The sequence below is a fragment of the Mastigoproctus giganteus genome, chromosome 1 (assembly GCF_048544385.1).
Source record: "Mastigoproctus giganteus isolate SK-2022 chromosome 1, ASM4854438v1, whole genome shotgun sequence".
In the NCBI taxonomy this organism is placed as follows: Eukaryota; Metazoa; Arthropoda; class Arachnida; order Uropygi; family Thelyphonidae; genus Mastigoproctus; species Mastigoproctus giganteus.
Window position 1 is genome coordinate 266,029,085 of NC_143575.1, and position 144,179 is coordinate 266,173,263.

At 35.9% G+C, this 144,179-nt stretch overlaps 1 protein-coding gene across 1 annotated transcript; it reads left to right on the forward strand.

The window, feature by feature from the left end:
* Positions 1–5,386: 5,386 nt before the first annotated feature.
* Positions 5,387–78,222, forward strand: Shark (SH2 ankyrin repeat kinase). The gene is made up of 18 exons (XM_090370407.1): positions 5,387–5,493; positions 11,461–11,630; positions 25,863–26,021; positions 27,500–27,643; positions 28,928–29,112; positions 29,519–29,659; positions 32,321–32,426; positions 36,935–37,002; positions 47,600–47,737; positions 52,132–52,249; positions 54,327–54,364; positions 60,037–60,151; positions 64,574–64,644; positions 65,867–66,013; positions 67,050–67,238; positions 69,809–69,900; positions 71,464–71,590; positions 78,034–78,222. Exons 2-18 carry the CDS (start codon positions 11,498–11,500, stop codon positions 78,220–78,222), a joined length of 2,160 nt encoding a protein of 719 aa, XP_090226533.1. The 5' UTR covers positions 5,387–5,493; positions 11,461–11,497.
* The last annotated feature ends 65,957 nt before the right edge of the window (positions 78,223–144,179 follow it).

The window sequence follows — 144,179 nt, forward strand, 5'->3', positions numbered from 1 at the left end:
GATGCCTAGTTGAGCAGAGCGACGACGGGTAGAGGCAGATGGATCCTCAAGGACACTCTGCCGTACAGCTTCCACCGCTGCGTCAGTGCGCACAGTGCGCTTAGGACCTCTTCCCGGAAGTTCGCCGACTGATCCAGTTCTTTCAAACCGGGTAATTAGGTTCCGAATCATGTTATCGCGAGATACTCTTACTTTAATATGTTGCCGGTATTTTCTCTGAGTTTCGATAATTGATCTTTCACTGGAATAGAAAAACCCTCGCAGGTGCCTACTATCCAGCGCCTGGATAGTAGGCACCTGCGAGGCGATCTGATTGAGGTGTACAAGGCTTTGAATGGGTTTAGCAAGCTGAATGCTATTGGGATTCTTGGTCTTGCTCAGACAAAGAACCTGAGTGGGCACAGTTTCAAATTGAGGAAAGATAGTTGTAGAATAGATGTGTGGAAATTTGCCTTTAGCCAGCGGTTAGTTAATTGGTGGAACACGCTTCCAACTTTTGTTGTGGAAGCTAATAAATTTAAGGCTGAGCTGGACAGGCATTTGGAACGAAGGGAGGGATGAAATGGGTTTTTTTTGGCTGATACTGCATAACCTTGCTTTCTTGCATCTTATGCCTCTACTAATGCTAATGCTAATGCTAATATGCATCCCGTGCCTTTTTATTCACTGCCACGAGTGTCATTAGTTAACCTGATATCCATTTAGTCCTAAATCTTGAACAGTATTTCTTTGTTGGTAAGTGTAAAGTATATTGATGTCTAACGGCACCAGGGGTTTCCCCCATCTCCGCGTTGCTTTCATTGTAGGTGTACCAGTTCACTGGGAAGGCCAGAGCCTTAAAAGTGTGTGGATTTTGTACATGTGTAGTGTTGTGTATCGTTGTTCATCTGGCCGTTTAGCCGCTGGACCCCTACTGAGGCCCAACGGCCTCGTGGAGGCAGACTAGGTACACAGAATGAAATTTTACTCTGGCAGACCCTGCCACCTAGTTTCCTGAGATTTCAGTGACTAGGGCCTAAAAAAAAAAAAAAAACTCGGTAGGGGTGAGTGCTGGAACTAGAAAAGCCAATTGAGGTGTATGCGGTTTAATTTGGACGAAGTTAAGTTTTTGCAGTTTGTGTGGGGTTATACGCTGGCGTATTAGGCAGAGTAGGGGGAGACTGAAGGCTGGGGGGAAAAGACAGAAGTATGGGGACGATAGAGAAGGCGACCCCAGGATTTTCAGTGAGGCATGTCCAAGCCCCACCAGGAAAAGAATCAGGGTTGGCAGGGGGGGGGAGAGGAGACAAGACTGTCTCCTCCTCCCCACCAGAGGAAAGGGAGTAAAGGTATCAAGCAAGGGAGCCCGGTACAGATCGCCATCAGGCATTGACAGTTGTGAGCACGTGGGGGTCCAAGCGATCTGAACCGGATCTTCTTTGGTGATCTTTTTCAATGTAGGAGTTAAATCCCAGTCGCAGGGTCATACATGAGCAGTCTTGTCCTATGGTTGGTCATGTAACCTGTTCAGGTCGCCTATTGTGCATATTATGAGGATGCGCACTGGGTTCTGGTGATATCATTTTCTTAGTTCGTGCGTTGGTCATTTGGTTTAGTCATCCAGTTAGTGGTCCAGTGCAAATAATTTGTAGCCAGTTCATATCAAGTCCTGTGTCAGTTTGTCTGTGGTTCAGACGTAGGTCTTCCTGGTTGTCAGTTCTCTCGTGAACAAGGCTGAATGATGGTCATGTTCGTGGTTGTGGGTTATTTGGTACAGTTTTCTTGTGTATTCCGGTTTTCTCTAGTCCTAGTTTTGGGGTTCATCATCAGCTTCTGTGTGCTGTGCATGGTGGTTTGCTATAAGTGCTCGCCTTCTAGCAAAGAGTTTCTGTGCAAAAATGGTAAGGGCTTTGTATTCTTGTTCCTAGTCGAGAAGATGCTGTTCCATGTTCTGCGGGAAGTAAGTGATAGCAGTGGTGAGCCTGCATCGCAAGTCCTCATACTGGTCACAGTCATACATGAGATGTTGCCATGTCTCCTCGTGGTCACAGATTAGCATTAGTAGAGGCATATGATGCAAGAAAGCAAGCTTATTCAACATCAGCCAAAAAAAAAAAAAAAAACACACCACTCCCATTTCACCCCTCCGTTCGTTCGAAATACCTGTCCAGTTGAGCCTTAAATTTGTTTAGGCTATCAACTTCAACAACAAGTGATGGAAGTCGGTTCCACCAACCAACCACCTGCTGGCCAAAGGCAAATTTCCGCACATCTATCCGACATCCGTCCTTCCTCAATTTGAATTTATGCCCTCTGAGGTGATTATTCTGAGCAAGATGAAGAATCCCATTGGCATTGAGCATGCTCAAACCATTCAAAGCCTTATACACCTCTATCAGATCACCTCGCCGGTGCCTAGTCTCCAGACTCTGTAATTTGCAAAACTTAAGCCTTTCTTCGTAAGAGCAACCCTTTGTTCCATTCACTAATCTTGTTGCCCTTCTCTGTACCCGTTCCAGCAGCTCTACATCCTTCTTGAAATGAGGCCTCCAGACCTGTATACAGTACTCAAGATGTGGCCTAACCATTGCCTTATACAAGGGAATAATGACCTCCTTATCCCTGCTAGAAAAATTCCTGTATATCATTGACAAGACACCATGAGCTACTCTTGCAGCTCATCTGCACTGCTCAGAGAACTTCATATCTGCCTGCACAATTACCCCCAGTGGTGGAGAATGAAAAGGACCTGGGGGTACTTCTGCCTGCACAATTACCCCCAGGTCCTTTTCATTCTCCACCACTGTCAGTGTAGTACGGCAGAGTTGATACGTTGCTCTGGGGTTACTGTTTCCCATATGTAGTACTTTACATTTGTCAATGTTAAACTTCATTTTCCACCTCTCAGCCCATCTGTTCAACCTTTCCAGATCCTGTTGCAGCAGCATAGCGTCAGTAGTGTCCTTAACAACCCTGCCAACCTTTGTATCATCTGCAAACCAGTTCATATCAAGTCCTGTGTCAGTTTGTCTGTGGTTCAGACGTAGGTCTTCCTGGTTGTCAGTTCTCTCGTGAACAAGGCTAAATGATGGTCATGTTCGTGGTTGTGGGTTATTTGGTACAGTTTTCTTGTGTATTCCGGTTTTCTCTAGTCCTAGTTTTGGGATTCATCATCAGCTTCTGTGTGCAACGGGGATCCTCAGTGATTCGGAAGCTAGATAGTTTTGCATTAAATGGCCCGTGCCCTGTGAGCAGAAAGGTGATGTGGAGCCCCGGGTTGGAACCAACTCGGGAGTTTTGGAAAGACTGTTTACGCTAGGGAGGAACTTCTTGGTGATTTCCCCTTTAATTTCTTTGTTGGTATGAATAGCTTAGTAACTTCCAAAATTAATTCTTTGAATGCTTCCCATTTAGAATTTGCTGTTGTTAACATCATCAGTTGGTCTCACTGTATAAAATTTAAAAACAGTCTGAGACCAATGTAGTCATCTTTATGGAAGCAAAAATCCTCCCCTCCTCTCCCTTTACTCCTGATGGTAGTTACAGCTTTGGGTAAATCTCACATTAGTACACTGTAATCACTGCCTCCTAGCAGTTCCTTTTTCTGCAGATTCTTAATGCAAGAATAATCACTACTGATAGTCAGATCAAGGATGAACTCGCTCTGGTTGCTTCTCGAACATTCTGCGGTAGAAAACAATTTTCGAATAAATCCACAAAAGCCTTGCTAGTGTGCGAGTGACCAATCACAAGTTCCAGTCTATATCTGGGAAGTTAAAATCCCTCAATCTGAATTATTGGCTTACTCTATTTCTATGTACAGTTGATGTACTCATCAGGATGATTAGGCTTATAACACACTCCTACTGTCAATTTTGTTTCCCAATGCTTATGTCACACCAAACTGACTGAGTACTGCACTGTCCACGCATGTCAACTGGATGCACGTTCTTGGAAGTTATGTGTGTTTTAATTAACAGCATGACCCCTCCTTCCTTTCTATCCTGTCTATGCTTTCTGTACACATTGTACAAAAATTTGTACTACCCAAATTCCAATTCTGCATTCCTTATATCTGTGTGACACCACATCTCTGATACCCAAAGGGCCGACCGGGCTAGCCGAGTGGGTAAAGTACCTACCCGGCAACCCAAAGGTCGCGGGTTCGATTCCCGCCTCGGGCTTGGATCAAAGTACTGCAAAAACCTTGGGAGGTGCAATATGGCCACAGAAGCCGATGCGCCAACAACTACCAAATCAAATCAAAAAAATCAAGATACCCAAAGATGCCTTTGTTGTCTTGACCAGCACCTAAAATTCATCAAATTTATTTATTTACTATATTCCCAGAATTGGTGTACATGCAGGTATGCATTCATCTATTTTTACTCTTAGTTGTCCTAACACAGCCCATGTATTTACTTGTTGCATGTTGACTCCCAGCAGTCCTTGAAATCCTCAGTACCTTGCTTTCTAGGCTACTACTCTTTCCAATAGAAGCACTGCAAAAATCACTTTCACCTCTGCCTGCGGCTACTGTTAATCTATTAATCTGCGAATTCCCCCAAGCTAGCAGTTTTTCGACCCACCTAACACGGCCTCCATTGCATTGGTAAATATTCTTGCACAGCAAATATTCTCTCCTATATTTCACCTGAGTACTACACCTCAAGGAGAGCCTCTTCATTCTTCAGCTTAATCATTGGAGTCATAATGTCAAGCACTCCCTTGGTTGTGGTAGTTGGTTTCATGTGAGGGTTGCATGTTTCTTTCTTCCAGAATTCGATTTTTTCATCTTTCATTCGAACATGGTATAGTCGCAATTTATAGACACCATATGCACTCTCCTCACGACCTCAATTTTCTCTGTGTAGGTTCCAAACAGTCCAGCCAGAAAAGTCTGTTTGGCCAAATATAGGCAGAAATTGCCTGACCTGCAGTGCCGAGTGATTATCAATTACAGTACAGTGTATAGCAAGTTTGACCAGTTACTTAACGCGCCCACTGGCTGGCAGTGTTGGCTTTATGTAATTATGATTATATAAGAAAAATGTCTCGTTTATTGGAAGATTATAATAAAAACAATATATTTTTATTTCTATTAAAAAGAGATTGGTATTATTATTTTTATTATTATTTTATTTCTTCAGCTGCGTGGGTGGGTGGAGGTGTTGTTACAATATATTCAATTGTTTCGTTTACCAATAATTATTTTTATCCAATTGGGATGATAGGTGGCGATAATTCAAAAAAAAAAAAAAAAAAGATGGCTTAATGTGATTGTAGGTCTGTCATTATATATTTCGGCTTAGCAACCAAAAGCGCTTCCAGTAGCTGATTAGGAATGTACTACGTATTCTGAGGGATGGCATTGTTATCATAATCATGTTTACACTGTCCTGTACTACTTTGTTCAATGTTTGCCTTCTCAGAATTGACGACTGAAGAGGAAAACAATTGCATCACATCCAATAGTACATATGAAGGATTGGATTTTACCTTTAAATGAATCTAGTAAGTGACTGTTTTTGTTCGTTACTCGACAGTGCGTATATTTAAAATAGATATAAATAAATAAAGAGATAAATATATTCTTCAATTGTTAATTTTGAAATAAATTGCACTAGTTTATTATTTTTGCTCTGATAGACATATGCTTCCCGTCTATAACATCCTTGAAGGCAGTATTGCATAACAATTTGATCAATAGAAATATTAGAAAAGATCATAATCGCTCAGATATGAAGATTTGTAACAGTGGTTTAGTTATTATTAAAACTTCGGCAAGAACTATTTTTAAATATAAATCCATTACTTATGCCATGTGAGGGTATTAATTATGGACGTTGTCGGTTTAAGCAGTTTTAAATAAGCATTTTTTAAATAAAGAATATTGTATATATAATCTTGCATTAATAAAACGTAGGATTTATTGCTCGTTGCCGATTCACTTTTTAAAAGATATATTTCACAAAATGTGAATGTTTATTTATTTTTTTAAACTCACACATTTTTATTATTGCAGTTATTTAAATAAAATACAGAAAAAGCGTAGTTGTTTTGCACCTATGGTTTTTCAAATTATGACATTTCAAAGAAATAAATGCACTTGGACCAGTTTTGAAGTTGTTGTAATCAATTTGAATTTCGAAATTTGGAGCCTTGTTTGATTTCCCCCTTCCTCTCCACAGGAGGGGGAATTAAATATAGGAGGCTTAAGTACAGTAAGAGGGTCTCTATTGGACATACATGCAGCTGGAACCTGTGATCTAGCTGGAACAACAGTTTCCCAATTTACGAACCATAGATCTTATTAACAAGAATTTTTTTTCTACCATCTCAGATTCCATTTACAAACTTAAATTTCTAGCTTATGAACGTTTTCTCAACTTCAGCAGCTACATGGGATCTGATATTTTGAAACTAATAAGAATGAGATAATTTCAATATTTATATATTTAATGTATACATACATAATGCAGCAGAATACGTTTCTTTTTTTTTTTTTTTTTTAATATTAATACATATATTTACATCAGACCATCATTGCTTCCAGACAAATACAATTACAGTAAGGAGTAGTTTTTAAACATTTAATATTTATGTCTCATAGCTAAAGACTATTGAAATCTCGCCTTGACATGTATTTACATTGTATACAGTACAATGCATTTTATTGTATACAGTACAATGCATTAATACAATAGAGCAGGGCTGATCACCTTTTCTGAGAATGTGTTTGGAGGAAATTCTAGATTATCATCAGAAATTAAACATCCCGAAATAAAACTAAATGTTTTAAGCATTTAAATTTCCCCACTTTTCATTGCTTGTGCTAAAAAATAATGCTCTGTTATTAAAAACAACAGAACTCAAATTATTTAAAAAATCTGTCTATAAATTTGTGCAAGCAAATTCATTAAGTTAAGTCAGTTGAAGTTCATATAATGAATTTTATATCTCCAGAGTTTGTTTTTGCTTGGGAAATTGCGCATATTTTGTTGGTGATTATATAAAGCAGAAAATAATATAAGAAGCAGCAAAGAAGTATATGAATATATACTTATTTTTGGTAAATATTTTGAGGGGTTTTTTTTTGCTTCTTTCCTTTTCCTTCATGTTGTAAAAATATACGTGCTACTCTGCCAATCAAAATTGCTGTACAACACTGCAGTAGAATGTTTCTTTTGTTTTTTCTATTTATCTTATAGAATTATTGTTTTTTTATCTTCTACACTTCTATATAATAAAGATAAAAAATAATAAAGACCTGTTACTTCTACAGGTCTTTATTATTATTTTATTATTATTATTAATCAAAGAATTTCTTTTCTTATTTATTATTAAATACTGTAGCTCTGGGGCCAAGCTGCTGGATTTTAGAATAAAAGCAAATTGGCAGTTGAATCATCATGTCTATCATTGCATAATACACCATACTTTGTAGTATATATATAACAAAGTACAATGTAAGCATTAAATAAATGCTAATGATTTTAAAAAAGATGCAAAATTTTTTTTTGTCACATGTTATCCATTTTATCATAAAAATAGGAGAAAATCATTCCCAATTTACAACTTTCAGTTTCCAAATACAGTACTTCTGGGACAGTGGGTGATTACTGTATTTAGGGTCTTCTTTCTTAATATCCTGTAACCTGTAATCTAGTTTTTAATTGGTAAATGTTGGTTACCATTAAAATTATAATAAATATTATCATTGTTACATTTTACATTGAGAAAGTAGACTGTAAATACACATCAAGGGTAGATACACATAAGATCACCTGTGGGGTGATCTCATTGAGGTATATAAGACCTTGAATGGTTTGAGTAAGCTCAGTGCTGATGGGATTCTTCCTCTTGCCCTGATTAATCACCCGAGGGGACATAAATTCAAATTGAGGAAAGACAGTTATAGAATAGATGTGCAGAAATTTGCCTTCAGCCAATGAGTGGTTAATTGCTGGAACAAACTTCCATCTATCATTGTGGAAGTTGACAGCTTAAATAAATTCAAGGCAGAACTAGACAAACATTTGAAGTGAATGGATGGGTGAAACGGGAAGTTTTTTTTTTTGCTGATGCTATATAAGTATCAGCCAAATTATGCTATATAAGCATCAGCCAGGTGATCTTATTGAGGCATATAAGGCCTTGAATGGTTTGAGCAAATTATTCTTGTAAGGATGAAATTCTTTATTCCACACTCCCCCTTAAAATCTCATCCTTTATCTAAACTTTGGTTTTCCAATAAATGTGCTAAGGCTGTTTGAAGTAAGAATGTTGCATATCTCAATTGACTTACATTCAAATCTCCAGCTTCATTTTCTGCCAACACCAAAGCTCACAACAGTAAGGCAATTACTAATCAGTCTAAACTAGATTTCGAATAGGCTAAGAATAGAAAAGTTGCTTCTTGTCCAAATGGTAGTGAAGCATTCTGGTCTCCTCCAAAGCTATTGGCCGCAACTTTTGCCTATCTCTACTCCCTCCTCTGTCAAAACCAGATGGCTCTATTGTCACCTCAGATAAAGCCTACCTGCTATCATCCATCCTAATTTTCTTTTAAATCTTGTATCAGTGATCTTGGTAGAGCACCTACCATTTCCATTATGCTCCATTCAATGCCTCCTGTGGTCTTCCATCAAAAGGATGTCAGAAGAATTTTGAACAGTCGATGCCAAGAAAGTGCAGGTCCTGATAGTATTTCTCCACTTGTTCTCAAATTCTGTTCTGTTACCTTTTTACACTCTCTTATTCCACTGGTGTTTTTCCTTCTGCTTGAAAATTTGCTCATATTCAGCAAGTTCCTAAAAAGGGGTGAATAATCCCTCACATCTAATTATCATCTTATTGCACTTCTTCTAAAGTAATGGAGAAATCCTTTAACCACCAACTCTTAAACTATTGAGAAACCTTCCATCTGTTCAATGATCACCAGTATGGATTCCATCTGTGTCGATCCACTGGTGATATTCTGGCTTATGCTACCCATCTGTTGACAAATTCAATGGAAAAGTTTGATGAAACTCAAGCAGTTGCTCGTGACATTTCAAAGGGTTTTGATGATGTTTTGGCATTCAGGTGTTCTAAATAGGCTTTCATCTTATGGTCTTCCAACTGTTCTTTGTTATTAGGTATCCAGTTTTCTCTATGACCACTCACTGTGTGTGATGGTAGACTACTCTGTCTTCTAACTTTTCCACTAATGCTGGCGTTCCCCAAGTTTCAGTTCTTTCTCCCACTCTTTTAGTCCTCATTTACATCTCACAAAAAGGATTCTTCAGCTCCAGTGCTGATCATCAATGATGCTCAGATTTCTACACAAGATCACGTCTCTTTATTAGGTATTAGAAATAAGTGATCTAAACAGCTGCTCACTCATTACAAATCTTAAATGAACCCTGCCATAGAATATAGTTTCTACATCTTGGGTGATGCCCCCATAATCCCTCTCAGGCTCTAGACTTCATTCAATAGAGGGCAGTTAGGTTAATTAATGATGAATCTCTCTCTCTCATAGACATTCTATTTCTGCTGCATGCCTTTTCTGTACATATCTCCATGGGTGCTGTTCTTTCAGTTGGCTTCCATAATTTCCCCCATCCCCTCTCTTCCAAACCAGTCTGAACATGTGCCTCAATCAGTCAACATCCAGTCCAACTTCAAACTCACAGAACCAACTTTTCTTCCTCATTTATTCCTTCAAGCTCCATTTTCTAGAACAACCTCCCTTCATATGTATTTCTTGAAAATTACAATCTACAGAAATTTAAGTGTAATGTCATAAGTATCGTTTTTCATCTTTTTAACCTTCAACCTATGCATGATACTAAGTACTGTAGATTCTAATACTGTTTGTGATTTTGATTAAAAAAAAATAATAATAATTATTATTATTTCTGTTTAAAATGCATTCTAATTTACTTTTTTGTTTTGTTTTTTTAAGGCCCAAGAAGGTATAAATCCTAAATTGAGTTTCGGTAAAGGGATAATAGAAGCTAAATTCTAGGAATCCTTTATGGTGCAGCTTGTTTATTTCATAAAATAGTTTTTAGTGTGGGTAACTTTAATTTATTTCATGTTAACTCTATGCTTTGAAGATAGAAAGGCTGCTCTTAACAATTCAGTGTATAGCCACTTATTGCATTTGTCTCCTTAATTTTGTTTTAATTTAACATTATCCACTTTTTCTTTCTGGTACGGTAATCAGTGTTTTGTGTGTAGTATTAACGTAATAATAATGGTAGCATTACTATTATTATTATGTTTGCTACTACATTTACCATAATACTTAAGGTGTTTAATTTTTTTTTTTGGTTTAATAAAATCTTTTTAAAAATTAAAAAGGGGGGGCTGAATTTGAAGTTTAACCTCAAAGTTGTATCACTGTTCCTTACAGCAGATTAATGATAGCTTCTCTCAGCATTCATTCTTGCAGTCAAATAAAATATCTTTACATTCTAAGCAGCATACAAAATGCTTGTACTGAACAGCATACAAAATTAGTAAATGCTGTTAAAAACAAACTACATTTAAAAAACCATTTAACTGTGGTTTTTTTTTTTTTTTTTCATAAATATACTCTAGCAAATTACCGTAGAAACCATTCCTTATTATTATTATTAGCATTAGCCATATGGTGCAAGGAAGCCTGAGGCTTATGCTGCACCGGCCAAAAAAAAAAAAAAAATTCCCTATTACCCTGAGAGAGAGGGAGAAGTAGAAAGGAATCACCAAGAAAGAGAAGAGTGATGATATCGAGCTCAGGACTCTGGGTGTGCCAAGCCCATACTCACCAGATGTGAGCCCCTGGGGAGTGACAACCCTTCCCATTTAGCACTGAATTTGCCGGTTCCTGTATTGCATGTTGCTTCAGTACAAGAAGTTGAATGATGTGGTTATAGATTTCTATTAAAACTTTCAGCATTGCCATATATTTTCCTCATTATGAACTTGAACAAATTGTATCTCTTCATAGTGCCAGTAGGAAACAACTCTAAATCAAAGCTATATAAGTTATGTACATATTGTGATTTGATTACATTATGTAAAGGTGAAATAATTATATTAACTAAATTATAAATACATGAGGATTACATGTACATTTACTGTAATTGCCAGATACCTTGTATGGGGAGGATGACACAAGCTGATCAGAATTTGCATCAACTTTCTTTGGCAAAATTACTTATGCTGCACAGAAATATCATATTCTGTTTACTGTTTCACATTATGTAATAGTGCAGTCTCGAGTTTTGAACTGTGTCATAGAAATCAGTCTTTAATAATCAACTTAACACAAATTGAAGGCTGGATGTTGAATATTTAATGTAAAAAAATATGGGTTTGATGAAAATGCTGGGTTTTTAAATTCATTTTTAAAATTAATCTCATTTCTTTTTGACAAAAAGTATTGTATTTACTATAAGCAATTTCAAATATTTTCACAAAAAAAGTATTGTTTTTTTATTGTAGGTAAAGGTGCATTCCAATTTTGCTGTCCTCTGGCCTAATGGACGCTGAGGAAGACCAAACATCACAGCCACGTCCACCCTATTCGGTTTCTCGCACTTCACAAGATCAAAGCATTTCATGGTATCATGGAAAAATTACCAGAGATGCTGCAGAGCACATTTTAAGCATTAGTATGTTTTAATTTTTTAAGGCTGTTTTTCTGCTTTTGTTGTTTGCTACTTAATGTTTTTGGATGTTGATGTTTTTTTGGCATATTTTGTATAAGTTATTAAACATTTAGTTAGTGTACAAATCTTCTATAGTACAGCGTATAGTAGGGGAGAAAAATAAGCAAATATGGGGGTAAATGCTCAGGATAAGTGTGCTTGTGGGCTATATAGCACATGAAAAAGTTTTATAACATTACTTCTGACCTTGGGAAAATGTGCATAATACTCTACCCATATATTACACTATGTAGCAAAAAAAAAAAAAAAAAAAAGTTGCTTTTATTTAACTATTCCTTAAATGCATTTTGTGTGCTGAATCCAATAGTATCATTATTTTTTCTCTAGTGTCAGCATATGATGGCAGTTGAAGTTTTCATGTTTTTACATTCATATGTATTACATAAGGTGCCTACCAATATTTTAATATATCAGAGCCTGTAGTTAATTGTATGATTTTTTTTTTTTTTTTTTCTATTGCTACCAAATGAAGTGCAAGTTATTTCCAGGCTTGGTCTGCTATGTTTATGGATGTTATATAAGTTTTAAGCTAGTGAAGTATAACATCTTTGGTGCACTAGGTTTTGTAATGCATACGAAACCCTATTTTGGAATGCATAAGGGTGATTGAGACAAGTTGTTGGCATTTCATTTCTGCTGTGGCAGTTGCACGTAAAAGTTAGAGAGAATTTCTTGGAAGTCACAAGTGTATACCTTTTGCTACACCTCAACTATGGAGAGAGAGTCCACAAACCATAATGACATCTACTACTTTTATATGCTGGATATGTCTGTAAATCAAAACTATTTAATGTATCCTAATAACCATCATCTGTATCTCTAGTGCCACACAGTGAAAACCTGCTAATCCCAATCCACCTTCCAGAGGAGAGTCTTCAGAATTCAATGATGAATTTGGCAAACAGAATAATTGTGATTACACCTCAGAAGCTTGCTAAAGTGCCAATTTTCCCTAATTAGCAAGAATTAATGACTTAGTGAAGGACTTTGGACTAACAAAGACTGGCGCAGACTTTCTTGACACCTTGTTTAAAAGAGTGGGATCTGCTGGATTCTGCTGCAAGACTTTCACATACAAGCAGGGGGGGTATATGTCAACTATGCATGTTTTTGCACTGTTGCAGAATCTCTGTGCTTGTTTTAATTTGATTAGTCCTTATGAAGAAATTAATTTAGTCGCAATTCAGAAGAGTAGTATCTTTTCATAGAAGCTGAAGTAAAAGTTTGAAAGCTGTGTTGCTTCATAATGGGAATATACACTAATCAGTTCCTGCTGCCTATTCTATAATGAATGACTTTCTTAGTAACATCAAGTGAAAGTAACAAAAAAAAAATTGTTTATAAGTTGATTGAAATTATGGAAAATGGGATGCAGCATGTCAATCAAGCTCCATTACTTGCACTCTCACCAGAATTTTTTTTTACCAAATCTGGATGATGCTAGTGAAAAGTTTAGGGAAAGATTCTACCAAGACATACAGTCAGTGGAGAAGTGGTGGAATGATACTATGATAGCAACTATATCTGATTCTTGGTTTGGGATGATCATGTTGACCACAAAAGACAGAGATGTTCAGATTTACATTAACTAATTTTCTTTTATTAACCTAAGGTGGATTTTTACTTTTTAATTTTTTTTTTTTTTTTTTTTTTACTGGTAGCAAAGATTAATACTCTATTCTATACAGAAGTTAAGCATCGTTAATAAATTTGATATATATTTATTGTATATTTAATTTTCTCTCATTTCTGGGCAAACCATTGATGTATAAAAACAAAACTTGTTGCATAGTGTTAATAGACACAATCACTCGGTGCTGAGCTTGCTCAACTTTTATTAGTAGAGCGTATTTTAGGAACTCAGTAATTCGGAAATCTCTTTAATGGCAAATGATGCAAGAAATCAAGCTTATATGGCATCAACCAAAAAAAAAAAAAAAACCTATATAGTTCACCCATCCACTTCCACAACAATAGATGAAAGCCTGGTCCAACAATCAACCAACCATGACTGAAGGCAAACCTCCACACATCTATCCTGCAACCATCCTTCCTTAACTTGAATTTATGCCCCCTCTTGTGTGTGTAGAATCAGCAAGTGGAAGAATGCCATTAACATTCAGCTTACTCAATCCATTCAAAACCTTAAACACCTTGATCAAATCTCCCTGTAGTTTCCAAATGCTACAGTTTACAGAACTGAAGCCATTCTAGGTAAGAGCACCCTTTTTTGTTCCCTTCACCAACCTGGTTGCCCTTCTCTGCATCCATTCCAGCAGATCTACATCCTTCCTAAAGTGAGGCTTCAAGACTTGTATACAATACTCTCGATGCAGCCTAACCATGGCCTTGTACAAAGGGATAACTATCACATTATCCCTACTAGCAAAGTTTCTGTATATCATTGACCCTGTCAGCTGTCCTAGCACATGTCTGCACTGCTCAGAGAATTTCATTTCTGACTGCACAGTTATCCCCAGGTCTTTTTCATTCTCTACCACCACCCTGTATGTAGTAACACACAGTTGATGTTACTCTGGGGTTACTGCTACCCATATGCAGTACCTTGCATTTGTCAATGTTAAACTTCAACTACCATTTCTCAGCCCATTAACCTAATTTTCCTAGATTTTGTTGCAGTAGCTCACCCTGATGACTGTCATTAACCACCTTGCTAACCTTTATATCATCTTTAGTCTTTAGCCAGTGGGTGGTTAATTGCTGGAACAAACTTCCATCTGTCGTTGTGGAAGTTGATAGCTTAAATAAATTCAAGGAGGAACTGGACAAACTTTTGGAGGGAATAGTTGCGTGTTTTTTTTTTTTTTTTTGGCTGATGCTACATAAGCCCATACGCTTGCTTTCTTGCATCACATGCCTCTATTACTAGCTGCAAACTTAGACATTAAGTTTGATATACCTTCATCAGTATCATTGATAAATATTTAAAATAACAATGGGCCCAGCACTGAACCCTGAGGAACTCCACTAATAACATTAGTCCACAAAGAACAGTGCCCATTGATAACTACTCTCTGTCTTCTTCCACTTAATCATCCCTTTATCCATAGCAGTAACTTGCCCTTGATGCCACATTGCTCCAGTTTGTACAGCAGTCTTTTACGTGCAACAGTAACAAAAACCTTCCTGGAATCCAACTACAGTGGATTCCGGTTATTTGGGCCACCGGTTAATCGGGGCAGCCATTTATTTGGGGCAAATCTTAAAAAACAGAAACCAATAGAGAAAATATCCAGGGTTTACTTTGCTTAATTGGGACAGAATGCCGTTTAATCTGAGCAGGAGACCGCAGCACTGGAGATTACCCTACGATTGTCTCCGACGGTACCACGTGGTTCGGTTAAAATTGGAGGTCACAACCATAAAACAATACAAACAATTAGCAGTCACCTGTTTATTGGGCTTTTCTGTTAGTGAAATCTATCATAAACGGACAGTAAACTCAATCTTATTGAATTTGCAATAACACCGTCAGCTGGAATTCTGTGGGTTATTATGGTGAAATGTGTTTACACTTCCATGAAATCTTCGATCGTATAAAAAAAATTAATTTTCAGATCTTCTCTTCATTCCTATTTTTAAAGCTTTGTAACTCTTTACTCCGTTTTCACTTGCACGTATTGTGTTACTTGCAATTTTTGTGTGCCATGTTCTTTGTTATTGATTGCTTATCTTTTTACTGTTTTAAATTTTAACCCCTACCCACATATGTCAGTGAACAGAAATGTCAATTAGTTAGTATGTACATATTACAGTACGTATTAATTATTCCGATTTTCACATATCATTTAATTTTGTAATTGGTAAGATAATAAAGGGTAAATTTGTTTAATATATCTTTGCTTTTATAGCCTGTGGATAACATTCGTCCTATTTTCGCTAATTAGAATCGCTGTTTAATAGAATTAAAATTCAATTCACAAATGTGATCACAATGACTGGCACTTACTGCACATCGTATAGTGAATGGTACTTTACTGTGGTGACTCCATCGTAACGTGATTTGATTGTACAGTGAACCAATTGTAGAGGTGGGGTTACATGGTATTTTTAACTATTTATGTGAAACTTCGGATAATTGGGGCAGCCGCTTAGTCGGGCCAAAATGCACTAGTCCCAATGTGTCCCAAATAACCGGAATGGGCTGTGTATGATGTAAAAATTGTTTTTTGACATTCTTGTTAGACAAGAATGTCTAACAAATCCATGCTGTGATTGCAGTATAATTGCATGCCTGTCTAGGTGGTCCTGCATTAATTCTTTAACCAGTCATTCAATTATTTTAAACAGATGTTAAGTTAACAGGTCTGTAATTACTCAAATTGTCTTTTGATCCCCCTTTATGAATTAGGGATACAAATGCACATCTCCAGTCCATAGGGACCTCCCCTGAATCCAAGGATGCTCTCATAATTATGGCTAAGTGCTTACCTCCTTTGCTGGCTCGCTTTATATAATTGAATAGATTCCATCCACTCCAGGTGCCTTTTTTTTATGTCCATCTTCAACAATTTCACATCCACTTTCCTTTTAGTAATCACAAGTCATTTAGCTCCTCATTAGAATTTGATAAACTGCTGGCAATCCCCCCTTTGCTCAAGAATTCCTCATGTAGGAATGTAAATACAAAATATCTATTCAATTTGTCTACAACCTGAGCATGGTGATCAATGGTTAACCCATAGACATCAAGTGGCCTAATGTGATTCAACTTCTTCCTTCTACTGTTAATATAAGCACAGAAGTATGTGCTATTTTTCTTTGCATTCTTTCCCAGACTTCTAATAAACTGCCATAGTTTGCCTAACCACTTTGTAACTTGATTACAGACTAATCTGTATCTACCATAGGCTTCTGTATCACCTGATAAGTTATATGCATCCCATGCACTTTTCTTCTCTGCCACGTGTCTCAATAGTTCAACTGACATCCATTTAGGTCTAAGCCTTGAACAGTATTTCTTCGTTGGTATGAAAAGCCTAGTAACTCCTTTGATTACTTCCCTGAGGCGCCTCCGTAGCCAGGTGGGAAGGAGCAGCAGTGCATAACACACGCTTCTTGATTAGACCGGGGTTCGAGCCCATTACCACCAAATACGAAGGATGCAGAAAAGTCAGGGAATGACCACCGCATATTCCCAGAGCAATATGGCCTTAGTTGCTAATGCTCCTAAAAACCAAATAACAAACAACAAACTTCCCTGAATATTTCCCATTTAGAATTTGTTGTTGGTAACATCATCCATTGATCTCATTGCATATAATTTAAAAACTGTCTGAGACCACCATAGTTGCCCTTACAAAAGCAAAAGCCTTTCCCTTTACCATTGACAGTAATTATGTCTATTTAAATTCCACATTAGTAAACTGTGATTGATTCCACCGAGTGGGTCTTTTACCTGCAGATTCTTAATGCATGAAGAATCATTGCTGATAACCAGACCAAGAGTATTGCTTCCTCTTGTTGCCTCTCTAACATGCTGCTATAGAAAATGGTCATCCAAGGAATCCACAAAAGGCTTGCTAGTGTGTGAGTGACCAACCTACAAATTCCACTCAATATCTGGAAAGTTAAAAATCCCCCTTATGAGACATTATATTTCTCTGTAAAGCTGTTTAGTATACTCATCAGTCATTAGGCTTATAACAATCTCCTACTCTCAATTTTGTTTTCCCAGTGATAATGATATATGAGAACGATTGGTAACCTATAAGAAGAATACTAGTTAAGTGCATGTGAGAGCAATGCTGCTGAGAATATGCCCACCACAATCCAGCCCACAATTATCATCATGCACAGACAGACACACGCACGCAAATGTCATTTGGTGGTTTGGCCACAGATTGAGAGAAATAATTGTGATATTTGAAGAAAACTCTAAAGGTGGCTTATGGGCAGTAGTCCAGTGATTTCAGCTGCACCCAGTGTGTAGCACAGGGTTGTGACCCTTTTTGATACTGGTACAAGGGTTGTTCCCTGTGGATTGCCCTTCTCATGAAGAGTTTTGTGATCAATTGCTAAAACAGGATGAGAGCAGACCCAGTTGAGCCAATTCATTGGACTAACATTGTCATTGGATAAACATGGGTCATTGGACTAACATTCATTGGATAAACATGGGTCATGAAAAATAGCATATTTTATAGTTAAAAGCCACATATGTTTGGAAAATTAGCCCCGTGTTACCCATGAATAATAGTATCAGATTTTTTGGTTAATTAACATTTAGGCTGGCATCGTGGATCAATAAATTCAAGGAAGAACTGTACAAACCATTTGAGGGGATGGATAGGTTAAATGGGGTTTTTTTTTTTTTTGGTTGACGCTGTTGCTTTCTTGCATCGCTTGCCACTGCTAATACTAATATATCATAAGTCAATTCCCATATGACTGTCTGACCTCTAATGCCTGTCCATTATTCTGAATGGAATGTTACCACTGCTTCTGGAAGGTGTGATTTTGATGGTTAGTAAAAACATCTGCCATGGCCAACAAGCTCTCTCCATTTGAATCTTCTGGAATTTACCCATTGGTTTTTTTTATTTTATTTTTTTATTTAAACCCAAAACACGAGAGGTATTGGAATCTATAGTACTTAGTACCGTGCTTGGGCTGGAGGTTGAGAAGACAAAAGGAGATATTTGTTGAAATTAGACTTGAACTTCTGTAGATTGCAATTTTCAGGAAATACGTACGAAGGAAGGTTGTTCCAGAAAACGGCAGTTGAATCAATAAACTAGGAAGATGAAAAGTTGGTTCTGTGAGTTTGAAGTTGGACAGTAAATGGATGTTGGCTGGTGGCAGCACGTGTTCAGACTGTTTTGAAAGAGAGAACGGGAATTATAGAAGCCAATTCAGAAGAAAGTGCCCATGGAAGTATCTGTAGAAGAGGCATGCAGCCGAACAGTACGTCTATGAGACAGCGAGTGGAGAGACTCTGTTAGAGATGAATCATTAATTAACCTAACTGCCCTCTTCTGAAAGGAATTAAGAAGCCTGAGAGAGGTTTTGGGGGCACCACCCCAGATGTGGGAACAATATTCCATAGTAGGGCGGATTTGCAATTTGTACAGAGTGAACAACTGTTTGGGAGAAAAGTAACGCTGAGAGTGAAAGAGAAAACCAAGTTTTTTAAATGCAGAGGAAGCAATATTTGTAATGTGCTTATGCCAAGAGAGATTAGAAGTCAGGGTAATCCCCAAAAGAGATATATAATTTTGCCTAGAAATTGGAGTGTCACCAAAGCATAGGAGCAGAAGAATCCTTTTTGCGAGATATAAGACAAGACTGAGTTTTAGAAGGATTGAAATCAACTAAGTTGTCTTTGCCGCACTGGAGAATTACCTGGAGATCGGCATTTAAGGAATTGATAGCAGATTTTCGAGAAGTTGAAGCTGATCTAGCAGGACAAGGTTTCTCAAAATGGAAAGTGGAATGCAATGTGCTATCATTGGCAAATCTATGGATAGGATTTCCAGTCAATGGAAGAAGGTCATTAATATACAAGAGGAAAAGAGTGGGGAGAAAGAACTGAACCTTGGGGAACACCAACATTAGTGGAGAAGTTAGAAGACAGTGAGCCATCAACCATCACCCTCAGTGAGCGATCAGAGAGAAAACTGGATAACCAATTACAAAAAAAGTTGGCAAACCAAAAGATGGAAGCTTGTTTAGAAGACCTCTATGCCAAACACGATTGAAAGCCTTTGAGATGTCAAGAACAACTGCTAATGGTTCACAGAACATTTCCATTGAATTTCCAAAGTGAAAAAAGGTGGCAAAGAACAGGAATAAGTTCTGGAGCACAGGTTTTTGAGATCAAGTGGAGAAATACCATGGGGACCTGGAGCTTTCTTAGCATCAAGATTTGTGAAAATCTTTCTGACATCCTTTTGACGGAAGACTACAGGAGGAATTGAATGGAGTGTGTTGGGAATCGTGGGAGGTGTTTTACCAAGATCATTAATACATGAGTTGGAAGAAAAATGGGATGCTAGCAGGTCAGCTTTATCCTTGGCTGAAGTGACAACAGAACTATCTGGTTTGGACAGAGGTGGGAGCAGAGATGGGCAAAAGTTGCAGCCAATAGCTTTGGCAAGAGACCAAAATGCTCGGCTGCCTTTAGGGCAAGAAGCAAGATTTCTACTCTTAGCCTGTTCAAACTCTAGTTTGGACTGATTAATAACTGCTTTACAATTGTTACGAGCTTTGGTGTTGGCAGAAAATGAAACTGAAGAATTAGAAACAAGCCAATTACGATATGCAAACGTTGACATCAGAAGTTTTGAAACAGTAATCCAACCAAGGAAAAGAAGAAAAGAAATCTCGCAGGTCATCCCATTTTGCATTCTTGTAATGCCAAACAATATGAGGTTGGGAATAGCCATGAGATAAAGGCTCCATTGGAGAAGAGACAATCACCAAGTTGTGATCTGAGATGCCTAAAGTACCTCTCACTTCAACTGTGTAGTTAGAAGGGTTGTTTGTGAGAAAAAGATCAAGCGTGTTGGCTGCATGGTTAGGATCGTTCGGTATTCTTGCAGGTAAATGAACAATCGGTGCAAGGTCATTAGTAATTGCAAAAGCCTAAGCATCTCGACCAGCTGGGTCGGTGTGACTAGAAAACGGAAGCGAGCTGAAGTTCTGAACATTAAAATCGCCAAGGAAAATTACCTCACCGTTAGGAAAGTTGGACTGGAGAAAGTCGAGTTGCAAAGAGAGGAAGTCAAAGAGCTCCAAGTGATTAGTGGAGTTGGGAGAACCGTAGAGACAACAGATGAATTTGACACAATGAGGTAGAAAGATTTTAAGCCAGAGAAGATCAAAGAGAGGAGATTCCAAATTGCCAAATCTCTGACAGGGAATATCAGAACGGACATATGCACAAGTACCACCTTTGAGGGAAAAGGAATCATACAGCGAATAATTTGGGCAACTGAGATGAGTAGTAGTTGAATCAACCGATAACTGAGATTCTGTCAGAAAAAGTACATGGCGTTTGGCAGACTGTTAGTGGAAATGGACATCGTTAAGATTAGAATTGAGACCACATATATTTGGGAAATGAATTAGGAAGTGTTTCGGAGGTTTAGATCTTTTCGCAGATAAGTTTACTCGATTAGTTTGAACATGGTGTATTCAATAGTAAGAAAAAGTGGGTGGGACATGCTGTATGAAGTAATGAATTTTTGGATATGGCATACACATGGTAAGAATATATCCAGATCCTTGACTTAACATGGCCTCGACAATACCCCCCCCCCCCCGCATACACACTCCATATTTGGTGTGTGTATGCGGGGGGGGGGGGCATCACAAGCCCGTGACCACCAAATATGGAGGATGTGGAAAGGGCAGGGAATGACCACCACATATCCCCGGTGAAATATGGCCTTAGTTGCTAATGCTCATAAAAACCAAATAACAAACAACAAACAAACAAATAACCTGTGATTTTTTTTTTTTTTTTTTTGTATAATTATGTGGTTTATGCTGCATGTATTTCTTATGAAAAATTGTAATGTATAAGTGTGTGTATTTATTATATAAAGTACACTATATTTTTATGGAAATACTGTATTGTACGAAATTTAAATAATATAGTTTTAATTAATTTATCTTTTAATTTTAAGGTTTAGGTTTATAAATGAATATATATTCTTTTAAGAGTATATTATCAGTCTATTAAATATGTAATATGTAAATATCATATGGTTGTTGTGTATATATATAAATAAGTTATATATATGTTTGTATATGTATATATGATTGTTTATATGGTTTTAATTAATTTATTTTGAAGATTTACATTTTAGGTATATTGGTTTACAATTGAACATATTCTTTTAAGAGATTATGAATACATATATAATTGTTTTATTATACAGTGCACACGATGCTTTATGGGACGATTTTATGGAATTGATATAATATTTGTTTGAGGGTTATTTATTTTTCAAGGATGAAATTTTTAATATAATCTTACCTGATAGAGATGAATGTATAAAATTGTATAAAAAAATGTATAAATATGTATAAACATTAAAAATTGGAGTCTGTTGACTCCAATTTTTAATGTTTCTAGACTCCTTATTTGAAGGAATTCAGAATTGAATTCTGTTTATCTCATTTTGTATATACAACTTATTGGGCCATGTAAACGTTTTTTTTTTTTTTTTTTTTCTTTTTTTTTGTTTGTATATTTACAAATAATGACACTATAATGTGGATGGCTTGGGTAGCATTGAACTACAAGTGGTAGAGAAATAAATTGAATAAGAAAATTTAAAAAAAAAATAAATAATTAATAACAGAAAAGGAAACAGACAACCTATGAGGGAAATGCATAGGTTGTCTATATCCAGCTGACCTTTGAATTTCCCCAAACTGTCAGTCTCTACCACCCATGTAGGTAACTTATTCCAGTAATTTATAACTCGCTGGTTAAAATAAAACTTCCTGTAATCCAGTCTAAACATCTTCTCCTGCCTCCGTAACTTGAAATTATGGCCCCTAGTTCTAGAATCATTTATAACCATGAAAATTTCGTCCTCATTCATTTTACTTGTGCCTCTCGGAGCCTTAAACACCTCAACCAAATCTCCTCTAAGGTGCCTAGTTTCCAAGCTCTGCATCCCACATATTCGAAGTCTTCTTATATGGACACCCCTTTGCCAATCTCACCAAGCGAATTACCAGTCTTTGGACCCCTTCAAGATTTATACTTGAACAGTATTGAATGCTCCAGAATTTTAAATTTGAAGGTGTGATAGTAGAATCGAATTCCTGGTAAATAGAATTGAATTTATTCTTCTTACCAAGAAATACTGGGCGATTCTATAAATTGCAGTTGCTGGAAGCTAGACATCGGCATGGTGACCTAACTGAAGTATATAAGCCTATAAAAGGGTTAAGTAAATTAAATGCTAATGGATCTTCACTCTTTCACAGATGACACACACACATAGGTGGGTATAAATTTAAATTGAAAAAGGATAGTGCAAAAATTTGCATTCACAGAGACTGATCAATTGTTGGAATAAACTTATAAGTGGAAGTGGGTAGTTTGAATAAATTTAAAGGCTTGGAAAAATTATTTGAAAGATGAAGAAATGTGCAAATGAAGCGTGTTTTTTTTTTTTTTTTTTTTTAATTGACTGCTGGAAGCTTGGAATTATGCACTTAGTTGAATCAGGTAATTTTGCCATAACTGGAATGCTGGAATACTGACTATTGATAATAGCACAATGAAGAGTAGGTGGCTATTGCTGTGTGTAATGACTTGAATCATTAGATAATTGATGACTCAAGAGAGTCCTCCTGCTAGCTGGCTAGAGCCATTGAATTGATTCACTCACTCACTTGGTAGCCATTACTAGTATGTATTTCTTTCAAGTTTAACAGATGACTGGATTTATTTGATAAGCCTTACTCCCATATAGTCCATTAAAGCAAGGTTTCACACTACACCTGTATTCACTAGTATGAAAAAGTAAATAATGAAAAATTTTCTGCTAGTTTTATGCACAACTGTAATGAAGTTAGGATCATATTTCCATAGGTGTAATTTGATGACTTTGTTTACTGCTATTTTTATATACATAGTCCTCAGGAACCAGTTAATGCAATACATGAAGCTACTGCTCTTACATTTTTTTGCTATTGAGAGTGAGAAATTATAGTTTTTAAAACAGCCTTTATGGAAATGCTGCTGATATAAAAGGAATGTGACTCATCTGATTTAAGAAGGATATTGCACAATACTACTACTATGGTAGTATTAAAGAAAATATGTTTTTCCACATGGATTGAATGATGAGTCAGGTGAGTTTTCAGCAGATTGACAGGCGAGTCATCAAAAATTGGAGTCTGTTGACTCCAATTTTTAATGTTTCTAGACTCCTTATTTGAAGGAATTCAGAATTGAATTCTGTTTATCTCATTTTGTATTTGTGGTGTCTAGAATATCCATGTGAATGTCTCTTAGATTATTGCAATCTGTGTTCAGGGATGCTATTATAAAATTAAGCTGGAATACCCATCTGTAATTGGGTTTGAAACTTAATTTAGGTTCATTCTTCCCAGTTTTCCAACATGACAGTAAGCCATAGCAGAAAAATACCTAGAACTCAACCTCTATCCCAGTGATAAATTCATTAAGGAATTCAGAAAAACTACTATTTTAATTTGCATATTCAGACTGATTGGGATGAAAAATCTAAAAATTTTATCTTGACTCTAATAAATCTAATTTAAATTCAAAACTTAATCATATAGAATAGGGCATTATTAAAATTAACTTAATATTCAATGGGTTTCACTGGAAGCAATAGATATTGGTTCAGTTTTTAAAGCGCCTCCATAGCCAAGTGGGCAGGAGCAGCAGTGCATAGCATACGCTTCTTGGTTAGACCGGAGTTCGAGCCCGGGACCACCAAATACGGAGGATGCGGAAAGGTCAGGGAATGACCACCACATATCCCTGGAGCAATATGGCCTTAGTTGCTAATGCTTCTAAAAACCAAACAACAATAACAGTTTTTAAAACATATGTTAGAAATCCTTTCTTTAATCACTTCAGAACAAAATTTAAGCATTTCAAGCTTAAATTTTGTTTTACTTCCTGTATTATTTTTTATTCATTATTATTTATGTAATATGGTCATTGAAAGCTGTGGTATTATTACTGCACCTTTAATGTATTATAATTATTATATTATAAGTATTATAATACATACATAATTATGAAGAAAACACTTCTCTGAGACACTTTGCTATTACTTTATTCATTTTACTATATCTTGGTGTTATTTGTTCTCTGGTATGTAATTTACAGTTCAATTTTTAATTAATACTACTGAGAACGATTCCAAGATAGGAACAGGAATGTATGATTTAATATTTTTTTATTAATTTTAGTTAGCCATTTTTAAATTTCTTTCCAGTAAATGCATACAGAGACATCTTCCTTTTTAATTATTATTTATATTTCTTTCCTCCTTTAATATAAATTTATTTAGAACCTGGAATTATTGTGGCAGATGTTATGATTATCTAATTTGTCAAAAAAAGTTATCTTTTCTTCTTCTTTTTTTTTTTTTTTTTCATTAGACATATTTACCTATAGCAGTCTTTAACATAGTTTATGTTTAAAACTGTAGGTCCTTTATTTTGAGGAGAAAAATGGGAAGTATTTCTGTTATGTGTTGAATTAACTTTTCAGATATAGGCTCTTCATTTAAATATTGAATGGGTAAGAATTGTGTAATACAACTATTACTTTGTTTAATAGTAGCCAGTGGTTATGTTAATTGAACTTATTATTTTTTTAATGGACTTTACTGAAAATTTTTTTATTGAAGGTCAGGAACTTTTTAATATCTTGATTTTGATTATATATAGTTAAAAACCAAGTAAATCTAAAGAAAAGATTATATGCATTTTTTTTTTATTTTGTCACTTAACTTTACCTGGCACACATGAAAAAATTTTTTCTAATTAAATAAAATTAAAACCAGATTTTTTAATAAAATACAAATAATTAAATTAAATAATTTAATATATTCATTTATTAATGTATAATTTATCAGTAATAACAAGTATAGTCAGACACTTTTACTTTTTATTATAGAAGGAAATCCTGTCCTCCCCATTAATTTCAGTTCTGTTTTATGCATCTTTCAAAATTAGTTTCAGTTTTGAATTCTGCTTTGAGAAAAGAGTGTAAGTAATCTTTATCACAGGAATGATAAGAATGGCAACAAGGCAGAAGTTTCTTCTCTTAGGAACAGTGAAAAGTAAATTACTGTTATTGATTTAGCATATTATTCAAATTGCAGACATAATCTTTATTGCCCTTCACGGCCATAAAGCCAGGGGTTATAATGGTAATTAGTATGCTAATATGAAGCAAATTGAATTTGATTATAATGAATAGTTAAAACGTTGCAAAATATGGCTGTTATTTTCATAGAATGACAAAAATCAACATTGCTGTATTTTTAACACTTCCTGTTCTCCTCCTGTGTACTTTATTTTATTAATGGTATAAATAATTGTATATCATAAGAAAGTTTTTATTATATAACTTAAATGAAATATAATTTTATTAATTTGATCTTGGCTATTTTTATAATGATTGTGATCATTTTTAAGGTGGCAACCAAGAAGGACAATTTTTGGTTAGAGAGAGTACATCCTCACCAGGAGACTATGTTCTCAGCCTCATGCATGATGGAGCACCAGTTCATTATCAGATACGTCGCCATGGAGAGGACGCTTTTTTTAGTATTGATGAGGGCTCTATCATTCATGGTAATAATTTAAAAAAATATATATACAAACCTTGATTTTGTTTTTTAGAAGCTATGCTGAAAATTTTCAAACAAAACAATATTATATATATAAATTACCTGCTAAAAAAAATACCATAAGTGACAGTGTAAATTGAAGTATGTTTGACTTATTTTTTTTTTTTTTTTTTTAATTTGTAAACATTTTTGTCTACACTTTAATGGCCTTTACTTGATCACAAAATTGTGGATTAATTAATTGAACAGAATACAAATATTCTCAGTATAAATTTTAAAATGGGTATATGCAGATTTCTTATGACATTTAAATATGCAATTCTTTTCTGCATTTAAATAATAGCAATAGTAGTAGTAATTTTAACAATTATGTAAAACTACAAATTTTCTATATGTATAAAGGCTAAAATTAGACTTAGTTTGAAATAGCCATTCATACTCTGTTCATTTATAAGCTTAATGTATCACCAGATAACTGATTCATCAGGTAGCTCCAAGAACTAATTCTGTAAAATGTTTTTTCAATTTTTTTTTTTTTTTTTTTTTGAGTTGAAACGTTTGAGTTTGATAATATAAATGTATTTTCTTAATATGAAGACATGAAAAAAGAGTTGTTGACACAAGGCTACCTTGTGTCATCAGCAGATGTTGAACCAAGGCCTGAGTTAGCTGGTCTCATGCACAGATCTCAGGTTAGCAGAGGTAGCTTTAAACCAGTCACAAAAATAAGCAATAAGTTTGTTTGGCCTATTAGAAAAGAGAGGTGATGTACTAATTAATGCATTCATATAGTAACATTTATGTCTTGCATACCAAGAGAAACCAAACACTGGAGATGTATAATTTCTTCTTTTAGAAGACAATAAATATGTAAAGAATGATAAAGTCTAATGTATCTCCCCATTTATGCAAAAAAGGAAAGGACAGATGGTTGATTAGTATTAGCCATATGATGTGGAGAAGACTAAGGCATTTGCTATATGCTGCCTACAAGGAAACTTCCAGAAATCCAGTCTCTTCCTCTTTCCCAGTAATTTAAATTTATGGTCCCTAGTTCTAGTGTCATTTATAAAATCTTTTTTTCCTCCTACATTCATTTTACTGTCCCCTCTCAGAGCTTTAGGTCTCAGTCAGATCTTCCTCCCCTTTCCACATGGAGTCATTCATTCATGAATTAATCAAAATCTGCCACTTCTCCTTTTTCACCAGATTGTAACTTGAAAACTTAAGACATCACCTTAGACACAGCACCACAGCTAAACTGCCAGTAATAGCTATCTCTATGAAAAGTTAGACACCATTATGCAGTTTTTGATTTCTGCTTATCAGAGTGCATATTTTGAGTTATAAAATCTGAAACTGAGAAACCACTCTTGAAGACAATAGGTATATAATTATTTAAGATTAGACATCATATCATATATTATATTCTGATATCATATAATTTCTTGTAGTGAGTAGTGATTTATATTAATCCTGTAGGTCTTGAGATGCTTGTTCGTCACTACCAAAAAGAAGCCAGTGGCTTATCCACTAGACTGGGACCAATGTGCAAGGGTCAGCCTCCCCCTCCAGATACCAGACGCCATGGCCGTACAAACTTACTTCATAGAGCTACAAAAGAAGGTATTGCAGATTTATCTGCTGTGATTTCAAGCTATAGTTACTAGTATTGATAGAAATATGCTTCTCTGATTACTATTTCTGTGATTTAGGCAAATGCAAAATATTTATACATTGCATACATTTCATTGAATATATTAAATAATTTCATACTAGTTGTAAACTGTTTTTTGTCTAGTTAAGTAATGATTTGTATTAATTGTGTAGCAGCCATGTCAAGAGAAAGTCATGCTGTTAAATATATTGATTTACATTGTATGCCATTCACTTTTTTGGAATAAGAGTAGAAATAGTTTAAATGTATAAACCTATGCACTTAGCAAATCATAAGCTATTTTAATAATGTTAAGGTATATAGTTATAAAAAACACACACACAGTCCATTGTGCATGTACATATATTTTTTTACAAAATTATAAAATCATGAATAAGAGAAGAGAAAAAAAGACTACAGCAACACCCCCTTCAAAGGAGCAAATGCTTGGCTCCCTGCCTAAAGAAACATGTGCTCACATGCACTTTCTCTTCAGAGGGACATATGGACTTCTGAACTCTAAAGAAGGGGTCTTAAAGTATTCTCTAATAAAAAAAAAAACTCTGCATAAAATAGTAAGACAGTATGTGTGATTGAAAATTTCTTAAACAGTCCAATGGATTCAGGTTCATTACCAGTGTCAAAAACAGTGGTGCCACATTCCTTGTAAAAACATAAATTCGAAACTGTGTTGATAATTCCTTTATTAAAAAATAATGATGTTATTCTTTATTATCAGGTACATAAAATTTGGTAATGATAATTGCATAACAGAAACTCTTGAGTCAGTCTGTTCAGTTGTGATCTTCTCCTCCTCTCTTGAAAGTATTTGTAAAAATTCCTCTTGTTTTTGGCAGGAATGAATTGAAGCCAAGCCTTTCTCAAGGTTGTTTTATGACATAAACAAAGTGACTAAACTTAGATCATATACATTTCATAGAAAAGTAAACAAATAAAAGTATACAAATGATATTGCCAAAAACGTTAATGAAATGGTTAGTGATCTATAAATCACTAACCATTATAAACTGTAAATATCTAGATTTGAACTTTCCCTCTTTTCTTATTAATAAAGGGTGCTATTTCAAAATTTTATAAGGTATATAGTTATTCCTGTAAATCACTGGAATTAAATTCCAGTGATTTACAGGAATATTTGTTAAATTTTATAATAATTTCTACTAAAAAAAACTAAAATGTGCATTTTAGTTTTTTTTAGTAGAAACCCGAAACATCTTGTATTTTTCATTTAGGAGAACAGATGGTTGTGAAAGAACTGTTAAATTCAGGCTATCATAGTTTAGATGCCAAGAATCAAGAAGGACAAACAGCTCTCCATATGGCAAGCATCATGGGACACGATGATATTCTTGATATGCTTTTGCAAGCTGGAGCCAATGTTAATGTAAGGGACAGTAGTGGGCTTACTCCTTTGCATGTAAGTAACACTTATGGCTATAATGTATGGCTTATAATTGCAAAATAAGTATAATTAGCCATCACATTGTGATGGTAACAAGAATGAATTATTGCCAGAATTCCAAAGAGATTTTTCAGTTTCACCTTTTCATTTTTTACTTTAAAACTTAACTGTTAATATCCAGGCACCTACATATCTACAAAGAACCTTTATTTACAGGAAAACTAATAATCTGTACTGAAACTTTTAGCCTTTATGACCACCTCTATTCTCATGTATTTTTCTCAACCAACTCATAACTCTGAATTAAAGTCTCCGATTGTAATCCTAGTAACCTTCCTGTCTTATTGCAATTCTGCAATAACAATACAGAATAATCTGATACTCTTTATTTTTACCCAATTGATATAATCTTTTATTGCAGTATGCTTGCCAGTCAAATTGTCCTTCTACAGTACAAATGCTTCTGGAACTGGGGGAAGCTAATCCTCAAATCCGTTCATCTAACTGTGGCTGGGTGCCCATGCATGAAGCTGCTAGTCGAGGCCATACAGAAGTGGTCAAAGTAAGAATTTATTGCAAAATAACTATAATTAAATTAAAAGAATTTTCATAGAAAAAGAACTGTATAGTGTAATTTTCTTTGTAAAATAATAAGAGGAGTTTACCTCAATATAGTACGTAGAACACTTCCATATGATACCCTCCAGAAATTTCTGGGGGGGGTATCATACCAATAAAATGGCTGAATTCGAACTCCTGGTTAGGACAACTTATGCTGACAAAGTAGGACTAACAGAAACATGATACCACCTGGAATCTGGGGGATAACAAATTTCAATATGGTATGTATAATGTATTTAAGAAAGATAGGGAAGATAGAGGGGGGGGGGATCATGCTTCTTATCAAAAGCAGCCTCAGTGCAAAAAAAGCTTTTGCTGAGTCAGAAATTATATCTACCAGCATAGAATTAAAAAGTTGATCTTATAAAATAGGCTAAAAGTAAAGTAACTTAAAAAATTGCTCAGTGTAACCAAGTTCTGCTCATATAATTGTGTAATAGTAACATAGAATTGCTCCTTTTATGTTGTAACTATAATATTAAGAGATGCTCAATTTGTTATTATAACTTAGAATTATTTATCTACTCACTGGCATTATTGAAAATTACAAATGACCAATTATTAATACATCTTATAACTGATCCTTTGTTAAAAAAAAAAATTGTTTGTAATTTAGAACTGCTCAGTGTAAATCTAATTAGTAACCTTCACCTTTTTAATTTTATCTCTATTCCCAAACAGCATGGTCTGATGATGGGTATCAGCAAGATACCAGAAACGTCACACTATTGTATATATTAGTTTAGGCTATGCTTAATAAAATATATATTAAAAAGTCCACGTGGTAAAAAGAGTGGTTAATTATACATATTAATAATTCTTAATATGGATAACAAACATGTAATGTCCTTCCCCAACTATAATAGCCCGGCTGATTTTGCAGATCAATTCAATAGGTACTTGCATCTGTATTTGCTGACAAAAAAACCGTTCATGTTGAGAAGAGACTGCAAGTGAGGCTGAACCATATGAAACATGTGTAAATCTAATTAGTTTAAGATGACTACTTACAGATGACTATTAGAAAAACTTTCAGGCATAAAAGCAAGTAAGGCTGCTGGGGTTAGTATTAGTAATGGCCATATAGTGCAAGGAAGCCTAAGGCTTATACTAAATAACTTATACTTGGTGGGGTTGAAAGTAAAAAAAAAAAAAAAAAACAGTAGAGGAAGAAAGGGATCTGGGAGTTTTGATATGGCCAGATATGAAGTTTTCTGAGCAGTGTAAACAGGCAGTCAGGAAGCCCGTGGCGTCCTATCGATGATTTATCGAACAATATAATGTAGAGATAGTACAGTGATAGTCCCACTGTCTAAGGCAATTGTAAGACAGCATTTGGAATACTGTGTCCAAATATGGAGATATCTTAAAAACAATATTAAGCTTCTTGAAAGGGTCCAAAGACTGGCAGTTTGCATGGTAAGATCAGCAAAAGGGTGATCATATGAGGAAATACTGTCCAATTGTGTTGGGCTACAGAGCCTGGCAACTAGGCACCTGAGAGGGGACCTGATTTGAGGTTTATAAGGCTTTGAGATGGGTTAGTAAAGTGAATGGAGGCAGAATTTCACTAAGTCAACAATTCTAGAATTAGGGGCCATAAATTCAAATTACAAGAGAAGAGGTTTAGACTGATTGTAGGAAGTTTTCTTTTAGCCAGTGAGTCATTGAATGCTGGAGAAAATGGCCACCACAGGTAGTTAAGGTCAAATGGATAGTTACTTCTATGAGGAGGGAAGTTCATTGTGTGTGTGTGTGTGTGTGTGTGTGTGTGTGAGAGAGAGAGAGAGAGAGAGAGAGAGAGCAAAATCCTGCATTGATATTAGGACACTTCTATGTTATCTACACTGTCTAATTCTCTGGGCATTTCTATATTGCATGATAATGCTTTTAGCTGAGCCAAGCTTGTGGGCATGATATGAGAGCAGCATTGCTGATCTGGCCTGGCCCACTAAGCTGGTATATCATATCAGGCATCCACAGAGCCCAAGCAGGCCCACACTATTTTTCTGAATAAACTTCTTTCCTGAAAAGTTCAAGTTGGGAAAGTTAGCTGTTTTTTTGGTGGACGTGCAGTTTGTAATTTCCCAAATAGTTTGCCTATTTTTAGAATACATGCAATTTACAGGCACAGTACACCAATTTCTCATGTCTTGCCTTGTCACAAATTCAAAAACCCAAGTAAATTGATGAAAAGAGAAAATGTCAGTTAAATCACCAAAGAGAGTAATTTATCATTTTTATGCTCTGCTAAATTGATTAATGTTCTTAAGAACTTTAGTTGGCACACATTTTTGTTTAACGTTTTATTATTCTTTAACTGACACGTTTTAAAGCCACAGCAGTGAGCACATTAGTGTACAGAAGTCTCCAATCAGGTTCTTTGGATAAATAACAAAGAATAGTCAAAAGCACGAAACTGTAAAAAATTATTCTTAATTCTGACACTATGTTTTTTTCAAATTCATAGAAACCTTTCTGCAATGATTGATGCTGTAAAACCATTACATCTGCTTAATGATTAAATGAATGTAACAAAACTAATTAATGAATGGTTAAAAGGATATGGATAACAGAAAATAAATTTATTGGTGCATTTCAGATACTGTTATCATTTGGTGCCCCATGTCTTCCACGATCAGAAACGAATGACACTCCATTTGACTTGGCAATGAAGGGTAAACATCAAGAATGTGCTGATGTGCTAAGTAAGTAGATGAAAACATTTGTTTTAATTGTTCAGGTACAACAAAACCTTGTGTATGTAAATATGTAAATTCGATTTTGTGAAAATGTATATTAATCACACGTATATCTCTATTACACAATTGAATGAATTCAGTTGTGTAATATATATATATATCCACACAAGATGACCACCTAAGAAATAATGAAGTTAAATTTCTTAAATATTGTGCTTATAATTTCATTTAACTTTAGGACATTGGAATAAATTAATTCATATTATGTAAATATTTGTACATGTAAATAACTAAATTTACATTTACAAATATTTAGATAAAACAAATCTCCTTCTTATCATATAATTTGTAAAAGCAGATTATGCAAGGAAGTAGACTCCTACATCTTCCAAAGAGAAAAGGTTAGGCAAGCTAAGTTAGATTACAAGGAGTCTCTGGCAAAAAAAATGCAAAGACAAACAGCAGACTTCTTTACTTATATAAACACTACAAGGAAGGAGATGAATCACATTGGTCCACTAGATATGAGTGGTTTAATGTTGATGAAAGTGCTTAGGTTGCTGACAAACCTTTTTTTTATTATTATTAGAATTAGAGCATTATTAGACTCTAGAATACTTAGTACTGTGAATAGGCTGAAGATTGAGAAGATGAAAGAAGATACTTGAATTTCTGTAATTTTCAAGAAATGCAGATGAAGGAAGGTTGTTCCAGAAAACAGAAGTTGAATGAATAAATGAGGAAGAAGAAAAGTTGGTTCTGTGAGCTTGAAGTTGGACAGTAAAAGGATGTTGGATGGTTGTGGCATGTGTTCAGACTGCTTTGGAAGAGAAAGAGCAAGAATTATGGAAGCCAATTCAGAAGAACAGTGATAGTGAAAGTATCTATAGTAGAAAAGGCATGCAGCAGAAACAGAACGTCTGTGAGACAGAGAGGAAGAGATTCTGTTAGAGGTGAGTCATTAATTAGCCTAACTACCCTTTTTGGAATGGAATCTAGAAGCCTGAGGGAGGTTTTGGGGCACCATCCCAGATGTGGGAACAATATTCCATGGTAGGATGGATTTGCGATTTGTACAGAGTGAACAGCAATTTGTAAGAAAAGTAACACTGGAAGTGAAAGCAAAAACCTAGTGTTTTAGATGCAGAGGAAACAATATTTGTATGTGCTTATGCTAAGAGAGATTAGAAATTAGAGTAATCCACAATACAGATATATGATCTTGCCTGGAAATCAGTGTCATCGAAGATAAGCCTAGGAGCAGAAGAATCCTTTTTGTGAGATATATAAGACAGGACTGAGTTTTAGAAGAATTGAAATTAATAAGTTATCTTTGCCCCACTGGAGAATTGCCTGAAGATCAGCATTTAAGGAATTGGTAGTGGATATTTGACAAATTGAAGCTGTTTGTGCAAGGCAGGATTTCTCAAACTGGAAGGTGGAATGCAATGTGCTATCATCAGCAAAACTACGGACAGGATTTCCTGTTGATGGAAGAAGGTCATTAACCCCAGGGGCTCACATCTGGTGAGTATGGGCTTGGCACACCCAGGGTCCTGAGCTGGATATCATCATTCTTCTCTTTCTTGGTGATTCCCTTCTGCTTCTCTCTCTCTTTTTGGCTGGTGCAGCAAAAGCCTTAGGCTTCCTTGCACCATACGGCTAATGATAACAATAACAATAATATACAAGAGGAAAAAACTGAACCTTCGAGAACACCAGCATTAGTGGAGAAGTTAAAAGATGAGAGCCATCCAGCATGACCTGCAGTGTGGTCGGAGAGAAAACTGGGTACCCAATTACAAAAAAAAACAGTTGGCAAACCATGAGATGGAAGCTTATTTAGAAGACCTTTATGCCATATACGATCAAAAGCCTTTGAAATGTCAAGAGCAACTGCTTGAGTTTAACTAAACTTTTCCATTGAACTGTCCACAGATGGCTAACATAAGCCAGATTAACACCAGTGGATCAACACTGACAGAATCCATACTGGTGATTATTGATCAGATGAAAATTTTCTAGATATTTTAAGAGTTGGCAGTTAATTGATTTTCCATTACTTTAAAAAGAGTAGCAGCAAATGCAATGAGATGATAATTACATGGGAGGGATTTGTCACCCTTTTTAGGAACTTGCTGGATATGAGCAAATTTCCAACCAGAAAGGAAAACACCATTGGAATAAGAAAGCAAAAAAGGCAACATAGTTCAGCAGTAAGCTCAGGAGGGAGGCATTGAATGAAGTGTACTAGTAATTGTAGGAGATGGTTTAACACAATTGGAAGAAAAGTAAGATTCTATCAGGTCAGCTTTATTGTTGGCTGAAGTGGCAGTAGAACCATCTGGCAGAGGTGGGAATAAAGATGTGCAAAATTTGTGGCCAATAGCTTTTTCAAAAGACTGGGATGCTCAACTGTCATTTATACAAGAAGCAAGTTTTCTGTTCTTAGCCTGTTTGAAATCTGACAGTGGTAGGAATAGAGATAGGCAAAAGTTACAACCAGTAGCTTTGGCAAGAGACCAAAATGCCGGGCTACCATTTGGACAAGAAGCAAGTTTTCTATTCTTAGCCTGTTTGAAATCTAGTTTGGACTGATTAATAACTGCTTTACAATTGTTGTGAGCTTTAGTGTAGGCAGAAAATAAATGTGGAGATTTGGATACAAACCAATTGCATGCAATATTCTAACTGAATAGGTATTTTACTTTTACGTTCACACGGGTATTTTTTAGGTTAAAGATGCCAGAAGGTTATCAGATTCTAATAGGGAGCTAAACGATTTTGTGATAACTCAGGGGGAAAAAAGTGGTAAAAAAAAATTGTTGAAGGTAAATGTAAAAAAAGACATGTAGAGTGGGATCTGTCCATTTATAATAAGGGAGGTAGCAGAAGAGGTCAGCAAACTTTTAGCCATAATTATGAGAGCATCTTGAATTTAGGGAAAGTCCCTATGGATTGGAGATATGTAAATGTATCACCAATTCATAAAAGGAGATTAAAAGATGACATGAGAAATTACAAATCTGTTAGCTTGACTTCTGTACCAAGGAAAATAGTGGAATCGTGGATTAAAGAAGTAATGCAAGACCAGCCAGACAGGAATGCAATTATACTGCAGTCATGGAAGTGATTTCTTAAGGGAGTCTTGTCTGACCAGTCTTATTGGATACTCTCACATAGTAACAAAGGAAATGGATGCAAAAAATAATTTTGGTATCACATATTTAGATTTCAGAAAAGCTTTTGATATTGTTGCTTATAAAATCGTGTACAAATTGGAGAGGTGTTGCATTTAGGACAAGTTAATACTATGGATAAAGGGATGGTTCAGCAAGAGAAGACAGACTTGTTATTGATGGGTAATGGTTAGGAATCGTCTTAAGTACTGCATACAAGTTTGGAAGCCTCATTTGCAGAAGGATATGTATCTGCTGATGCAGAGAAGAGCAACAAGATTAGTAAAGGGAACAAAAGATAAAATGCTTCAGTTCTGTAAATTGCAGCATCTGGAGACTAGACACCTGCAGTGAGATCTGGTTGAGGTGTTTAAGGCTCTGAATGGATTGAATAAACTCAATAATGATAATGTAGTCCTTCTTGCTAAGACTATGCATATGAGGAGGCATAAATTCAAATTGAGGAAGGATGGTTGCAGGATACACGTGTGGAAGTTTACCTTCAGCCAGCAGGTAGTTGATTGTATGAATGGTGGGATTCAAGTAGTTAGTTAATAAATTCAAGGAAGAACTGTTAGAGCAGTTGGATAAGTAATATGGGAGGTGTTGGGTTTTTGTTTTTTATTTTTTGGGCTGATGCCGTATAAGTTTGCTTTCTTGCATCATTTGCCACTACTATTAATACTAAAAAAAAAAAGGAAAATTCCTCAATCAGAATTTTTTTGTTGGCAGAGATCCTTTATGCTTCCAAATGCTGGATTGCAGCTTAGTTATCATAATGTCATATGCATAATTATATAAAGTATACTGGACTATTTTATCCAGTATACTTTTGAGGCCAGCAGGATTTCAGCTACTATAATTAAATGCTGTGTCTTAATATTTAAGGTAGAACAAATTTCCTGAAGAAGCACAATTTTAAATGAATGACATCCCTAAAAGGCTATTCTATTTTGTTTAAATTATGTGAAACACCAGTGTGACAACCTTTTTAATACCTAGTGACCTCTCATAATAAGTGATCTCAATTAGCAAATTTCTGATGACTTGTGAATAATAACAGATTTGGTGCAATCATGGCTTACTCATGTGCCATAAAAACCAAAGTCAATCAATATAAATAATGAAGTAGTTCTATATTGCCATGTGGTATAAAGAAATTAAAACATTATTTTTATATGGAAAAGGCAATATGACTTATGAAATAAATTAGCAAATTATGAAAGAAATTAATAAATTGAAGATTATAAATTAATTGGTGTTTAAATAAACCGAATTTGACAAATAAAATATGTTACTTTTAAAGCATTCCTGTTTTTTTTTTTTTTTTAACAGCAAATTATGTTCCTCCCCCTCCACAAATTTCCAGATCTGGATGGTTTCATGAAGGATTAAGCCGTGAGGTAAATTTTCATTTTATGTATTGCAAATGTTGCTTATTTGGGATCAAAGGGGACCCACTCATGGGTTCATTGCTGGACTCTTTACCGTTCATAATATTTTTTAATGAATTTGTTGTAGATATTTCTAGTTTATTGTTTGCTAATGATAAAACAGTGGGCATTAGCATTAGTAGAGCATGGTTGTTTATAACAGTGATCAGAGTGTCTTCCACAGAGACCATCCAAACAAATTAGTTGAATGGACTAACAAATAGCACCTAAGGTTTCACATTGAAAATTGCATGGTCTTGCACCTGGGGTAGTAATAATCTTAGAGTAATGCACCACTTGATTGGCACTGAACTGAAGATGATAATGAAAAGGATTTGGGAGTAACTATACAATGCAATATGGAGTTTTCTGAACATTTAGATAGGCTGCTAGAAAAGCCCATAGTGTTCTGTCAATGAAATATATACAATCTGCAGATTTGTACAATAAGCAGATTTGTACAGAGTGAACAGCTGTTTGGAAGTAAAGTAACGAAAGAGAAAACCAAGTTTTTTAGATGCAGAGGAAGCAATATTTGTAATGTGCTTGTGCCAAGAGAGATTAGAAGTCAGGGTAATCCCCAAAACAGATATATCATTTTGCCTAGAAATTGGAGTGTCACCAAAGATAAGCATAGGAGTAGAAGAATCCTTTTTGTGAGATATAAGACAAGACTGAGTTTTAGAAGGATTGAAATCAACTAAGTTGTCTTTGCCCCACTGGAAATTACCTGAAGATCAGCATTTAAGAAATTGGTATCAGATTTTCGAGAAGTAGAAGCTGATTGAGCAGGGCAAGATTTCTCAAAATGGAAAGTGGAATGCAATGTGCTATCATTGGCAAAACTATCGATAGGATTTCCAGTCAATGGAAGAAGGTCATTAATATACAAGAGGAAAAGAACTGAACCTTGGGGGACACTGGCATTAGTGGAGAAGTTAGAAGACAGAGAGCCATCTACCACCACCCTCAGTGAGCGATCAGAAAGAAAACTGGATAATCAATTACAAAAAACAGTTGGCAAACCATAAGATGGAAACTTGTTTAGAAGACCTTTATGCCAAATACGAGCGGAAAGCCTTTGAGATGTCAAGAGAAAATACTTGTGTTTCACCGAACCTTTCCATTGAATTAGTCCATAAATGGGTAACATAAGTAAAATAATAAGAGGAGTATACCTCAATATAGTGCGTAGAACCCTTCCGTATGATACCCTCCAGAAATTAAAACGGAAAAAACGAAAAAATCGGCAAACTTACCGGTACGTAGAGTAAAAAATAAATAATTAAATAATCAATTTAACACAATACAAATCAATTTAAAACAATTAAAAATCAAATTAACGCAATTAAAAGAATCAAACGAAAATATTCAAAACGATTTTCCTTCCTGAAGCTGACAACGCTTTTCGACCGTATGTCGTGATCACAGGAATGAAAATTACCGAATCGGGTTAAACCTGTTACTTAAATAGAGATTATTTGTCTTCGAGCATGCGCGTAAAGGTCCACGAATCGGAGATCAAATATGGCCGCCAAACATTAACAGAATTCTTGTGTAATTTAATTTCAACGGTTTCTGCAATTAATAGTCGCGTATAATTACGTTGAACGTTAAGTATTTTGGCTTCGTTAAATAAAAAAGTATGTTTTTCGTTAATGGCATGAAAGGCTAATTCTGACGCTACTGAACGAGAAGCACGAACTGAGGCTTCATGTTGATTTACACGAATATTAAGAGAAAATCGGGTCGAACCCTGATAAGACGAGTCGCAATCACCGCAAGAAATGTTGTATACCAGATCATTAATTTGTGTTGCGAACGCTGAAAGAACCGAGCGATTGTTCAATATAGTGTGTAACTTCCATATTGGTCTAGCTACAATTTTAAATTCGGTATCTTTAAAGAATCTGTTAAGCTGTTTGTGCCACTGTTCAATATATACCTCCACATATCGTGAAGTAGACCCGGCACTGTTTACCAATTTGGTCATTTAGTCGTTTTTTCGATACGTGGTTAACGTTTTATTGTATTGATTGACCAAATTGGTAAACAGTGCCGGGTCTACTTCACGATATGTGGAGGTATCTGACACAACTGAATCTAACTTATTAATATAATCGAGTTTATCTAGTATTACCACTGTATCTCCTTTATCTGCCCTCTGTGTAATAATGTCCTTATTTCTCCGAAGCTCTCGTAAAGCTGAACTGTCATGTGTATTCAATTTAGGAAGTCGCGTTTCTTTTATGTTATTCACTACTTGGTTAACTTGTTGAATAAATATATCTTTTTGTGGAACATTACGAAGTTCAAATTCAATATCAATTACGCATTGTTTTTTAGGCAGTTTTCGAGGTGGTAAATTATAATTTAGTCCTTTGGATAAAAGCGAAATCTGGTCCTGTGATAGTGTACACGAGGAAAGGTTTGTAACCTGTTGATATGTCGGTTCGTTGGATAATTGGTGAGGGGGTGTTCGTGAACTAGCTGACATATTCTGTGGTAACACGTTGTGTGTCTGTGGGGGGGATGTCACCCAACTCGTATGAACTTGGTCGCAATCCCGCGACAATGTGTTAGAATTCGCATGAACGTGTCTTGACCTACCCGATAATGTTTGCAACTTATTAACGTGTCTGTTTTTTATTTCTGAGGCCGTCGCAAATCTATGGAGGTCTTCAATATAGACCAATCGTTCGGATGTAGATAATTTTTTAATTTATCGCGAAGCTTCCTAACCTGAGAAAGGTATTTTTGTTTATTCGAATAACAGATTTTAAGGCAAGCTTGACGATATTACGCGATGTCGCCAGTGTTAGTTGTTTTATGCCTGATATTTTTTGATTTACATTTACCCTGGCAAACTTCGGAACGATGTTGTTTTGAAGGCAATATCTTTAATCAATTTCTTAATGCCTATAAATATTCAACGACGGAATCTGCTTTGGACTCAGAAATACAAATATTAACTAGCAGATTCTTAAACAGGGGTTATTCCATTACCACAATAAACCGAATTAGGGTACAAGCTAAGGATAGGATACAAAATACTACAACAATCAACAATAGTAACATCAAAAAATACTTTATTTCTGTCCCATATGTTGAACAGTGGCACAAACAGCTTAACAGATTCTTTAAAGATACCGAATTTAAAATTGTAGCTAGACCAATATGGAAGTTACACACTATATTGAACAATCGCTCAGTTCTTTCAGCGTTCGCAACACAAATTAATGATCTGGTATACAACATTTCTTGCGGTGATTGCGACTCGTCTTATCAGGGTTCGACCCGATTTTCTCTTAATATTCGTGTAAATCAACATGAAGCCTCAGTTCGTGCTTCTCGTTCAGCAGCGTCAGAATTAGCCTTTCATGCCATTAACGAAAAACATACTTTTTTATTTAACGAAGCCAAAATACTTAACGTTCAACGTAATTATACGCGACTATTAATTGCAGAAACCGTTGAAATTAAATTACACAAGAATTCTGTTAATGTTTGGCGGCCATATTTGATCTCCGATTCGTGGACCTTTACGCGCATGCGCGAAGACAAATAATCTCTATTTAAGTAACAGGTTTAACCCGATTCGGTAATTTTCATTCCTGTGATCACGACATACGGTCGAAAAGCGTTGTCAGCTTCAGGAAGGAAAATCGTTTTGAATATTTTCGTTTGATTCTTTTAATTGCGTTAATTTGATTTTTAATTGTTTTAAATTGATTTGTATTGTGTTAAATTGATTATTTAATTATTTATTTTTTACTCTATGTACCGGTAAGTTTGCCGATTTTTTTCGTTTTTTCCGTTTTAATTTCTGGAGGGTATCATACGGAAGGGTTCTACGCACTATATTAAGGTATACTCCTCTTTTTATTTTACTTATATTATTATCAACGTAGAACATTTTGAGTAGCACAGCTCTGATTCATACTATATAAATGGGTAACATAAGCCAGAATATCACCAGTGGATCAACACTGATGGAATCCATACTGGCGATCGTTGATCAGATGGAAAATTTCTGTACCTAGAAGCCTTCCATCTGATTTGGTGTGTAATTGATTTCTTCCATCAGATTTGGTGTCTAATTGTAACCTTCTGTCTGATTTGGCGGTTAATTGATTTCTCCATTACTTTAGAAAGAGTAGAAGTAATTGCAATGGGACGATAATTGGATGGGAGGGATTTGTCACCCTTTTTAGGAACTGGCTGGATATGAACAAATTTCCAAGCAGAAGGAAAAACACCTTTGGAATAAGGAAGTGAAAAAAGGCGGCAAAGAACAGGAGTAAGTTCAGGAGCACAGGTTTTGAGAACAAGTGAAGAAATACCATCGGGACCTGGAGCTTTCTTTGCATCAAGATTCGTCAAAATCCTTCTGACATCCTTTTTACGGAAGACCACAGGAGGCATTGAATGGAAGGTGCTGGGAATGGTGGGAGGTGTTTTACCAAGATCATTAATACAGGAGTTGGAGAAAAAATGGGATGCTAGCAGGTCAGCTTTATCCTTCACTGAAGTGTCAACAGAACCATCTGGTTTGGACAGAGGTGGGAGCAGAGATGGGCAAAAGTTGCGGCCAATAGCTTTGTCAAGAGACCAGAATGCTTGGCTATCATTAGGGCAAGAAGCAAGTTTTCTACTCTTAGCCTGTTCAAACTCTAGTTTGGACTGATTAATAACAGCTTTACAATTGTTGCGAGCTTTGGTGTAGGCAGAAAATGAAACTGAAGAATTGGAATCAAGCCAATTACGATATGCAACATTCTTCTCTGGAACAGCCTTAGCATATTTATTGGAAAACCAAGGTTTAGATAAAGGACGAGATTTTAAAGTGGAGTGTGGGACAAAGGATTCCATTCCTGCAAGAATAATTTCACTGACACGATCTGAGGAAACGTTGACATTAGAAGTTTTGAAACAGTAATCCGACCAAGGAAAAGAAGAAAAGAATTCTCACCAGTCATCGCATTTTGCATTCTTGTAATGCTAAAAAACATGAGGTTTGGAATAGCCATGAGAAAAGATCAAGCGTGTTGGCTGTATGGTTAGGATTGTCTGGTATTCTTGTAGGTAAATGAACAATCTGTGCAAGGTAATTAGTAATTGCAAAAGCCTCAGCATCTCGACCAGCTGGGTCAGTGTGACTAGAAAACAGAAGCCAGCTGGAGTTGTGGACATTAAAATCATCAACGAAAATTACCTCACTGCAAGGAAAGTTGGGCTGGAGAAAGTCAAGTTGCAAAGAGAGGAAGTCAAAGAGCTCCAAATGATTAGTGGAGTTGGGAGAATGGTTGTGACACAATGAGGTAGAGAAATTTTAAGCCAGAGAAGATTCCAAATTACCAAGTCTCTGACAGGGAATATCAGAACGGACATATGCACAAGTTCCACCTTTGAGGTGAAAGGAATCATACAGCGAATAATTTGGGCAACTGAGATGATCAGTATTTGAATCAACCGATAACTAAGATTCTGTCAGAAAAAGTATGTGGGGTTTAGCAGACTGCAAGTGGAAATGGACATCGTTGAGATTAGAATTGAGACCACTTATATTTGTGAAATGAATGAGGAGTGTTTGGGAGGTTTAGATCTTTTCGCAGATAAGGTTGCTCTATTAGTTTGACAATTCATGGTGTATTCAATAGTAAGAAAAAGTGGGTGGGACATGCTGTATGAAGTAATGAAATTTTTGGATATGGCGTACCCATGGTAAGAATATACCAAGATCCTTGACGTAATTTGGCCTCAACAATGCTCCTCACATACACACTACTCGGACTCCCTCCAGTCACTATCTGGCAGAGTAGAGGTAGAAAGATTATACACTAGCTGATCCGGAAGGCTCCTAGAGAGTTACCAAAGATTTGGTCCAGTGGGCGAACATCGTTTTAGAGCTGTACCTTCGAAATGTAAGGAATATTGGATCTCGCCACGATGTTTATCATAACCTCAAAAGTCATCAGTCATACTGCATGATGGAAGAGATCGGGAAGGGTTGACCCGACTTAGCTCTAGAGACTAAACATGGGTTCCACCATTTCAAACCTCCAATAAGCAAAGTGGTGGTATTGCGCCGGTTGATGAGAGTCATCTACCACCTAGTACTGCCTGGTAACATAGAGGGGTGGCATTCCTCCATGTGGTGTGGACACTGCACCTCGACCCCTACTTACGTTGGTTCACACCTGGGTGGTCACCCACCATGTACTTGTGCATGGAGGTTATACCCAGGATTACTAACAGTTCCACCATCATGAAGGTGCAAGCAGAGGATTTGGATGTCACAGACCATCCGGACTTCGCCGAAATTGGGTCCACTTGACTTGAGTCAGTGTTTTAGACTCCCAGGTAGCAAGTACAGCTTGTCTGGCATATCTGAGAGAATGTCTGTGACAACCTCAAGGACCTCATGTTATTTAAGTACAAGGATAAATTAAAATAATTGTCTTAATTTTGATATATCCTTATACTTAAATAAAAGCTCAGATACTCCTTGGATAATAGGATACCCAGGGAATACTTTGTTGAGGGTGCATGATGAAAATTTTGAACATTGTGAAAGAGTTTTCTACAAAAAACTTCAGTTGTCAAAATTTTTTAAATTTGATCTTAGAGCATACATACATAATTGCTTGTACATATGACTTGTACTATCATATGACTCTCGCTCATTAACTCTAAATTATGTGATAAGTAAGTTAGGATTGTTATAATTTTTTAAAACAATTTTATATAGTTTTATAATGAAAAATTAAAATTTATAATAAAATTAAATTATATATATATATATTATTAGTAAAATAATAAGAGGAGTATACCTCATTATAGTGCGTAGAACCCTTCCGTATGATACCCTCCAGAAATTAAAACGGAAAAAACGAAAAAATCGGCAAACTTACCGGTACATTAGAGTAAAAAATAAATAATTAAATAATCAATTTAACACAATACAAATCAATTTAAAACAATTAAAAATCAAATTAATGCAATTAAAAGAATCAAACGAAAATATTCAAAACGATTTTCTTTCCTGAAGCTGACAACGCTTTTCGACCGTATGTCGTGATCACAGGAATGAAAATTACCGAATCGGGTTAAACCTGTTACTTAAATAGAGATTATTTGTCTTCGCGCATGCGCGTAAAGGTCCACGAATCAGAGATCAAATATGGCCGCCGAACATTAACAGAATTCTCGTGTAATTTAATTTCAACGGTTTCTGCAATTAATAGTCGCGTATAATTACGTTGAACGTTAAGTATTTTGGCTTCGTTAAATAAAAAAGTATATTTTTCGTTAATGGCATGAAAGGCTAATTCTGACGCTGCTGAACGAGAAGCACGAACTGAGGCTTCATGTTGATTTACACGAATATTAAGAGAAAAACGGGTCGAACACTGATAAGACGAGTCGCAGTCACCGCAAGAAATGTTGTATACCAGATCATTAATTTGTGTTGCAAATGCTGAAAGAACCAAGCGATTGTTCAATATAGTGTGTAACTTCCGTATTGGCCTAGCTACAATTTTAAATTCGGTATCTTTAAAGAATCTGTTAAGCTGTTTGTGCCACTGTTCAACATATGGGACAGAAATAAAGTATTTTTTGATGTTACTATTGTTGATTGGTGTAGTATTTTGTATCCTATCCTTAGAGCCGACCGGGCTAGCCGAGTGGGTAAAGTACCTGCCCGGCAACCCAAAGGTCGCGGGTTCGATTCCCGCCTCGGGCTTGGATCAAAGTACTGCAAAAACCTTGGGAGGTGCAATATGGCCACAGAAGCCGATGCGCCAACAACTACCAAAATTCTATCCTTAGCTTGTACCCTAATTCGGTTTATTGTGGTAATGGAATAACTCCTGTTTAAGAATCTGCTAGTTAATATTTGTATTTCTGAGTCCAAAGCAGATTCCGTCGTTGAATATTTATAGGCATTAAGAAATTGATTAAAGATAATCGATCTTTTGTAGGTGAACAGGTGATAGCTATTATAATGTAGACGCATACCGGTGTTTGTAGGTTTTCGATAGATGCTAAATTGTATTCTATTCGAGTCCCGGGTAAGCGTGAAATTTAGAAAGTTTAATGACTTAGTATCCGTATCCTCCCTTTCCAATGTAAATTTGAGTCTAGAATGAATATTATTAAACGAATGTAAAATGTCTTGGATAGTATTACTATCGGTAATTACTAGAACATCATCTAAATACCTCCCATAGTATGTGATACGGGTTCGAAAAGGTGTCAAATGTATCTGCTCAATCGTTGAGAGATAGATCTCTGACATTAAGCCACTCAGGCTCAAACCCATTGGTAATCCAAAAATTTGTTTGTATACCTTGTCTCGAAAGGTGATGTAGTTGTCCTCAACTAACAGTTTAATTAAGTGAAAAATTTCCTTAATAGGTAGCTTCGTATAATTAATCGGTGTCGAGTTTTTATTTAACATATCCCAAATAATATCTAATGTGTATTCAACGTTTACATTCGTATATAATGAGGTAACATCTAGTGAGAATAAATTGTCATTGTCGCCGAGTCTACAGTCTTTCAGCGTATTAAATAATGTATCGTAGTTCTTAATCCCAAATTGTATTACCTGTCTAAAGGGTTTTATAATGTTCTACACATGTGTGGCTAAGGATGAAAATGCCGAGTTCCTGTAGGAAACAATAGGTCGAATAGGAAACCCAGTCTTGTGTAATTTTACCTGACCGAAAAGTGCAGGAATATTGTATGTTCTGGACTTCAATTCCTTTAACTTTTTTTAAAATTATAATTTAGTCCTTTGGATAAAAGCGAAATCTGGTCCTGTGATAGTGTACACGAGGAAAGGTTTGTAACCTGTTGATATGTCGGTTCGTTGGATAATTGGTGAGGGGGTGTTCGTGAACTAGCTGACATATTCTGTGGTAACACGTTGTGTGTCTGTGGGGGAGGGATGTCACCCAACTCGTATGAACTTGGTCGCAATCCCGCGACAATGTGTTAGAATTCGCATGAACGTGTCTTGACCTATCCGATAATGTTTGCAACTTATTAACGTGTCTGTTTTTTATTTCTGAGGCCTGAGCTTCCCGTCGCAAATCTATGGAGGTCTTCAATATAGACCAATCGTTCGGATGTAGATAATTTTTTAATTTATCGCGAAGCTTCCTAACCTGAGAAAGGTATTTTTGTTTATTCGAATAACGAGATTTTAAGGCAAGCTTGACGATATTACGCGATGTCGCCAGTGTTAGTTGTTTTATGCCTGATATTTTTTGATTTAAATTTACCCTGGCAAACTTCGGAACGATGTTGTTTTGACGGCAATATTTTAGAAAAGAAATATGGTAACTTTGGGCCGAGTACCTTAGTGTAGCTTTAATGTAATTTTGTACCAAGCCATTCAAAAAATATCCCATAGTTGTGTGTATCGATTGTTTAATTTGATTTTTAATTGTTTTAAATTGATTTGTATTGTGTTAAATTGATTATTTAATTATTTATTTTTTACTCTAATGTACCGGTAAGTTTGCCGATTTTTTCGTTTTTTCCATTTTAATTTCTGGAGGGTATCATACGGAAGGGTTCTACGCACTATATTGAGGTATACTCCTCTTATTATTTTACTAATATTATTATCAACGTAGAACATATTGAGTAGCACAGCTCTGATTCATACTATCTAATATATATATATATATATATATATATATATATTAATAGTTATATTAGTGATAAAAGGAAAGCAAGAAATAAAGCAAAGCAAGAAAGTTAAAAGACAATAACTAATATTTATGGGTTAATGCAGTTGCAAGCAATCATGCAATACACCCACAATGTCTACAGAATATCATTAGAAAAAGTAAATCAATCCAATAATAAGAATACCATCAAGGACTTATGAAAACGCAAAAAAAAAAAAAAAAAAAAAAAAAAAAATTATTATTATTATTATCGCTTTTTACCGACAATCTAGATGACTTCAACTGGGGCCAACCACCCAGAATGAAGGCAAAAAACGATAAGAAGTTCTCTGTTTCTGTGATGATCAATATATGCTAAGTAATTTAAATCTAAACCAAATATAAACCAGTATAGGCCGAACATAAATCGAATATAAATAAATCGAATGAAGATAATTAATTAAGAAAAGTTTTGAAATATTAGAATCAAAGGTAAGAAATATAAGTAAAATATAAAAATGTAAGCATATATTAATCATCGTTGACCCGACAGAGAACGTAATTTAAGGATTAAAACAAGATTAAATATATAATACATACTACATTTGACCGTATCTAGGACATAATGTAATAGTCGTCAAAATAATATGTGGTGCCCCCTATGTGATGGATACGGTAAAAATAAATAATTAAATTAAATTAACGCAAAGAGAAACATGCAGATAGTAAGAAGTATATATAGATAGTGTATATATATATATATATATATATATATATATATATATTTTTTTTTTTTTTTTGTTTAAATAATAAAATTAATAATAGTAGCAGTGAAGTAGAATTATATAAAAAAAAAAAAAAAACTTTTGTATTTTGCCAAGGATACACCTCAACTCTTTGAAAATGAAGGTCTTGAAGATGGTCTGTTTTTGGTTCGAAGAAGCAGCCGTAAACAAGGAGTATATGTTCTTTCTGTGGTTCATAGTGCACATATATTTAATTATGAAATTCAGAGCAAGGTATGTGTAAAATTAATATTTATAAATTCTTATAATTAATAATAATAATTTATAAATGCATTTTTGTGTATCATAACATGCTATATAATTTGTAGAACTTTGACATATAAATAACTCAAGATACAATTCTTTATTAAATTTAATGTAATTTACACTTGTAAAAAAATATGTAATATATTATAAAAATTGTACATATATGCTGGATAGAAGAAGCAATTGACAGAATTTATTACAGCGACAGGCACTAAAGAAACAGAATGTGCAGGTACATCCATGTGATCTTATAATGATGTTTTGAAACAATGGACCATCTCATTATTGTCATTTTTATAAACATGCATTCAGTTTATCCTCCACCCATTCTCACATTGGTTTCCCTCATGCCATCATTGTGAATCGTGCCATAGCACAAGGGATTCAAAGATACATTGATTACAAACCCCCCTCCCATCTCTATTTATGGGCCACCTTGTACTGCAGATGTGCATCACTTCTAACCAGTGATGCAATCTGTGGTAGGATAATGGGTCTTCCTCAGTTGATAATGATAATAGACAGAGTGAAATGCCTATTCAGTGACCCCACTACCACATATTCGGCTACTGCTGAAATAAAATCAACATTGCACATAGTGTCTATGTGATTCCCGAGACTATCCTTGAAGTTCCTTTTCGCCTCTCCAATATAGCTCACATTGCTATGGATAACGAATTTTGAATATCACTCTACTTAAGACTTCTGGACATTTCTTTAATTGGGAATTTAAAAACCTTCATGGAAACTCCAGGCTACTCTCTCCCTGTAGGGAAGATAGCCTGAAGTTTTTTTATGATTTGTTTGTGCTGAATATTATGTGGTTTCAACATCCTAGCTGTTGTTCCTGTCAGTTCTGGATATGCAGTCTCGATGAGCAACACTCCAAATGATTTCAGAAGATCTGTAATTTAATAAGAAACCATTTGGCAAATAATAACCAAAGATTTGAAGAAAATAATAAAGGTTTGTGCACAGTTTGTTCTACATTCATTAACAGACTGTCAATGACAGGTATGAGTCAAACATTGCAGAGGCTGCTGAAACCAAACTCAACTTTCTGAATTCGACCACTATGGATGACAAGACATGGTGTTTTCAGTATGACCCCTCAATGAAGTGACCAAGTGCAAGTGGAAGTTAGCAAACTCTCCCAAAGCCAAAAAAGTTCAAGAAAGGTCAAAAATCAAAACATTCTTATCGCTGTCTACAGGGTGTTCCTCGTAAAACAGGCCCGCCTCATACTGGGGTGATATTCATTTTTGAACAGCTCCTGTGTGAAGTTCAAAGAATGAATTTTAGCTAAATCATCTGTTTGTGTTGTTCAACATACAGTCGGCATTTGACGCTCGTAAGTGATAGGTGTGTGAGAATATCTTCAAGAATGCCATATTCTGTGCAAGAAAGGATTTGTATAGTGAAGCCTATGTACATACTGGCTCTTTTAAGGAAACACAGGAATTATTTTCTGAGAAATTTCCTATTGCTACCATCCAAGTTAAGAATACCATTCAGTGCTTACTTGCAAAATGGTAGACAACAGGTTCCGTTGTAAACACACAGAAAAATCGTCTACCCTCTGTTAGGACTCCAGAGGCGGTGTTGAACTTTCAAAAGAGAATTTTAGCTAGCTCCAGAAAATCTATCAGGAAATTATTGCAACAAACTGAAGTGAAACCAACTTCTTGTTTTCATGTACTTCATTACCTAAAATTGAAACCCTATCGTATGACGTCTGTCCAAGAATTACTGCCTCCTGATGCAGCAAAATGTCTGAATTATTGTGAGTGGCTCCTTAACAACATTGCAGATAGTGAACTCGACCCACTTTCATGAGTGATGAGGCATGGTTCCATCTTTCTAGTAATGTGAATTTTCATAACACTTGATACTGGTGTGCTGAAAATCCTAACAACTTGCATCAGAAACTGCTTCACAACCAGAAAATTAGGATATGGTGTGCAGTTTCTGGCAATCAAATTATCGTCCCAATATTTTTTGACACTACAGTGAACACAGCAATTTATCTTCAGATTTTTGAGAACTTATACACTCAGTTAACAGAACACGAGCTTGAAAAACTGCTACTTTCAACAGGATGGTACCACATGTCTCATGAATCACTGGCCTGTGTTCATGACAGTTTCACAGAGGAACACACAGTTGGCAAAGGATTGTGGCCACGGCATTCTCCAGATTTGCCTTCGTGCGTCTTTTACCTGTGGGGATATTTGAAAGGAAGAGTTTATGAGCACAATCAAGTGGACCAATTTGATCCCTCCTCTTCCTTTTAGTGTTTACATAAATAAAGAAGGCCTTGCTGTTTTTCTTTGTATCCTTTTCCAAAGATGTCTCGTAATCCACAGTCTCTTGCCTAACCTCCTTTGTGGCTTGATTACAGACTAGTTTGTCTACCACAAGCTTCAATGTCACCTGATAATTTATATGTATCCCATGCATTTTCCTTCTCTGCCACAAGTCTGAATTAGTTCATCTGACGTCTATTTAGGCCTATACCTTCAAGAATATTTCTTAGTTTGTATGAAAAGCCAAGTAACTTTTATGATTAATTCCTTGAATAATTCCCATTTAGAATTTGCCAATGGTAATATTATGAAATGGTACCACCGTACAGAATTTAAAAACTGTCTGAGATCACTGTAGTTACCTTTTGCAAAAGCAAAAATCCCTCCCTTCCCTTTACTCTTGAAGGTAGTTTCATCTTTAAGTAAATCCCAAGTGAATATGCTGTCTTCACTGCCAACTAGTCATTTTTTTTTATCTGCAAATTCTTAATGCATGAATAATCACTACTGATAATCAGATCAAGGGTATTACTCCTTGTTATCTCTCTAACTTGCTGCTATAGAAAGGAATCATCCAATAATTCCACAAAAGTCTTGCCAGTTGTGAATGACCATCCCACAAGTTCCAGTCAATATCTGGAAAGTTAAAATCCCCATTATAAAATAATCTGATTTACTGTCCCACTCTATTTTTATCTGTGTAGTTGTTGTACTCATCAGAGTCATTAGACTTATAACACACTCCTACTCATTTTTGCTTTCTTAGTATTACTCACACCAAACTGACTCAACATTGCTTTGACTACCTATGTCAGTTCAATACACTGCCTTAGATTTTAAGTGCTCTTCATAACTAAGTGCATAACCCCTATCCTGTTTGTCCTTTCTGTACACATTTGTACTCCCTATATTCAAATTCGGCATCCCTTATATCTGAGTGACACCATGTCTGTGATATCCCAACAGTGTTTGCATTTGATGTCTTGTCCAGCACTTCAAATTCATCAAATTTATTTACTATACTACTTCTAGCATTAGTGTACATGCAAGTATACATGCACCTGTTCTTACTGTTAGTTATCCTAACACAGCCCATGTATTTACTTCTTCCATGATGACTTCCAGCAGTCCTTAAAATCCCCAGCACCATGCTTTCTGGGCTGTTGCTCATTCTAATAGAAGCAGTGCAAGAATCACTTTCAAATCTGCCTATGGATTTTGTTAATCTATTATTCTGTGTCTCTTCCCTCCCCCCAAGTTAGCAGTTTTCCGACTCGTCTAACACTCCCATGTTAGCATCAGTTTACTCATACATGGATCATTATTATTTTATTTTTTTTCTAGCATCAGCCTTGTTTTCCCCCTGCTGCACTGTGTATTGTCAAAACCACATGTTTCCTGAATTTTAATTGTACATATATAGTTATTTTATTGTTTTTTTATCCTGTGCATGTGTATAATTTTTATACTATTTGTTATTTTATCAGTGTAAATCAAAATTTATTTAATAAAGGCCAGGAGCTTGGGTTACAGGTAAGTCAGCGATTCATAGATTACAATTTGTATGAACTTTTCCACTATAATGGCTACATTACTGAAATAAACTGGAATTCTGTCTTCAGACCAGAAAAGGAGGTTCTCACTATGAGGAAGGGCACCCTCTTTTCAATTGCACTACACAAGTATATAAACACCTTTGTGTTTATGTAGTCGTATAGTGCAGTTCTATAGTATAGTGTATTCTGTTTACAGTTGCACCATCGAGGGGCATCTCTTTTCACTTGAACTGCAAAAATAAATAAACATTAGTTTGTGTGATCTGAAGAGAGTGCTCTTCAATTAGTGAGGAAGTCCTTTCCCAAAGACAGAATTCGGTAGATGAATTCAGGAATTTCAACATATTAGTTTATTTGGATACTGTTAATTGAGGATTTTTTTTTTTACTTTACTATTCCATTAAACTGTAATTTTGTCACTTGGAAAAATGTCTTATATTTAATTATATGAATGTTATGTGCTTTTTTTTTCTGTTTAATTGTTTATTTTTACAAACAGGGAAAGTACTATTTTATTGATGATGGGCCTTACTTGAATTCCTTGGAACATGTCATTGATCACTACATTCGGTTAGCTGATGGTCTTCCTACAAATCTAGTCATTCCTGTTAAACCAGGTATGTATGTGTGTATTACATTATACATATTTATTTATATTTAATTTAAAAAAAAATATTTTTTAAAGATTTGGAGCAAAAGGCTCAGACTGTTGGAAAATTTACATATAAGTTAGTGCAAATGCATCATGTCTGTAAGCAGTAAATTAACCAAAGTTATTATTATAACACAGTTATAATAATAACTGTTATAATAATAACTTTGGTATATCATATTGTGAATGCCTTTTTGTGTACAACTGAATAGACAACGAGTTGCCTTTTCAGTTGTACTTCGAATAAGTAATGCTTCCCCGATAGAGAAGATTGTTGTTACTTATTCTCAGTGGATAATTAATCATGACCTGATGGACAAGTATAGGGGCATGCTGAAATTAGGTAAGAATGTATTTATCTGTAATTCTGCCTAGTCATGATTATAAAAGAACTGTATGATAAAAGCCTTATGGATTAATTTGAGGGTCTTTTGACACAAGTCTTGAGTTGAGAATCAGCTGAATAAGGCTTTTGAGTGGAAACTTTTATCAGCATAGCCTGCTCTAGTAGGCAGAAGGAGTATATTTTGTAGAGATGGCATATTTGTGAGCAAAGATGGTGCAAAGATGATCACTGTCATTGGTGACAAGTGTTTGTAACAATATGGGTCATAGTAACACTTGCTTATATAAGGCAACAAAAGCCAAAGAGTCTTCTGGTATTAGAAATTTGTGTCAAGGATACCAATGTTTTAAATGAGTGGAAAGCTAATGCAACAAACACCAAACTTAAATAACTTTTATGAAAAGACATGTAAGGGTAGGAAACAATAAAAAAAAAATTTAGTCTGAACTGTTAACGTCAGGAGTTTATCAATAAAATAGGTGAGTTTGAATCCCTGGATAGAACAACTAACTGACATTATGAGGCTAACAGTAACCAGAGGGCACCTAGAAATAGATATGTTTTGTTACGCTTTTGGAAGGACAGGCCAGTAGAGAGGGAGGTAAGAAGAGCAATCAGAGATTTGGAACTACTATGTGCCAGCAGTCTCTGTGGTTAGAATTAGTAGGAAACAACAATAAAAATTGAGTAGTGGTAGCCTACAGACCCCTACTCCCTTTGTGATGAGTATGATGAGAGTACATGTAGATGGAAAGGGTGAATAATTATGAGTTTCAATTATAATCTTTCATAACAATTTAAAATGAATGAATGAAAGAAATGAATTAAATGAACTGTTTGATTGCTATCTAGATCAGCATGTTAGGAAAAGTACAAGGAGAAGAAATATTCTTGGCCTGATCATAACCTGAATGCTGATAGTATCATAGGATTACAGTACAAGAACCCTTAGTGAGGGTATAAGTGTTGCTGGTGAAGTAGCACCAGAGTGCTACTTCACCAGCAACACTTTTGGAAATGGAATCTTTTGGAAATGGTGCAGAGTTCCCCCCAACTCTGCACCATTTCCAAAAGATTTCACAATATTGATATTAGCTGTAGTTCAGGATAGCCCCAGGCTAATGGTGTTATCGGCCAATAATAATAATCAAAATAAGAAATGGGAAATCAAATAAATAAACAAAAATAAACTACAAACGTGTTTCCTTTCTCACTATGTAGGTGCTTATTTGGCTAACTTTTGAACTTCAACAAGCTGTCAACCTCAAATACGCAAGAATGTCATTTATTCCAGTAATTAACAACTCCCTCACCCAAAGAAAACTTCCTACAATCCAGTCTAAACCTCTTTCCTCATAATTTGAATTTATGGAAATGATTCCCAATTCTGAAATTATTTATGACTGAAAATTTTGTCATTATTTTAATAAAGGCAGAATATTTCAGTAAGAAAACCAATGTCATAATTGCCACACTTCCAGGGTGGTTGAAACAACTGCCACACTCAAACTACTCTAGCTACAGTAAGTTAATTGTGGCAGTTGTTTCAATCATTCTGGAGAGTTCCCTTAAGATATCTCTTTCGGTACATGTCTGCTTACAGGTTAACATTGTGCATAGTTTATTTTCATAATGTAAAAATTATTTAAATGGTAGGTTTTCCCTTTGTTGAATTTATGTCCCGTTTTCTTTTCAGAGCCACTGATTAAAAACACAAACAGCATTACTAGTGAGGTAAGAAACAGTATTTGTAAATAACATGATTATCATTTTAATATATGTCATGAAGAATGAATTAATAATTAGCATTTTCAAATCTTCCTCGAGAATGTAATGCTGAAATGATAAGCATGTATTGGGACAGTTTTCACAGTTAAAATTATTACATAATAAAAAATTAAAAATGAAATAAATGCTTGTAAATGATTTTGTATTTTTTTTAAAAAATGAAAACAGAGTTTTTAACTTTTTGGGTTAGCTGAGTACACACACACTTGTGTGTTCAAAAATCTTTTCATTCATATTTCTTACAAATTTTAGACAATGTTCTATAATACATTCTATAAAAGAGTACACAACATTCTGTTATAGACAGACTCCACACACATAGGTTTAGAGCAATTAATAGTTTGAACTTAGAAACATTCATTGATTAAATGGTCTTTTAAAATTATAAAAAGAATTGGCAGTATGAAAATTAAAAAAAGTAAGTGGTAATAAAGCACAGTCCTGCTCTAAGTTTAATCTTAAAAATGCTTCCTTCAATCTCATTGGAAATTTCCTATTTAAATGCAGACCCTTTATACCTCTTAAACCATTACTGCCCTTGATACTATTCTTTGTCTAAAATATGTAAAAATGATTTCTTATGAGATTCTTCCAAAATACTGTGTAATGATATTAGTATTATACCTATCTAATAGCTAATAGGATAGTTCAGAGGAAAGTAGTGAATGGAAGTGTGTTAGTCCAAGGCTGATTTGTACTACCATAGTGACTCACTGAGTGTAACAGATTTGAATAATGACTTCAATAATTGATAATTTTTTTTTGTGTCCATGTTATAATATAAAAAATTAAGGGATTTTCCCAAAAACTATATAAAAAAGTGCCAAGTTACTAAAATATAAATATAATAAAATACATGAATACATGCCAAATATATTCTAAAAGTAAGTTACTGAAAAAAAAAAAAAGTTGCATTTTATGCAACTATTGTTTGTGCATATATTAAGAGGGACAGCACAATGATATAAATGAAACTGCTGAAGTGCAATGCAGTTGGACATGCTAGAGTCAAATAAAGACTAAGCAGATTGTATTTTGATAAGAAATCTAGACAGTTGTTCTGGGGTGGGGGGGACACCAAAGAATTCCTCAAGAGTTCCAGTGTAAAGAAGAAGTTGTCAGTGAATAAACAGAAGTTCTATGGTTGAAGTGATGCTCATAAGTAGATCACTACCTACCTAATAGTTGGTATGTCCTCATCTTTCCACCAATGGTGATGCACAGACTCTATAAGGCCACTGCAGGAGATATGATGTACTGTGTCACCAGGATTGCATCCTGTAGATCTGCAATAGTCTGTGGTGGAGTTGGGTGGTCCGATGCCTATAGGCTACTTACCAAGTTTGCAGTTAACAAGTTAAGTCTGTGGTGGAGGATTCGAACACTGGATCTGTCGATCCATATAATTCCAGAGATGTTCTGTTGGATTTATATTTGGTGAATTCGGCAGCCAAGATAGAACTTCAAAATCATTTCTGTGAGCCACTCACAAACAATACTGGCAACATGAAAGGATGCATTATCTTGTTGGAACATGCCTGTGCCATCCAGGAAGACAGTCACTATGAAGGAGTGTGTCTGGTCAGCCACAGTGGTTAGCATTCAAAGTACAGTCTGGGGGTATGTGGACTCCTAGAAAAACATCACCAAATGGAACCATACCAAAACTGCTGCCACTTGTTTCTTTTGAACAATGACATCAGAGTAATTGCTCTCTGCAGTTTGTTGCCATACTCTTCAACTGTGAAGAGTATGACAACAATCCATACAGCATAGTAGGAAGCGTGTTCATTTGCTTTTTTCCAGTGTCATCAGTGGGTACCTTGATCAGGTGCCTACTCTAAAGGCTCATACGAAGGAGGGTTCACTGGATCGTGGTCTTAGAAACACTGCTGGTCATCCAGCAGTGTTAAAGTTAAAGTCCAAGGTCAGTCATTCCACCATTTTCTGTCTATTGACTTGCACGATTCAGGATAGCTTATGTTCACCAGAGCCACAGTTGAGGCATCAGTGCCTGGCAACTGCTGCTGTTTCCACCATCCGTCCATTCTTAGAATATCTTAACTACAGCATGCACTGCAAACAGCCCACAAGATTTGCTTCCATAATACTGCCACCCTTCAACTAGTACCCAACACTGATCCCCTTTTTCAAAGTCTGTCAGATCACATTAGATCACATCCCTTGCCCATGCTGATCAAATTCTTTATATCAACTGTATGTCATGAACCTGAAGTATCACATTTACCAGTTCGCACTGTGACCTGTGTGCCACCAGGTTGAGAGAAATAGCCAATTGCTAAAACATTGGGGGGCATGATGTTTTGACTGGACAGTGTGTGCGCGCGCGCGCGCGCGCACACACACACACACACACACACATTTATATAGACAAAATATATACAATGTGGCCTAAGATAGCGATGCCATTAAATCATCACCAGTGAGTTGATGGCTGATGGCTTGATTTTGTCAGTGCAAAACTGATGAAGCTCTTGCTGGTAGTCCAATCAGGGCCCAAGAGAAAAACTAGAAATGAATCAGAAAGACATGAGAACTCATCCATGAGAGAACATCACTTGTTCAATTAAAAACTGTTTTGCTCTTGGAATGATAATGATAAAATACTTCCAATATGTCATAAATCGATAGAAATTGTTCTGTGAAAAACTGTAATACAAAATCTGGTTAATTTGAAGTTCAAAGGATATAGATAAGAACACAGCTGTATTAAATCAAGTGTCAATATTTTTAAAGTCAAATATTGTATTAATTCAATAGTGAATTTTGAAAGTTCATTTAAAACATTAAGAATCATCAACCACCCATGGTGTCAACTTATTCCAGTAATTGACAATTCACTGCAATCATTTGCAGTTCATTTGCAGTGAACTTCTTTCTCTGTAATTTGAATTTATGGCCCGTAGTTCTGGAATCATTTATAACAGTGCAAATTACACTCTCATTCATTTTACTTTCTCCTCTGTGGTACCTAGTTACCAAGCTCCGTAGCCCACTTATTCAAAGTCTTTCCTCTTAATGTTGCTCTTTTGCCAATCTCACTAGACATTTTGCCCTTCTTTGTATCCTTTCAAGAAGCTTTGTCTCTTTCTAGGTGTGATCTCCATGCTTGAACATACCTAGTATTCTAAGTGCAGTTGTTCAATTGTATTACAGTAGATTCTCAGTTTTCCAGGATAGATGGTAAAAAACAAATCCTGGATAATCAATTTCCTGGTTAATCCAAAAATACAGAAGTCCCCGACATACGTAAGGGATACGTTCCAGGACTTCTTACTTCGTCGAGTTTTATGTAACTCGGGAATGACTAGTAACATATTGCTACTGTATTATTATTGACAAATCTGAATTCAGCACGATACATTTTAATGTTTGACCATTTTCATACATTCTTATTAGTTTAATTTTTCTGATCCAAATCAATCACTTTCCTTTTCTTGGTAGATTTACTAGTACCGCTGTAATTATTCTCTTAGTCGACACCATGATAACTGTCAAAATGAAATTTTCTGTAAAGAACTTCACAGGGTTAAGGCGAAAACTCACTATTATCACCCCTGCGAGCTCACATTTTACTAAAGCACATTTCTGGAGGGCATCAAAAAACAATAAAAATAATTTGCACTTTCCGATTTATTGGGCTTTTCTCTTAGCACAATCTATTATAAACGGGTAGTAAACTCGATCTTCTTGCATTTGCAATGATACCGATAGCTGGAATTCTGTGGGTTTTCACGTTATTATGGTGAAATGTGTGTCCCCTTCACTGAAATCTTTAGTCACATAAAAAAAAAAAAAAAAAACATAAATAATTGTAAGAATCTTCTCTTCTTTCTTATTTTTTTGCTTGTTACTCCGTATCTCACTTGTGCAATTTGTGTGTGCCGTGATCGTCGTTATTGATTGCTTATTATTATTATTATTATTGACTTTTTTTTTTTTTTTTTGTTTTAAATTTTACAATCCTAAAAAACAAAATAAAAAAAAATTGAGTGAAAACAAATTTACACAAATCTGTAGTTGCATAAGTCAGGGACTTATTGTGTCGAAAAATGGTCAGCAACCTACATAAAAAAATATGGCGATAGATAAAAAACAAACTTACCACGTACTACTCGTATGTCCAGTATGATGCTTCCCTTTATTTTTTACAATGTCGTATATGGTTTGGTCACTAACATCATAATGGTTCTTTAGAGATTTAGCGGATTAACTGTTTTTAAACTTTTGAATAATTTCGAGTCTGTTTAACTGAAAATGCAACTCTTGCGTTTACCCATCATTTTCGCAATTTATAAACAAAAAAAAAAAATATATATATATATATATTTACTATAAAAAAAATTTCAACATCCCTGACATAAATAACGAAACAAAATTTGTCTTTTTGCAGTTCGATGGAACACAACAATCAACCCGATGTACTAAAATAACCTAAACATTTTGTCTCTTTTTTTTTTTTTTTTTTTTAAGTGGCAGGTGTGAAGACAGTGGGGATTGCAAGATAATAGGCACATTAATCTCCCAATGACGACTATAACGTTGCTTATTTACGACTTGCAAAATACCTATTTGTTTGTTTATACCTATTCTAGTTATTACTTAAATTTTATGATTTCTGGTTGATTTGATTTTTTTTATTTGGAGTCTTGAAGTGTCCCAGTTAATCCGATCCTGGTAAATCAAGAGTCTGCTGTATATATAATGGCATTATGACCTCTTTATCTCTACAAGAAAATGTTTAATAAATCGTTGACAGTAAAACACAGGCCTTCCTTGCTGCCTCTCTACACTGTTCAGAGAACTTCATGTCCAACATATTGTCACAATTGCCAAATCCCTTTCTTCCTGTACTTGTTTAATTTAACCCCACCAAGTGAATAAGTTATTTGGAGGTTGCTAATTCCCAAGTGCATTTTTCTGCATTAAAACACAGCTGCCACTTTTCTGATCATCCTTGAAGTCTCTCTAAGTCATCTTGAAGAAATGCCACTTGTTGATGATCATTAAATGCTCTCTCAATCTTGACATTATCTGCTAGTTGTGACACTACCCTGTACATGCAATCCATGCAAAAAGCATAATGTTACTCTCTTTCAGCACCATTGCCTATTCATAACTTAGTGTGCTATCTGCTCTTTCCAGTTGCACCTATGTAAACTGATCATAGAATGCTTTTATAAGCTGGTGACTAGTTTAACAATATTTGGAATAGCTGAACATGAAGAGATATGCCAAATGTTTGATTAAATTTGTGGTTAATCTCTTCCATATAGAGAAACTTATTTACATGCACAAAAAAGTCCATTTAATCCCACATAATCAAAATGTAAATTAATTTAAATAAGAAGGTCCTTCATTTACAGGCATACAATTAAACCACTTCGTGTTATTTTTCACCATATCAGTTTGGACTAGCAACCACCAGGAACAATATAGTGACCATTTGTTTTACTTGGTATATTAATTCATAGGAAAAATCTAATCAGCAATGCATTTCATTAGTAGTTTCAAGTATTTCGATATATATATTGAAGTATTGTGAATGTTTATTACAGTTTCACTTCTACAGTCATCAAGATTGTTTATCTTTCTAGGCATTGATTAATAATAACAACAATAATAATATGACAGTGTCCAAGAGAAAAATGTCATCGGGTGGCCAACGATACTCTGCACCAAATCTCATTCGAAGAGATGCACTTACAATAGGTACGAAATTATCTCTTTTTTTTTTTTTTTTTTTTTTTTATCACTGCAGTTAGCTTATTTCTGATTATATTCATTAGTTATGTTACTTTAGTAACATAACTAAGGAATATAACCCCCACAGACTCTCAAATTAGTACTCCAAAGTTATCTTACTTTAGTAACATAATCTTAAAATATGCAATCTGCTTATCACAGTTCATAAATTTACTGTCCTAAAAGGGAAAGCTTAGGATGGAATGTGCCACTAAGTCAATCTGAGAGATTGAGAAAAATAAGTCAGCTGCAAAATTGTAAATTTTGCTGAGACAGATGTTTTCTGTCTGAAGCACATATAGAATCAGTAGCTTTTGAGTAAATGCAGTTTCAAAATTTGGATCTGAAAAGACAACCATAGTTGTAGAGTAAGATCATATTTGCCATTTATTTGTACATTAAAGGTTCCTTGAACTCAATATAAAATTTATTTTGCATATTTTGTGATATGTGTTAATAAAGTATATTTGTATTCAAATACTGATTCACTCGATTATTACTGTAGCCCCCATAAACTTTCAAATTAGTACCCCAAATAGCTACCTTCAACTAAAGGATGATATTGCATATTTCTGTCTGTGAAAATGTTTTTAAAATCAGTGTAACAACCCTGCATCAAGTCAACAAGTTTTGTGGTGGGCCAAGCATGCACTGCCTTTTAAGTATTTTGGAATATTTCAGAAAAAATATCAGATGCAAAAAAAAACCAAATGATCATGATGGCCATGCCATTGGGGTACCAAATCCAACACCCACATTTGATGAATGTTATTCAACACATTCAACAAAGATGGGAGTTGAATGTTTCCTGGCTGCTAAAGTTTTGTGGCGTGAAGCTTCTTCATTTTGAATTGAAATTGATTGCCTGTGAGTGTTCCCTAATGGAAGGAGTGCCCAACAAGTTCATTGATCCATATAACACACCACATAGTTCTGCTGCATTGCAACTTCATTGCAACTGTATTACAGCTTGGTGTCTTTGACTTGATGAATTGTGAATTTCCCTTATGAAGCTTATGATTTAGTATTAACTGTATAGAGGAAAAAATATCAGCTGCAAAACCAAACGATCACGATGGCCATGCCACTTGTACTTTGTTGAATGTGTTATTCAACAAAGTACAAGGAAGTCACAGGTTTTTGCTGCATCAGCCAGAGAAAAAAACAAAAAAAATAATAGTAAGATAAAATATACAAATAGGAAAAAACTGTTTCCCTCCTCATATGCATAACTTTCCAGCACAGACCTGAATTTCCTCAAACTATCAGCCTCAACAACCCACAGAGGCAACCTTATTCCAATGAATAACAACTTTCTCACTAAAAGAAAACATCCTGCAATCCAGTCTAAAAAACTCTTTACCCATAATTTGAATTTATGACCTGGTGCCGAACTATAAAAATAAAGTTGCATCTTTTGAAATGATTTAGTTTATCTCCAAGCTGAAGCCTCATCGGTGAAAAATATAGCATGGCTAGAAACAGGAATCATCTTTAAGAGAAAATTTTGCCTTATTTATTTTACTATATACTCTGTCCTCATAAACTTCAATCACATCTCCCTCTAAGGTAGCGATTTCCAAACTGGGAGGCACGAACTAGTGCAAAAGGAGGCGCGAAAAGTTTAACAGAAATGTAATTTTCATAACATAACATATATAAATAAAAAAAATATATACATGAGTTTAATAAACAAAAGCAAACTTTCAAAAAAATAGCTTCTGTTCCATCAAATGCATTGCTAGCGTCATACCAAGTTTCTTACAGAATCGCGAAATGTAAAAAACCACACACAATAGGAGAAACTCTAGTTTTGCTGAAGAACTAGAAATTGCATAATTATGGATGTTTTACTTCAAGGGAGGCGCCGGGAAAATTTTACAGGTCAAGGGAGGCGTGGGCTCAGAAAGTTTGGGAAACACTGCTCTAAGGTGTGTGGTTGTCAAGCTCTGTAATCTACATATTTGAAATCTTTCCTCATATGGGTGCTCTTTTGCAGGTCTCACCAAGTGAATTGCCCATCTTTAGACCCTTTCACGATGATCATCTTATTTTAGGTATGGTCTCCATGTTTAGTTGTAAGACTGTGTGTGGAATACTGTGGAAACTATTCCTTGTACAGTCTTAAATTGCCTTATGCAATGGGATTGTGACCTTCCTATCTCTACAAACAAATGTTTGATAAACCATCGATATGACACTGTAGGCCTTGTTGTCTGTCTGCACTGCTCAGAGAACTTCTTGTCCGATTGTAACCCCCAAATTCCTTTTTTCCTTTATTGTTTTTGCTTCAACTCCACCAAGCATACAAATTATTTTGAGGTTACTGTTCCTGAAGGAATGAAGTGTTAAAACATATGCCACTTTTCTGACCATCCTCGGAGCCTATCCAAGTCATCCTGTGGGAGCACTGCTTGGTTCTCATCATTACCTAAATTACCCAATGTTTACATTTCTGAAAAATTTGATTCTCATCATTACCTAAATTACCCAATGTTTACATTTCTGAAAAATTTGACATCATGCCCTCTATCCCTTCATCAATGTAATTTTAAAAAATCAGAAACATTTGTCCCAGAACCAATGCTTGGGGAATTCCACTTCTAATGTTAGCCCTAATATAAAGAATAACCATTGATCACAGGTTGGCTGCAGGGCAGCAGGCAGTGGGTTATTAAAATCTTATCCATGATCCCAACGTGTTCTAGCTTATACAGTAACCTCTAATGAGGGACTGAACCAAGTTTCTTTGTTAAAATCCAAATAAACAGTATCAAAAATTTTCCCTACATCCAGCTCATGAATAACTGCCAAAATAGCTCAAAATAGCCAACTAGGTTGGTTAAACGTTGATTTACTCCTCTACAAAACCATGCTGTGTTTAATTCAGAATTCTGTTTTGTATAAATATCCTGTATTGCATTCTTTATCATTGTCTCCATGTTCTACCACCAAAGTCAGACTGACTGTTCTGTAGTTACATGTACTCATTTCACTCTTAGAACCATTTTTATACATTGGTTATACATTGGCACTTCACCAATCCAAAGGGAGGATCACTCCATGTCTGATGATGGACTCTTGCCCCCCCTCCTCAAAATTACTGGATATATGCCATCAACTCCAGGAGCCTTATTTGCTTTTAGATATGAATATTTTTCTAATAAATAAGTTCTCTATAATTTCAATATATCACTAGTCTGATCGTGGTTATTCTCACACACATAGCCCATCTTCACTATACGTAAACATTAGCTCTGTTATCTACTACACAAGGGTCTGATCTGATTCAATTTTAGGCTAGCCTATCTTTTGTTACTATTACAGCTTATAGCTTTTCATTGTTCTGTAACCTTCCCATACCATGTTTCTCTACTCTATTAAATTGTATTGATCAATACATCTTTGTATTGATTCATCTCAGTGTCTTCTTCATTCTCACGCACCTTCATGAATGCCCTTGTCATAACTCCCAAATCCTTTTGCTTTGCTCTTTTTAATTCAACCTCACCAAGTATATAGGTTATTTGCTAATCCTCAAGCTTCATTTCATCAAACCATAACATTTGTGAGAGAAAATCATCTGGTTCTTTTAGCTCATTAAAAATAAAGTTGTACCATTTGAAATGATTTAGTTTATCTCCGGGCTGAAGCCGCATTAGTGAAAAATATAGCATGGCTAGAAACAGTGGCAGTAGAGGTCGTTCGGAACTGTTGCATGATGCAAACTACTGTTGGTTGGCATCTCATGAACTGCAACGATAATGAGTGATCAAATACGCTAAAGTATCCATTTTGTCAATTAATAGTCACTTTTTCTAAGGCCTTGATGCAAACTATTCATTTCATATATGTATCTTATTTGCATTATTAGGATGTGTTTTGGCTGGCTACCTTCCTGCCTTCAAGGAAACTTTGAGCATACATATGTTATTGATGTGGCATTTCTGTTGGCCTTGCAATCAGTACTCACCATTTCTGACAACTTCATTTTAATTATCACTTTTAACTTAATGAATTCTAATGAATTTTTTTAGCATTCATTAAGAAGCTGAAATCATATGGAAATGAAGAAGTAGAACAGATATTTCTTGCTATAAATCTATTGAGTTTTTTTTTTTTTTTTTTTTTTTTGAAAGAAATAAGGCAGGACTAATTTTAGGATTTAAATTAATTCCCCTATCATTAACTAAGTGTGTCATTTGATCACACAAAATGGAAATTTATTCACTACCATGGTGTACACATGATAACAGTAATTGTCTTTTGTGTGTGTGTTTATTCTTAATGAAATGCATAGAACTATAACTTTGTTAACCATAGTTCATATGAAAAATTATCTTTCATTGGTACAAGACATTTTCTGTTTTTTTTTTTATCTCTAATTAGGTGATGCAATTGGAGAAGGAGAATTTGGATCTGTTCTTCGAGGATTATGGTTAAGTCCAAGTGGAGTACAGGTAGGTATCCATTTATTAATATAATTTTTTTTTAATTCTTTACAAAATTTAAACTCATATTAGCATCCTGAGTTAAGCTCTTTTAAAGCACTATTTACTTAAGAATTAACATTATACCGGTACAGTATATTTTAGGAGTATATAATTGTATATAATGTAAATAATTAATTGTAAGACAGATCACCCTCCTGACTGAACATCTGTGTAGGGGGGGTTTCATACCATATTTATTAGTTTAGTAAGCTGATTTTAATAATTAAAATAAGCACTATGTTATTTTTCACATATTATGTACAATTTTATGTACCTGTTAAATAGAGGGTATTGTTTGCTGTTTAAAACTTGTAATCCATGCAAGAAAGGGTGGCACATTTCTCTCATTTAGTACCATGATTTATTCAGTAAACTTCATAACTTAGTACAAACTGCCCTTACCAATTACAGCTACATATGTTGGTCTGCACTTATGCAAGCCAGAGACCAATTTGACGTCAGTTTTGAACAGCTAAGAGCTAAGGGGAAAAAAAAAAAAATGCTCAGTGGTAGTACGGTTGAGAAATTTTACATAAAATTTCACAACTGTAATCAGTTGGGGTTGTTTGGAATTAAATCTGTTTTTTGAGTGCATAAATAATTCACTGTTTACTGAAGAGATTAACCATGGAAGCCGCTTGAAAGGAAAAGATTACAAGCAGCTATATACAAAAATAATAAAGAATAATAAAAAAAATTTTAAAAAAATGTACATACACCAGTTTGCAGAATGCTTGAATCTGACAGTTCATGGAAGTGATTAATTATGGAAGTTGTTTGAAAGGAAAAAAAATTATGCAGCTATGTACTAAAATAAATAAACCACAAACAAAAAATATAGCTACAGACACTGATTTGCAAGACAATTCAGATTTTCTGCAAAGGCTTAGCTTACCATAAAGCAGATCATCAGAGAAAAAACTGACTATTTTAGTAAATTTAATTATATTTCCAAAAAAAGATATATTTAGAAAGCTCCTTATGTCATTGATTAATGTAATTGTAAGCTGAGTCATTAGCTAACCTAATAAATCTTTTGAATGTACACAGAAATGTCCTTATTTCAATAAAGATTGTTTTTCTTAATACAGTGCCTGCTGTCTCGCATGTTAATACTTTTACAGCTATTGCAAGGATTTTCTTAGTATAGTATTATATAATTTTCCCCCACTTTTTGCTTGATTTTTAGGTAAAAGTTGCAATTAAAACTTTAAGGGATGAACACATCCAAAGTGGCAAAGAAGGGTTCATTCAAGAAGTTGATGTAATGGTTGCTTTAGATCATTCCTGTGTTGTGCAGTTGTTGGGAGTGTGTCTTGGTCCCCCTCTTATGATGGTTAGTGTGAATCTTTACTATTTTAAAATACTTCATAGTATTGTAAATAATGTATTCAATCTTTATGAAGATTGATTTTTAGTTGCTTTACAGGAAACCATTGTCTTATTCCAAAAACATGCTATTAAGAATAATAAAATTATAATTGTTGATTAATTTTAAAAGAAAATTATTTAGAAAGATCACCTGGTTTAATGCCTCTGCCTGAAGTCTGGAATGGCAATATTTTCCAGCTTATATAACTATCTCTGTCTATTCATAGTGGATACAATAACAAAGAGTCCATAAAAAAAAAAAAAAAAAAAAAAAAAAAGGTCCAATTAGAAAAGTTGATGTGAGACCATTCCTACTCACATCCTTTTTTTCTAATTGGACATCCTTGAGCAGTGAAGCAATGTTTTGCTACTGTAAAAATGACCATCGAATATGGCCTGACCATTGTCACTGCTTTATAAAAAGGTATAATCACCTCCTTATCCCTACTAGCAAAATTCCTGTATGTCACTGACAAGATCCCATGACTTGCTCTGGCAGACTGTCTGCACTGCTCAGAAATATACTATTATTTCCAATGATTAACCTTTTCCAGAATGAGTTTCTTGAAAATGCCTGAGCCATGAACTGAATTTTTCACTAGTGGCAGGCTCTCTGTCTTCATGAAATTTTGAAAATTTTTAAACTAAGAACTTTATATAAATATTTTAAAATATTAATTTGTTCTTAACATGGTTGCCCAATATAATTTTAACACAGAAAATTTCAAAAATTTGTAAAAAGACTCATTGTTACTTCATTTTTGATATAATACTTTTCCTCTATATCTATTACTTGATTCATTTTTACTCTGGATCTGAATTCTAGAAGCTTTTGCAAGCCAAAATTGAATAGCAATAATTACTTTAAAAGTTTGAACGAGCAAAATAAATTGCATTAACCATATATCCTTATTAATGTTCTTTTTATTGGTCTGTTGACAAACAGATCTTCAAATTTGAAAGAAATAATTTTATATGTATTTATTTTCATTTTCTCTCAGATTCAAGAGTTAGTTCCTATGGGCTCTATGTTAGATTTTCTACTTGATTATCCAAATCATATAGATGTAGATCATGAGTTAATGCTTTGGGCTGGTCAGATTGCTTGGGGAATGACATATCTTGAAAGTAAAAGATTTGTTCATAGAGATCTAGCAGCAAGAAACATACTATTAGCATCCAAGCAGCAAGTAAGTGGTAGTATCATCACAATAACTGACTGTGAATAGAAGGAAATTTTATTTATCTGCTTTTCTGTACATAGTAAAATTAATTATTTTAATTTAACTGGAATGTAAAATGAACATTAATTCTTAATGTAAGTATTTCAATGCATAGGCATAATTTGTGGAATGAGAAATAACTGTGGCCACTTATGTTATTAAAATTAAGCCACCTATTGATATTTCATCAATACTGACACGTTCCATCATCAAAGAATTCATAAATGGGGATTTCAGAATAAAAAACTTCTGAAATCTCCACATTTAAACACCCTTGGTAGCAAAGTTATAAAATTTATTTTAATCTATAGTTATCAGAGATTCTGTTCAGATATTTTTGCATTTTATGAAGTTTTACAATTAAATTCAGGACTAATTCAGTTTAAAGAAAACCAGATGTTAGAGTGAAAGAAGCTTTTAATATTTTTTGATGTAATCACTTTGGGAATCTATGCATTTATGAGCTTGCTCATTAGAACTGTTAGAATCATTTTTTTTAACTTTTTGAACTGACTGCCACCAATTTCTCTGTCACATTTCTTTTAATGTCCTCTGCACTAAAAATTCTTTTAACCAAATGATCCAAAAGTAAAAGTGTGCATAGTACTCCATATTCTCTGTCTCACCTTGTGTGGCGCCTCCGTAGCCAGGTGGGAAGGAGCAGCAGTGCCTAGTACACGCTTCTTGATTAGACCGGGGTTCGAGCCCGTCACCACCAAATACGGAGGACGCGGAAAGGTCAGGGAATGACCACCGCATATCCCGGAGCAATATGGCCTTAGTTGCTAATGCTCCTAAAAACCAAAATAACAACAATAACATAACAACATCTCACCTTGTGGAACAAATTCCCTGGGAACGATTCCTTGCTGTTGAAGAATGTGATCAACATTGCTTCAGTTTTTGGATTTTGAAAATGAAATTTTGTCTCGGAGAACATGTTGATCATCAGTGCATGCTTTGTTTTTTGTTTGTGGATTGTGATCAAATCAAGTTGGGGTGGGGGGATGCCTGCCAACAGCTTGAATAGCTTCAAGGCTTGAGCAGCTCTTGTTCATCATTAAAATATTGCAGAATAGATCTAGTACAGATCTTGTTTTTTTCCAAAATCTTCTGCCAGAATTGCACAAATTATTTTTCTGCTAATGCACCATTACTGTTAGCTTCAGTTTTAACTGACAAGTTTACTGACTTGTTAGTGAAATGGGAACTGAATGTTGTTGTTAATGAATGCAGCAACAGACTGGTTATAATGGGTGAGGTAATCTTGGTGTTGTCGACCTCAAAGCTTGGGAGGGGGATGAACTGAAAGTTGCAAAAGAAGAAGGGGAACCTGCTCCAATCAACGAAATCCCATTGAGAAGTTGGAATGCATTTATAGGATGGCAGTGAATATCATCAGCCAATCTAGAACCCACAAATCCATCCTAATCAAGAATCCCAATTCACAGATTTATTACACCAGATTGCCAAGCTTTTACTTTCTTCCCCTCAAGTCACATCAATATGGAATCTGTCCTTCACAAACTCTGTTCTGCAGCCGCTGAATCCACTGGCAGGGGACTGATCTATAAACTCATGTGCCTGTGTGATCAGATCTATAGGTCAGACTTAACCTGTTTGGTACAAACATCTCCAAGAACATCAGGATAACATTAAGTTTGCATGAACTTCAGAGTCAAACCTAGACTCTCACTGCATTGAGTGTCTAGGTTTGACTCATAAAGTGTCTAGGTTTGAATAAAGCACTACAGATGAGAACACATTCTCATCTGTAGTGCTTTAACTAACAAGCAGAAAGAGACCCTACTTCAGTCTAGTTACTGAGTTTCACCATCACAGTATTCACAGATCACTACAGAATAAGTAAGAATTGTATATAGATTAAGTTTACAATTGTGTAATTCAGCTCCTATTAGTTTGCAGGCTATTTATATGAGAAAATATATGTAGACTACATTGCTTCTAAAATTTTTCTGATTATATATAGTTCTTTGAAACTTTATTGTATTGAAATGTATTATGTGAAGATATCAAATATGTAAGTAAATAAGAGAGACTTGGCTCTACATATTTTGCAAAGAAATGTTTAGTTTAAGTCCTAAGCAAGAAACCATGCAAAAGCATTTGACCAACATAATGAACCTATGTAAAAAAACATAGGTTTATTTTCTTTCTCCTTCATCTATTGGGATCAATTACTTGTAACGTCATCACTGTTATTGACATTGGTGATGCATAATGTCTTTATCTGTGTGAATAGTTAAGAAATCATTTTTTGCTGTGCATTATGAGACTTGAAAATTAAGCTGAATACCTATTAACAGTCTTATGTAGAAATGGTACCAAATTAAGGTATGGGCTAGCAGGGCCCTTGCATCAAAAAATCTTTCTGCCCGGGGGCCGAAATGCCTGGCCCTGCGTAGAAAAAATCTTGTTTTGTGTGTTTCAGATTTACTTTATACTTCGTATTATTATTTTGTACTTTCATTTACTATTAGAAAACAGTTTATACCAAGCGTCTTGATATATTTCAGGCTAAAATCAGTGATTTTGGACTATCACGTGCTTTAGGAACAGGTAGTGAATACTACAAAGCAACTTCAGGTGGAAGGTGGCCAGTGAAATGGTAAATTTATACAACTTTTGCAATTTATCTAAAAGTAGTATATTTTAAACCTAAATGATATAGCATGTGTGAATGAAACAAATTACAGTAATATTGCAGGGTTGTTTCTTTTATATTTAGTTGCAAAATATACAAAAATATGTTAAAATAATTGATATGGTTTTACTGAAGATTGAAAAGTAAGCATCCTAAAAATAATCAAAACAAAATCCTGTTCTTAAACCTGCAGTCACTTTGGTTTTTATTAATAATGAAATAATTTTAATTATATTTGTATTGTCTGTTATGTTTAATAATTTCAATAATTTACAGAAAACACTATGCTTATTATACAAAAAACATAATCAGGGCTGAAACTTAGCTTAAGATGCATTTCCCACCACACAGCAGATGAGGGTTTTTTTTTTTTTTTTTTCCCCTTCTGGTTATGATAGAATTATATCTTCACAAAAAGGAAGACAATTGTCATTAGTTTCATGTCATCTGTTGTCATTAGTTTCTTTTTTTTTTTTTTAAATTTGTGGTATAACATGATAAACTTGTATCCCTCTTAAGGATCCATCCAGAGTATGGAGCATAAAACTATTCTGTGCCACCTTCTGAACTTTTAGGTGAATCTAACAGTTCAGAAGGTGGCACTAGTTAACTTATTTCAGCTTTTTATTTATTAATTGATTTATTTTTATACCTCTGCATGCATTGCATGTTTTCATACTTTTATATTTTGTTTTGGAATATTACTATAATGATCAATATACTTTGTATGTTGGGATTTGCTTGCTGTTTACACAGCACAATATTTTGTGCTACCCTATTTTTAATTTCTCTGTCAAGCATAATCTTCAATCATACACTGTTGCGCACGCACGCACACACACACACACACACACACACAGGGTGTTTCATAAAATATGGACCATACCTTCAGAATCAAGCCCAACTAGCCAAGTGATCAAGCATGAGAATGCACAGCACTTGTTTGAGTGGGCCATGGTTCAAGCCCACATTGTAAACTCCTCTAACCTAGCGGACATGCCCGAGTATAAATACAACTTTTTCTTTCTCCTTCATCTATTGGGATCAATTACTTGTAACGTCATCACTGTTATTGACATTGGTGATGCATAATGTCTTTATCTGTGTGAATAGTTAAGAAATCATTTTTTGCTGTGCATTATGAGACTTGAAAATTAAGCTGAATACCTATTAACAGTAGTTGGAACATCTCTCAGTCACTTTTCAAGTGAGCTTAAGTTAGCTCAGTCAATCTTGAATTGAATTGAATTAAATTACTTCTTTCCTGTTGTACAGACAAGGGGAAGGGAAGCACCTTAGAATAGATAAAATTGAAAACAGTTGCATATACATAACTTTTTGTAGGTTTTCTAGACAGCTAACTTAGAAGATAGGAAATAAATTTAAATTTAATAAAATTCTAGGAAATGAATTTAATTATTTTATTAACTGTCTTTAATAAAAATTACGTATTTTAAAACTAGTGACTTCATAAATGTTCAATATTCATATTACATTAGCTGTAAGTTTTGTGTGTTTTTAAATTAGGTATGCTCCTGAATCTGTGAATTATGGAACTTTTTCTCATGCTAGTGATGTATGGAGTTATGGTGTTACTCTGTGGGAAATGTTTTCATTAGGTCAACAGCCATATGGAGAAATGACGGGATCTCAGGTAGCCACCTTCTGTTTTTTAAATTAGTTCACAGAGAATTAGTTTGTCTTCCATTATTTTCTTTCTGTTATAGGTGTTATTATTTAAAACTTTGTGTATAACTACTCCAGGAGTAATTTTAATAAGTTCCATTAATCACATCATCTTGAAAAAGTTCATTCTGCTCCTCTGAAAGTCGCCATTTGCATTTTGTGCACACAGTCTACTGGTGAAGCTCATAACTACTAGCTACTGATTAAATCTTCACTATCACAATGTTCATTCAGTGCTTAGTATGTCTTTATTTAGTTTAAAATACATACATTTATGGGCTTACAAAATTAAGTTAACATTTATTAATAACTCCATAATGCATGCCTTCACATCATCGTTACTTTTGACAGATCATGGGTGTTTCGTTATGAACCCACAATGAAGCAACAAAGCAGCCAGTGGAGGACTTTCAGTTTAATAATCAGAAACAAAAATGAAAATGTACCCAGAAAGGTCAATCTTTTTTTTTTTTTTTTTTTTTTTTTTCAATCATTTGAGCATCCTGTACCAATATGCAGCACCACAACATTCCTCTGTTAACAAGCCACACCATAGTGACATTTTGCAACTATAGTTTCTGTCACCTACTGTAAATTGCTTTGAAACATTATAAAATATTATCAACTTTTTATAATTATATGGTAGTATTTTGCACTTTTGTTTTTATTTACTCAATAATTATGAGAATTTCAGAGAAACAATATTCTCCACATGTATCATATAGGGTTATGTTTCCAATTTTATAGAAAAAAAATCGGTGGGAATGATTTTTGCTAACTAAGAAGTGCATGAAGGATGTGACAACGAAAATAAATTTTGTCAATGTCCTGGGCACTACACATTTCAATCATGGAACAATCAATGGGATGGGTACATTGGATTACAAGTTGGATACCTTGAAAAGAAACATTAATCTAGACAGCTAAACACATTGAGTTGGCTTTTCATTAGCAACACCCCCCTTGCATAGGATTGGACTGGTCTGTGATGCTGTTGAATGCTCAAAATTGGGAACAGCTGATATTGTAGTTCACATACATGGCAATCAGTTTTTGAGTAACTGTGAGAAAAAATGGTTTGGTGTCAATCTTTCCGACTTTGAACATGGAATGATTGTGGGGCCAAGACATGTAGGTGCCAGCAATGGGCTCGATAACCACCAACATGATGAAGTTCTCCTATTCTGTGGTGTCTGCATGAGTCTACTGTGACTGACTTAACATGATTGAATATTCATCCAGAGATGACATATGGGACAGTCACTTGTGGTTGATGCCCATGGTCAGTGTCATGTATCTCATCTCACAATAAAGCAGCAATGCAGCACAGTGGCCCAGCTAACTACCCAGTACTGCATAGGAATAGCAAGACCATTTTGATGGCTGTAATGGGTACTCATGTCAGCACCAACACTGGATCACCAATATGTAGAAATCTGTTACCTGGAAATCAAAATATATTTCTAATACCAATAGTGATTTAAAAAAAAAAAAATTACAACCTAAAATAATAGAATTTGATGTTGGAAATATTTTTTCTGATTGAATACACAATAATAAAGGTACTGTAACTATCATGCTTTCAAAAACTTTAGGAAAAAGTAATACTTTGTCAATATTTATGATTGTGGATACAAAAGACAATGAGTAATTTTATATGCTCCTTTGGCATGCATAATGGCAGCATGACTAAAATGGTTGGAAAGGTTTAATGCTATAGAGATTGTTCTCAACATTTTTCCTGGCATGTAAGTCAATTTGAAACATTAGAACAGATAATCAGCATTTTATAAATGTTACGTATGGTAGTGTGTTGTAGATATGCCGAACAAAAAATTCAGAGTACCCGATCTTCATGGCAGAGTCATCTAAAAAAGTGGGTTTCAACAACTGCTGATGAGATGAGAAAGTTTTTCGGGCTTCTTATGTGGATGGGACTGGTAAGATTGGGCAGTATTGTATCTTACTGATCAACCAAACCTATCTATAAAAATAATTTAGTAACAAAAATTATGTCTCGCAACAGATTTGAATTGTTGTTGTGCCTCATTCACTTTTCAGACAATGAAACTGCTATTCCAGGGGACAGGCTCAGTAAGATACAACACCTGATGTTTTGCAGCTGAAATATCAGAAAATATTTTTCCCCGGCGAAGATTGTCATTGATGAAACTCTTATTCCTTGGAGGGGCAGGCTGATATTCTGACAGTATTCCAAATAAAATGCACAGGTATGGAATCAAGCTGTTCAAGTTATGTTCCAGGTTATGTATACCTGGTCAAGCAAGATCTATTCAGGTAAATCTGAAAATTATATAAAATCCGTAGGTTTAGCTGCAAAGAGTTATCGCAAGGACTTCTAAGTGAAGGTCGCACCTTGTACATAGACAACATTTATACCAGCTACCATCTGGCATTATCGTTTCTTCATAAAAAAACTCACATTGTTGGTACATTACGAGCAAATAAAAAATTTATGCCCAAATAAGTCGTACTCAAAGCTAAATAAAGGAGAGATGATTGCCAAGGAAGGGGAAAAAAAATGGAATTATTGTTCTAAAGTGGTGAGATGCTCGAGATGTGAGACTACTAACAACAAAGCATGCCCCAGAAATGGTTGATGGAACCTCCACCAGTAAAGGAATAATGGAAGGAAGCAAAAAAAAAAAAAAAACCACTTCCTATTCTAACTTATAATAAGGGAAAAGCAGGCATTGATCTGTCAGATCAAATGGGTTCATATCCCACAATGCTAAGAAAGGGGGTAACATGGTACTGGAAATTAGCGATAGAATATATACTCGGAATATCAGTTGTCAATGCGTATGTGGTATACAAGAGTGCTACGCGAAAACAAATAAAAATAAGAAGCTTTCGGGTAGAGGAGGTAGTTACGGATTTGCTAAATATAGAACGGAAAGAGAAATGTGAAAAGCCAAAATGTGGTATGGTAACACTCATATACTAATGACAAAAAGCGACGCAAACAACAAGAAAGTTAGAAGGATGTGCGTTTTTTGTTGCACATAATTGAGAGTCAGAAAGTAGATCAGTTGCTAGCAGAAAGTGGAAAAGAGTTTCGATGTATTGCCCAGATTGTATTCATCAGCTTTTCATGTGTTTGGAGTGTTTTGGACATCATAAATCTTCATAATTTTGTAATTATAAAATTTGTAATAATAAAGAATTTTTAAATAATGGCCAGTTACTCACTTATTTTTTCTCATAGTGCCGTGCAAATTTCATCACATGTAACACCAGAGGCCGCGTTTTTCAAAAATAATGTAAATTTCCAACAATCATCAGTGCTATACAGCCGACGCTGCTCCCACTGAAACAGTGGGTGTCGGCAATGTGTCTGATGTGGCGCCCGAAAAACGTAATGGTGTCGGACATGTACAGCTGATACGGTAGTCAACGTATTAATATTCGCCAGCCATATCTAATCTCTGACTCGTGGTCCTTTACACGCATATGCGAAGACAAATAATCCCTATTTAAGTTCCATGCTCACCCCTATTCGATAATTTTCATTCCTATGATCACAACATGGTCAAAAAGCATTGTCAGCTTCAGGAAGGAAAATCGTTTGGCAATTTTTTTTTCGTTAAATTAATTTTTTACTTAATTTTTTAATTGCATTAAATTGATTTTTAATTGTGTTCATTCAATTTTTATTTATTGTTAATTATTTCTTACTGTAATGTAAGATTTTCAATTTTTTATTGTTTTCATTTTAATTTCTGGAGAGTATCATACAGAAGTGTTCTACGTATCATATCGAGATAAAATTCTCTTATTCTTTTACAAATATTGATATCAATGTAGAACATATTTGAGCATTATAGCTCTGGTTCATACTAACAATATAAGTTTCAAATCTGGAATCATTAAATCTAAATCACTGTCAGATTTCTGAATGAAACCTTACTGACACTTGTTATCACTTTATTTATCATGGCATAATATAATAATATACTGGCAATTAAGTATTAACAATATGGTTTTACTATAATATAGTGGACAGAAATCATGGGATATCTACCTAGTAACGGGTAGGCCCACCTTTCACCTAAATAAGGGCAATCACTCAGGCACTGAGTCCACTAGTTCACAAAAGTGCACCACAGGTATTTCCATCCATGCTTGCTGCACCGCTGTCGATAATTCCATCACATTCCTGGGTGGAGGATCCAAAGTGCAAACGGACCATTCCACAGCATCCCAAGATGCTCCACAGGGTTCATGTCTGGTGAATAGGGAGGCCATTTCATGGTAATAAAATATGTGGAAAATCTGTGCTCTCAAAACCATGTTTTAGCCACCATGGCCCTGTGGGGAGGTGCATTGTCCTGCTGAAAGAGTCCATTGCCCTGTGGGCGCACGATGATCACAAAGGGATGCAATAGTCTGCAAGGATTGACACATAACCTGGACTATTCAGAGATGTGTCTAGACATACCAGAGGTCCCAATGTGTACCAGTTGAACATGCCCCAGACCATTACCAACCATTCCATCTGCCTGAACAGTTCCTTGTTGATATAGCTTCCTGTGGTTTCCACCAGATACACACCCTCCCACCTGCTCGAAATAACTGAAAAGAGGACTCATCGGACCAGGAGAGCTGTCTCCAATCTTCCAAGATCCAGTGCCGATGTTCTTTTGCCCAGTTGAGGGTAGAGTCGTGATGTTAGCAATGGGACTCTGGTGGGTTGTTGGCTCCCATAACCTTTTGCAGCTATTGATCACCTGATGGTCTTGATCAAGAAGTTTCTGGCACCTCCCTCATTGAAGTCAGCCATGATATGTGCCACTGTCGCTCTCCAGTTGGCAGAAACAATGCAAGATAGATGGCCATGTTCATCCACCACCTTTCTCCGCCCACAGCACTGCCCACAATGAGTGTTATTCCAGAAATGCATATTCCCGATACACTCTTGATACTGTTGAACAGGGACAGTGCAATTTCTGGACCACCTCTGCAATAGAGTGACTCATGCATCAGGCACTCACTATCATCCCTCTTTCAAAGTCTGTTAACTCACGACGTTTATCCATGCTGACATCGAATTACAGTCTGTGTGAACGCAGTGTACCTATATAGGGTGTTTCAAAATAATGATGGTCAATAATTTAAAGGTGAAAAGTACAAACTAAAATAAGCAAAAAAGTCCCAGTGAACATTGCACCACAATGTTCACTGTGGGTGCACTCTGGGAGGGTAGTCTGTATTGCTGAGACCTTGTACATGCTGGATATGGTAGGGGTACAGTAATTGGTGATGTAAAATTTGCCACATATTGCTATGACTCAGTACACGCTCTTGCAGAGCAAACCCTCCTTATTGAAATTCCTGACTTTTATTCTATTCTTTCTAACACCCTTTCCTCAACATCAGGTGTTATGCTGCTGGGCCTACCTGCTCGTACTCCATGTGCGAAGCACACACATTCTCTAAGGCATTAGGCACCTTGAAAGCCAGGTGGGAAGGAGCAGCAGTGCGTAGCACACGCTTCTTGATTAGACCGGGGTTCGAGCCCGTCACCACCAAATACGGAGGATGCGGAAAGGTCAGGGAATGACCACCGCATATTCCCGGAGCAATATGGCCTTAGTTGCAAATGCTCCTAAAAGCCAAATAACAACAACAACTCTAGGCATTGATGTACCCTGATGGATGCACCTGTTGGGCTGCCTTCAGTGAGGAAATGCTTCTTGGTGCAAACGTGCAGCCTCAAGTGCACTGCCGTTGGCTTTACCATACATGAAGTGCATGTACGCATACTCTTCATTGCTGTAACCTCTTTCCATGTTGACTATTCTTTGACAAGTACTAGTATGCCTGCTATGTCTCACATCATTGGGAAAGGGAGAGAATGAGCATAACCTAACCTAAACAAACAAGTCAGTGGTGGATCCCAACTAGAAATGTGCAATATCTCAAAAATGATTCACTTAAGGACCCATGTTTACTAGGCTTTTTTTTTTTGCATATTGTAGTCTGTACAGTTCACCTTTAATTTATTGACCATCACTTTTGAAACACTCTGTATACCTGCCAAGCAGTGGGTTCATCCACTAGCAAGAGGGGTGACAGCGTCGTGTTGCCCAGGAACCAGGCATTCCATGAATTCTATCCTTTCAGTGTACTATATATATGCAATCTATTTATAAATTAAATAAATAGAGTATAATTTGATCATTCTAATAACAACCATACTGTAACAAAAAAAAAAAAAAAAAAAAAATTGTGTAGTGTACATCCTTGCATTTTTTATTATGTAATATGGGAAAATCTCTCCTGATTTAAAAAATTATCTGAAATGCAAAACGTTCGCGTGTTGGGAGATGGAAAAAATATATACATTATAATAATGATAATAACATTATGTTCTAAAACATATTTCAGGTTATCCAGTTACTAGAAGCTAATCAACGTCTTAGTCAACCTGAACAGTGTCCTGACAAGGTGTACAAAATTATGTTACGATGTTGGGAATACAAACCAGAAGAGAGACCAAATTTCAGTCAGCTTCACCACACTTTTAGCACAGATCCTGAGTATTCCTCAATGTGGGAATTAATGGGTCACAAATAGCTGTTTATAACAATTTTAAAATATTTGTTGTATAATATACCTGTAATTTTGATTATTGAACCCAGCCTGTGTGGTGATATGGAATTTCTTTTTAAATGAGACCAGCATCTGCGGGAATAATTTATTAGTTTCCAAGTTTTTTTATGACTTTGTGATAATGGTTTTTAATGACTTTGTGTTAACGATCATGTACCTAAATGGAGATAAAACTGATGTTAGGTTGTGTGATTGGTAGTTTCACAAATCAATATTTCCAAAGTATGAATCTCAGCTGAAGATGATTGGCACTAGTCAAAATTCTTGTAATTGCTGGGTGTTGTTTTATTCCATAGAATTTCCAGTTTATTTTGGGAATTTTGTACTGTTAGCATTTATTTTATTTTTTTATTGCAGTTGAAGAATTTATGAATAAGCAGAACTGGGTATATTTCTGGAGTTGTTTATTGACCTAGTGGATATTGTAGATAGTTTTAATGTTACCTCAATACAAAAGTTTAAAAAAAATAAATAAAAAAACATATCATTTTATGAAAATCCTTTCCAAAAATTTTTCTGTATATGAACGATCATTGTGATTCTTATTTTATCGGTATTATTGTTCTATATATGTGTGAAAAATGAAAATTTTATTGATTAAAATTGTTATAAGTATGGTATATAAAATGCATACAAAACAAGTTGTTGAAATTTTAAAGATAATAGAAAAAAAAAATTTAATATAGTGTCTAGGCAGTTATTGGTTCTGTGCGTTCGAGCGATCAGAACTGTATTTTAATATTTAGTCCTAGTCACAATAAAATTATCACAGGATAATATCTTTCATAAATGTTCATATTTGAAAAAAATTTATCAGAAAGAACACTAGATTTATAACTAAAAAATATCCAAAATAAATTATCGTGTTAAGACTTACTCAAAAATCACAAGTGCCTATCTGTAAACTTTTGTGTGCATTTTTATCAGTATTCTATTACAGAAAACATTGTGTATAATCATGTTTTTAAAATAAGTATGATTTGTGTTGTTCTTTACAAAGTTTACTGCATTTGATGGTGCTTAAAGATGTTTTACATTTCTTTCCTTTTTTTTTTTAGTACAAATGCAAATATTTATGTTGCGTTAGCAACATTAGGAATATTCAACTATAACAGCACTATACTCTGCACTATTTAGCATTAAGTATTGCCTGCTATTAATACGTAGCCAACTTCTTATTACAAGCCAGATTCTGTTATATTAACAGAATCCGCTTTTATTCAGTGAGCTTATGGTTTGTGCAAGTGATCTCAGCAAGACCATTTTAAACATAATGAGGTAAATTTGCAAGGGAGTTACAAGGTAGTACTGGAATTCTCAAACTTTGTTATACCATGATCCTCTAAAATGACAAATGAATTTGTGTGATTCCCAATCCCCATAAATAAACCTGATGATTTCATTTGGATTCAAGAAATATACTCCTTACTTCTAATAATGAAATTTTAATCTGTATTCAAATAAAATAATAACTTACAACTTTATAAAATAAAACCACTTCATTAGAAATAAACAAAAAAAAAAAACACAAAAACAAAACTTAAGGCAAAATTTAATGAAATTATGACCCCTCCATGCCACAGGGAGGACACAGTTTGAGAATCCCCTGCTCTAGTGAGTTGTAGGATACAATAAAATGTTGCGACCCCCCCCTGGTCAACAAAGAGGAGGTACTGCTACTTTTAATATAGATAGGTTTCTCTGAGAAACTTTGATTCAGTAGCATTTTGAAATCGCTGCGGGACACGATAGTTTTAACATCTTGCAGAAAGCTAGAAATGAAAACAATGCATTCATTAGATATGAAATGCAAATATTTCTCTAATGGGAGAAAGATTTTTGTATGTATGCAGTCAACTCTCTGTACTCACTAATTCCACATTCACAGTTTCAACAGTTTACTCGTTTTTTATTATTATTGTGGCAGTTACTGATCAGTACTCAATAAGTTAATTTACTGTTGTTATCAAATATTATAACTGTAATATAATAAATGATCACATCATTTGCATTATACATTATATGCTTAAAATACATAATTTATTTTATAAGAACGATGCAATTGATTTATCAGTTATATTTTTTATTGCTATTTTTACTTATGACTACAGATCAAAATTTTTGGATTTTTTTTTTTGCACCTGGAAGTATTAATCAGCCAGATTCAGATTTGAAGACTTGTTAAATCCTCCTGTGTTCTTTTAAGGTGGAGATACTGAATTGGGGTGGAAGGGGTGCTGTAACTAAGCAAATGGAAAATTTGGCACATTTTATGATTAAAATTTTGTGATTAAATGTCAGTGGCACATAATCCTATGGTGCAGCTGCACCAGGGTCCTTAGCTTTGGGTGGGGGGAGCAGAAGGAAAAGAGATAAATTACCTTCATGGTTGATAAAGAAACATTTCATCAAGGGGCCCATGCTTGCGATGATATGGCACTGTTACATGTTGTATATTTATGGAGTATGTATATTCTGTTTGAGGGATGAATTATAAAGTAGTAGTTAAATTTTAATGCCATATTTTTCTGAATAATAAAACCTACCTTGTAGGTTTTATTATTCAGTTGACCCGATCTGTCTTTCCTGATCAGTATTCAACAAGGATAGATTGCATAGAATAAACACCTGAGTCCATGAAGCATCAAATTGCAAAGTAAATTGTAAATTGCAAAGTAAATTTTTCTGGTTGGTTTTGCCTGTTTATGGAATGAAAAACCATTAATGTATATTCCTTGTCCAAAACCTAACTAATGTGGCCTTCCATTTTCCACAGAGCATGAAAGAATGGTCATAACCACCATGTTCATCAGAAAGACTGTGGACTTAGGCTATTAATGTTCACTGATTTAAAATTTAAGGATGTTTTAAGTAATTTATTTATATTGATATATTCATAAGTTGAAATCAGTGCTTGTAATTTTTATTATCCCATTTCAATTTATATAAGGTTTCTGAAATCATTGGTATGACTGATGATTCATCATGTAAAGTAGGAAAGGCATTAAATTTTGCTTTTATTTAGACATAATCTTACGATATCTCAAAAGTATCCAGTATACAAAATCTATGAATAATCTTACCTAGTATGCTCCTCTCTGCTCCCTTCCCTTTTCCCTTTATACCATACCTTAAAGAGATATGTGAATTAAAATACCATAAGTTATATATACAGTAGAAATCCAATAATGCAGCATCCAAGGACTGTGGCAGTGCCAAATCAGATATTTTGAGTTATTGGGCATTTATCTTAAAATACTTATAAAGTTTTTATTTTATTGTATAAAATTATAAACTGCAAAACAGATAAAATTAGCAGTGAACAACCCTTACTTGTTTATAACTGCGGTCTCGTTGTATAGTTCATTATTGTTTCCCAAAACAGCAGGTTTGCCAGTATCCATCACACTCTTGCTGTGATATGATTGGATGGTTATTGATAATTAAACTCAGTGAAGTTAAAGGCATTTAAATTTCCTTTATGATTAATGTTCATTCCAAAGATTTCTGAACTGAAAAAACACAACATATGATACATTACACAGCCATTCCCAAAATTATGAACACAAAATTTACAAATGTGCATACATAAAAAGTGCCATAAAATATGCAATATAATGCTGTCACAAATGAACAGTCCTTGATTGTTTATTATTTATTTTATTTTTTTCCTATAAAATTAGAGGTATAAAAGTTCCTGAACCAATGTTATAAATATGATAGTCAAAATATGTTATGCCAATCCAATTAAGAAAACTTTAAAAATCACTGGACTAGGAATCTTGTTCTCCATCACCAATTATAAATATTGCTAATTTTGCTTACAAACAGTAACAATCCAGTCTTTCTAATGGACTTCCCCATATTTAAACTTTCCTTAATTCTGAAACAGTTTACAAAGCTGGGGCATGATAAAAAATTTTACTTCCCTTGAGATTGAATCTCCAATGTGCATATCAACATTTCAAGGAAAACCGTAATAACATGGTGCACTATGGCCATAGTTGCCGATGCACCTAATAAATCCCTAAACAAACAAACAAATAGAAATAAAAAAATAATAATTTTAAAGATGCAGTGTGTTGTATTTATTTATTTTTTTTTCTTCAGTTTTTTAATTTTAATTACTGTAGTCAACAGAATTTCTGTAGATGGGTCAAGATCATTCACTAGATATTCATGGCACATTCACGCTACAATTCCACCCCTTCTCCTCATTGAACTGTTGGTCTAAGAAATGCCCTACTTATATAAGCAATTGGAACCACAGTTTACTTAGGTAAATGGTGTACGAAATGAGTGGGCAACTAATGAATGACCTTCAACTGCCTGTAGAATTTCTCGCACTATACTATTTCAACAGTATTGTTACTAGTATTTTTAACTGGTTAAAAAAATGCATATGAATTACATTGAGGATCTGACCACTATAACATTGTTTCTGTGAGAATATATTCTGAATTCCTAACAACCAACTTGTGCAGATACTGCATTATTGGATTTCCTGGATTATCAGATACTGCACTATTAACCTTTTTACTATAATAGGTAATGCCAGCTTGAGGTAAAGCCTTTCCCCCAGAAAAGTCTTGAATACAATATGAAAAAATAAGCAGAACATATGTTTTTTTTTTTTTTTATTTCTTTGAACACTTGATGCTCTCAGCAACCACCCAATCAGCTGGTACCTCAAGCTGGCTCTCGTACTTTGCTTATATGTATAACAATACTTTAATTGAAATAAAGCTAGTATGTGAAGGTACTACAAAGAATGAGAATAAACAAAGTATACTATTAATATAGTATTATATTATACTATGTATAATATAATACTATAATAGTGCTATATTAAATTTAATTATACACTACTTTGTTTTTTCTTACTGATAGGGGAAGGTAGGGTAATGAAGACTGGGAGGAAAGAATGTGAATAGTATTAGCAAGAATACCCATATTCCTCTCAACTAATGTAATAGTTTAGGAGGTGGAAGAAGTAGCTAAAAGGCAGTATAAAGTATTTAATTGAAAGATAAAAAGAAATAACTTAGGTATACATGTTTGCCAGTCCCCCTTAATTAGGACATGAAGTGGGGGAATAGTATTGCTGAAATAAAGTTGAGTTTAATTAGATATCTTATACTAAATAGTTTGTAATTTATATAGGGTGTGCAGTAAATGGAGTATGAAACCCCACTGGGCCAAATGCTTGAGATAAAATAAGGCAAATCTTGGAGCATTTTTGGATTAAGAGTACCATTTCCAATTTATAACGTGCAAACATTTTATAATGGCATTCCTGTTCTTAAGAAGAGTGTCATCTAGTGTAATGTTTAATCAGGGAACTCTAACCCTAATTAGAAAATTAGTACCCACAGTATAGCATTTATCTGATTAAATTGTCCATGAAAAGTATTCATAATCATTGCATTTTCAAAACAAGTGTAGGTCTTTTGCACACTGTCTGGAAGAGACCCATTAAGGTGTCATCAAATCCATAGATGCATCATAGTATATTTTCATCAATGATTAAGATTTATGTTGGCCCAAACGTTAATTAGCTACACATCTTATGATACCATTCATGGATGACATGGAGATTATTTTCAGACCACACACACAGTTATTTTGGATATTAAAGGTGTAATTTTTCATGAACCCTGCCTCATTAGTTCAAAAATTTGCAACCCAATAGGTTTGGGGTTTGCATCAGTCTGTTATAACCAGATAGCACATAACAAGGATAATCCACAAATCGCAACCTGCAAGTACCATTCATGGATTGCAACTGAAAAGATTGCAACTCAGCCACACACTATGATTCAGATATGTCCAAAATTTTTGTTCTGTTGCCCATGAATTACTACTATTGGGTTTCTTCAAATGTAACAATCTCCCTAACCATATATGGCCTGTCCATGTAGTACAGCTGTCTTCAGCCTTTTGTGTGTGTGTGTGTGAGAATTTGACTCCATCTGATCTCATTCTCTGTCTGAAGTGAAGCTGCCAGATTACCAAATAGTCTCACATTCCAATGGTCACATCCCAAAGTGGCTACAGTGATATTGCCTTCACATGCACCCAACATCAAGCTCATGTCATAATATTCCTCCAACAAATAGGCCATTGTTCTGACACATTCACTCTTCCATTTCATTCACTATTCAGTGCACTTATCTTGAGCTAACTTAAAATTACTGAGCTCCTTAATAAACTCTATTTGTGAAAGCTGAGCAAGAGCAAGTTCAACACAAGAGTGATCGAGTCCATTAGTACATGGGCAGTGATTGTATCATACGCATCTGCTCAAAAACAGGAACTGACATAAATTACATGCTTTATATCTTGGAAATGATGCCCTTAATTCAAAAATATGTAAAATACTGTATTTGTATACAAATAGCATATGTGTTTTCACATTTGCTGCTGTATAATGGACATTAAAGATACCAAATTATCAAGATAAACTTATCTTCATATTTCATTTAGATGTGATTGGTCAGACTTAAATTATGCTATTTGGCATATATTATTATTCTGCTTTTAAGAGTGACCGACCATAGATGAACATATAAATGCTTGAAACATTATTTCATTGAAATTAGACTATAACAAATCATCTTTAATAGGTTGTCTGCAAATTATATTATATTAAAGTATATACTTATTTAATATATTTAAATAATTTAATTCAACTGATATAACTGTGTTAGCAATGCTATTCCAACCCCCATTACTAATTCCACTATCTCTTTCACTATACTGTTTTTACTCTGACTATACTATTCCTGATAATCTGGATTTCACTCTAATGTCCATCTAACTGGGACAGGATGGGTGGATAGATACATACAGTATACTTGAGTCACTGCATTCTTATCCTTCACTATTGCTTTAAACTGTTAGATTACTTGAGGGAGCAGGAGATACTATCCTATCTACATTCTTACATCAATCTTTTGATTATCCAATTCATTAATCCCCCCACCAGAGCAATAATAATATAATGAAAAGCTATATATATATATATATGTATATATATAACTTATATTAAACTTCTATAAATAATTCACAACTGTAGTCATAGCATATCATTATTGATAATTTATTCACAATACATTCACAAATCTTTTGATATTTAGCTGTAGTAGTAATGGGTTGATATAAATATGCTGTGAAGTATTCAGAGTGTACCTGAATGCCTCAAGTAGAGTATTTGATTGTCTTAAATGGAAAAGTTTATTAACTGAAGTGACTGTTGATTATATAACTAGATATAATGAGAATATCTCTTAGTGTTCTTTGGTTACCTCTCTACATGATAAGTTGAAAAGGATGTTGTGGGGAAGGGAGTTAAAACTGACTAAATGTTTATTTTGTTATTGTTTTTGTACTCTTTAAATGATGTATTCAGTACTTCATTCCCATCTCCAAAAATTATTTGTCATTCTTCAGAAAAAAATTCATCTTAGCTTCCTGTAGACTTATGTCAGTAGTGAATGTTTCTGTTATTATTTTACCATTCATTAGTAGGCAAAACTTAATGCTCAAATAATGCAAACGTTTTAATATCTGATTTATACTCTTTAATTTGTGCAGTTCCTGTTTTTGAGCACCTTTTACATTTTTATATCCTTTTACACTTGTAAAATATAGATACAACAAGTTTAATTATTTTTTTTTTTTTTTTTTTAGAAATTCAGTAAAGTAAAATGAATATTGTCTTGCACATTAATATTAAACTTTCCCACAAGTGTTATGCAGCTCAATGTACAGGTGTGTATAAGTTGTCTCATAATGACTTACTACTTGTTAAATTAGAGTTTAGAAATTTTAGATGAATTTGTATTTGTATTGTTGAAATAAAAACTTTTTATTCAAATTTTTGAAAACTGTTAAAAGAAAATAGCACAAACTTGTAGAAGGTGATTGGTGAAGTGACGTGGCAGTTAAAATAGCATCACTTGTGAGGCATTTTTTTTTTTTTGTTTATTCATGTTGACTTTTGTCCATTTGGAAAGCACTGCACTTGTCTATTAATTAGTTGATAAAATATACATTATAATATATGCAAATATTCCATTTTAGAATGTTTACCATATATACTCGAGTAATGTATTGCTATTCCATGGTTTCTCATATCTCTTACACTTAAGAATTGTTGCTAATTGATGTTAAGGTACTATTTCTAGACAGGATTTCATTGAAGACTGTGCTGTATTTTATTCTAATTAGCAGCAGCTTTAAAAAAGAAATTTTGTAAGCGATTAATTTCATAATCTTGAGTGAGTGATAACTTGGTATTATATAAACCTTTTGATAAATAAAGCAAACTGTATCTTCAGATTCAAATTAGGAATACTGACACAGGTAATTTTTCTACAAAAGACTGACGTTATGTTTTACCGAATAAATACATTCTGAAATGGAAAGAATAACCTTTAATAATTTTTATACTGGTTTAATCTATCTCTTTGCTCTTCACAGTAGAACTAAGAATTGTAATGAAGAGTAGTTATGTCCACAAACTTGTCAGAAAGAGAGGAAAAAACAGTTCTTTAAAAATTACCATATATTTGTGAGTACTGTATCTTAAAAATCTGAAGTAACAAAATTAATTTATTTTTCAAAAGTAATCTAAAACTGTTTTAAACTTTCTAAAATTACTAAATACAGTTAGCCCTTGCTTTATTCTGGTGCAGAAACAAGGTGAAACAAGGATCATTTTAAATAAAATACTTAACCTATTTTTAATCAGAAAAGAAAAACTACAAAGAAATATTTTTTCTAATTATAAATAGGTTAAGTATATATATATATATATTTTTTTATCAGTTTTATACCACTTCATCATATAAAATGAAATAAATATATCAAGTGTTAAGTTTTTGGCTGCTTGTGCAACATCACACTGTGCTGCAGTTCTGCTGGACAGGTTATGACTGGCCACGTGTGGTCACTGTCCTCCAGCCCTTTTATGAATCACCATTCACAGATTTTGTCATCTTTTTTGGATGAATTAAAAATTATGTGTCTGGAAATAATTGGCTGGTAATGCCATAAGAGAATCTGACCAGTCATTAAACAGGGAGCTGCCTGTAATTGAAAATAGAATGGAAAGCAGGAGGCAACTGTAAAACTTTGTACTAAAGCATTTCATTACACTTAAGCAGTAGCTTATGATTTGTGAAAAGTTTGAGAAAGGGAAAATCCTTTCACTTTAATTCTTTTAATATATGTAGCATGTGTGCGTGTTAGTTTTTTATTAGCAAAATCTTCAAAAAAGGCCAAATATAACATTCCTTTATTCTATTGATTGATTTTTTTTCTTTATTTAACTGCTAGTTCATCTACTTTTGTTGCTTAAAATAAAGTATATTGCTTTGATGAGATAATGCTTATGGAACAAGAATATGGAACCCTTACTGTTTTCTACATCACAATAGCTGTCCACTTTGCTCACAAAAATAGCTGTTTCTTTATTGGACACATACCAGAATTCTCTCTAAAGGCAAGACTTTTTCACTTAGATTTGTAGTTAGCCAGTCTAGATTTGGGAGGCATCTTTCAATTTATGGAAACTGGCTTAGATCATATGCATTTTACCTTGTGGCCTTGATTGCCTCAGCACTTAGCTTAACCCAACTGCATATAAACAAAGTTGAATTTTTACCAGTAATACATTATCTTAAAATATGAGGGAAGATATTTTCTTCATTCTTCTGTGATTTGTCAGCTGTCATAACTTTAAATTGTTTCATGATCAAACTTTTGCCATTTTTGCAACCAGTTTCCAAACTGGAATTGAATTTCTGGTTGGAAATTGGAATAGTTCTAGTGATGCAAAATAAAATAAGTAAGGATTAATTGATTATCGTGCAGGATTTTTTTTAGCCAATTTAATCAGTTTCACCCAGCAGAATTATATTTCATTCAGCACTTTATCTAAAGCAGTGGTTCCCAAACGTTTTTTCATGACCCATAATTTGAAATCACATTTACTTTGTGACTAAGATATGCCTGTTCTTAACACATAGCAAATCACCTTAGATTTATGTGTAATATCAGAAATAACAATTGGAAAGAAAAAATATATATATTGACCAAATCCCTCAATTTCTTCAGATTTTAATTTTTTTCTCAGCACAGTTTAATTTTTAAACTGAGTACGGAGAAAAACAAAATACAATTGTTGAATTTGAGGAATTTCTTTATAAAAATTGTAACAAATGTTTTTAAATTAAAGAATACAGAAAGTTGCAAGAACTGATTTAATTGAAATAAATGAAAATATGAACAACGCTGGCTTATTTTTAATGTATTTTAAGTGACAAACAAGCTCATGTAACCCAAATTTGCATCATAATCTTGTGATAACCTTGTGACCCAAATTTGCGTCATAATCATGTGTTTGGGAACCACTGATCTAAAGAATAATGAGCAAACTGGATTTTTTTATATATATATATTTACCCATAAATCCCTGGTGGTAATTCATAATATGGTTGCTATCTAACTTTCTTCATTAAGAAATAAATACAGCAATTATAGATTTTATATGAGTAGATATAATCATTCCTTTTCTTTTCATTAGGCTTCTATTACTCATTAAAATGTATTGGATTTAATAGCAATAGAATAGAAAGAAAATAGGATAGAAATTTCTTTATTGCAAGTCTTGTAAAAGGTAATTGTTTCACAAATCTCTCCCGTGTTTTTCAGAATATACTTCTAACTATAAAGTCTTAGTTTTCTGTTAGTATCAGAGTGAATCAGGGTCATATATATAAATAATGCAGATGAGAAATGTATCATGTATACCATTACAGAAAAGAGGAGTGTTTTTTTCTTTCCAAAAAAAAAAAATTCAGCACTATTATTTTTTATTCAACAATATGTTCCTCTATTTTCCTATTAAAATATCCTTGATTCTCTTCAATTGCACATTAATTCATAAAACAAAATCTTTACTTAAATTCAGAGAATATACATATAATTTTTAGGGTTAACTGTTTCTTTTGCTGTCTTAAGAATATAAAACTGCTTTTCAACTACATAAGGATTGTTATCAAATAATCCTTCAAAAATCAGTTAGAAACAATACGCTAAATTAATTTTTTTATATATAAAAAAATATTCACGTACAAAATATAAATTAAATACATACTTCTTTGAACTAAACTTATAAAATAAAATATCACACTTAAAAAAAAATAGCCCATATTTTTTTTTTTTTTTTTTTTCTCACAGAAAGGCTGAAATTCAGTACACAGTTCCCCTCGTGTTACGCTACGCGATAAACAGAAGGTTAGAGAAGGACATGAACTGAGAAAAATAGTTGTAATTAGAAGGGAAAAAAAACACTTATTAGAGGTGTCATGTTTTTAATCAATTTTCATTCTTGTTTAGTGAAAAAAGGTTAGATTTTTTCCTGTGAAATAATAATAAAAATACATACTTCTTTTAACAATAAAAACAAGAGAAATTAAATAATATAATTAAATGTATTTTTTTGCTGAGTGAATTTTTCTTAATATTTCTTCATTATTTTCTATTTCTTTGTAAAATTCTTCACAAGAATTAACAAAATTGCACTTAACTTGTAGTATTGCTTTCAGTGTTTCTACAGTCAATTGTGTTTTCCTTGGCATCCACATATACTATTGAAAAAAACTCTTTCCATACCACTGGTTTCATGGCAAACAAAATGCAAATCACTTGCATTATGTTTGCCATTAAGTACGGAAGCTACATGTCCAATGCGGGGCAAACAACTGAAATCCAGAACGTCTGATCACTTTAGCCTAAGACCAACTAACCTAGCATTGACTAAAAAAACGCCTGAAATTTTCCATTTAACTAAGAATTAAACTAATTATTAAACTAGCATTTAACTAAGAATTAAACACTTATCTACACTATTGATTTTACAGATAACTCTGCTCTGTAGTTTCTCTATAATTCATAATCTAAATTTATATACTTTTTCAAGTAAACTTCATCTTTCACAACTGAACTGAAAAAATTCGCCATATATATATTTTATAACTTGGGTTAATTTTAGTATTTCAGTAAACAATATAAAGCTCTCATGTTTAAATTCTTTGTCTTGAACAGCTGATCAGTTCTTTATATCATACAGACTATTTCATTTTACAATACTTATAAAAGTACCCTTGAAGGACAGAAGAGAAATTACACAATCCATTTATTTGTTTATTCATTATTATTTTTTTTAAGAACTTTGTTTATGAACTAGCATTATTTACTGTGCAAACATTGCATAATTTGTTTTCAAAATTAGTGCATAACAACCTATTGTTAAAGAACATAAATTACACTGTGAACATCATATGTTAACAAAGAATTGCACCGTCTTAACAGATTTTATCAAAAACTTCAAAACAGTTGTTTGTAATTTCATAACTTTGATGCATCATTTGCAAAAAATAATCACACTTAACAGAAAAATGAAAATTACTCTGGCCTATACATTTCTATATTCCCTCCATATCATGAACAGATAAAGAATGTTGTCTGAAATACAAAAACTGGATCATTGACAGCAGACATTATCTAGACTTTTTAAGATTAAATATTCATTTATTCTTAAAAAGTTAGTAGAATACTCTAAGTTTGATCTGTGGTAATCAGTGCTTTGCTATTTGCTTCCCATTAGAAATGTCTGCATCCAATTTTCATTGCTGATTCCTTAGTTGCTTTTCCACTGACAATATACTGATTCCTTAGTTGCTTTGCTGCTTAACATACACACACACACACACCCCTTGGTAATAAATAAACGAAATAAAGGTCATAGTATTTCAATAATGCTTGTGAAGCTGTGGTCCCTTTCATTCACTGAGGCTTGTATTTAAATATAAAAACTTTTATGTTGCTTAAGTGTACCTTTTAAATTGAACAAACTATGAATAGTTAGAAGTGCATTCTAAAAATAGGGGAGGATTTCTTCAAGAAATAACATTTAAACTTTTTTCATTCACATACTGTCAGTATTGTTCATGTTTTATAGTTAATGTGTGCTCAAATTTCATAGGAATTTTATAGTTATATCATGTATAAATAACATATTCTGATATATGTACATTTGTGTTTTATATATATATATATATATATGTGTGTGTATTATAAAATGTGGCATAAGGAATTATTCAAGATGAATAATGATAATGTACAGTGGATTATTTCCCTAGTTTCTCCCGTGTTGACTGATGCTGTGATAAGTGCCATATGTGAAAGCATATTATCATGCATTTTGAATCAATTCAGAATACAAATGGATGATCTCTTGGATGTTAATATAAACTTATTCCTGAAAGAATGATGTATGTTCCATTGTTAATGGCCGACTTATGCCAAAATTATGTGATGCCAATGTGCAAAGGCACTGTGTTCTTAAATACTGATAGTATTGTTTCAATTACTGTTGTTAAATAAAGATACTGCATTTTCTAAGTACTGTTGTTATGTTTTCTTTTCCCTTGATTGCTTTTCACTACTTTGAAGAGAAGTACTACTTTGTAAATTTTTACATGAAGTGAATGGTTGTTAAATTCCAGGACTGATGTAACCAACCATAAAAACAATAAAATGATGGTCATTTAATTGGTATTTCCTTTGAATTAAGCTCCAGAAGATGTATTTTCCTTAAAATTTTATAAATGTTTCAAAGGCCCTATAATACTTCAATATCTCTAATCCTTTAATGTCTCTAAATCTTGTTTGTTTAACACTTTAATGAGCAAAAAAAAAAAAAGTTGCAGAGTAAAAGCTACATGGGTTATTATCTATTGCAATCATGTTGTTGGTTGGTATGTTGTTTAATGGCACAAGGACTGCTAAGGCCATATTGTGCCTTGCAATTATGTGTTGCAGAATTAATATATAAAAGATGAAAATAACCAGATTTCCACAAAAAGAGAAAGGATGTTTTCATTTTACATTGGTTACAAGCTCTGATTAAAAATTGTGATGAGCATAATTATACAATTAATAACTGATTAGTTCAATAATCAATTATATGCAAATTAGTAATATTATGAAATCGACAACAAGAAAATTGAAGGAGGTAAAAATAATACTGTTGCCACTTGTGCAATAATTTCATCTCCCCCCCCCTTCCTGTTGTAATTGATTTTATCAACTAATTTGTATATAATTGATTATGAAAATGCCATTTTCAGTAATGACTCTTGATTATGCCTAGTTAGCATTATATATTAATGAAATTAATAACATTTTGGTTTATACAAGGAGCAGTATGGGCCCTGTTTTTTAAATCAGAAAATTTAATTTCTGAGTTAAAATTTCTGAATTCTAATTCCTACACCTATGCCTTTTACATCAATTAATCCTCAATCATTAATAAACACACTGTTCATTTTTCCACACAAAGTCATCATCATTTTCTACACACTTCTGCCATCTGAGTCAGACACTGTATTCCAATCCTGTAAAAGTCCTTACTCTTGCTCTGGAGGGCTTCACGAACAATGTGCTTGAGCTGGTTGTCATCCACAAAATGGGTTTCACGGAGTGCATCCTTCAGTGGGCTGAAGAGGTGATAGTTGGAAAATGCAAGATCTGGGTTATGAGAGTGGCGAGGAAGAACAGTGCACCCCAGTTTTGTAATGGCCTCAATTGTGCACAGACTGGTGTGGGGTTGTGTGTTGTCATGGAGAAGCAGAACCTCATTAAGGTTTTTGTCCAGTTGAACTCTATGGATGTGGGCTTTCGACTTTTTTAATGTTTCCACATATCGATCTGAGTTGATTGTGGTGCCATACTCCAAGAAATCAAGCAAGACCCTATCTTTGTCGCAAAACACTGCACAATGACTTTACCGACAGAAGTCTGTCTTTTGAAGAACTTCTTGCATGGTGAATTTTGATGGTGCCACTTCATCGACTGTCTCTTTGTTTCAGTGTCATAATGGTGGACCCAGGTTTCATCACTTGTGACTATGCATGAAAGAAAAACCTCTCCTTCACTCTCATAGCACTGGAGAAGATCCATACAGATGACTCCAGGCTTCTTTGTGCTCATATGTCAGCATTTTTGGGACCCACCAGCTGTTGTAGCCGAGTTCCTTTATGATGATTATCACAGCAGGTTTCCCTATACATTGCATCACACAATTTCATGTGTTCTGATGCAGCGGTCCTCTTTGATCAGCGTGTCGATCCAGTTCTTGTTGTCTTGTCACTGACATTACTGGCCAGCCACTTCAGAACTTGTCAACAATGTCACTTTCCCTATTCTTAAAGTGTCTTACCCAACATCTAACTGTACTCACATCTACAGTATTGTTACAAGATGTGTATGGATTTCGATAGGCATCACTTCTTCCTTGGTAAAAAATTCAATCACCACTCTTTGCTTGATACATATATCAGTAACATCCACCATTCTGAACTATCCATGTACTACACTCACGAAGTTGATCATAGTGCCACTCAGTACGGTGAAACTAGAGATCCCTAGTGACCACTCAGTGACATGCAAAATGATCTACGGTGTCACATTTGGAAGCAAAAAATTAGGAGACATTACTTTCATACCAGTCTTCGTACAAGGTAGGATCAAAAAGTTCCAAGTTGATTTTTATTTTAAAAAATATTTACAAAATAATTTTTTTGAAATATTGACCTTTGCTTTTCATTTTTTTAATTTCCTTGATTCACTTCGCATAGTCACCATAAATTCTGTCTCACTAAAATTTTTGTCCCTTTAATGGTTCCTGTAGTTAGTTAAAAACTAAAAATTACCTTGCTTTTCCCAAATAGTATTTCGAGAGGTATTTGCATTTCAGAAATGTCACACAGATTTGGAACATTATTGAGGAGTAATTTTCAATTTTTTCTTGCACAGGATCCATTAAAGGGACGAAAATACATACAGTAGTTTAAACATATGATATCCTGGTATAAATTTAAAATTAATAATGAATTCTGCCTTTATAGTAAATAATAAATAAGTCTAACAAACTTTACCCCTAGATCTATCAATCTTAATTTTTTTTTCTTCCTGAGAGACGTGTGAGACTTCATTTCAGAGGACTGATGTTTTGTGTGTGGGTTATAAAGATAATTTTGCATTTCCTTTCCTTCACTACTGTTTTTAGAAATTCTGGATCAAAATCACAACTTTCAGTCAGTTGTTTTAAATCTCTTGTTTCTATCTGAGCTGCTAGTAAAAGCTTGAAGTTATAACTTTTTCATGTTTAAAATATGAGATGGCTTGGCAACTACCATATAAAATTTCAACTTGAGAGGGCTGTCTTCAATTCTTTCATGATGATCAGGTAGTGTTCTTCACTACTGATATTTCTAAAGTGGATGACAAGTTTGCCATCTGTTGGCTTGCAAGGTCAGTCATGTCTTAAGTTACTAGAAGTTATAACCAGCTGCCCAAGTAATGGGTTCAAGCTGTTTTTTTTCTTGATAAGCCATGTTTCAATTGTACACACGGTCATATTCAACATGTAGGAGGAGGAGGAGGGTTAATAGGGAACTCAACTTGTTGGATTTACTTCTAGCATTTTGAAGGATTATGATCATTCTTTTTAAGAAAAACATGAGAGAATCTTGTAGAACATATAGAATGCAATTATTTAAAAGAAGTGCTTCATGATTACACTGTCCTAATTCTACTGCAAAACTGATTCTCTATTTTGAAAATGCTTTAATTCTTAATTACTGATGAAAATTCTGGGGATTAGGAGTTCAGCTGTTGTCCCACCTGTGCTAATCTCAGTGAGATTATATAAATTTAATCTTCTGGTTAAATTTAAATAATCTCTTCTGATTAGAATCCTAACTTCTGGGAACACAACAATAATGGAGTTGCTCTGTTGGTTGTAAATGATTCCAGCATTAAATTAAGAAAAATACAAGTGAAATTTTTTTATTATACATATCATTAATACACTACTTAAAAAGAGTTCTATAGGCCGCCGTAGCCTAGCGGTCAGGCGTGCGGGTGCATAAGTACACGTGCCTTGAGTAACCGGGGTTCAAGTCCGTGACTACTGAATACGGTGCTGTTTCTTGTATTCTATCTATCTTGTGAACTCCTCTGACCATTCGGTCGTCCCGGAGTATAAACAAAAAATTTATTTATTTATTACATATGAACTACATCTAATGAAATCGAATACTACAAAAATTATCAAATTTGTGTTCTAACAACTTGTCACATGCAAACTTCACTGTCTTCAAGGGGGATATTAAAAATTGGATAAATATTTTTACTGATACTTTTGAAAAGATTTATTTTTGCTTTCAATTTTTTTTTTCTGCAGGGTTTTTTTTTTTTTTTTTTTTTATTTCCCCTAGGAGTCTTACTGAAACTTACTTTAGATCAGATAATTATATGGAATATACAGTGTTTTTCACCCATATACATATAAACTAAGCCCACACTGGTGGTTCCAGTTTTGGACTCAGCAGTTGGGTAAAAGTTATAGGCCATATTATAAAATCCTTCTAATGGTCAAGCACAATTTATAATATCAGATTATGGAATCCTGGTAATTTTTGTGAACAGATCATATAGGCCATGCCCCACTTAAACCTGTGATTACTAATGTTCATATTAATTACAAGTAATTTACATTCTAGGAAATTCAAGTTTTAACCCATTGATAATAATTTTTTTTATCAAATTTTCATTTAGATTTATGTAATCAATCTCTCATGTTTGTACATTATAGACAAACTTGCCCATAAAATACCATCTTCACTGACATTCAGTAATGGAATGCCAAATAAATATCACCTAATTTACTACATCTGTTTTCAAATTTTTATATTCACTAATTGATAGGTGGATAGGACCAGGGTATGTCTGCCAGGGGCAAAAGTTGATGCAGAGTAGATATCTTTTCATGGCACAAAAGGTGATATCATTGTACACATTGGCACTAATGACATTAAGTGTAACAGATCTGCAGATTTACTTAGCAGGTACAGGTCAATGTTAAAAAAAAGTTGCGAGTTAGGATTAAATTTGAAAGTGTCTGTAATCCTGCCCAGACATGATAGGAGGGAGTATATGATGAGAGCCTTGTCAATAAATTTGGCCCTGGAGAGATTGTGCAAGGCTCATGGGGTAGAATTTTTTTCAGTGTGGTCTGTGCTTATTAACAGGAGAGATTGCTTCTACAGGGATGGGATACACTTAAATAGAAAGGGTGCAAGAATATTTGCTGATGCTATTGAGGCAATGTTAGGTGGGTCAGAAACTGCTAGCTTGTGGGGGGGGAATTAACAGTACCAGCAGGCAGAGGTGGAAATGATTCCTGCACTGCTTCTATTGGAATGAGCAGCAGCCCGGAGAGAAAGTTGCTGGGGATTTCAGAAAATGCTGGGAGTCATGAAACAAGTAAATACTTGGGCTGTGCTAGAGTAACTAAGAGTAAGAACAGGTTCATGTATACTTGCATATACACCAATGCTAGGAGTATAATAAATAAATTTGATGAATTTGAAGTGCTAGTCAAAAGCAAATATTGTTAGGATATCAGAGACATGGTGTCACATAGATATAAGGAATGAAGAATTGGAATTTGGGGAATATAACGGGTACAGACAAGAAAGGAGAAGTTATGCTGTTAGTTAAGAAACACATTAAATCTAAGGAAGTGCATCCCGTTGACACAGATGGACGGTGCAACATTGAGTCAGTTTGGTGTGACATAAGCACTGGGAAAGCAAAAATGAGGGTAGGAGTTTGTTATAGGCCTAATGACTGATGAGTACAATGAACAATTATAGAGAAAAATAGTGGGCCAGTAAATCAAAATGTCTTATAATGGGAGATTTTAACTTCCCAGATATTGACTGAAACTTGTGGATTAGTCATTCGCACACTAGCAAGGCTTTTGTGGATTTATGGGATGATTCTTTTCTTCAGCAGCATGCTAGAGAGACAACCAGAGGGAGTAACACTCTTGATCTGATTATCAGCAATGATATTCATACAATTTACAGATGAAGGAACCACTAGAAGGCAGTGATCACAGTATACTGATGTGGGATTTACTTAAATATGTAACTACCATCAGGGGTAAAGTGAAGAGTTTTTGCTTTTGTAAAGGTGACTACAGTAGTCTGAGATTTTTTAAGCTCTATACAGTGGGACCAACAGCAAATTCTAAATGGGGACCATTCAAGGAAGTAATCTTGGAAGATAATAGACTTTTTGTTCCAACTAAGAAATACTGTTGTAGGTTTTGACCCAAATGGATGTGAGATGAAGTAATGAGACTTGTGGCAGAGAAGAAAATGCATGGGATGCATATAAATTATCAGGTGACACAGAAGCCTCTGGTACATAAAGGCTAGTCTGTAATCAAATCACAAAGGAGGTTAGGCAAGCAAAGGCAGATTATGAAAAAATTTTGGCAGTGGATACAAAAAAAAACAGCAAAGACCTCTTTACTTATATGAACTCAGGAAGGGAATAAATCAGTTTGGTCCACTTGATATCAGTGATTTCACTGTATATGAACATTCTCAGATATGTGCCAAACTAAATGGGTATTTTGCATCTACATTCATGCATAAGAACTCATTCAAGCAGGAGAAGGCCAGATGTTTATCAAAGTCAAACAGGGAGTTAAATGATTTTGTAATAAAGTCAAACAGGAGTTAAATGATTTTGTAATAACTGAGAGATAAGTGGAGGAGGAATTGTTGAAGTTAAACAAAAAAGGCACCAGGGGTGGATGGAATCTATCCAGTTATATTAAAGGAGGTAGCAAAGGAAGTAAACAAACTCTTAGCCTTAATTATGAGAGCATCCTTGGACTCAGGGGAAGTTCCCCACACACTGAAGATGTGCAAATGTATATCCAATGAACAAATGGAATCAAAGGGTGACACGAGTAATTACAGACCTGTTAGTTTGACATTCTGTTCCAGGGAAAATAATTGGGTCACTGGTTAAAGGAGCACTGCAGAATCATCTAGACAAGACAGCAGTAATAATTCAGACATAGCATGGATTTGTTAAGGGTAAGTCTTGTTTGACCAATTTGATTGGATACTAAGATGTAGTTACAAAGGAACTGGATGCAAAAAATACTTTTTGATATCATATACAGTAATATCAATGTTATTCCCTGCATCCAGTTCTTTTGTGACTGCATCATAGTATCCAATCAAATTGGTCAGGCAAAACTTTCCCTTAACAAAACCATGCTGTGTCAGAGCTATAACTGAAGTCTTGTCTAGATGATCCTGCAGTGCTTCTTTAACCAGTGCCTCCATTAATTTTCCTGGAACAGAAGTTAAACTCACAGGTCTATAATTACTTGTGTCAGCCTTTGATCCTCCTTTGTGAATTGGGGTCACATTTGCACATCTCCAGTCTATGGGTACCTCCCCTGATTCCAAAGAAGCTCTCATAATTATGGTTAAGGGTTTGCTTACTTCCTTTGCTGCCTCCTTTAATATAACTGGATAGATCCCATCCACCCCGGGTGTCTTTTTTATGCTTATCCTCAACAATTTCTCCTCCACTTTCCTCTCAGTTATTACAAAATCGTCTAGCTCACTGCCAGAGTTTACTTCACCTCTGGCATTCCTCTCAGATGGGCTGAGAAGTGGCAACTGAAGGTTAACATTGACAAATGCAAAGTACTGCATATGGGTAGCAGTAACCCCAGAGAAATGTACCAACTATGTGGTGTTATACTCAGGTTGGTGGAGAATGAAAGAGACCTAGGGATAATTGTGCAGTCAGATATGAAGTTTTCTGATCAGTGCAGACAGGCTGCCAGAGTAGGTCTTGTCAATGATATACAGTAATTTTGCGATGGCAATGGTCAGGCCATACAGGTCTGAAAGCCTCATTTAGAAGTGTAGAGTTGCTAGAATGAGTACAGAGAAGGGCAGCAAGACTGGTGAGGGTAACAAAGGGGGTGCTCTTATGAAAAAGGCTTAATTCTGCAAATTTCAGCATCTGGAGACTAGGCACATGCAAGGCAATCTGATTGAGATGTATAAGGCCTTGAATGGATTGAGCAGGCTGAATGCTGATGGGATTCTTCCTCCTGCTCAAATTACAAACCTGAGGGGACATACACTGAAATTGACAATTGTTGAATAGATGTGTGGAAATTTTCCTTTAGTCAGCAGGTTGTTGATTGCTGGAACAAACTTCCGTCTCTCGTGGAAGTTGATAGCTGAAATAAATTCAAGGCAGAACTAAGCAAACATTTGGAATGAATGGATGGGTGAAATGGGAAGGTTTTTTTTTTTTTTTGGCTTATGTTATATAAGCTTGATTTCTTGTATTATATGTCTCTGCTAATGCTAATTTTACTTAATTCCTTGGTTCTTCAAATAAATTTTGCCCTAAATGAATCCAGTAATACAAGTTTTGTGCCAAACAAACATTACAGCATTGTAAGGCCTGTTTGACACAACTTATTCCTGTCAGTTTTCTGATGGCTAATCTGAAAACTGACAGGAATAGACTGTGGCCTTAATACTAAGCTAGTAAGTTACCTTTTTTGATTAAGATATTAATTTCTTTGAAATAGATTCCTTTTTCTCTGGTAACAAGCAAAATGGTAATGGAATGTAATGCCCTCCTAGAGTTGTTGTAGGTTTTTGGGTGCATTAGCACCTTAGGCCATATTTTACCATATATAGCATGTCTGTAAATTGGCGCCTCTGTAGCCAGGTGGGCAGGAGCAGTAGTGCATAGCACACGCTTCTTGATTAGACCAGGGTTCGAGCCCGTACCGACCAAATATGGAGGATGCGGCAGGTCAGAGAATGACCACCGCATATTCCCAGCCCGGATAAAGGGTGAGGGTTGGCGTCAGGAAGGGCATCCGGCTGTAAAAATTGCATGCCAAAACAATAAAAACGCTGACCCCATATAATAATGGGAAAAGGCGAGGACAAAAAAAATAAAAAAATAGCATGTCTGTGGGTATTTTTTGTGGTCAATTTGCTGTTCCTGAATGAAAATCCCAAGTTTCCAGGAGAAAAAACCACACTGTCCTCACCCAAGATCAACTTACTCAGCCATGTGAAAAAACCCACAAAAATTACTCCTTTCATTGATGGGATTCAAACTCAGGTTCTTGCTACCAGGTATGGAAAGGATGGTGATTATACCAACTGCTTCTCACGAGGGTGCATATGGGTAGCAGTAATCCCAGATTAATATACCAATTGTGTAAGACTACACTCAAGTTAGCAAAAAATGAAAAAGACAGAGTAATTGTGCAGTCAGATATAAAGTTATCATATGAGCAGTGCAGACATGTAGCGAGAGCGGCTTATGGGATTTTTCATAATGATATACAGAAATTTTGCTAGCAGGGATAAAGAGGTGATTATCCCATTGTATAAGGCAATGGTACTGCATACAGTTAGGAGGCCTCATTTTAGAAAGAATGTAGGAGCTGCTGAAACAGATGTAGAGAAGTACAACAAGAGTGGTGAGGGGAAAAAAGTGCCACTCTTACCACAAAAGGCTTCAATTGTAGCATCCAGAGATTAAGTAACTGTGAGATGAGGTGTTTGAGGATTTGAATGGATTGTGCAGATTCAATGCTAAAGGGATTCTTCCTCTTACCCAGACATGCCAATGATGATGCATAAATTCAAAGCACAGAAGTTTGCCTTCAGCCAGAGGGTGGATGATTGTTGGAACAAACTTCCATCTGTTGTGGAAGTGGATATTTTGAATGAATTCAAAGAACTAGACAAACTATTAGAGTGGTTGTACGGGTAATGTGGGGAATTTTTTTTGTCTAAATACTGTATAAGCTACTTTCTTACATCATTTACCAAAACTAATACAGTACTAATACTGGAAGCATAGTGTGGCATAGTCAACTGTTGTCAAAAGCATGCCATAACGAGTTTTAGCAGTATGATGCTTATAATGCTTTTCTTCAAAAATCAGCCAGTAATTATATGGGTTTGATACATCCTGAGCTTGATATATCCCCATAAGCTAACATCATCACATTGATTGAGGTCCAGTGATCAACATTGTCTAACATTTCTAAATGATGAAAAACGATGCAATTATTATTGAACAAAGCAGCTTAAATTACTGGATGAACAATTTGTGGAAGATCTCAGTAACATTCAGCTGTCATCATATGTGACTCTGATCCATGAGCCCAAACCTGGGGAGAAAAAAAAAAATCCAATTTCAAAATTCACTGTGAACCCACTGTAAACAGTAATACATAAACAACAGAGGGCTATTTCGTTGACAACTAGAAATAGTGATTCCTGTTAAGTCCATGGAAGGGTTTTCCTTCATGCTAAAAGAAAATATGGTTAGTGCAATTTTGGAGCAAGCTTCAATCTATCGAAATTTCTCTACAGGTAAGTGTTTCAGCATCATTTTGTACATAACTTCTATTTTTGCAATTATTTTAAGAAAACAACAAGAGTGGTGTTAAAAATTTTAGCACCACTCTTAAAAGTCATTAGAAATTTTCATACAAGCAAAGGCAGTCCCAAGACTTTCTAAACAGGGAGGGGGAACTGAAGCATGTAACTGTAAAAACAAAAATTCAAATACATTATTTTTATCATAAGGAGCTACTGGTTACAGCTACTTTGGCCCCTACATAAGTGGCATTATTATTTGAACATCATGTGAGGCCTTTCACAATCTATTGTCCCACTCATAATAGATTTGTACCCTCCCAAAAACTTCACCATGCTTGCATTTTTTTCAGCCTGGTCTGTGCTTGTTAACAGGAGAGACTGCATCTACAGGGATGGGATACACTTAAATAGAAAGGGTGCAACAATATTTGCTGTTGTTATTGAGGCAAGGTTAGGTGGGTCAGAAACTGCTAGCTTGGGGGGATTCACAGACTGTGGTTAACAGTAGCAGCAGGAGGTGGAAATGATTCCACCTCTGCTTGGGAATCATTTCCACGCAGAGGTGCTGCTTCTATTGGAATGAGCAGCAGCCCAGAAAGCAAGTTGCTAGGGATTTCAGGAAATGCTGGGAGTCATGAAACAAGTAAATACATGGGCCGTGTTAGAGTAACTAAGACTAAAAACAGGTTCATGTATACTTGCATGTACACCCATGCTAGGAGTATAGTAAATAAATCTGATGAATTTGAAGTGCTAGTCAAGACATCAAAAGTGAATATTGTTAGGATATCAGAGACATGGTGTCATACAGATATAAGGAATGCAGAATTGGAATTTGGAGAATACAATGTGTGTACAGACAGGAAAGGAAGGGAGGAGGGGTTATAATGTGTTAGTTAAGAAACACATTAAATCTAAGGAAGTGCATCCGGTTGACACAGATGGACAGTGCAATGTTGATTCAGTTTGGTGTGACATAAGTACTGGGAAAGCAAAAATGAAGGTAGGAGTTTGTTATAGGCCTAATGACTCTGATGAATACAATGAAATTATACAGAGAAATAGTGTGGGCCAGTAAATCAAAGTTTCTTATAATGGGAGATTTTAACTTCCCAGATATTGACTGGAACTTGTGGGTTGGGCCGACCGGGCTAGCTGGGTGGGTAAAGTGCTTGCCTGGCAACCCAAAGGTCGCGGGTTCAATTCCCGCCTCGGGCTTGGATCAAAGTACTGCAAAAACCTTGGAAGGTGCATTATGGCCACAGAAGCCTATGCGCCAACAACTACAAAAAAAAAAAAAAAAAAAAAACTTGTGGGTTGGTCATTCGGACACTAGCAAGGCGTTTGTGGATTTATGGGATGATTGTTTTCTTCAGCAGCATACTAGAGGGAGTTGATAATCTCGATCTGATTATCAGTAGTGATTCTTCATGCATTAAGAATCTGCAGATAAAGGAACCACTTGGTGGCAGCAATCACAGTGTGCTGAAGTGGGATTTACTCAAAGAAGTAACTACCATCAGGGGTAAAGGGAAGGGTTTTTGCTTTCATAAAGGCGAATATGGTGGTCTGAGACAGTATTTAAATTCTATACGGTGGGACCAACTGATGATGTTACCAACAGAAAATTCAAAATGGGAAGCATTCAAAGAACTTATCTTGGAAGCTATTAGGCTTTACATAACAACTAAGAAATATTGTTCAGGGTTTAGGCCTAAATGGAAGTCAGATGAACTAATGAGACATGTGGCAGAGAAGAAAAATGCATGGGATACATATAAATTAATCGGCGACATGGAAGCCTTTGATAGATATAAGCTGGTCTGTAACCAAGTCACAAAAGAGATTAGGCAGGCAAAGGCAGATTATGAGAAATCTTTGGCAAAGGATGCAAAGAAAAACAGCAAAGTGTTCTTTACCTATGTAAACTCTAGAAGGAAAGGGATGAATCAGATTGGTCCACTGGATATTAATGGTTCAACTGTTTCTGATCCTGCTCAGGTGGCTAACAAACTAAATGAGTATTTTGCATCTACATTGACACATGAGGAGTTATTCAGGGAGGGGAATGCCAGGGGTGAATTAAATTCTGGCAGTGAGCTAGATGATTTTGTAATAACTGAGCGGAAAGTGGAGGAGAAATTGTTGAAGATAAACATAAAAAAAACCACCTGAGGTGGATGGGATCTATCCAGTTATATTAAAGGAGGAAGCAAAGGAAGTAAGCAAACCCTTAGCTATAATTACGAGAGCATCCTTGGACTCAGGGGAGGTACCCATGGACTGGAGATATGCAAATGTGATTCCAATTTGCAAAGGAGGATCAAAGGGTGACAAGTAATTATAGACCTGTTAGTTTCACATCTGTTCCAAGGAAATTAATGGAGGCACTGGTTAAAGTAGCACTGCAGGATCATCTAGATCTTCAGTTATAGCTCAGACACAGCATGGTTTTGTTAATGGGAAGTCTTGTCTAACCAATTTGATTGGATACAAAGATGTAGTCACAAAGGAACTGGACGCAAAAAATAATTTTGATATCATATACTTGGATTTCAGGAAAGCTTTTGATACTGTGGCACATGGAAGATTACTGTACAAATTGGAGTGTATGGCATTAAGGCAAGTTGGTACAATGGATAAAAAGATGGTTGAGTTGGAGAAGACAGAGTGGTAATCAATGGACACTGCTCTTTGTGGACTAACATGATTATTATTAGTGGAGTCCTTCAGGGTTCAGTGTTGGGTCCATTGTTGTTTTCTGTATTTATAAATGATACTGATGATGGTATATCAGGCTCAGTGTACAAGTTTGCAGATGATATGAAGGTTGGCAGGATTGTTAAGGACACTGCTGCAACAGGATCTAGAAAAGTTGAGCAGATGAACTGAGAGGTGGAAAATGAAGTTTAAAATTGACAAATGTAAAGTACTACATTTGGGAAACAGTAATCCCAGAGTAACATATCAACTCTGGTACTACACTGATAGTGGTAGAGAATGAAAAGGACCTGGGGGTAATTGTGCAGGCAGATATGAGGTTTTCTGAGCAGTGCAGATGGTCTGCCAGAGTAGCTCATAGTGTCTTGTCAATGATATACAGGAATTTTTCTAGCAGGGATAAGGAGGTGTTATCCCCTTGTATAAGGCAATGGTCAGGCCACACCTTGAGTACTGTATACAGTACTCAAGGTGTGAGTACTGTATACAGGTCTGGAGGCCTCATTTTAAGAAGGATGTAGAGCTGTTGGAACGAGTACAGAGAAGGGCAACAAGATTAGTGGACGGAATGAAGGGTTGCTCTTACAAAGAAAGGCTTAAGTTTTGCAGATTACAGTGTCCTGCAGACTAGGCACTTGCGGGGTTATCTGATTGAGGTGTATAAAGCATTCAATGGTTTGAGCATGCTCAATACTGATGGGATTCTTTCTCTTGCTCAGAATAATCACCTAAGAGGGCATAAATTCAAAGACAGTTGTAGGATAGATCTGCAGAAGTTTATCTTTAGCCAGCGGGTACTTGATTGGTAGAACAGACTTCCTTCTTTTGTTGTGGAAGTTGATAGCCTAAGTAAATTTAAGGCTGAGCTGGACAGGTATGAACGGAGGGGTGAAATGGGAGCAGTTTTTTTTTTTTTTTGGCTGATGCTGCATAAGCTTGCTTTCTTGCATCGTATGCCCCTACTAATGCTAATTATCCATTAGGTAACAATGGGAAGTGCAGTAAACGAATACTTTGTAACTTCACGGATAACTACGCCGATATACGTTACGTTACATTTATTAATTAAGGTGGTCCCAGCCTACCTATGGCAACACCGCCATCATTTATAGATAATTTACCAGTATTCCAATGTACAACCTCTCCTATTCGCCCAACTACTGGGAGAGAAAGGACTGCCACAACCAAAACTGATACAAATGAAAAAACGGAAAATAAGCAAATTACACAAAAATAAATATAATTAAATATTAGATCAAACCATAAGAGTCCAAACTCCAGTTTCGGCTCATCGCAAAGAGCTGCAACTTCGCGGATAATTAAACGTGGATTACTGCTGTCAGGTCACAGCCGCTAGCGATTGAATCATGGGATTTGATGTCAGATGTTAGCCAGAGCTAGGATCAATGGTTTGAGGATCAAAATCTTCGACGGACAAGCAACCCTCATTAAACTTTTCAAACCACTGGATAACCTTCATATGACACGTAGCATCTTCTCCAAAAGCTGTTTTAACATTTCGTGGGTTTCTGTTGCATTTTTCTCTAATTTGAAACAAAATTTAATGCAAATTCGCTGCTCAGTAAAATCACTCATTTTAAAATGCGACGATACCCCAGGGGCTCACATCTGGTGAGTATGGGCTTGCCACACCCAGGATTCTGAGCTGGATATCATCATTTTTCTCTTTCTTGGTGATTCCCTTCTATTTCTGACTCTTGTTCTCTTTCTCTCTCTCTCTCTCAGGGTAACTCTTTTTTTTTTTTTTTTTTTTTGGCTGGTGTAGCATAAGCCTCAGGCTTCCTTGCACCATATGGCTAATAATAATAATAAGAAACACATAAAACACCCTCTATTTAACGTGCGCTAATTAAGACACTGCAGTTAAACGGATGGTCGATGCGTTACTATATTTTAATGAGTCACAGAACATAACGTGAGAAGTCGAAATTCGTTAAGAGACCGCAATTTAAGGATACGAAGTCAGTCCCCAAACTTTTTCGATCACACCTATTGTATTACAATTCCGAATGTACAGTATTAAACATTTTATATACACATTTCAAATTTGAGCTTATGTATAATATGTATATGAACCTTTAGAAATTTCGACTTCTCACATGTTCTGTAACCCATTAAAATATTATTATTATTATTATTATTATTATTATTATTATTATTATTAGCCATATGGTACAAGGAAGCCTGAGGCTTATGCTGCACCAGCCAAAAAAAAAAAAAAAAAAAAATTCCCGAGTTACCCCACTGTGTGTGTGTGTGTGTGTGTGTGTGTGAGAGAGAGAGAGAGAGAGAGAGAGAGAGAGGTATCACCAAGAAAGAGAAGAATGATGATATCCAGCTCAGGACCCTGGGTTTGCCAAGCCCATACTCACCAGATGTGAGCCCCCGGGGTCCGTTTAACTGCAGTGGATTAGCGTATAATTCAATCCAGTTCATTGTCCAAATAATCTAAAATTCTTCAAATTAATGAAATTCAAATCATTACAAAGCACTGTGAATACAAATGTCTGAAAGCCCAGGTAAACCTTTCCTAATTTTTAGCAATTTCATAAAGTAATTCTCTGTCATAAACCTAATCAGTCTTTTAGATTCAAATGATATAATATAAAGGAATTGAGATAATTAAAAAAGATAACAGCATCCTTGGCATAGTTGCAACACTTCAAAACCAATGTTTTGTCACGATAGTTGTTTATATTACATCCTTAGAAAAAGATAATCATCTGAAAATTATAATTTCTTTTCCTCCATTATTCTCCATACAGTGGGGGAAGTGGTTTTTTTTTTCTTTTTTTCACAACAATTTTTGAACAGTTGCCAAAATGCTAAATACTTCTAATGCTAAACACACTTAGTACAAAAATGAAGTTATCATTCATAAAGGCGGAAAGACGGAAATCAGCAATGGACAGCTTATGGGGGGTTTCCAACATTGCGCAACTTCCACTGGTATTAACTTGTATAATTTACATAGGACACACCTTTTGATCAGGTATGGAAGTACTGGGATATTATTTTGTGCAGAGTTATTTTGTACATAAAATCTTAATACTTCGGATTGCAAGATTTGACTGAGAAACTTAATTTACCAATTGATTGATGCTTCTAGTCGCTTAAACGGCACACTTTTTTTTAAAGAAAACCCCAAACACGAGAGGTATTAGAACCTATAGTACTTAATATCGTACATGGGTTGGAGGTTGAGAAGATGAAAGAAGGTATTTGTTGACATTAGCCTTGAACTACTGTGGACTGTAATTTTCAGGAAATACGTACGAAGGAAGGGTGTTGAAGAAATAAACGGGGAAGATGAAATGTTGGTTCTGTGAGTTTGAAGTTCGACAGCAAATGGATGTTGGCTGGTGGCGGCACGTGTTCGGACTGTTTTGAAAGAGAGAGCAGGAATTATAGAAGCCAGTTCAGAAGAACAATGCCCATGGAAGTATCTTTAAAAAAGGCATGCAGCAGCAACAGTCATCTATGAGACAGAGTGTGGAGAGACTCTGTTAGAGATGAACTCATTAATTAACCTAACTGCCTTCTTCTGAATGGAATCGAGACGCCTGAGAGAGAGGTTTTGGGGGCACCACCCCAGATGTGGGAACAACATTCCATAGTAGGGCGGATTTGCGAATTGCACAGAGTGAAGAGCTTTTGGGGAAAAAAAATAATAATAACACCGAGAGCGAAAGAGAAAACCAAGTTTTTTAGATGCAGACGAAGTAATATTTGTAATGTGCTTGTGCCAAGAGAGATTAGAAGTCAGGGTAATCTCCAAAAGAGATATATCAACTTGCCTAGAAATCGGAGTGTCACCAAAGATAAGCATAGGAGCGGAAGAATCCTTTTTGCGAGATATAAGAAAAGACTGAGCTTTAGAAGGATTGAAATCAACTAAGTTGTCTTTGCGCCACTAGAGAATTATCTGGAGATTAAGCATTTAAGGAACTGGTGGCGATATTCGAGAAGTTGAAATTGATTGAATAGGGCAAGGTTTCTCAAACTGGAAAGTGGAAAGCAATGTGCTATCATCGGAAAAACTATGGGAGTTCCAGTCAACGGAAAAAGGCCATTAATATACAAGAGGAAAAGAATGGGGGAAAGAACTGAACCTTGGGGAACACCAGCATTACTGAAGAAGTTAGAAGATAGAGGGTCATCTACCATCACCCTCAGTGAGCGGTCAGAGAGAAAGCTGGATAACCAATTACGATAAACAGATGGCAAACCATAAGATGGAAGCTTGTTTAGAAGACCTTATGCCAAACATGATTGAAAGCCTTTGAGATGTCAAGAGCAAATGATTGTTTCATCGAAATTTTCCATTGAATTTGTCCATAAATGGATAACATATGCCAGAATATCACCAGTTGAGCGACACTGACGGAATCCATACTGGCGATCGTTGATCAGACGGAAGGTTTCTAGGTAGTTTAAGAGTTGGCGGTTAATTGATTTCTCCAGTACTTTAGAAAGAGTAGAAGTAATTGCAATGGGACGATAATTGGATGGGAGGAATTTGTCGCCCTTTTTAGGAACTGGCTGGATATGAGCAAATTTTCACGCAGAAGGAAAACTACCTTTGGAATAAGAAAGTGAAAAAAGGTGGCAAAGAACAGACATAAGCTCAGGGCCCCAGGTTTTGAGAACAAGTGGGAAAATGCTGTCAGCACTTGTAGCTTTCTTAGCATAAAGATTCGTCAAAATCCTTCTGGCACCCTTTTGACGGAAGACCACATGAGGCATTGAATGGAGCATACTGGGAATAGTCGGAGGTGTTTTACCAAGATCATTAATACATTTTTTTTTATGTAAACCCCAAACACGAGAGGTATGAGTTGGAAGAAAAATGGGATGCTAGGCAGGTCGTCTTTATCCTTGGCTGAAGTGACAATAGAACCATTTGATTTTGACAGAGGTGGGAAGGAGCAGAGATGGGCAAAAGTTGTGGCCAATTGCTTTGACAAGAGACCAGAATGCTCGGCTGTCATTAGGGCAAGAAGCAAGTTTTTTCCTCTTGTTCAAAATCTAGTTTGGACTGATTACTAACTGCTTTACAATTGTTGCAAGCTTTGGTGTAGGCAGAAAATGAAACTGAAGAACTGGAAACAAGCCAATTACGTTATGCAACATTCTTCTCTTGAACAGCCTTTGCACATTTATTGGAAAACCAAGGTTTAGATAAAGAACGAGATTTTAAATTGGAGTGTGGAATAAAGGATTCCATTCCTACAAGAATAATTTCACTGACACGATCTGAGCAAATGTTGACATCAAAAGTTTTGAAGCAGTAGTCCGACCAAGGAAAAGAAGAAAAGAAATCTCGCAAGTCATCCCATTTTCCATTCTTTTAATGCCAAACAACACGAGGCTGGGAATAGCCACGAGATAATGGCTCCATTGGTAGGCCTCAAAACTGCCCTCCTGCACCCTTGCACATAAAATTGGATTTGGTTTATTTGTGAAAGCTTTACCTCGAGAAGGTCCCTGCTTCAATTACTTTTGTACTTAATTAACATCGCTCACCCAAGAGAAGCTAAAACAAGGTATTTTTTGTTGTACCTCAAATTAGAAAACTGATGAGGGACCAAAATTTTGAGGTAACTATGAATAAAAGAGAAAAATAGGCACGGATTAGCGTCAGATCTATTGTTGAGAACTTTTTAGGGAACAAAAAAAATCCACACTACAAGAATATAGTCAAATATAAGTTGGCAAACTTCAAGAAGCTGGGGTGCAACATGAGTGCCAAGATACAATTTTTACACTCCGACACCGTCTACTTCCCAGAAGATCTAGGAAATATTAGTTAAGAACATGGTGAGAGGTTTCACCAAGACATTAAAGACATGGAGATGAGATACCAGGGGAATGTCAACATGATTGCTTACTATTCCTGGATGCTGAAGAGGGGACTGGGCAAAGTCAAAGAATCTGCAAGAAAATCAAAGAAACAAAAATTTGACCCATTGTAAATCAGTTTTTAAATTGACTTTTTTACTACACTGTCCTTTTTAATTGTGTTTTCAACATGTATTCAAATATAAAAGTCTGGTAAAAGCATTTTGTTATAATTTAAGATAAAATGTTGCGATGTTTTATATCACACGAATATTACTCCTCTGACTGTGCCGTCGACCCGGAGTATAAACAGAAAAGTTATTTATATATTTATTTATTACATAACAGGTAATTTTGCATAAAAAATAAATAACATGGGTTGAATGGAATACTATGAGTGCTTTCTCTTCCAAGCTCTTGGAGTAAAATATCCAGTGTGGTTCGTAATGATTCTTTTCTTTGGAGCAATGCAGTGTTTGGTTCCTTGCCTATGAAGGCTTCATAAATATCCTTTCTTGGCGAATACTGAAAACCTTTTAAATTTGTTTATCAGTAAATTGCCTAATATATACACTATATTACATTATCAAAAATAGCAGGCATCGTAAACATTTTAAAAAGGGACGTTTATTTACAATGAGGTCCATATTGACTCCCAGTTGCGTAGCCAGGGTAGGGTCAGAAGATACATCGTACTCTGTGACAAATTCAAATTATTATATTAGGACCACCAGTAATTTCTTACATATACCCATTTATGTAAAGTGCCTTTGAATTGAGTGTGTTCTCTGGTCGATTTGCCTGTTTTTCGTGGACGAAAAAAACCTTGCCATCTACGCTTGAGACGGACTAACTCTGAGTGACACCAATATCTGGTATTGTGGCTCTTTGCTGAGTGACACCAATATCTGGTATTGTGGCTCTTTTTTAGAAAGCAAATGGCGCCTTTTTTGTGAATGTACCAGCTGACAAAAACTCAATTCATTATACTACCGAAAATCAATATGAACCCTTTACTACAGACGAATTGAAACAAATTCTACAGAAGGTCAATATTAATAAATGTCCTGGGATAGACAGAATTGAAAATATTTTTATATTAAAGTTCTTTGAATTCTTTCCGCAGGTTTTATTAGCATTATATAATAAATGTTTGTGTGATAGTATATTCCCCAAAGAACGGAAAATAGCCTTAATAAAACTGGTTAGGAAGCCCAATGAACCAGCACTCGTCCACACCACATTCCCGTGGTGTGGACGAGTACCTAGAATCATTTCTCCAGGCGATTGATGCTTCTGGGTAGCCAAGCGGCCAGACAGAACAAAAGAACACACATAATACACACAAACCTACGTCACTCACATATCTGGTCCATTTGTAGTGATACTGTTCTTCACAGAGATATGAGGTGGAGTTGAACTGACGTTTTAGGAGCCATCCTTTACAAAACATATGTCCACACGCACATAACAAAAACCCCTGACTACGCCACTGATAACTGCCAAGTTTAAAATAACAATAAAAATTACCAGCACTAGAATCAGTTCTCTAGTACTAAACGAAGACTAAAGTATGTTAAAAATCAATATACAGGGTGTATTTAAATTGGTGTCGAATATTCTAGGGGCGTATTTCCATCGACCAAACATTAAAAAAAGTTCATATAAACAAGGGTCTAGAAACGCTTGGTTTCTGAGGTAGGAGGAATTTTATTAACAATTTATTTAACAATATCAAACAATTAATAAGCAATCCAATAGAACAAGTAGTGCAATTAAACAAGACAAACTTTAACAGAAACAAACAAAAACAAAGTGAATACAAGACAGAACATTTTGTTACAAAATGTTGTTCAAAATGGTTTCCTCCTGCTTCGATGCATCCTCTGAGCCTGCGTTCCAGGCTTTGTCGTACTCTGTTGAATACACCTGGAGTGTTACGTATTTGCTCACATCCATTTACGATACGCTCTCTTTAAACGTCAACATCAGGCATGGGAGTTGCGTAAACAATGGACTTTAAATGCCCCCCCAGAGATAAAAATCTATTTGGTTTAAATCTGTGATCGAGCAGGCCATTCAATGGATCCCCTGCGACCAATCCACCTTTGATGAAACTACCCTTCTGCTTTCGCACCACTCTTAAACACAGCTAATAAATTATTTTTAGTGCAAATATGAAATCTAAATTTGCAGTGTTTAACTAATCCGAATTTGAAATACGGTATTTACATTACTATTATCAGGTTCAACTTGAGCCTGAGGCAATGGGGGAAACTCCTTCCCAAGTATGTTAACAAACTTATTATATGGTTGCTGTTCATCGGGCAGCGCTGCTTCCAATAACTCTGTGGCATTTGTTAAGTTGTCTGGCATAGGGGACATAGATGACGATGATAGCAATGTAGTTTTTAGGAAGATCCTTATACTATGTCACTTCCAAAAAAAGAAGTGCCGCATGTATTCGCAAGATTATTTAACATTGTAATTTATTTCTTCGCCTGGCAAGGAATATAATCAAACTGAGTCGATACCAGTATGTCTTTTCTGTGAGAAAACTTTACGGAGACCATCAAAGATTAAAGCCCACCTGAAAAGGAGATCCTTGTGCAAAAGATGAGAATTTTGAACATTTCAAATGAAAAATTTGTTTATTTCTGAGTTGGAAATATGTATACAATGGAGTGAAACGTTTCGTAATATATATTCTTACCACTTCTTCAATGACAGCTATCTTTGCAATATAACCGTTACAAAAGATCACTTCGGTCACTGTCCCCATTGACTCCATTATGTACATATTTTCAATTTGGCAATAAACATGATATTACCAACGTAGTCCCTCCATGCGGACGGACATAGTGAAGACAAAAGAACAATGAGAATAACAATTCGAATCCCAGCAAACAGATTTTGATGAAATTTTATTATATATGGCTCTTTTAGAAATATTTATAGAGCCAGTCCAAATTTCATTAAAATCTACCAATTAGAATCTCTCAATTATCATCGTTCCTTTTTTTTTTTTTTTTTTTTTCCCACAATTTGCTGAGTCACATCCGTTAAAACGATAACCGTAAATATGCCCGTAATCTATGTGTCAGAGTTGTAAAAGAGAAAATGATAATCTAATGAAGGTTGATCACCTATGTATTATGAAACCAACAATTAACTGCTTCAAAAAAACTGTATCTGTTAGTCAGATTAAAAGATATAAAGATACCACTGATGACTGCGTTGAAGGCAGCAAGGAATATATTTTCTCTTCTGCAAAATGAAGGATGATTCACATACACACACCCTACCCTACCAACCATTAATATCGGGACACCTGCTTTTAAACAAAAAAAAAACAGAGCTTTTATTGTGTCATTTAATATTTTGTTCTGAAACCTTTTGCTTTTATGACGGACTTCAATCTTCGCGGCATACTCTCAACCAGATTTTTATAAATGTCAAGTGATATGTTCCTCCACTCGTCCCTTAACGCAGCCACCAGTTCGGCCTTGTTCGTTGGGCCATCTCGACGTGCACGTACCCGACGATCCAATACATCCCAAAGATGCTCGATAGGGTTCAAATCAGTACTCTGGACTGGCCAATTCAAATTTTTTAATACCCATGTCCTCAAACCACTCTAAAGGAGGCAGTGTCATGGCATGACATTGCCTCCACCAAACTTCATTGTTGGGAGGATACAATCAGGAAGGAACTGTTCCTTTAGCATTCGCCACAGCCAGGAATGTCTATCAGACTGGTAGAGTGCGAACCTCGACTCGTCTGTCCATAGGACTGTTTTCCACTGCTCTACAGACCAGGATTCGCGCCCCTTACATCATGTTAATCAGCGTCTAGCATTTGTTGAGGTGATCAATGGCTTGTGAACAGCTGCACGACACCCATGGAGTGTCCTTCGTTTTGTACTAGTGCTGACATTACTCACAGAAGGTTTGTGTGACTTGAGACAATGGAAAATTACGATTTTGCGAACAGTTCTTCGAAGAATTCTCTTGTCGCGTTCTGTTAGTTTTCTGGGTTTTGAGGTCGTTTTTTTGGCAGATTCAATCCCATTCCTTGTACTGCTGAAGAGTTCTGTCTTGTACAGAACTCTTATTTATGTGGCATTCTACTATCATTCCACGTTGGAAGTCTGTTAATTCTATTGAACGTGTCATCTTGCATGCCCACTTTTGCAATCGTATGCTCGAAGCCCAGTGTCCATATTTACAGCAGGTTCTGTGACGTGTTGCATGCATAGGACCTGTTTCCTCATCCATGGTGGGATGTCCAGATATTAATGGTAGAGAAGTGTATATATATATATATATATATATATATATATTCTTCAATAAGTTAATTCGTATACATTTGTGATTCCATGCACAGATAACCAGAGGAATCTTACAAAATTAACTAGACATATAAGATTAGACGGTTAATCTGTCTTCCTACAAAATAACCATTAAAAACAAAATATCAGAATAGAAAATTAATCGTAATGAAAACGAACAAGTCTACAAATTAAGCATAATATAAAATGACATCAGAATACTAGAACCGCCATTTGCAGACCTATCTTTTATATACAGTAAAATAGACCAAGATGTCATCTCGATATTGACTTATCAATAGACCATAGGTTAATGTCGATGTTGAGAGTGTCCAAAGTCACAAAAATCAAATCAGATTATTATATTAAGATTTCCCGTAAATGGTTACATCTACCCGTTTATGTATTTTATCTGTAAATTGCGTGTGTGCTCTGGTCGATCTGCCTGTTTGCTGGAAGAAAAAAACCCAAGTCTCACGAGCAATGGTTCGTACAACTCCAGCAGGTTTGAATCCCGTCGTGACGGGAGGAATTGAAGGTGTTTCCCTGAAAACTCGGGTTTTTCGTCCAGCAAGCAGGAAAACTGATCAGAGATCAACACACTCAATTTATGGACATAATACACATGGGCGGATGAGGTTGTTCTCGAGTAGTCCTGGTGGGTAGTACAGTTGGTATTACCACTGGCAGACATCGGGTGGAAAAGACCCGAGTTGAAATCCCGTCAGTGAAAAGAGGAATTTTTATGGGTTCTTTTCCACAACGTGGCTGAGTTAGTCGGTCTCAGGCGAGGGTAGCTTGGTCTTTTCTTCTGGAAACTCGCGTTTTTCTTCCAGAAAACAATAAATCGACCACAGAACAGACGCAATTTACAGACATATTACATACTACGGCTGATGCGGCTAAAACGCTGTACCTATTCTTGAGTAACCCTAATATGACATATTTTTGGTAATATAGTATAGATCAATGAAGCAGCCAGACTCGCATCTAAATACTAAAGGTGACTTTGTCAAAAATTTTATTTTTGAAAAAAATATTACTTTTCTTAGTACGAAATTGGGTAACCTCTTTCAGTAATGACAGCTCGCAGAAATGGTACATGGATTTCATCAGCATCCGGAAATTGTCAGAAAAGATGCTACAAATCTTGTAGCAACCATCGGCCCTATCTGATAATCTTTAGGTATAAGATTTTACAGAGTACTGATACCAAGTTCAAAATCACCCCATAAATTCCGCCACTGGATACTACGTTCAAGATCATCCCATAAATTTCCAGTAACTGAGACCCGATATCTGCGGAAATCGTGAAAGATGTCGCACCTCGTATATCACTCTTTGAATCATCTTCAAAGATATATGGAACGAAAAACAGTGACCCATGGTCCGAAATTGTTGGCGTTTTTCTAGACCGAAATGTCATAAATTCTGATATATAAGTAAATATTAGTTTAATACATGTTGGATATTGAGCTAAAAAGCCTCACACTGCGAGAAGAGTTTACTGATGACAGTAAATATTAGTAACGCAGAACGTAAATATAATATACTCGTATGTAGAAACACAGAATATAAACGGTTGTTAGGTTATTTTGTTTCTGCGCCAAAGAAACTAAGGCTATGAGGCATCAATGTATTATGTCTCTAAATGTGTACATTTGTACTCGATTTGCCTGTTTTTCTCGAGGGGGAAAAACCTGAGTTTCGATCAAAAAAAACGAAAAAAAAAAAAAATCATAGTGAGAAAGGACCGAGTTCGTCAAAACCCCCATTTTGATGGGATTCAAACTTGGTCCTTTCTCACAAGGTGTATTACATAAGAATTGCTCTTATAGGAGCCTACGCTAAACAATAAAATACTGTAATAAGTTACTGTATATTAGGTCACACTAGTGTATGCATTATCTCCTGTGGCTTAATTTTAAAATAGCACTTCTTTTCTTACTGACTTCACATTGAATTCTCCAATTTTTTCCGATTATGCTATCACAACAAACTGTTCAAGGGTCAGTATTATTCTTGTTTATAAATACATTCACATTTTTGCCGTTTTCGGCTCTTCTACAAATATTCAGTTTCGCTTTTAATATTAACACAACACGCTTACGTTTTGAACCAACTTTCTCATTTTTTTGGTTACCATAAAAGATGGATGGGTTATAAATATGGAACTAGATTCTTCTACGTCATCCATCTATTCCTCTATTCTTCTACGTTATCCATCCATCTTTTCAGCGGTCGTCCTCTCGCCCTCCTCCCGGTAGGTTTCCATTTCATTATACTCTTAATTGTTCTGCTGTCATCCATTCTCATAACATGTCCCAACCAGGCAAGTCTCTGGCTCTTCACAAATCTGACGATATCTGAACCCTGAATAAGATGGTCAAGTTCATGGTTCATTCTGATTATCTAGGATCCATCAATGTCTTGTACGGGCACAAAAACGTTTTGCAAAATTCTAAGCTCGAACACTCTGAACGACTGCTCTTCTTTACTCAATAATGTCCAAGCTTCAAAACCGTATGTCACAACTGGTCTAATGAGGCTTTTGTATATTCTTAATTTTAAATGTCTGTTCAATACTCTAGGCTTTATTAGTTTTCATGTGAGTAGAAACAACTGTTTCCACTCAGGACACGGTACTTAATTTCATTAGTTGGACTGGTTTATCTGCGAACCTAAGTAGGTAAAGTTCTGAACATCCTCAAACGAGAAACCGCTGGTTCTTAAATTTTCCATCTTATCTGCCGTTCTCCGGACTTCCATATATTTTGTCTTCTCTTCATTTATCCTAAGTCCTCTTCTTTGTGCTTCACTATCTTTTTTAGGTGAATACAATGCAACCATAAATGGATGCCACATAGTCGGAAATAATTTCCAGATAACCTGTGCCATTCAAATGTGCACAATGAAACCGCGAGGACTACTTGTACCTTGGAGACAGATACCACCAAGAGAAACCAGGTACAAGCAGTATTTGGGGGAATCTCACATATATAATAAGTTTAGAACAGCATTCAGACTATCTGCTTCATTCACTACTCTCTGACGCTGTCTCCACTACGCACCAGTAGAACTGATCCATGCCATAAAAACATCCTTCACGCCTAATCTAATTTGGGAATGACGACACTTAAAACATAAATTAATTATGTAATACTCACAGCTATTTTATTAAGTTCTTAGAACCTAATTATGCTACATTTGATACAAGGATGAAGATATCATTCCTTTGCGATACTATTTATCATCTGACAGATAGTAAATAGCTATAATCTATCACAATCTATTTAATAATCTGGATTAAATAATCAATAACTATTTAATAATCGGGATTCATCAAATTACATCGCCCCCTAGTTGTCCACATTTCCCAAGTGGAGATGCATTGATGGTTGCTTTGTTGTTGTGAACAATTCGGTGGACGAATGAAAGTGGGCCAGTGGAATGGCTGTTGCAGCAAACACTCCTAGCTAATTTTCTACATTGCTGAAGCAGCTGTGTCTGACAGACTTTCTCTGTTCCTTCATAAAGTATACTTCCTGTCTACGGAGGAGGTATACTTTACAGCATCCCTAGTTATTCAAGCAAGGTTAAGCATTTGCAATTAAAATGACATTTTCTTATCTTTTCATTTAAATGCCAGTACCGTAACATACTGCCTTCACAGAAGATGCATGACTTGAACAGAACGTTAAAATCGTATTATTCATCTGATATTGTGCTGAGTCATATCCGTTAAAATGATAAGCCAAAATACTTCCTTAGTATGTTAGAGAAGTAAAAGGTAATACAGTACAATGAAAAACTATTGAAGGTTGTTCGAATGTTGTGAAAGTACAAAAGCGACTCAAAAATTTATCATCCGCAAATATCGAAGGACATCGCTGATGATTATTATGTTCAAGGGAAGCAAGGCACTTGGAAGTTGCAAAGTGGAGTAAACCTACTAAATGTTTTTTATATTTGTACCCAGAGTAATTAAATTCTGGGCATCTTACGATAACTAAGATCGCAAACTTCTCGTATTCATACTAAATTACATTAGTACATATAAAAGAAATAAATGTGAAAATGACTTTGGACCGTTAAAAACTTATAACAAATCTTACATCATGCTTATATACGTAGGTCAGTTTACAGACAGAACCAAAATTAATAACAGGATGATATACAAACAACGAACAGAATACAATACGCTTTGGCGCTTAACACACACACTCACCATCCCCTTGATTTTTTCTATCTAGTGTACCTATATAGTGTTGAGGATAAGGAGCGTTGGGGGGAGCCACCGGTGGCTCCCCCACAACTGCGCCGTAAGTATTCATGTGAAGTTCACAAAAATTTTTATATGCCAGAAGTATGTGGTTTGTGTAGTATAGTATTAGTGGTGTTGTTCTTCTGGCTACTTGTCCGCGGGGCTCCACTAGGACTCCGCGGTCAAATCTACCTAATAAGCACTGGAAAACCTTAATGTGTTTCTACTGTACTTTATTCTTACTAAATGTTACCCAGTTCTGTCCCATGCCTCCTTCGAACCCCATCAATGACGTCAGGAACTTTAATGGGCTTTTTTCACTCCGTGGCTGAGTTAGTCGGTCTCAAGCGTAGATATCAAGGTTTTTTAGGCCAGTAAAACAGGAAAATCGACCAGAGAACACACGCAATTTACAGACATAATAAATAAACGGGTATATGTAATCATTTACGGAGACCCTAATATAATAATTTGATTTTTTTTTTTTTGTCCCAAGCCTCATCCATGGTTTAGTTCGGGTATGTACGCTACATTCCTTATTACGGGCCGTGTTTCAATCAACGACAAACTCGCCTCAATGGGTATAGTACAGGATCCTCGCTGCCTCTGCAGGCTCAACGAAACTTGGGAGCACCTCTTCTATGACTGTCCGCTCTATGAAGACATAAGATCAGTCTTCTTCACCAGAATCCAGCAAATACCATGAGGTTATGAATACCTCCTGGTTAATGATGAACAACAATGTCGTGCCTTCTCAGTTTTCCCAGGACCTATTCGCTAAAAGGAAATGTCTGCAGACCCAAGATCGCAACAACTCTGAACCTTCTCTATAAAAGAGCTAAGGAAACCACTGACTTGAAATTATATACCACTTCAAGTAATTAGTACTCACCTTTTTGAAGGATGAGACTGTAATCGGACTACACTCTTATCTCTTAAACAAGACACCTGACTCTTGATTTGACAAAACTGGACACTTACATTCATGTACTCCTACCCCTACATTCATCTCTGTGATGGACAGTGATTCTTCGTACTTGTCATGGACTGCTCCTGCTGCCCTGGCTTGCTGGGTAGGATTTCTGTTGCCAGCAACTCTGACCATTCTTGCCACTGGCGATCCACAGAGCAAACTTGCTGTGTAACTTTTATCCCCATCCCTGGGGAGTTCTCTCCTGGAGTCACTCCCCCTCTATCCTTCGCCTGGTGGATCGTTCGCGCCTCCACTGTTTATTGGGAGATGCCTACCTCTACATCCTCCAATTATTCTTCCTTTTACCCACCATTTCTTGCTCTGTTCCCTGACTACTTTTTTTTTCTTCTTCTTTTTTTTTTAACTTGGTCTCCGTCCAGGAAGCTCAGGCGACCCTGGCGGAGATCAGCCAGAGAAGCTACCTTTACTACCTGTTTCACCTCCTAGTGGTGTGCACAGAAAACGTGGGGTCCCACCATGGAGACCCGTGGCCAAGTAGCCAGAAGAACAACAGAACAGGACACAAAACTTCATAAACCACGCATATACACACACTCTGGCATTTACAGAGTACTGTTTTCCCCACAACAGTACTAAAGGAGCAGTTGTGAGAAACCACCGTGAGTATTTGGGGTTGCGGTGGTTACCCTAAATATTGTGTCTAAGTGCACAACGAATGGTCACTTTATTAGTTACACTTACCTAATAGCGAGTGGATCCTCAGTCAGCCCGTAGCCGAGTGCAGTAGCACACACTCTTTGAGTGGACCGGGGTTCAAGCCCGTGACTGCTAAATACGATTAACATTTGTATTGATTGATTTATTGTAAACATCACTGACCTGGTGGAATTGCTGGAGTATAAACAAGAACAGTTCGTGGATTCGTCGTGGCAGTTATTGTTATTTGGTTTTTTTTAGGAGCATTAGCAACTAAGGCCACATTGCTCCGGGAATATGCGGTGGTCATTCCCTGACCTTTCCGCATCCTCCGTATTTGGTGGTGAAGGGCTCGAACCCCGGTCTAATCAAGAACCGTGTGTTACGCACTGCTGCTCCTTCCCACCTGGCTACGGGGGCGCCTTCGTCGTGGCAGGACTCAAACTCAACGAGGTGTCGAAAGCGTGACATAGGGCTTTTTCCACATGGTACGGAAGACTTACACGGTTATTATGGTTACTACCATAATAACCGTGTAAGTCTACCGTGTAAGTGTACACTATAGTAACCGCACAGTAACCATAGTAACCGCAAGGGCAAAGAGACTCAGAGCTTAATATTCCAATGTTTAAAATTTTAACGGTTTATGTACAAAGATGTTCAGCAAAGCAGCAATCGAACTTCTGGAGATTGTTAATTAGATCACTTTGGGTCGAAATTATTATCATATGTATTCCAACCTTACAGACAGCTATGACTCCTTAAAGTTATGCACGTGGTTGTTTCTCAAAGGTAAGAGGAAAAGAAACAGATGCCTTTTGGCTGTTGACCTCTACATTTTAACAATTGTCTGCTTTGCCTCATCCTTCACCAACAGTGTCGAAACTACCATACCACCGCAAGGAGTTCTCAAGGGTTAGGAGGCCCTGGATGATTGAATCGGATCGTTGTTAAAGAGTACGGTGGGTCGGGTACTTCGTGAATCCCGCACTAGGATCAGAATTTGTAATTTTACTAATGTTCAGTAACTTGAGAAAGTAGTCCACATTAATAGACTTCCGCTCCATTAGAAAATCAGTGAAGACAGCATGGCAAAAGAAGGCCTTGCTCTTTCCCCGAAAAGACTATGGAGTTTTTTTTTTTTTTTCTCCACATTTTAATTATCTGAAACGGTCATTAAAACGGACTGTTGAAACGATCATGAAACAACCAAGAAAATCTCCGAAGCTGACATGTATCCCCATCGTCCGCTAGCAACACAAGTCGATGTTGTCGTAGCACACACAGGCCGTCAGTGAGACGATGAGGATACATGTCACCACCAGTATAGTGCGCCGGATGCAGCATGAGATAGGTTACCGCGTTCCTGCAGCCGTCCCCAAGCCACAAATCTCCCAAATAGTGCCAGACGCCCTCTAGCTTGGTGTAAGGTCCCCTCCCCAAGTTCTTGGACTGTAGGACAATGGAAAGGTGTGCTTTGGGGTGACTGGTCTCGGTGCATGGTCTATCAGTCTGACGGTTGTGCCTAGGTGCTCGACGGTCAGACTGATAGACCGTTTCGATGATTGAAAAAGGCTATCTGGCGAACATTATCGTTCCGATAATGAAGTTTTGTGGAGGCAGCGTGATGGTTTAGGATTGTTTTTCATAGGTTAGTCTGGAATCATTGGTTATTTTGGACAAGACTATGAGTTACTTACGTTGAGGCAGCACGTCGGGGAAAACCCACACCTGTTTCAGAAGGACAGTGACATGAGATATAGGTCCTACAGGTCCGTGCCATATCGTTCGCGTTGTGACGCAATGGTTTAAGGATATGAGAGTCAAAAGTTGGATTGGTTAGCCCAGATTTGAATCCTATAGAGAAACTGTGGGATGAATTGGATCGTCGAGTGCGTGCGAAGAGAGACTGCCCAAACACAGAGCTGAAATGGTCCACGCTTTGAAGCCGAATGGCGGAAAATATCGGATGGCATTTAGAAAAAAACTCTTGAAGAGGTTTTTATAACCGTCTTTAGTGTCTATGGACACTAGAGACGGTTATAAAAAAGGCCAAGGTTAATAGTTTTCCAGTAAACAAGTTTATATATATATATTTACTAGTCATATATTTGTATGTACATATATGTTCGAATATTAACATCAGGGCAGTGTATGAGGTTGAATCTTCAATATGTAAAGCTTCAAAACAGACTTTCGATATTGCACCACGACAAATAAACGAAACTTCTCTATTAAGAAGTATTATTATCCATTCTGTGGTATGGCCACCACTCAGACAGCCCTTTCGATGTCAACTTCTCGTCAAGGGAACCAAGCATCAGTTCGGAGCAATCTTAGCAAACCAATTGATATACAGATACAATATGCGAGATACTATTGTAAATGGTAGTAGGAGTAGTTAAGAGTCTAAATATTATTTTATTTTTGTTATTTTTGCTTAATAACTGCTTTTTAAAAAAAATTATATATATAAACGTAATTTATATATTTGACAGCTTGATAGCCGCGATAAAATCGCGGTTTTCATTCTATGTGATATACCAACATTTTCTGTGGATAGATTCACACCACTGAGGTAGCCATTAGCTACGCCAGTGAGTATTTATTAAATCTATACTGAAAGTGCAAAAATCCATCATTATTGTCCCATTCTTCTGAGATAACGCGTAAATCACAAGGTCGCTTTTTTTACCTCTTTCTTTCTTTTCTCTATGCCAAATCAGTGGTGCTGCGCTATCTACTAAAGAACCCTACAGCGGCGGATGCAAGGTCATTCTCCGTCTTGCTCTTTGTGATGTGCCGAGTGAAAAACATGGAGTGCACAGTTATTCTCCAACGAGAAATGACTCACAATAATTCGTTTTATTGTCATTAGTCACAAAACAGGGCGTTATTCAAAGGAAACAGTCTCAAAACAACTGGTTATTGTCGAGCTTGCTATTGGGAAATATCAATTTAACTTGTAGAGAAAGTGTTTATTTTCCTGCATAGATTATGTAAGTAGCGGAAATGTTGTCTGGTTATGACCTCACAAACCTCCTGATCTATTAAACTCAATCAGTATTGCAATACGAATTTTGTAATAAACAATTAGCATTTGCAGCAAAGAAATTGGATGCAAATTCCAGCTGCAAAAAGTTTTGTTTATCTCAGGTCGAAAACATACATATCAACAGAATGCAAATATTTACGTATTTATTGTTATATTCGTACACAACAGGTTTTGGTCCCAATAACAACGCATGAAAAACAGATGTATGAATGCAGTATTTAACAATCTACAAATTATGATAATAAAGACCTGAAAAACATTTTCTAACTTTCAGAATAAATCCTTTTGATATATGTATGAGCACGAATTCAGTTAACAGGTTATATTCCTTTTCATTTATCCATGAAATGTCCGTAATCCTCAAAATGTATCTCAATAGTCAAACTGAGATACATTTTGAGGAAGAACGTCATTCTTCATGTTCCTGATGGTAAAGTGCCCCGAAATATGTTTCGAATTGTCATTTGAAACTATATGATTGCCTTTTGAACATAGTTTCAATACCTACTTCCAGCCCATATAATATGTATGCAATAGTAAATTAATTCTGTTTATGTATGAACCACAATTACGCTAGAATTATTATTAGATATCAAACACGTGATAGAAAATTTAGGATGGCATTGAATTGATTGAATGCGGCCTCCAAACCTGAATACAGTAGAATGTTCCAAATACGGCCTCATTACTAACTTGTATAACGGAAAACCATAACCTCCCGAGACGAAAGGAATAGTAAATCATTAGTAAGACACCACGCGCCTTCATGACCATTGCGTGGTAACCTTCGCAGAGTTATCACCTTACATAGCATTAAATACCATTTCCCCAACCATGAATGAAGCCTGTCAAAATCATTCCGAAGCAGCTCGGCTTGACTTGCATCTTTAACCATTCTCTCTTCACATAATCTGCAAATTTCGACATCGTAACCTTTCTCCTCTTGTCGATATCATTCAAGTAAAAAACAGAGTAACTCCAGCACCGACCCTTGTGGCCCTCACCTATATCCAACTCTTTAGAGGTGACTATTTATAACAGTCATCATCTGCCTCGTGTCTTTCAGCCATCCCTCAATTCACATTCGAAAGCTTGACTACCAAGTTCAGCACTCCTTCTCCAAAGATTTTCGATGAAAACGCAAAAACAAAACGAAACAAAAAAAAAAAACTGGGTAATTTTCTCTTAAGTGAAAGCAGCGGCTCTTATCCTTCCCCCCCCCCAAAAAGCCGGAAAGCCGGGGCACGTGCCTGATGCAGCAACCTGACATATGGGACTTAAATGCTTTACTAAAGTTTAAGAATATAATGTCAAAATTGTTTCTTGCATCCACCTCCTGTTTGAATACATCATAAAAGTTTATCAGGTTGGTCAAACAAGATTTACACTTTGCAAAGCTGTGTTGTGATCCATTTAGGATATTATATCCCTCAACATGATCCTGTAATATTCCCTTGACCTTATACCCCATAGTCATGCACTCTACTGAGGTAAAACTGACCGCTTTATAGTTGTCCATCTCCTCCTTAGCTCTCCCTTCGTGTACTGGCGAGAGGTTTACACTTCTCCAATCCAAGGGGATTTCCTCGAAGTTCGGCAATGACCCCATGATTTTTTATACTCATATTTCGCCTGCCCAATCCGTGTGTGACTTTATTGCAAATTAATTTACGATTATTATATGAATTTTCCGTAGCTCCCACGAGTCTCTCACCGCTCTGTAACTGTCTCATGCTGTCTTCTTCTGTTCCATAAACTCGCTAAATTCCTTTTCATAAATTTAGGCGTCCTCCTTGTGCGGCACTTCCTAAATAGAATTAATTCACCGATGGCTCCGATGTTGCATGCCTTGAAAGTTCCCAGTAATTAAAGTTAAATTTGTTTAAGACTGTTTTCTACTCAATACAAGCAGAGCATAAAAAAAAAAAAAACATTTTAAAACGTTTGCAATAGTTATGCAATAATTTTTCCAACAAGGACAAGGAGATGATCATCCCATTGTATAAGGCAATGGTTGGGCCATATCTTGAGTACTGCACACAGTTCTTGAAGCGTCATTTTAGGAATGATGTATATCTGTTGGAACGGCTGTAGAGAGAGGCAACGAATTCAGTGAGGAATACAAAGGGTGCTCTTACTAAGAAAGGCTTCACTTCTGTAAATTTCAGCATCTGTAAACTAGGCACCTGAAAGGATCTAATTGAGTTGTTTAAGCCTTTTAATGGATTCGGTAAGTTCAATGTGGGTGGAATTGTTCCTCCTGCTCACACTACACACATAAGGGAGCGTAAATTCAAATTGAGAAAGGATGGTTGCAGGGTAGATGTGCTTCGGCCAGCGGGTAGAATAAACTTCCACCTGCTATCGTGAAAGTGGGTATATCAATAAATTTAAAGGAACTAGACAAATTATTAGAGGGGCTGGGCAAGTGATTTTGGAAGTGATGGGTTTTTTTTTTTTTTTGTTTTTTTGCGATGCTGTATAAACTTGGTTTCTTGCATCATTCACCACTACTAATATTTTAGCATTAAATCAGCTCACACCAACCATAAGAATAAGTATTTACTGTAACTAAAATATTTATTTACATATTAAAATAAAATAAATATTTACAAAAACTGCTATTATATTAAATTAAATTATATACATGTAAAAACATTAAAACTGTGATAAAATCCTTGAGATAAAATACACTAAAATAAAGCGGATTAAAAGCGATAAAAACGATAAAAATCTCTGGAGCTTTCGGAAGCTTCCGCTCCCTTCCTCAGCAGTAACAAAACTTCCTGCAGCACGTCCATATATAACAGGCTCACGGTACCTATACACGTGGTGCAGTCGGCGCATGGTCTGAACTGGAAGCGGAAAAAGCTCGGGAACGTGTTAAGCAAAACCGTTCATCCGTACTTAGGATAATAGTTTCAAACAGAGGATGCATACGCATACCTCTGTCCCTATTCATAATATTGTGGTCGGATGAACAGATTCGTAGGCTCTCGAGCCATTTACGGTTCCAGAACCCATGCGCTCGATCCACGATAACCGCATCCTCTGGGGAAATTTGATGCTGCTTCTCCCAAAAATGTTCGGCCACAGCAGACTTATTGTAATCAGCGGTTTTTATAGCATTTGCATGCTCCCCCAGACGATCCTTGAGCCGTCGTTTTGTCTCGCCCACATAACATTCCCCACAATCCGGGCATTTTATCCTGTATACTACTCCACTACTCAGGTCCTTTGCTATTGGGTCTTTTACCTGAGACAACACTGTGTGCAACCTCCGCCCGGGAAGCTGCACACAGCGTGTTTTATAGCCCCGCAAAACTCTAGCGAGATGCTCAGTAACGCCCGGATAGTAAGGAATGTATGCGGTAGCGACAGGAACAAACGGTTCCTGACGGTTAGACTCTATTCCTCTACTAAATCTGTCTATGATCCTCTGGGGGTATCCGCATTTTCTAAGGTCTGCTGTGACCCGTCTAATTTCACATTCTTTGTCCTCAGAGGTGGTGCAGTGTGACCCTGCTCTATCTAGTAGAGCTTTCACTACACTATTCTTATGCTGCCCAGCTTGTGCTGAACTATAATGGGTGTACTGGCCTCTGCACATAAGTTTTTTAAACACAGAAGTTTTTAGCCTAGGGCCTATCCTAGAGACCAGTACATCCAAGAAAGGAAGGGTACCTCCTGTTTTCACCTCTGAGGTAAATTGTATAAATTGGGAGAAGCTATTAAGCCAATGGAGTGCATCATCCTCTCTCCCCTTCTGGACCACGGTAAAGGTATCATCAAACATACCTTTTCCATTTCTTTATGGGAAACTGACATCCACTAAAAACCCTGTCCTCTAACTCCTCCATGGCCAGATCGGCCACGATGGCGCTAATAGGAGATCCCATGGCTGTACCGTGAACCTGTTTGTACATAACACCTTGGTACACCATAGTGGTGCTGGCCAGACAAAGTTCCACACCCGAACAAATAACCTCTACGTTTAAAAGCGATCTATTACCCAAAGAGACATCATTACTCAAAGATATGTGGGCGAGACAAAACGACGGCTCAAGGATCGTCTGGGGGAGCATGCAAATGCTATAAAAACCGCTGATTACAATAAGTCTGCTGTGGCCGAACATTTTTGGGAGAAGCAGCATCAAATTTCCCCAGAGGATGCGGTTATCGTGGATCGAGCGCATGGGTTCTGGAACCGTAAATGGCTCGAGAGCCTACGAATCTGTTCATCCGACCACAATATTATGAATAGGGACAGAGGTATGCGTATGCATCCTCTGTTTGAAACTATTATCCTAAGTACGGATGAACGGTTTTGCTTAACACGTTCCCGAGCTATTTCCGCTTCCAGTTCAGACCATGCGCCGACTGCACCACGTGTATAGGTACCGTGAGCCTGTTATATATGGACGTGCTGTAGGAAGTTTTGTTACTGCTGAGGAAGGGAGCGGAAGCTTCCGAAAGCTCCAGAGATTTTTATCGTTTTTATCACTTTTAATCCGGTTTATTTTAGTGTATTTTATCTCAAGGATTTTATCACAGTTTTAATGTTTTTACATGTATATAATTTAATTTAATATAATAGCAGTTTTTGTAAATATTTATTTTATTTTAATATGTAAATAAATATTTTAGTTACAGTAAATACTTATTCTTATGGTTGGTGTGAGCTGATTTAATGCTAAAATATGAATTTTCCCAACCTCAGAGGCCTTTTTCAGGATACCACTACTAATAATAATACTTTACTAAATCCTCTTTCACTATAAAAATGTTTTCCCTTTTCCACACTATAAACTGTAAACTTTTTCACACTTCTCTCTTATTACTCAGTAGATATATTTTCTTTCTTCTCCTTGCTTTCTGTCCACTTTCCTTCCCTTCCATTTCCCATACTATTCCACCTAAATCCTATTTCCTTTCCTTGAATACCTTGGGCTCCCAGGCTTGCCTGATAGCCCCAGTAAGAGTCTACTTTTTGGTGGTTGATCATGGCTGCCTCCACGTGGCTTGGGATGGGAGTCAGGGGGACCAGGTGTCCTCTGCCACCTGGCTACGAAATGCCAGGTGTCAGCACTCAACATTCAACACAACCCACACATACACTGTACATACCTACACACACTTGCCGGCATTGGCGCTGTCTTGTTAGATGCATCAGCAGCTTATAGGGGAAACCCTGGAGACCGCCGTACAATACACAAATATTCCCTTTTCCACAAATTTTAGCCAGAAATGAGGCTGAAAAAAGAACATTCCATGTTAAGCACCATCTACCTTTTTGAGATGCTTTTTACCAAGTATAATAATTGAGCTTTTCTGTAAATAAATCTTTCTTTTTAAACTAAAAAGTAAGATTGGATAATGACCAAATAATGCTGAAAGTGAAACACTGTTATTCCCGCTGTTCGGGACCAAAGTTCTACTGGCAAGATGTGACTTCTAGCGACAAGCTCACTGTTGTTTTATTATCTCCAAGGACAGCCAGTTTTTTTTATGCTGCGTTTTAGGAATTAATCACAGAGTAAAATTTGTAATCAAGTTTGAAAATGAGCAGGTTCTTTCGAAGAACACATGCCCAAAGGCTTATAGTTAGAGTGCATTGCCATGAAAAATTAAATACCGAAATAAGATATACTGAAAATCAGAAACTAATTCTTTCATTATTTAAATAAACAATTATGAACAGTGACGATGACTTATAATTATGAAATATAAGCAGTCATAAAAAGTTTATGGAGTCTTTTTGACCTCGATGAAGACAAATTACTTGAGTTTTTTTATTATTATTTTTGTTATGTGTTTTTTTTCTCTCTTTTTTCCTTTTTATTTTTATTATTATTTTTTTTGTAAGTACAATTTTTTTTGTTTTTTACTGCTAATTAATAATTAATACAGTTAAGAAGCTATTTTATTTAAAATATTGTCAACGAGATATTGTTTTACTTATTTTTTTATCGTGAAATGTCTTTAAGTGCATTGTTAAAATAAATAAAAACGTTGCATATAGATTTAATATTAATTTAATTTTATTTATAAAATTAAATTAATTAATCAAAAATTGATTTTCATAAAACAATGTATATAAGCGCCAATCAAATGAGTCATAGCACACGGAAAATATGAGTAATTCCTCTAAAGTTTCATTCATTTTAGAGGGGACTTTCTCGTGTGAATACCAGACTATAGTTGAGGTACTGTGGGATGATACATTGATTCCTATAGAACAACTAGCAGCTGGTCAAAGTAAGGATCAGGTGTTTAATTATATAGTTTAGTTTTTTTCTATTAAAATGGTATTAGAACCCCAGCAACTAGGTAACTATTGTTGATCACAATCAATGGCAAACTGCCATATTGGGTACGGCTGATTATTACTAATTTCCTTCTTTAAATTTAAATTGATGCCCAACTAAGAAGAGTCTGAAATAGCTTGCAATTACTTATTTGATTTTCTGATCCAGTTTTGAAAATAGATAAGTTATTTATTTTCAAACTTGACGTAATATAGAAACACTCCTGGAAGTAATGACAAGTTGAAGAATTAGAATAGGCTGCTAAAGATGTTTGCTTTTTTTTTCTCTCCAAAAGATTAGTGGGGTTTGTCAAGACCAGAACAGTCGTTAGTTTCCAATAACACAGTATACCCCATCCAGGATAAGATGAATGTAGCTAATTGGGCTTTTTAGATTGAAGATAGGTAATAGATATATTTATCACCATACCAAAATTACCTGAGAACAATAATATTAGTATATTGGCGTCACTTGGAACCCTACACTTTCCTCTTGAGGTCGACTAACTATAGCCTCGAATGAAAAGGACTTTTTTTTTTTTTTTTTTTTATGTGAACCCCAAACACGAGAGGTATTAGAACCTACAGACGAATCGCTAAATGGGGAAGTGAACGCCCATTAAATTAGCCAATCCTTTTTTTAAGGATTGGAAAAAGTTATTAGATGGGATATGCAAATGAATGATTTTGTCATTACTAATATTAAATGCCGCATTTGGACAACAACCAACCTTTGCGTCGACATCGAATTTGTTAGGTAACAGTATGGTCTGGTGTGGTTTTACCTAAGGTAGTGGCATGTGATGCAAGAAAGCAAGCGTATGAGTTTATGCAGCATCAGACAAAAAAAAAAAAAAAAAAAAAAAAAAAAATACAAAACAATCCCCTCTAAATATTTGTCCAGTTCCTCCTTAAATTTATTTAACCTATCAACTTCCACAACGACAGATGGAAGTTTGTTCCAGCAATTAACCACCTGCTGGCTAAAGGCAAATTTCCGCACATCTATTCTAGATGTGCAAAAGGGGCTCTTGATGAACTCTCGCGAGCCTCTTGTTAAAAAAAAAAATATATTTTGATAAAATTTGACAGACTATTTTAATCGGAAATGACCCTTAGCTGAAATTCTTCTCAACAAATGGACAGTACACCTTCGTTTTACTGGTTCACCACCTGGAGCGATTTTTTTCTCGGACGAACGTGTTGCCATTGGTTTAAAAACCTGCATGTCCAAAGGTCAGCAATATGTCGAGGGCAGTAAGACTATCTATTTGGCAGGTATAATACAAAATACCTTACCCTGGTGGGTAGCACAGTTGGTAGAATCGCCGTCCTCCCCACACTGGGTGTAAAAGGCACGAGCTCGAATCCCGTCAATGACGTGAGGGATTTTTGGGGGCCTTTTTCTTTTTAGTCGGTCTCAGGCGAGGGTAGCTCTTTTCTCTGGAAAACTCGGGTTTTTTGTCAGCAAACAGATGATCGACCACAGAACATACGCAATTTCCAGATAGTATATACAGAGCAAAATATGGTCTTAGTCGCTAATGCTCCTAAAACCCTACTATAACAACAAAAACAAAATGCATTGGTGCAGATGTATAGGACAGAGACACCGGTTACAGTTCCCACTACGAAAACACCAACTGTTTTTACTTTCAAAACAATATAAATTGAAACAACTGTTGTTTAGTTTGAAAATAACATAAATTGAAATACTAGGTATTTTTATTCCCAAGCCATTGAAAATTCAATTACGATAATTAGTAAACATCATGCACAATACTTCAACAGATCATCTAATTAATTCTCCAACTACGAAATTAACGTTTGCTGTTTATTTACTTAGAAACAAATACGACTAACAGATGAATAATAATTGATATTTTATAGGAAAATTGCGTTAATTTGAAAGTTTCTAATTAAAAATTAGTAGCTTATAATCAAGTTTAGTCGGTGCTAAAATTAAAATTTTATATACTGTACTGCACTGTACAATAGCACTGAATTCTGCTAGATAAACAAGAATATGTTGTAAAGTTTAAGTGCGCATTATGTACTTTTATAAATAAATAAATAAATCTTTATTGTGAAGTAGAATTACAGCACAATATCCCATCACGGCGACTAGCGCCAGGGGTTCATATATAGATAACATAAGTACAAATTCAAATGGCTACAAAATATAGCGAACACATACAAAAGGCTACAAAATACAGATTACAAATGCAAAAAGAAATACAAATACATCATAAAAACAAGGAGCTGAACACAAATAAAGAAAAATAAATACAACTTGGCAGTGATTCAGGTTTCAAGAGCTTTGATAAAGTTGTGTCTGTCCTTCTTTTTACTTATTATGGTGTCGATGTCGGCGTCCACACGGTTGAGGGCAGCGAGCATCTGCTTGGGCAGAAATCTTTCGGTGAGTACAAGCCTGTTGTGGTGAGCCACAAGTGCTGGTACCGACCTTAGGCTTGGCTGTGGAATCCTCCAAGAGCAAGCATTCCAAATATTTGGAGATGATATTTGGCCTGAGATGAGTTTGGCTGTGAAGACCAGCCTCTTTTCAACGATCAGGAACTTCAACCTCGGGATGTCGAGTGCTTGTGCCATCATGGTAGTTGTGGTAGCGGGAGGTAGCCGAAGCTTGTTATTCGCCCATTTCAGTAGCCAGTATTCAGCAGTGTACACCCGCTTAAGGTTTGTATGTGCAGCAGAGGCCCATATTTCTGCATGGCAGGGTAGACGGTTGAGGTGATGAACCTTTTAACAGTGGCAGGATGTCGGACGTGTAGCAGCTGCTGCTTTGAGATCCACCGTAGACGAGAAAATCTGGTACTGAGTTTGTCGATCTGGTTGACAAAGGACATCTTTTGGTCGAACAGAACGCCAAGGTCTGTGTGCGAGGGTACGTTTGGTATTCGTACCCCTGCGAGTGAAACGTTGAGTACTGTCGGCATGGATTTAAGGGAGAATATAACCTGAGCAGACTTCAGAGGGTTGATTTTTAGATTGAAGTTTGCCAGGTACAATTCTAGATCCTTAAGTTGGGAATTGATTCTGTTGCTGAGCTGGGCGGGGTTGTCGCCAGGGTTAATTGGAGTCAGCAGTTTGAAGTCATCGGCATAGCATAGGAGACCATTCGTTGAGGCAATAATGGACACGATGATGGCTGTGAACAGGACACCAGACAGGACACCCACCTGCGGTACTCCAGCAGTAATGTCGCAGGATAGGGTATGTTGCTGCCGATGGAGAATAAGTATTCTGTGACTGAGAAGTGATTCCAAAAAGCACAGCATATCACCTCGAATGTGAAAATTCTCCTTAAGTAGGAGGAGCAAGGCCGGAATCGACACGTTCTGTGGTGGCTGCCAAGTTAGTGATTGATGATTTTCCTGCGATAGCATAGTGGATTTCAGGTGGTTTCGTCTGGAGGATTTGTTGAGTGATTGTGGGTAGCAAAGCCTTTTCAAGAGTTTTTAACAGACAAGAGGCAACTGATATGGGTCTGAACTGGCTGACATTTGTGGCAAATTGGTTTTTGGGGATGGGGTACACTCTGTATTTATTCCACTGGGGTGGGAAATAATGCTCAGCGAGGCATCTGTTGTAGATCGAGAGAAGAGGGCCTATGATGAATGTGCTTAAGCATTTGATCATAAATTGTGGAATTCCATCCTCCCCCAACGGTGGCTGTTGTGGGAAGGGAATTGATGGCACGTATGAGCTCCTGTTCCGTGATCTGGATAGTCCCTAGGACATCCGAAGGGTTTTCATAGTCAGGCTGGACAACTGTAGATGGGACTGTGGTTGTATTTGAAAATCTGGCGATGTATTTGAGCCATTCTTGAGGATCAAGCATGTGATTGAATCCACCATGTGGGGCAGCACAGAATGGCTTTCCTTTCCTCAGAGTGAGGTTAAGGTTCACTTGGATTGCGTCAGCTTTCTTTCGATTAAAGTGGGCCCTGGCACGGGAAAAGGCGATTCTGTCTTTACTGTCATTCGTATGCTTCCATTTCTTATGTTTCCATTTATATGCTTCCATTTCTTATACTTGATTTACACTAGTTTCAGGGAAATGGTTATAAGATTTACACCTCGAATTTCAAAGTAATGGCTGTAAGAAGAAAATATTTAAATATACAGGTGGTGGACAGAATAACGCAAACACCAAGCAAAAGTCAGTCAGTATGATTATGTTGTGCAACCATATGCAGCCAAAACGGTCCGCATACCGCATGATACAAAATTTACAAGACTCTGCAACTAAAAAATGTCATATTAGGGTATCCAAAATTGAAATTATAAGCCCATATGTATATGTCCATTAATTGTGTGTTATGGTCGATTTGCCTATTCGCTGGACGAAAAACCCGAATTTCCGGGGGGGGGAAATCTTGCTAGCGACGGAGTGAAAAAAATCTATAGAAGTTGCTCCCGTTATTGGCGAGATTCGAACCCGATATGGGAAAGTCTGGGCAGCCTGGGAGCGGGATTGCTGGCATCCACCAGTCTTGCACTACTGCTGGTGGGTGCGGGATTATAGTGCTCGATTGCACTGACAGATTTAGTAAACCCAGGTCCGGCTTCACGTGCCAGGGATGGACACCGGGTTGCATTTGCCCATGTGGTGGCTACTCCCTGGTGGCAAAGTGACCTGACTTCACAATACACTCACTACAAATGCACACTTTTCAGGTCAGAATACTGACTTTCTTTTGCCAAAAGAGTACACAGATGGAGATAGACGCAAGTCTGGGAGCCACCTAGCGACATGAATATACAATGCAATACAATATACATGCTCACAAACCAAATCAAAACAAAGGACGACAAATGCAGGATAACGCCCACAGCAGCAAGCAGCCAGCAGCAAATGGAAGCAAGAAGCACATGGAAGCAAAAAAAAAAAAACAAGCAGCGCGGCAGATGTACATATCACAGAGACAAAAGCAAATGAAAAACAAAAAGAAATCAAGAAGAACGCGGCGAACAGAATGTGCAAACAAGACAGTGAAATGGAGAATTTATACCAAAGAAATATGGACTGAATGGCCATAGAAGTGAACCCACCCTTGGTGGAAGAATGGGATTTGTTGACACAGAATCTTCTAGACACTTATCTATAAGTGTGCATATGATATTTATAATCGTATATAAACATCTTATATCGAGCATGGTTCACTGCCTGTTGTCAGACTTTTTTAGCCGTTGGAGGGAACTATCATTTTTAGGCCACCCGAATAATGAAATTTATCTGCCATGCTGTGTGTCTTATGTCTGTTAATTGCGTGTGTTCTATGATCGATTTGTCTGTTTTGCTGGACGAAAAACCCCAAAAAACGCCCTATCAGGCGTAGATAGCAAGGTTTTTTCCCCAGAAAACACCTTGCTATCTACGCCTGAGACCGACCAACTCAGCCACGGAGTGAAAAAAGCCCATTAAAGTTCTTCGCGTCATTGACGGGATTCGAACCCGGGCCTTTTCCATCCGGTGTGGGGAGAACGGTGACGTTACCACTGTGCTATCGCGCAGACTCGCAAGCTACACAAGTTACACCACATTTTCTACGTGTTCTGTTAATTTTGTCGAGCAGTGCATTACAATGACAGTAAATAAGAGAAAAAGTGATGTTCGCCTTCGTCATGGTATGTTTGCAAGGTCTTGATGGTAGGTGAAACCGATTAATGTAACAAAAGTTAAATTTTTCATTAATGATCACCTTTCTTTTATTGTTACTACTGATTCAACTAATATTTGAGTATTTGCATGGAGAATTCCATCAATGCAGGGCTGGATGCAGACAAGATGATACCTTAAGCCAAATACTCATGTCAAGAGACCTCAAAATATATACAGTAATTACACATTTTTATCCTCACAAAAATGAAAGGTGGGAGCCCTAAATCATGGCTTATTTGTTTATGCCTAAATCCTACACTATATGTGCAAAGTGCTGTTTTTGAAATGTTGAAATTGAAAACTAGTTTGGATATACAGAACAATCATAAAACTCCAAGTCAATAGTGTGATCACATGAAGAAAACACCATTACGAAATGGAAGTCAATTAGGATAATTTTAATTTCAAGAAAATTTTAATCATGATTATGAAATTTTCAGTAAGACAGGTGAAACATGCATAAAATCGCCAAAAGTTAAAAAAATCGGAGAATGCACAATCGAAGTTTCATTCTACGATTGGGCTTATAGGCAGATCAAGATGTCCCAATACATCAAACGGTTCTCGGTATTTTATAATGAGTATCACCGTTACAATTCATTCCACGTGCGATGAATTGTAACAGTTTTTATAAACTGAGTTTATCATTGTGAAACTAACAGTTTTTCCAAAAAAAATCATTTGAAATCAGTAAGTTACCATCACCCTCATCACCATGGCATAAAAATATTTTGAAGTCGTGCGCTAATAAAAATATTCACGTAAAAATTAATATAACGTCGGAAAAAAAAAGAAATGAAATTCGATCATAACTAATTGAGCCATTGAACAATAGCCTTCATCAAATTCCTTTCGGGCTACTAATTTACTACCACGCGCCACTAACTCAACGCCAGGATGGTAGAGACGACACCAACTTGACCTACGGTGTATTGGAAGTTGATATATCATGACTTATAGCGACGTCACAGTAAGAAGCATTTATATCGAAGGTTACGGCCATGCCCTGACAATGAGAAGCCATCAAAAAAGCTGCCACGGTCGGAGAAGATAACGTCATCTGAATTTGTCGTCAGAAACTGCGTCAAAGGAGTTGAAACGGATGCTACTTTTAAAATACAAGTTTGGCTACGTCCCAAGAAACGAAATAATTTGTAATTAACAATAAATACTTATGCATTAAGATAATGGGCTCATCAGTAAGCCCATCAACTCATGCATAACAATAATCTGCCATTGGTTACAAGCAGTTTACTCCAAAACTAGTAGTACTAGTAAAAGAAATCTTGAGCATTGAGAATTACAGCAGTGTAAGTATTCTTGATTTCGCAGAATGAAAACGAGAGCGTACAAATCAGTAAAATAAAATATATTTTATTGATTTGTACGCATATAAAATATATAGCAAAATACGTTAAAATTATTAGAATTATATTAATTTCATAAAATTAAAAATTGGATTTCCCTTGGACACACTGAATAAGATATCTACATTGCACTCTGGCAAGACACCCAGAAAAATGCCAGATAGTGTAAAACAAGAATAAAAGAAAAATTTCTCCAACCGGAATCAACGCATAATACTTCATTTCGAGTATAAGGATTTAAACAGCTAAGAAAATGCTACAGATACGACACCTTTCTAGGTCTGACCAAACCCATAATCGAGGTCGACAAATGAGGACTGAAACCCCTCAAGCCAATGAACTCTGCCAAGTTAGTTTTCAACAAACTCTGCATTGTTAGTTTACAATTCAGAGTTTGTTGAAATAAAAAGTATAATCTAATTATTATGATATCGTATTTTTTCTAGAACGGCTGCAAATATACATTAATGGAAGATAAGCTGAAAGATTGTTTTAAATTTACTAACTCAGCCACTCTAAAAACAGAACTGTTTGAAGCTGCAAGAGCCTCACTCAGCATTCAAGGCCACAGACTAGACGTGTACACAGTCTACATCCCCCCTCCCACAGTAAAGAACACTTTACAAGAGATCTCCAACTGGATCATTAATCAATGCCACCCCAAAGCAATATTACTTGTATGTGGAGACTTTAATATTAGCTCAGGTCAACACAGTCTTCGCAGATTGTTATCTTCTAATCTGGCTGTAGTAGGTCTGACCCTCCAGAATTTTTTCCCTACAGAGACGCTAACCTGTTAGACCTAATATTTGCAAGACACCCTCACCGTTGACAGCCAACCTGACAGCCTTCATGTCAGACCATCTAACCTCATTCTTCCAATCACTTCCAGGACATCCTGGCAACATCAGGCACCAGTTAAGAAGACAGTGATTAGCCCTTCACTCCTGAATCCAGAGAAATGCTGCTTTGCAGCATCCATTTTTCCTTGGGAAGCCCTAAACCAATGTCATCCACAGCTCGGGCTGCACTTTCTTACCTGCTGGCTGCAGTCTATTGCTCGAACTTCAGTGTCAAAAACAGTTTCAATCTCCTGTCGAAGCAAAGCATGGTGGACCCAAAATCTCAGCCGTAAATTTCAGAATAAACAAAGACTACATGCAAAATGGTAAGCAAAATCAGACCCACCAGACAGGATTGCATACTCAAGAGCCCGTGCCCAGTTCAATAGAAGCAAATCTGAAGCCATTAAAGCCTACATCGACAAAACAATCAAGATCGGGAAGGCACTGTTTAAGGTAAGGCATGATGAATTCCCTCAACAACTTAATCCAATCGAATGGTTAGACTACATCACAAGATTTAAGCAAAAGTCAGCGTCAGACCTTAAGAGCATTCACAATAGTTGTCAGCGAGATGTCCTCGCTTCCATCATCATCACAAAAAAAGAGCTTATCCAGGCCATCAATGATATCCCACAAACGTCTTGCACTGGATATGATGGGGGTCCCACAATTTATTCTTAAGAGCGTTTGTGTTTTCACCATTAATGCACTCCTAGGTATCTTTAATGGAATCCTCACAACGCAAAGTTTCCCAACAGCCTGGAATCAATATATTGTCCAACCAATCCCCAAAACACAAGGAGCGACATCAATTTCACAATTCAGGCCAATAATGAAAGCCTCATGTCTCCTCCAAGTCATGGAGAAGTGCCTTCTTCCCATCCTAACCAACCAGGTTCTGCCATGTGAATCACCTTTCATTCACTATGCCTTGAAACGCAGGTCCACCATTACCAACCTACTGCAAACCACCAACACCATTCTGGGGGCTCTATAAGTTAGGGCTAAGATGGCACTTATTTATCTGGATATCCAGTCTGCATTCGACAGCATAGACATCCAGACCTTCCTGCAACTTTGTGAGAACAGATACCAGATAAAAGGCAATATTCTGGAATTCTTGAAGTCGCTACTTATGACCAGGGTCCTTCACTTGACTGTGAATAAAAAATCTTTCACAAGGAAAGTTTATGTAGGTGTTCCCCAGGGCGGAGTTCTTTCGGGGCGCCTCTTTACGGCTGCCATCCACTCATTCCTGTGACAGCAAACAGAATCTATCACTCCTCAAATAGGCCTCTGAGGTTGGGTATATTCATATTACGTTCTTAGCGTTTTTTCACCAACCTTTCATGGAGTAAAATAAAATTAAAATAAAATAAAACAAAACAAATCTTGATAACTATATTTACAATAACCTGTATTTACAAAATTAATATACGTATTACAATATTAAAAGTATTAAAACACAAGATTAAAATGCATTAAAATATACTAAGTTAAAAGCGATAAAATCCCGTAGCTTTCAAAGGCTCCAGCCTTCTTCTTCAGCAGTACTCTCTATTATTCAGTACACCTTTAAATATCAGCAGGGTAATGGTAGGCATCACATGTTTCCATTCTTACGTGTTCCGCTCTCTTGCATTGTGGAACCGGAAGTGGCTCGAACGGAAGTCGTACGGAACCGTTCATCCTTTTTTAGGATAATAGTCTCTAAAAGGGGGTGAATCCGTACACCCCTATCCCTATTAATGTTGGTTGTAGAGCTGATCCGCAAACTCTCGAGCCACTTACGGTCCCAGAACCTATGCGCCCGATCGGTGATAGTGGCATCGTCTGGGGAGATCTGGTGCTGCTTCTATCAGTTATGTAGACGACTTGAAGCTCCTCTATCGGATCAATGGGACCGCTCGACCTGATTCTGTTTCTGAAACCATTATCAACAGCCTTAAGAATCTGATTACATACTTGGCACAGTTTTCTCTTAAGATAAATCCAAACAAATCTGCGCAAATGGTGTTTTCACTCAAATCAAACCCAACGCAGCTAAACCTGGAAATCCACGGAACCCCCATCACCCAAGTCACCAAGCACAAAGATCCCGGCGTTATATTCGACCCTAAACTCAGTTTCAAACACCATGTTGCAGCCATTCACAACAAAGTCTGCAGATCAAGATGGCTTGCCGAACAACATGTCACAGAGCCTGAGTACACGCTCGAATACATATACCGGTTTCTGCACCCAGTCATCACCCACAGTTCAGAAATCTGGGAGTCGGCAACGAAAACGACGCTAAAAACCATTGCATCCGATGAGTACTATGAGTACTTCTAAATTACAGAAAAGTCTCCAAACGGATATTCACCCTCCGCTTGCTCGTGTCAATTAAAATGATAGCGGGTGAAGTCAATACGGCAAGTTTTTGGCAGATGTGCAACTGGAGGATCCCCCCCCCCCCCGAAACCCTTAAGAGCCCTCCCCTCTCTGCAGTCTGTGGCGTGGAAGCTCAGGATAGGGGATAGATTCCTACCCATGGAGATGCTCCACAACGTCCAGGAGATGGATGTGGACTACAAAAGTTCATAGAGGACAAATTGTACAGAAGACGCATCATCAGGGAACAGCTTTAGTCTTCAACAGAGTGACTGCCATCGTCTTTTCATCGCTTTTCATGTGTTTTCATTTCCCATGTTAATATCAATTTTAAATGTAAAATATGTAATTATAAGTTTTATGTTCTAAATATGTTTTATGTAATTTTTCCTGTATTAGTTATTTCATATTAAACCCCTAGCATTATCGCTGTTGTGGGTGTTATTGCATCAGGCAATCATGTAACCATTCACTGCCTGCAATAAAGATATTAAGATTAAATTTAAATTTAAGAAATTTAGCACAAAACTTTCGAAACTTATTAAACCCGTTCATTTATTTATTTTAATGCGTTGTTTATGTTGGTATATATACTCACTCGCCAAAAAATTATAAACCTTTTTTCAAGTTACTTGATGTCAAAAAATACTGTCGCCTTCCTGAGCTTCTTGGTTGATCCAGTCATCGGAAAGAGAGGTCATCTTTCAGATTTTCCGAAAGGTGTTTGTTGGAGCACGTCTAGCAGGAGCCAAAATTGAGAAAACAGAGAGAAAATCAGCGGTGTGTCGAAAGAAACCATTACAAAAGTACAATGGGTGGAAGACGAAAGGAGGATGCAGCTCTAAAAGGAAGAAATGCGGCAGAAAGTCGACACTCCAAGAATGAGGCTAAGGAATTTAAAACGAATTGTGCATCACAATAGAAATTCAGTGTGCAGAAAAAGATCGAAACATTCAATTCAGGCAAAGAAAGAACCCAGTTCCAAGACACAGAACTATGCAGCGCTCCCACCGCATAGTCCTCAAACAATCTGGGTAGTCGCGTACCTATACAAAAGCCACATCTTTCTGTAAAAAAAATTAAATATTCGACTAGTGTTGACGTTCCGAAGCTGGACCGGAGAACAGAGTAAAAAGATCAAGTGGTCTGAGGAGGCTTGATTTACACTTTTTTGCGCTAATGGTATGGTGAACCTCATGAAACCATGCATGCAGACTCTCTCCTGTTCGCCACTCAACTGGCTAGAGGTAGTATCATGGAGAATGGATTATGTTTTGTTGGTCATACTGGGTCCACTCACACCATTAATTGGCAGTGTTATCTCCAATGAATATCCTTCTGTCGTAATCGACACTTTACCTTGCAATTTTCATTTTTATCCGGATTACGATGGATTGTTTCATGACGACAACGCAACTATAAAACGTGCAAAAATTTATCTCAATAGTTTGGTGAACATTCCCAAGATTTACAATATCTACCCTGGCTGCCTAATTCTCCAGATCTGAGTCCAATTGAGAATATTTGGAATATGTTGGAAAGGACAGTTCGGCTTTGTAGTTCTCTTTTGCATATTGACAATTTCATCTATCATCTATCATTCCACTCTACCCTAATATAAACTAACGGGCCTAGTTCAGTACGGAACATGGGCCTGTATTTTAGTTTGCCGACTGAGCGACATTTCTTAGATCTTTTTTTTTTTTTTTTTTTTGGTAGTTGTTGGCGCATCGGCTTCTGTGGCCATAATGCACCTCCCAAGGTTTTTGCAGTACTTTGATCCAAGCCCTAGGCGGGAATCGAACCCGCGACCTTTGGGTTGCCAGGCAGGCACTTTACCCCCCCCCCCACCCCGACTAGCCCGGCCGGCTATTTCTTAGATCTGCCACTGAGAATAGGCGCCCGAATGAGATCCAGCTTATTCAGGAGCATGGGCAAGGCCACAGTTCGCGAACTGGCCCTGCCAGTGCTTCTGAATAGTCGCACAATGAACTGGCTCGCACCTACAAGCTTCCTATACAACCTGGTGTAGCCCACTGGTCAAACGCGGAGGTATAGTGAAATAAAAACACATTTTCGCTTGCTGTTACGACTATAAACTTTAAATTAAATGATCAGGCATACCACCTGATTTAAATACAGTATTGTATAAAAACAAAATTCTAAAGAAATAATTATGTATTAACTTTATTGTATTTAATTTTATACAACTTTATATTATCAATTTTTATATCACGTTTATACATACATCGCATAATTAGTAATATTAAAATTTTTAATTATTAAATTAAAAATGAAAAACGTTAATACAGAAAAAAAACATAAACGGGTACATGAGCTGGAAGTAATGTAGCTGGAGGCGCCCTTATTTAAAAAAAAAAAAAAAGCTGATTTGCTAGGACGCGGCATAAAATGTATGGAAGGAACACTGATTGTGAGATGGCGCTGGCATCTTGAGTGCCTGTAGCACTCAAATGCAGAACGTACTGTGTTAATTATAGATGTGAAGAAATTTGTGCAATTTTTGTCCTTCATTTAGAGGAAAAATTGGGTGACCATTTCATGGAATGAACTGACGTCACATTAACTGAGTCAGCTTACAACCAAAAGAAACGAGAATCATTAATTTGGTTCGTTCAAGTGTTTACGTTTCACTCTACGTGATAACTGTGTTTTCATCATTTTAGGAAGAGTTCATCTATTTTGGCAATATTACGATTCAAATTTATTATAAAAATAAATAAAATACTTATATAACAGCAAGGAAACAATACTCCATTAGAGGCATGCAGAGCTTCCATAGGTGTTCTTTACTACCATTGCCAATTCTCTTTCCCATTAACACATGTAAATATAAATTATTATTATTATCAGCCATATGGTGCAAGGAAGCCTGAGGTTTATGCTGCACCAGCCAAAAAAATTTTTTTCTGGATTACCCCAGAGAGAGAGAAGTAGAAAGGAATAACCAAGAACGAGAAGAATGATAATATCCAGCTCGGGGCGCTGGGTGTGCGCCAAGCCCATACTCACCAGATGTGAGCCCCTTGAATATGATTAACAAATTCCTTAATTATCTTCGCTTCCATATATTTAAATTTTCATGTTACGTCAGCACCAATTACAGCATTTTGCTCTCATGTTTTCCAGAACTTCTGAAAGGCGAACGATTAAATAAATAAAATAAATAAATTTTCTGTTTATACTCCGGGACGACCAAATGATCAGAGGAGTTCACAAGATAGACAGAATACAAGAAACAGCACCGTATTAATTAAACAAAAATAAGCATTGGGGATATACGAGTAATTTACAATCAAATCATTACCGGGTTTATATACATGGGTGGACAAAAGTTAAGGTAACGATAACAAAAGTGCAATATCTTTTTTTTTTTTTTTTTTTATGTACACCACAATCAAGAAAGAGATTAGAACCTATAGTACTTTATACTGTGCGTGGGATGAAGGTTTAAAAGACAAGTTATTTGTTGGCATTGAACTTGAATTTCTGTTGGTTGTAATTTTCGGGAAACACATGGCGAAGGAAGGTTTTTCCAGAAAGAAGTAAAAGGTATGAATGAGGAAGAGGAAAAACTGGTTCGGTAAGTCTGGAGTCGGTAAGTCTGCAGTGAATGGATGGTAACTGCTTGCGGCATGTGCTCAGACCGGTCTAGAAGAGAGTGGGGGAATTATGGAATGGAGTCAAGAAGCTTGAGGAAGATTTTGGGGCTATACCCCAGATGTGGGAACAACAGTAGATTTCTGCTTTGTACAGAGAAAGTCGTTTAGACGAAAAGTAACACTGAGAACGAAAAATAAAACTCCCCCTTTTTTTTAAGCAGAGGAAGCAATATTTGTGATACGCATATGCCAAGAGAGATTAGAAGTCAGGGTAATCCCTAACAGAGGTGTATGAACTTGTCCTGAAATCTGTGTATCATCGTAGGATAGTACAGGAGCAGTAGACTCTTTATTGCGATAAATAAGACAGGACTAAGTTTTAAAAGAATCGAAGTTAACTAAATCTTTCTTTGCCCGAATGGAGAATTAGTGGAGATCAGCATTTAAGGAATTGCTGGTGGA

Bases quoted from the DNA above. Each gene is read 5' to 3' on its own strand.
- Shark (XM_090370407.1), top strand. From the start codon at position 11,498: ATGGACGCTGAGGAAGACCAAACATCACAGCCACGTCCACCCTATTCG. The intron at 27,644-28,927 runs GTATTGCAGATT...TTTTTCATTTAG, and splicing joins TCATAGAGCTACAAAAGAAG to GAGAACAGATGGTTGTGAAA. The intron at 52,250-54,326 runs GTATGTATGTGT...TTTTCTTTTCAG, and splicing joins AGTCATTCCTGTTAAACCAG to AGCCACTGATTAAAAACACA.